The sequence below is a fragment of the Polyodon spathula genome, chromosome 7 (genome assembly GCF_017654505.1).
Source record: "Polyodon spathula isolate WHYD16114869_AA chromosome 7, ASM1765450v1, whole genome shotgun sequence".
Lineage (NCBI taxonomy): Eukaryota > Metazoa > Chordata > Actinopteri > Acipenseriformes > Polyodontidae > Polyodon > Polyodon spathula.
Window position 1 is genome coordinate 54,198,742 of NC_054540.1, and position 133,505 is coordinate 54,332,246.

General features: G+C 39.9%; 8 protein-coding genes across 14 annotated transcripts; 5 read left to right on the forward strand and 3 right to left on the reverse strand.

Moving 5' to 3' along the window:
* The first annotated feature begins 14,101 nt into the window (after positions 1-14,101).
* On the forward strand, positions 14,102-20,669 carry gla (galactosidase, alpha). The gene is given in 9 exon segments (XM_041253972.1): positions 14,102-14,265; positions 15,276-15,435; positions 16,339-16,357; positions 16,360-16,515; positions 16,910-16,964; positions 16,966-16,999; positions 17,227-17,297; positions 17,299-17,386; positions 18,316-20,669. Coding segments are annotated over 9 exon segments (1,044 nt in total). The 3' UTR covers positions 18,613-20,669.
* A 96-nt stretch (positions 20,670-20,765) lies between these two features.
* Positions 20,766-24,005, reverse strand: LOC121318800 (60S ribosomal protein L36a). Its single transcript, XM_041255870.1, has 5 exons — positions 23,928-24,005; positions 22,665-22,770; positions 22,047-22,114; positions 21,450-21,572; positions 20,766-20,839 (listed from the first exon to the last, which is right to left on the reverse strand). The coding sequence occupies exons 1-5, from the start codon at positions 23,928-23,930 to the stop codon at positions 20,819-20,821; spliced, it is 321 nt and encodes a 106-aa protein (XP_041111804.1). The 5' UTR covers positions 23,931-24,005; the 3' UTR covers positions 20,766-20,818.
* A 2,368-nt stretch (positions 24,006-26,373) lies between these two features.
* btk (Bruton agammaglobulinemia tyrosine kinase) lies at positions 26,374-51,342 on the forward strand. Of its 7 annotated transcripts, XM_041255873.1 has the most exons (19): positions 28,445-28,661; positions 34,961-35,331; positions 35,439-35,607; positions 36,442-36,546; positions 38,761-38,842; positions 39,345-39,470; positions 42,154-42,221; positions 42,501-42,694; positions 44,112-44,174; positions 45,464-45,518; positions 45,681-45,760; positions 46,317-46,444; positions 46,886-46,960; positions 47,232-47,403; positions 48,082-48,298; positions 48,860-48,924; positions 49,149-49,267; positions 49,689-49,846; positions 50,354-51,342. In XM_041255873.1, the coding sequence occupies exons 3-19, from the start codon at positions 35,467-35,469 to the stop codon at positions 50,471-50,473; spliced, it is 1,968 nt and encodes a 655-aa protein (XP_041111807.1). In that variant the 5' UTR covers positions 28,445-28,661; positions 34,961-35,331; positions 35,439-35,466; the 3' UTR covers positions 50,474-51,342. The 7 variants fall into 7 exon arrangements, with proteins under 7 accessions (XP_041111810.1, XP_041111811.1, XP_041111812.1 ...); XM_041255876.1 differs by lacking the exons at positions 28,445-28,661; positions 34,961-35,331 and adding an exon at positions 26,374-26,459; XM_041255877.1 differs by having other exon boundaries at positions 28,440-28,661; positions 34,961-35,607; positions 42,504-42,694.
* A 1,134-nt stretch (positions 51,343-52,476) lies between these two features.
* Positions 52,477-54,345, forward strand: LOC121318805 (mitochondrial import inner membrane translocase subunit Tim8 A-like). The gene is made up of 2 exons (XM_041255881.1): positions 52,477-52,706; positions 53,457-54,345. Exons 1-2 carry the CDS (start codon positions 52,617-52,619, stop codon positions 53,616-53,618), a joined length of 252 nt encoding a protein of 83 aa, XP_041111815.1. The 5' UTR covers positions 52,477-52,616; the 3' UTR covers positions 53,619-54,345.
* A 172-nt stretch (positions 54,346-54,517) lies between these two features.
* zgc:101583 (uncharacterized protein LOC494104 homolog) lies at positions 54,518-59,751 on the reverse strand. Its single transcript, XM_041255880.1, has 6 exons — positions 59,663-59,751; positions 58,801-58,945; positions 57,945-58,001; positions 57,202-57,292; positions 56,580-56,740; positions 54,518-56,030 (listed from the first exon to the last, which is right to left on the reverse strand). The coding sequence occupies exons 2-6, from the start codon at positions 58,943-58,945 to the stop codon at positions 55,426-55,428; spliced, it is 1,059 nt and encodes a 352-aa protein (XP_041111814.1). The 5' UTR covers positions 59,663-59,751; the 3' UTR covers positions 54,518-55,425.
* Positions 59,752-59,974: 223 nt separating this feature from the next.
* On the forward strand, positions 59,975-67,580 carry taf7 (TAF7 RNA polymerase II, TATA box binding protein (TBP)-associated factor). Its single transcript, XM_041255879.1, has 13 exons — positions 59,975-60,066; positions 60,601-60,659; positions 60,884-60,960; positions 61,066-61,144; positions 61,411-61,544; positions 61,794-61,917; positions 62,227-62,285; positions 64,222-64,294; positions 64,858-64,971; positions 65,273-65,467; positions 66,418-66,530; positions 66,715-66,774; positions 67,238-67,580. The coding sequence occupies exons 2-13, from the start codon at positions 60,620-60,622 to the stop codon at positions 67,280-67,282; spliced, it is 1,113 nt and encodes a 370-aa protein (XP_041111813.1). The 5' UTR covers positions 59,975-60,066; positions 60,601-60,619; the 3' UTR covers positions 67,283-67,580.
* Positions 67,581-68,299: 719 nt separating this feature from the next.
* LOC121317876 lies at positions 68,300-74,724 on the forward strand. The gene is made up of 8 exons (XM_041253973.1): positions 68,300-68,395; positions 69,754-69,933; positions 70,179-70,367; positions 71,000-71,176; positions 71,604-71,745; positions 72,796-73,280; positions 73,400-73,541; positions 73,856-74,724. Exons 1-8 carry the CDS (start codon positions 68,300-68,302, stop codon positions 74,722-74,724), a joined length of 2,280 nt encoding a protein of 759 aa, XP_041109907.1.
* A 5,339-nt stretch (positions 74,725-80,063) lies between these two features.
* Positions 80,064-105,167, reverse strand: drp2 (dystrophin related protein 2). The gene is made up of 22 exons (XM_041254008.1): positions 105,007-105,167; positions 100,744-100,900; positions 99,554-99,674; positions 98,645-98,913; positions 97,990-98,136; positions 97,387-97,465; positions 96,962-97,022; positions 95,722-95,783; positions 95,106-95,180; positions 92,387-92,588; positions 91,005-91,090; positions 89,322-89,479; positions 88,391-88,557; positions 87,470-87,581; positions 87,065-87,201; positions 86,086-86,151; positions 84,894-84,959; positions 83,707-83,865; positions 82,739-82,976; positions 81,930-82,047; positions 80,558-80,641; positions 80,064-80,150 (listed from the first exon to the last, which is right to left on the reverse strand). The coding sequence occupies exons 1-22, from the start codon at positions 105,051-105,053 to the stop codon at positions 80,134-80,136; spliced, it is 2,628 nt and encodes an 875-aa protein (XP_041109942.1). The 5' UTR covers positions 105,054-105,167; the 3' UTR covers positions 80,064-80,133.
* Positions 105,168-133,505: the final 28,338 nt, after the last annotated feature.

Genomic DNA, 133,505 nt, shown 5'->3' on the forward strand with positions numbered 1-133,505 from the left:
TAAAGACACGTTTAGACCTAATTTCTCAAAACTTTATTTTCAGACAATCACATGTCACAGGGTGCACATCTTCTGCATAACAATTCCTCATGCTGTGGGTACTTTATGTTTAGTAGTTCCTACCCCTATATATGTTTACTTAGCAAAGTATAGTCAAGCTTTGTAAAAGCAGTGTGAAAGCATCATATATCACTTATTAGTCTGTAACAGTATTCTAAAAAAAAGAAACATGTTAAATGTTTATTCTGAGCATGGTCAATTGCAAATCTGCATGGAAAAACAATCATCAGGCTATTTTCCTTTTACTGTTCAATTACATTTGTTTCCATATTGTATGTCCCTGAAATGGGGATGTCCCTAACCTAAATCAATTGAAATGTCAGTAGAACTGAATGAGGGAAAGTGGGAAATCTTGTTTTATTCTGTTGCAAGAGTTACTTCTCTGCTCTGAAGTGAACCTGAATGGAGGAGTGACTGACCCACTCATCCCTGACAAGAGTAATTCTCATCCAGGCACAGGTCATCACTTATCAGCAGCAGGGTCATTAGGGGAATCCAGGCCCCATGATGCTCACCCACGCTCTCCCCAGCCTGTGAATAAACAGAGGGCTCCATTCTCCAGCACTGTCACTCTCTCATCTTTCAAAGTGTTTCATTCATCACTGGACTACATGAATCAATCCACGCTACAAGCAGCTATCTATCATTCCAGATAATCTTCCATGCATTTGTATCTCTAGCAATTGGCTATTGAAACTTTAACTGACCTCTTACATGTGTCAATACCCCTGGGATGACACTGAAACAATCTGTGTGCTTTGCTGTATCAGAATGCACAAAATAGTGAATTACTCATAGAAAATAAAAATAAAAAAAACTGCTGTATCTTAGGCATTTAACATAAGGCTTCCTGCACCAGTCATGGGAGACTTTATATACAAAACTAACAATACAGTGTCTGGGGTAGTTCCAGTATAAAAAGGAAGGGTGCAGCCTTCAAATGATATTGATCTGGACATTATGATTCATTGCCAGCACAAGGGGTGACAGCTTCATTTTGATTACAGGGAAAGGGGATAGATGTAAAGATCCCTCTTCCCACTCACTCAGCATCCCAGCTGAGTGATTGTCAGGAAACAAAGCTTCCCCTTCCCCTGGGACTGCCTGTCTGCAGCTGAGGAATTACTGCACAGTGAGCAGTTACTACTCAAGTAGAGTATCCCTTACCATTTCAGGAATATATAAGCCAGGAACTATAATACAACTTGTGTTGCCCAAACTACCAAAGCTACAGATCCCTTGACTTCACTACACTACTATGTGATGTGAAAGTATAGGCCTTTGATTCAAATAGTGATTTTACTCAATGTTTGTTAGCATAGAAATGTCAATGGAAAACTGTTATTCCCCTGGGGTTCCATTTAATTTATTTATCAATGGCATTAATACAGTACGTGATCTGTAAAAAAAACTTAAAGGAAGTCAGGTGTTACTCTTTTATAAATTAATTTGCATCAGTTATAAGGGTTGTCATTCAAAATGTCAGTTTTTATGCATTCATCAAGTCTGTCTGTCTTTCAGTCAGTTTCACTCTAGGGAGAACACAATTGCTGGCTTGAATTTTCATCAATCACCTCCAAACTTTAACTACAGACACGATTTGACTGGTTTTGCATTTTGTGCATAATCGGATAATTCTACAACTTGTTTTAGTAAAATCTATCAAATCCTTATACTATGTATAATACCTTCCTGTGATTCAGCTATGACGTGTTTAAATAATTTCAGCGATGAAAAGCGGGCTACACCTTCCAATCAGTAGAGTATTGAAGTGAATAAAGGAAAACTTTGAGGCCTCTGTCTACTGGACCCCCCCCCCCACCCCCCCCCCCCCCCCCCCCCCCCCCCCCCCCCCCCAACATGTCTCACAGCTCTATAACACCCAACCGCCAAACATAAAACCTGAAGAGGTTTATCTACTTTCTTCAGTTTATGTTCAAACACAGTTCAAACGCTTGGGCTTCAAATGTCATTTCAGAACCCCTCAATAAATAAAAGGTCATTTTCTCCTATGCTAATTAGTACAGGGAACATGCCTGTTTAAATATCACATTGGAATTTTGAGAATGCCACATTCTGCATGCTAATGAGGTGTCGAGCTGTATCTTAAGGTCAGTTTGGTGTTTGAAAATGTAACAAACACTCCTAACCACTTATTATAACAGGCGATGTCCTCATTAATTACTCTAAATTAGCAAAATCCCATTCAATGTAATTGAGATTTAATCCTGACACTTTACATGCAAATGTTTCACCATACTGTATTTATCCATATTTTTGCACTGAATGTATCTATTGTTTTATATAATGATATCACAGAGGCTAGCAAAGCTAAGCTGCAACACCTTTTTTTTCTAGTGGTGGACTAATTGGCTTTACACTGTGAGGACAGAAGGAGGTCAATTGATTCATTTCTACCTCTCAGTTTTAAACACCCAAAGGGCTCAAAGCTATTTACTCCAAAATCGTCATTAGTGCATTTTGATAAATTGGATGACCCCATTACCACGTTAGATTGGAAAGGGAATGTGATCTATTTGCTTTATCTGCATCTTTGTAGTTCTGGGCTGATGGCAAAATATTCAATGCCAATAATCCTTTATGAAAATTAAACCTGTAGTTCACAGCAGTGTAATTATAGTGGTTTACCATGTGGGTCCCTAGAAGTACAGGGTTCAGGGGGTTCATCTTGGATTAGGATGGCTTTTCACACACACACACATTCATGTATAGATATTTACTGCAAAAAACAAGCATTATAAGGCCACAGGTTGCACTTCCCATAGGGGCCAAGAAAACAATCATATTAGTTTTTTTTTTTTCTGGATTACATGAAGGGGTGTGATGAAAAATACAAAACATTCTAATAGCCTGGTATTCAGATGGTCTGGAATATCAAAAAGGAAGAATGGAAATTGGAATACATTAGGGAAAAAATTAAATGTCCAGGACCTTTTTTTTTCAATGTATCTCTCTGTTAATATATGCATGTGTGTACAGTTGCTGTCATCAATAAAACTGAGAAATTGCTTTTTTAAGGTTGTTTGCCTATCTTGCTCTGTCACCTTTTTTTGGAAAGAAACCAATAACATATTTATGAGTAAGAAAAAAAAGACGAATCAAAGGGAAATTTTATTTAACAGTATGGTATGTTTTTTGGGGTGTTTTTTTACCCTCCACTTTCTATGGGCAGCTGGAGGGAAGCCCCTGTTTCTATGGTAACCAGGGTCTGCCGAAAGGAAGTCCAGAATAAAGTAATAATTCTATAGGATCCAGGAGGAAAGGAGCGAAGTGCTGGGGGCTCTCTGAGTTCTCTTAAACACCCCCTCTACTCGATCTGCAGGGCATCACATCATGAAACCAAATCGTATATGTTTTATTGCCTTTGAGAATGAAAGACCAATTCAAAAACACTGCATGCTTTGTCGCTTCTCAGGAGAAGCCCCTGCTGTGATAGGCTGTATAACAAACATCTGGAAACCAAACCTGATGGTGTAATTATTTCTACAGCATTATTGAGATCCTGTGCTTTTTTAGGTGCGGGATTTCATTTGCAACATAGCGTATTTCCCTTCCACAGCTTCAGTCCTATATATACCGGAGCTCATAGCCATGCAAATGTTATAATCTTGCTGGAATTGTTTGGATTCTTTGAACTGCTTTTTTTTCCTTGTACAGTCAGCCACAGTTCTCTCTCTCCGAATGTGGCAAAATAAATAAATAAATAAATGGTCGCTGTCCATAATTATCTATAAATGCTCTTATTGAGAAAAAACATTATTTCTGCAATTGGAATTTGTAATTTCTAGATGATTTTAAAAACACAAGATTATACATTCAGTAAAGTACCGTGAAAGCACGGCCAAGTAGACAGACAGACAGACACACACACACACACACGCCACAAAAGATTATTAACCACTGTAAAAGCACAGTAAATGCATTGTACAGTATAAGCAGTGCGAGGAACAAGTTGACTGTGCAAATATAATGTGATAAATCTTTCTGGGTAATACTGTACCTTACTGCTCTATTGCTGTGCATGTCTCAAACTAGTGCTCACTGGTAACAAAGAACCACAAAGATTCATGGGAAGCATGTTTTTGATTGTTTGAATATTTTTTAGCAATTACTGGTAAAGATTATAGAACAATCAGCAGCTTACATTGAGGAATTGCTTCTTGGCTTGTGTTCCCATGCCTCAGTACATTTTGAAATGTTGACGTTTACCAGCTCTAGTAACTGCTCCCTTGGCAACAAAGCGTGTTGGCAACTGTTATCGGTGTAAGTGCAAGTTAGAGTGAGGGAACATGTTCCACATCACTTCCTGTAAGTATCGCTCAAGCTAGCACACTGTGTAGAAAAGGGACTTGACTGAGAAAGAAAAGGTAAGAAAAAAGTGCTTTAAAAAAAGAAATAACAGTAGAAAGTTAATCCATCTCTGATCCACCACAATACCGACAGGGTCACTCCAGTCAATACAATATCCTCAGAATGGCTGCCTCAGCCACTGGGAGCTTTACCTCATCGACGCTGGGAGAAAGCCTCCAGCAGACTGAAGTCTTCATCTCATATACACAAAGAAGACCCCCACCCAGAAGATGAGCCTGTCAGCTTGACTGATATAAGTATCTGTGTATTTGGGGGGGGGGGGGGGGGGGGGAGCTGCTGCAGGTACAAGAGAATGGCATCAAAGGCACATAGTAAATAAATATGATGAAGTTGCTCTAATTGCTCCCCAAAGCTGCAGAGAAGAAGAGAAAAGGCTGGAAGCAATAAACAGTCATTACTGTGATAGTCTGACAACGGCTGCTTCATTAACAGGAGGTGTTGTGGGTTGGAATGCTTATTAAAGGTTTTAAATGCTGGTTCATACTCCTGTCGCAGATGAATGTGATATGTCAGGCGCAGACAGCTATAGTGAAAGCTGTGTAGCTTCACTATTTGCACTATATATATATATATATATATATATATAATCTTTATTTTTAAATAGCGCCTTTCATAGTGATTCGAGACTAGGGTCTGTGAACTATGCATCAGCTGCAGAGTCACTTACAACAACATTTCCAAAAGAAGGAACACAAGGAGGTTAAGTGACTTACTCAGGATCACACAATGAGTCAGCGGCTGAGCTGGGATTTGAACCAGGGACCTGTTGATTACAAACCCATTTCTTTAACCACACAGCCTCCTATAATAATGAAACTGTTTATGTACTTCACTCATAAGTAATTCGTCATTAAACGAAGAATAATTATGTTTTTTTTCTTTGTATATTTAGAAACATGAGCTGACTATATATTAGAATTGATTGTTGTGGCTAAAATCACATCCTCTTTAAGGTTTTATTGTTTAGATCTGGTTATAATGGGAGTTTTACTTTGACAATAGAATACGGTTGTAGCAAAAATCAGCAAGCTACAGGATTAAGAGGGGTTAAGTCACCTGCACATTGGAGTAACCAAACTGACAATGTTTGCACAGCAGGTTTACATTATTTAATTGAGCTATAATTTTTAAAGAGAACTTCAATGTTTCCCTTAATGCTGAAGGTCATGATGCGCACCCTTAATATGTACTTTGCAAAAAAAACAATTCCAGATTAACTTTTCAGCAAAAAATAGCCTGGAATGGCAATTAGGTAAATCGACCTGTTAGCACACAGTTAGCGCTATCCCAGGAGGCCACAGATTACCTTTGCTAAATTCATTTTTTTGTTTGCTGTGAAAATTACTCCTACTCTCTTACAAGGCCTGAGAACTCTGCTGGAACAGTTTCTTCCACTTGAGGCAAATTGATTTTTTTTTTTTTTTTAAACAGGTTCCAAACTAATTCTAATCCAATCTCATCTTCTCCGAAAGACTCCCATCCTCTCTCGCTTGGTGCTCAAGTGTTACCGAGGTAATGGGTTTTACCGGCTCCTCTCAGAAGATGGAAATTTCAGCTACAACAAAATAAAAGAATGCCACTCGAATGTTAAAAAATTCAAGGCTGGCAGCTTACAGAGACTTTTTTTTTGTCCTGTTGTTCATTTGGGCCATTGAGTCGGTACATAGTTTTTAGGATGTCACATATATTTGTCAACTGACCTGTTTCTGAAAGAACAGTCCATTTTTCTGTGTCTGCCCGGTAAAAGACTGTGTCCTCTGTATTTTCTAGGGCAGTACCACTTTTAAAACATGTGTCTTATAATACACACCTAATCTTTCCTCTGTTATGAAAGGCTATCTTAGCTGCTTTATAAAAACCAAGCTAGCAGCTACATTGACTTCAGATTAAAGGCCAATGCACTGTACACAAAAGTCATCTAAGTGTCAAAAAACAGAAATCTCTTGAACCAGTATGACCAGTATGACTACACAACCAGCTCTGACCAACTTGAAACAGAAATACCCAACCATAAAGAATGCTGAACTAGCGATCGCACCATATTGTCCTGGTAGTCTAGGCAACACATTGATGGAGCCGGGAGTGGAGCAGTGCTTGTTCAAAATTTTTAGCAATTTTAATTTGCTATAAGGGGTACATAATAAGGGGGTTTGGTGACAGAGCTCTTGTGGTTTAAATGACATTGAACTGCAGCCTTATGGACAGCAGGGTTTACTTTATTTGTTATAAGGAGTTTAATCCAGTTTCTCTATTAAATGCATTTATCCCTCAAAGCCCCTCTTCATTTTTGTAGCATTTTCTTGTATTTTCTTCCTCCTAAAATATTAATATTTTCAAATCTTGAAAAAGTTTATGACTAATTATAAATTAAATAGGACACAAGGGCTGTCAAAGGTCAATCTCTCCATTGTTCCCTGACATTCAGTATCAAGAATTCTAGAATGGAGATTCTAGTCTTTTAAACAGGCCAGCAGGCATTCCATGTTCTGTAGTCAAAAGTCTGTCTGGTCTCCTCAGTGCGATTGTGCTTCCTCCTTTTCATTTTACAGTGCATCACACTCTAAATCAGTTCACAGGTCATTTATGCTGCACAGTAACGTAATTCAGTGCAATTGTACCCCGAGGTGAAGAAAGCAATAGGTGCTCAAAATTTCCCCCAGCCTGCCTGCCTGCTTTTGCAGCATTATTTCCAGCCCTTGATCTAATTGTATGATTGGTACAATCGCTTTGAAACCGGACAAGTACTACAGTGCGTCTGTTCTCAGTATTTAGGTACACAGGTTGTATACACATTTATATCGGCTAGACAGACAGTGATGGGGGTAGACACTCCTTTGCTACTTGGTTACTGTGTGTTGGTACACTTGACATGCAACTCCCGTTTCTATTGTTCTGTGTGCTGCTGAGAATAATCTAAACCTGGTGTTTGAGAATGCAGTGATCAAGAAAGGTGAGGCAATGAAACTGTAGCTATGGTCAGGCACGCTGCAGGGCAAGCAATCCTGTATGTAAGAATTCCCTGCGAAGCGCCAGTTGTGCTTCTTGAATCCCAAACCCCTCAACAATATCAAATGAAGGCCAGCTAGATGGAAGTCAGAAGCCATGCCTTCACATTAGCCTTGCTGTGGCCAGCCAGAAAAGGACCTTACTGGGCTATATCTATAAAGCATTGGAAAGTGCATTGCTGTGAACCAAATTAATATTGCTTTTCAGATTTGCTCTTGTAATTGCATGAACTTATCACAGCCCCAAGAGAAATCTGTAACAAGCTTAAGACACAATCTAGTGGAAAAAGACAAACTCAACATTGTATGGTAATTTTGTATATGTAAGTATGTATTATTATCATATGTTCACATGCATAGAATTAAAAGGCAGAACTTATTTGTTTATTTCATTACTTTTTAATTTTTTTTTTTTTTTTATGAAAACCAATTCCCAGGTGCTTCTGCTAGTCTACTCAAGTGTGTGTGGTATGTATCTGTTTAAAATTACTGCTGATCTTGCGATCCATTGATTTTGCCATACATGTTTTACAGCCCACATTACTGAAATAAGCAATAACATCATATTGAAAGAGAAAAAAAGATCATTAATGCCCCTTTAAAAGGTTAGATTCGAAATGGCAACAAGGCAGCACTGTAATAATCGTAACTGAAGGTCATTTTTTCTACATGCCTTTTTAAAGGAGTACAAAATGAATGCAGTATTGATCACGCTATTAATATTGATTTCTTTCACAATATATTGAAGCACACATACAGGGGTCTGGTAGCTTCTTATTGGAGCAGTCACATTATCATAATTATTAACAATATTTATGTGTAATCAGGGCCAAAACCTATAGTGGACATTATTTTTGCTGCAGACCAGACATAAAATTATAATTAAAGACATAATTTCTCTATTTCTCTTTTCTCCTCAGTTGCTTGTTACAGTGTATGTGTGTGTGTGTGTGTGTGTGTATATATATATATATATATATATATTATATATATAATATATATATTATATATATTTTCTGAAGTTCTAGGTTTTGCTTTGAAAGGTCAGGTGCTAGTGGATATTTTTACTTTCCTTATTTTTCAGGGGCCGAGAATCTTATGTAGTTGAGTGATTATTATGGCAGTGAGGGGGGTGGGAGAGTATGGCAACAGCACTGGGGAGCTGAGAAAGGAGAATGTAGAGCTTAAACAGTTGCAAAGTTGACAGCGCTGGAAATATGAGGATGCTGGTATTTATTGGTAATTATGTTACCTCGTGAGAGTGTTCGTATGAAAAATGGTAGCCATTTAATCACTGTGAAAGTGAATTCAATTAGGAAAAAAAATACTGCAATATGGCAATTTTATTGGCGATCTGAAACTGCAGTGTCCAACAATTATCTTCAATTCACATCAAAATGTAATTTGGTATGGACCTTGTAGTTTCATTCTGTTTAAACGTATGTATGCATGCTCACTGTCATGAGTACAGTAAGAGCCACTTGCTTCTCAAGATAGTGCGATGGAGAGTTTGCCTCTAAATATGAGCATAATCAGTACCCCTGACTGAAACCAGACGAAAGTGAGAGAGGGGTGTTAAACAACTCGGTTTGAACTCTGTTTCAGAGCCAATGTAGATTCGAGATGTGAAAGTACTGTCTGATTCCCATATTGTATAACAGCCTATTGTGTCGCTGACACCTTTCTTTCGCCCTGCAAGGTTGTTTTGCACTCAATGTGAGAGCTCAGTGGCACAGGAAACAGAACATGCAGATATCTCTAACGAGACAAGCAAGCATGGTAAATATTTGCAACTGCAACCGGATATGCTGCACACCTTCACTCTTGCTGTGATTTTTCATATGGGCTGTGGCAGAGCAAAGCCCTGCCCTTTATAAATTGGCAGGGATGGGGTTAATTTCCCTTATCTGCCTGGGTTTCTTATGTTCAGGTGGCTGGGGTTGATTAGGTTAATTAACGATCAATCAGCGCCCAGCCACCTGACATAAAAGGAGGCCTCTGCTTCTCATTTAGGGAGAGGGAGTTGAGGAAGCAGGTTGGTGTTTGTTTTGTGATTTTTGAATTTTGTTAAATCCATTGAAGGCGTTGCCCAGCCTGGAAACCTTATTTTTGTAAGTTTTGTTATCTTTCTATTTGTGTTTAAATATCTTTATTTTGCCCTTGTGCACTTTATTTTTGTGTTTATTTATAATAAAAGTATATTTAAACACAAAGAGAAGGATAACAAAACAAAACTTACAAAAATAAGGTTTCCAGGCTGGGCAATGCCTTCACTGGGTTTATCAAAAATCACAAACACCAGCCTGCTTCCTCAACTCCCTCTCCCTAAATGAGAAGCAGAGGCCTACTTTTATGTCATGTGGCTGGGAGCTGATTGATTGTTAATTAACCTAATCAACCCCAACCACCTGAACATAATAAACCCAGGCAGGTAGGGGAAATTAACCCCATCTCTGCCAATTTAAAAAGGGCAGAGCTTTGCTCTGCACATGGGCATCCAAAAGTTGGGATGCATGTCATTTGCTTTCTTTCTGCTTGTGTTTTAAGTTTGTAAATGACTTTCAAAACTATCTATGACTGCAAGAAGGCAGTGGCTAAACTATTTAACTTTTCTCCACCAATCAAGAGTGTGTGTAGTTATCCAGTCCAAATCACATGGTCGTATCAGAGCTGAGTTACAGCTGCAAGCAGGTCAGCACAGATCATACCAATCACCAAAGCTGGGATTCAGTCCCCTTTCTTTGTAAAGTGAAAGGTACAGTCACTGGAAAAATGTACTGGCAAGTCCCCAGGTTGGTTTGTTGCAGGGTAAAAGAAAAGCCTTTTAAGTGGAACTTGATTTTAAACAAAATGTCTGGTTAAGGAAAGTGCCCAATTACGCCAGTGAAGCAAGATGTGCCCCTAATTAAACAAGACATAAATAAGAAACTACAGATCCCTATTGTCTCTAAGCAGACAATTAAAAAAATATATACATATATACATTTACATACATTACCAACAATCCTATTACAAGTTTCTGTCTCTGTTCAAGGACCGGTGTACAAATGTCACAGTGTTTAGAAGAGCCCATATTTGTATAAATTAATGACAAAAATTAATTAACCCATCAAGGACCAGGCTGATATATATAAATGAATCCCATCACAAAGGTCTTTTGCCGCATATTATGGCTGACCAATAGAATCTGTTTTTGTTCCCGCTGCCAAATTATACACCTTTTAAGGGTTTGGAGCAAACAGTAGACTTGTGCAGTAAATGCTCAGTTTCATACACTCACGTGGTTTTGTTTGAATGTTTTATTTTGACAATTCCTACACCTGCTTGACACAGGCTGAACGTGCATCAGAGTGGATTTTTGTTAAGTTCCACCAACAACAGAGTCCAACATGCAACTCTGGTGATGCATCTGTCACGAATTGCTACCAAGCAACTAGCCTGGTCAGGCACCGCTTCAGTCTGAAGACTGAAGAATCTGTCAAAGTTACAGTTGAGGTCTTTTTGTTGAGCAGAAACTAGGTTTGAAGCTCAGTAGGCCGATTGGCCCATCCATCAGGGGGTGAGAAAAATTGAAATCTGACATTTAGAGCTTTGGGGCCTTTGCTCCAGCCCTGATATTAAGTGGAGTGAATGACAAATTGTCCCCTTTAGGTATATCCCTTACTGGAGTCTTTGATAATGTTTATGTTGAAAGGTGTACCCTTGACATTTGAGAAAGGTCACGTTGCCCACTTATTAATGTTCTCCCTTAAAGGAGTGCCAAACAGGGTTTTAAAACCCATTTGCTCACCTCTTATTAGCATTAGCAGTTTTATCACATGTCCTCCTTTTCTTTTTTTGACAAAATGCTGCTTTTAAAAGTCAGAATTTAGGATAACGCTCTTGAACAGGATAAATCAAATTGTTTCTTCCTTCTTCCTGGTATCTTATCACTTCGGTGGGCCACATGCCCTGACTGCAGCTAGATCATTTACATCTACGATGCGCTACATCTTTATAATCAGATCAGCAGTTTCCTATTCTATTTATTCTTTTGAGACAAATGCAGAAATGCAGAACTGGAGGCTGGGTGTTTGTTGTTTGTATTACCTCACTCAGACCTCTAAGAGAATTGATATCCCCCAATAGATAAACAAGCCAGACAGACATCTCACCTAACATTTGATTTAAATATTTTTTCATATATATAAAGAGGGAAGAATGATCTATTCTGGGGTAGAAGGGCCACCCTACAGTAGTAATTTGGCATTTATTAATTAGTAAACACCTGTTGTTTGATGCAATTTTACACCTGTGTGGGTGAGATGATGGACACTATCCAATAAAATCTCCTGCATATTTTTAAAGAGGAGGTGACTTTTTATTCAGTGACACCATGATATTTAGTGTGAAAGTAGCTTTAGTGATAATAATAATAATAATAATAATAATAATAATAATAATAATAATAATAATAATAATAATAATAATAATAATGTATAGGGAGACATTATAAAGACTTTCTGAAAGTCAAGCAAGATAAGGAACTTTGCAAACACAAGACCAGGGCCCTGTTCCTCGTAGCTGGTTTAACTAATTCAGGCGAGGTTAGCCAGATTCGATTAACCTGATAATTGAAGTCAGGCTATCTTCCTTCCTCAACGGCAAAAACAGGCTAAAAGTGTCTCGCTAACTCGATTCCGATTTAAGAAATCCAAGTAATTGCTCATGCTCGTGCTCCTCAAAGGGAGAATCACAGACCACTGAAACAATGATCTTCATGAAAGATGGCGTTGAAAGAGAGAGCAACTTTTTTCAGCCTGACTGAGCAAGAGCTTATAATGGAAAGTTTTGAGGAATATAAAAGCATTATCACAACTAAATGCAAAACTGCTGCTGCCAGGTCCAGAGAGGAAGCATGGAAAAAAATTGCAGATAAGCTAAAAAAGTTTTTTTTTTTTTTTTTTTACACTGAACAAAAATATTAATGCAACATGTAAAGTGTTGGTACCATGTTTCATGAGCTGAAATAAAAGATCCCAGAAATTTTCCATATGCACAAAAAGCTTATTTCTCTCAAATTTTGTGCACAAATTTGTTCACATCCCTGTTAGTGAACATTTCTCCTTTGCCAAGATAATCCATCCACCTGACAGGTGTGGCATATCAAGAAGCTGATTAAACAGCATGATCATTACACAGGTGCACCTTGTGCTGGGGACAATAAAAGGCTACTCTAAAATGTACAGTTTTGTCACACAACACAATGCTACAGATGTCTCAAGTTTTAAGGTAGCGTGCAATTGGTATGCTGACAGCAGGAATGTCAACCAGAGCTCTTGCCAAAGAAATGAATGTTCATTTCTCTACCATAAGCCGCCTCCAATGTCGTTTTAGAGAATTTGGCAGTATGTTCAACCAGCCTCATAACCGCAGACCACGTGTAACCACGCCAGCCCAGGACCTCCACATCCGGCTTCTTCACCTCCGGGATCGTCTGAGACCAGCCACTCGGACAGCTGATGAAACTGTGGGTTTGGACAACCGACGAATTTCAGCACAAACTGTCAGAAACCGTCTCAGGGAAGCTCATCTGCATGCTCGTCGTCCTCACCAGGGTCTTGACCAGACTGCAGTTCAGCGTCGTAACCAACTTCTGTGGGCAAATGCTCACCTTCGATGGCCACTGGCACGCTGGAGAAGGGTGCTCTTCACGGATGAATTCATTAATGCTGTGAAAGGATTTCTTGTTCACAAACTCCGCCTCATTTAGTCCTGAGGTTGCCTTGATGGGGATCTGACTACAGTCCACAGCACCAGTGACGTTGGGGAACTCTGCATAATGTAGCCTACTTAATACACGATAACGATGGGATTACCAATTCATTAAATTGCATATAACCTAGTAGATTACCTGCGACTGCATAGAAGACCTCTTTGACAGCGTCTCCCCTTGTATGTCCCGGAAATGTGATGAACACATTAAGAAATCTCTCTAGGGGGAGGTAGACCCTTCGGACTGCACGGCAAGCAGAATCGCCAACTGAGTATAGGAATGCGCCACTAGCGAAAAAAAGCGCAGCCCTACGCATGTAGTCTGTGTTACTGTCAACGCAGGGCTGAGACGGGTGGTATGTGCAATGTAAGGCTCAAGTAGATTTATTATTAAAATTGATCTATGGGATACCTAAGGGAGGACGTTGCCATTTTAGAGGAGTGTGTCAAGTGCTTTCATTGGGTAGAAGTACGAGTTTTTATACACGGGACCGCCTAATTTTAAATTAGCCTGCGCTGGAGCAGGTTACAGCGTAAGGGTGTGTTGCTATGGTAATTTAGTCGGCTAGACTTTAAACTTGCTTCGAGGAACGGAAAAAGACAGACTTCTGTCGGAGTTATCCTGAGAGTTATCCGGCTAACTCAGTTAGCCAGCTGCAAGGAACAGAGCCCAGAAAGAGAATCCACAGCCGTATAGTGTGACCAAAGAATAACACAGTATAGTCCCGCCCCCTACAGTCACTGGCTGTTTCTCGCCAGTCCCCCGTCTGAATGGCTCATTGTACTGTCCTTAACTAACAACAGGAAATAAAGGAATGCAAAACTATCACAAAGTAACTCAGTTTCGTCAGGTTGATTGTACTGAAGGCGCCGGTAGTTTATGCACTACAATGGCTAAACCTGGGGTTAGTCTAGTAATAACAATTTGTGCATTGATCTGTCCTGTCCACTTACTAGACAATGGCCTTGCACAGACCCCAACCATGGGCTGGTTACATTAGGAAAGGTTTATGTGTAATGTTGTCTGTGTGAGCAATCCCCACAATTGTATAAGGTAAGGTGTACCCTGCATTTCTGTTTTGTTTTGTTTGTTTTTTGTAATATATCCATGGTATCAATCAGTCAATACGTTGTATTATGTTATGTTGCTGATTGATTTATTACTTACCAAATTAGTTTTTGATATCTGAAAGCTTACTATAACAATTTTCTCAAACTAAATTCCCATCAGTTAATGCAATATTTTACCTTGACTTGTTTTTCTCCCTGGCTTAGATGGGCAAGGGCATTTACCTGGCAATCATCTGCTATACTGTAGCTTGAAGTATAAGAACTCTCTGTAAGAAACAGGATCTATAAAGCAGATGCTAGATTTAACTTTTTTTTTTATTATTTATTATTCTGTACACATGGTCCACTCTATTAAATGACTGCTATAGTAATTTTAGATGTATGAGTGTTGCAATTATACAGTAAATGAGGAGCGATCCTTTGTAATTGATCTGTGGAGACACCTGAGGTAGAGTCCACTTGCTTTGCTGTAACTAACAACATAGTTCATCCCTATCCCTTGGCTCAAAGGACTTGTGCACCACAAATGGGGGTCATAACAGCCAGCTTTCATTGGCAACCAATTAGTCCCACAGCTTCCCAGTTGTGCTTTCAGGCCCTTCAATTCTTAATGCTAAACCACACTACCCACCAGAACCTCGGTTCTAAACACAAGGTGACATTCCAGTACCTTTCAGTGCATCAGTTCTAATCCCTGTGTCATCTGATCCTGAGCTGAAACCATTAGGTTCCACTTGCCTTCACACCCTTAAATGAAACAAAGTCCTCCTCGCATCTCTCTACTCGGCTCTTAAATCGGTCACGCCACATTGCCAGAACTCTCAGTACAAGGCCGCAATAAGCTCTTTTACCCTTGTTAACATCGCAGTCCATCCAATGGCACTAACTATTAATGCTGATCATAGCCTTGCAATAAACAAACAAATACTGCCAAGGGAAGATGCAGCAGTGGAAATGTCCTCTTCCGATTTGATCCTAGATCTGTTTAAACAGCGAGCAGCTCTACATGCAGATGGCTGATATTATGGTGCAGGAGGGCTGGAAGGAGGCTGGCTATGAGTATGTGTGCATCGATGACTGCTGGCTCGCCCAGGATCGGCTATAGCCTGTCCCAACATATTTCCCCAGCGGAATCAAGAAACTCGCTGACTATGTAAGCCAGGCTCATATTAACACCACGAGGAGGTTCACAGGTCACACTTGTTTAAGTGGTCAGAATTCTCTTATTCAAAATGTTCCAGTAGAAACAAAAGCTATGCATACTTGTTACAATTAGCAACTTGTTGTAATTAACAACTTTCTTGGCAAGTTACTAACGTGCAGTAAGTTGCTAAAATGTTTGGATCTGCTTGAAAAAGTTGATAAAGTGCACATCACGCTCGCATATAGTTTCATGAACATAGCTCTGTTTTCAAAACTAATTCTGACATTTTTGGTCTTAAGTCCATCCATTCTTTTGTTTTGCCCCATTATGATTCCAGTAAAATCACTTTACAGGATTGTACAACCTTTTTGACGTTTCTGCAATGACCAAGTTAAATGAAGTCTGTTTCTTGTGGTTTTTTTTAAACACTATTGGTACAGTTCTTACAAAATGTGTTAGAATTGTTGTCAAATTTTACAGTAATAATAGTTGCAAATGTACATGAACTAGGGGGTATATCATTTGAAATGACAGCATTATAAAAACAAAGTACTGCATCATTCTAAATAATCCCCCAAGATGTGTAACAAAGGCCCCATCTGCTGGAGAGAAGTGGGACTGCAATTACGCTTGAAAAATGAGTGTGGTGTGCCTCCTACAGTATCTTCAGGGTAAACAGGATTCATAACTTGAGAAATGCAGGGTTTATTATAGATAATCAAATAACTACAGCATCATTTATGAACAATGTATGTTAATTTGGTAATCCATAAAGGCATTATTTGTATTTTTTTTTCACCAAACTATAAATCCATATTCAGTCTCTAATGAAGGCATTTGTTAAAACGTATGTCTGCTGATCTTACACCACTAATAAAATAATTCTACGGTTGCATCCGTGTCTGTATTCAGGTTCACTCTAAAGGACTGAAACTGGGATATACCAGGACGTTGGCAATTTGACCTGTGCTGGATAGCCTGTGAGTTACGGATTCTATGACTTGGACGCAGAGACCTTTGCGCAATGGGGGGTGGACCTGCTGAAATTTGACGGATGTAATGTTGGCACGTTGGACATACTGGTGGAAGGTGAGGGGTTTCTTTTTGTGTCGAGTATTGGGACAGAGGCATGACGATAATCCTCTTGCTTTGATTGCTTGAGTTAAGCCTAATTTCCACTGCAACAGATTTTAGGTTGTTTTGTACTGTAGTTGAAATGTATGTGAGTTTCAAGATTCTAGTACCGTTTAGTTTTGGAGTACAGTCGTAGGTTCATAAGTCTAGTTTTCTATATTTTCAAAAGCATTATTTAATGCCTATAGGGCAGGATAACTGCAGCGTGTAAGATTTGGCACGGTAAACAATTCTCGAACAATTTAGAAAGCAGTGTAAGATCAGACGTTTCACGTTGAAACAGAGTGCTCTGTTTTAAATGTAGTCAAGCAGATTCACAGTTCTTCATTGTATTTTGTTTTTCGCCCAGGATATAAAAATATGTCAAGGGCACTGAATGAGACTGGAAGGAATATTCTGTACTCTTGAATGGCCTCTATACCTGTGGCCTTTTCAGCAGGTATGGAATACACGCACATTTTATACATAGACTTGAACATGTTGAATTCTATTAGTCAAAGTTATTCAATTGTAATTTAGCTTTTTGATAGTCCATAGCAAGTCATAATAAAATACCGGTAGATCATTACTTACAATATGTGTTAACCATCATATAACGTGTTCTAGTGTATATAAAAAAAAAGCCATTGATATATTCGTGAATTTAAAACTGTGGTTTGTTTCTAGCCAAACTATACCGATACCCGTCAGTACTGCAACCACTGGCAAAGCTATGGCGACGTGTATGATTCCTGGCAGTGTGAAAAGCATTCTTGACTGGACTGGGATCCACCAGAATATGATTGTGCCAGTGGCAGGACCGGGAGGGTGGAATGACCCGGATATGGTATGCAGAATTTAGGCACGATTCGGCAGATTTACTGTCGTTTGTTGTTGGTTTGCTGTTGCAGATGATGTTTGTTTACACAAATAGCCATTATCAGTAAATGGCTATTCTGATGTAAATAACTGATATTTTAGTATGCATTATGAAGCTTGAATTCGTTCAGAAATCCAACAGAGGGTATTGTATGTGTGAGATATGTATCATTTTCCAACATTTGGAACATGGGAATTTCATCTTGTAGGTTGAATAGTACGGACACTACGTGATAATATATTAAATATGCTGCCATATGCAGATGCTTACATCTCTTACTGCACTGGTTTCTCTGTAACAATGCTATAAGTTGGTTTCAAACGCTGACTTTCTGGTGTACACTGGCTTGTAATACAATGATGGGGGGGGGGGGGGGGGGGGGGCTGCAGAACAAGCACCTCGTTGCCCTCAACCAGGATCCCCTGGGCAGACAGGGCTACCACATCGGCAGGGTAGGTGGTTTAGTTTAATATCTGCAACAATGAAATGCACAGCTGGTGTTCTATGCTAATAAAGAAACTGAAAATGTCTGTGAGGATTTGCCGGTATCACGCAGGCATACGTCACAGTTGACTTGATTTATTCTCCCATTAAATGTAAAGCTATTTTATTCAGATTTGTGGAACATTTACGAGTTATCGGACTTTGCAGGGAAAAAAAACGAATTGTTACAAAACTTCAAATGTTGGAAATTCCACGTATACTTTTGCTGCTTTGTTGCTCTCTTTTAATAAGAGGCCCACGGTAAGGTTTAGGTGTTGGCATGAATTGGGAAAGCAAATCTATTCCTGTTAACAACTAAAGTGTGTCTTATGCTGCAGCCTGGTGGGGTGGAGCGGGCAATCCCAGCAGGGCTGTGAACAAGGTTAATTCATTGTGTTCTGCTTCATTTACAGCTCAACAGCTTTAACGTGTGGGAGCGGCCAGTCAGGAGGCCGCTACCCATTCGCGGTGCTCAACAGACAGGAGGTGGCCCAGGCCAGTTCCCTCTCTCGCTGGCTGCTTTTCCTTCCTGGAAGGCCTGCCACCCAGCATGCAGTTACCCAAATCCTCCCCAGTTAGCAGGATCTGGGAGTCCTGAACCTCATCTCAGCCCTACAGCTCCAAATCAACCCATCTGTGACAATCCTGTTCACTCTGACATTGAACAAGTCTGGCTGCTGGAAAAAAATGGAACTGGAACTGAAACATGAACAATAAGCAGGAGACTCCCAACTCTCTATTTTAATATAGGCCTGCTAGTACATGTTGATGGCTGGAATTCAAATAGAACCTAAAATCTTGAGATTCGATACAAACATGTCAGTTTAGCTGAAACACATTATTCCAAAAACCAAAGCACTTGTTTATTCTTTTGATTTTAGTATGGATTATAAATGCTAATGCAGATGCCTCTATGTTGATATATATTTACAAAACATTCTCAGACATTAAATATTTACCAAGTTTGTGAGCGCTTTTTTTTTTTTTTTTTAATACCAGATTGTATCTTATCAGGCTGTTTTGTGAACATGTCTCTAATAATACATGTAACTTACAAAAGCATTTCACTGGCTGTTACATTGCTGCTTCACAAGCAAAATTAAATTTCAATTATTAAAACTGTGTCCTGAAACAGTTGGAAAATGCTTAAAACTCAGACAGTGGCTTTAGCAGGCCAACAATACTTTAAAAAAAAAAAATCCCTTTCTGTTGTCTTAGTAGCAGAGGTCTGTATAAAGACTTCTGTTTTATATGAAGCGGCTACTGATTTGCTTAACTGCATTGATTCAATATAGACACCTGCACTGGGTCTCAGACACACCTATTGTGTTTAAAAAAACAACTTGAATTTACCTTAAACCTACCTGCAAGTTAATTGAGTAATACTGTAGGAATGTTCAGACAAAATGTTTTTGATTTGCTTGTATTTTCTAGGTTTTTATGTCAATGAAGGAAATTGTTTAGTCTTTAATCAGGTGCTGCCTTTAGAAAAATACAGGAAAACAGAAACTATTGTAAAATCTTGAATGCACTTTACTGTAAATTGTTGTTCAAGTTTGGGTGTTACTCCACTAAATAAAAAGCATTGATTTAAGACTGTACAACAGAACCCACTTGATAGTACTCCTGTCACCACATTGTAATGCCCGGCCTTAGGAATTGGTGGCAACAGTAATTCATCTTGTAAACTATGTTTATGTTAACCTTTCAATGCATTCCTTCCAGACAGGTCCTATACAGTATAGACACCTAACGAATTGGGAGTACTGTTCTTCTTTCAGATATGTGGCATTCAATCACTTGCATATCCAACCTGAAAATGTTGACTTCAGAGACAGTTAAACGAGTCTGATGCATTCCAACCCTTGTCCGTTTTTTCAGAAAAAAAAAAAAAAAAATACAAATGTCAAAAATACATTGCTGAAAGGACTGTTAAGAGGTTGGACTCCATTTAGATGTACTGTAGTTGGTACAGTACTATATGTAACCAACATTTTAATTCAAAATGTTGATATTCTGAAAATACCACTTGCCAAAAGACAACTGTGGCCAAGTAGGTTGTATACAGTATACACCTAAATCCAGTATGTAAAATTCAGCAAAATGAAATCAATGTTACCAATGCACAGAACTGCATAAATTGTAAAAGGCAATGCAGTTTAGCAAATAAAAACACACCAGTTTCCAGAGTGAACAGTATCCAAAGTCAGTATTCAAAATTGTAAAACAGTGCTCGATAAGGTGCGAATGTCACATTTAACTTGAAAATGAAAACACACAAAAACTAAAGATTTGAGGGGAAAAAAAAAGAAAAAGGGTGCAACGGGCTTTATCAGAAAACTGGTGACAGTCCTAAATCACATGCAACAGGAAATTCATTCATTTATTAAAAAAAAAAAAAAAAAAAATGGTGATCGATTTTATTTAATACAAGGGCAGTAAAACGCAATGGATGCATATCTGGGTAATTGATAGTGCTAACTACTCTAAAATCATATACAAGATATAAACCAATCACTTATTGACTACAGTGCATGGTGTTCTGTGCACATTTCATTCCCAGCTTCAGTTATTTCTCCAAAGTGTGTAAGAGGTCTTCAATAAAGACACCCTACACAACCTATGAACTTGTATGCAAAGAGCACGTTGGGAAGCATCTGTGATGCCCCGCCCCCCCCAGAAACTCTTATTACAAGAATACAAGGCAATATAGTCATCAGGGGTAGCAATGGAACAGCAATAGTTCAGGTTGTGGGTTCCTCTATAGCCATGCCAGAGATACTTTGCTTGGGTGTAAAATAAATTTGTAAATACAGGTTAATCACATGTATTTGTGATTTGGACAAAAGCACAACAGTTTTGATACATATCAATTGTTTATTGACAAGATGGAATTTCAAAAACACAAGATGCAGCTTAGAACTGGATGACCTGGCCCTGTAAAAGAGGAGGAGAAATAGCATCAAGAAACACATTGGGAAATTTAAAATCGTGTCAGGGTTTACTACAGTCCAGAAAAGTCTACAAACCTGACCATTTTACCTGAAATGACCTAAATCAAAGTAAAAGGTGGTCCCAAGATTAGCTGGTGCCATTTGAATTAAAGCAAGGAACTGCACAATTGAATTATGAAGGCACATTTAGCCATGTATACTATCCAAAACACCAACAGTGGAAGTGCCTACATTTACCCCCCACCACCATGCATAGCAGATTTCAATAAATCATTCACAACTGCAAATAATCTATTAGTTATTCTCCACCTGCAATTATGCAGCAAGAGTATTACACTTTCCAATTTGAATTTAGTATACATTCCACACTATAAAAAGGTCTGGTCACAATCAAAGCGATGGTATTAAAGGCTAGCGATTACTAAATTAAACCTACAAAGCAAAGCAGCCCAAAAACAATGCAATTGGTTTTCAGAGATGCACCCAAAAGGCTTGATGGCTATGGCATACAGAAGCAGTTTTTTCTAAAAGCCTTCATCCCCAAACATGTCAATCTATTTGCATTTCCAAAACAGTATGATTTCCTGCCATACCTTTCTCTTTTTGTCTCCTCCCAGTTCAAAGTGCTTGCATCTCTTGATAGCCAGCATTCTCTTGGACCTGCAGTTGGGCTCCACACACTCCAACCTTAGCACAATCTTTTTTGTGGTCTTAGCCTACAGGGAGAGGGATAAAGGAGTTCAGACATTTCTCCCCAAAAAAGAGGCTACATGCCTCCCAATATCGTAGTCATCATTAATCCATCTATTCTGAATACCAAAAAAACCACTGCTCAAATGTAAAAGACATACTAGCCTGCTTGCAATGTATTCCCACCCCACCTACTAATCTAAAGCAATGGTGGTGCATGGCTGGTGTATGTGACTATCTTGGAAAGATTTGGAAATATACTACAGTACATCAAAGGAGTTCAAACTAGATGCACTGCTTTTAAGTGGTCTCCAGTTGCAACAGCAGAAATCTTTGAAAATATAGGGGTGACAGATGTATAACAACAACTGATGTTTTGTTAAACTGATCTGCTTGTCATGCAGGAGCAAATTTTAAATTCAGGATTGCCAAACGTATTCAATTAAGTTATCGAAACAAAAACTACTGTTCAATTCCACGACCAGGCAGCTCCTACACACCTTTTTACGGAAGATTGGCTTCGTCTGGCCACCATAACCGCTCTGCTTCCTGTCATAACGTCTCTTACCTGGAGGGGGCAAAACAAAACAGAGTTTAAAATGATAGCTTCAGAATATTTATCTATGAATGTTGTGGATTTCTCTCTTGACAGATTCAACTTAGTGCAGCTAACTCATTTTCCAAAAGGCAAATTAGAAGGAACACAAAGGGATATTTTTTCTGACCTAGTAAAGCTGAATCTAAGCTGGCTTGCAACATCAAACAACTCAACTCTAACCAGCGTGGTTGAGGCATTTAAAGTGGCACTGCACTCCGGTCAGAGGCAGTTCTGCAGAAATGTCAAGCCTTAAAAGTCAGAGGGTTTACAGCAGTGGTGCACAACTCTGTCCTGCAGGTTTTTATTCCAGCTGCACCCTAAAGTACTTTACTGGACCTTATTAGAAGCTTAATTAGTCTAACTAATTTAGGGTATGTTAAAAGAAAAACCAGATGGGACACCAGCCCTCCATGACCTGAGTTGTGCACCACTGGTTTACAGCCACTGATAAGCCCCCCCCCCGCCCCCCCCCCAAAAAAAAATTCCACCTTTCTTTGGTAGAAGCAGCATGGACACTTACCCTGGGCGTACAGAGAGTCCTTCCCCTTCTTGTACTGGGTAACTTTGTGGGGCTGGTGCTTCTTGCACTTCCTGCAGTAGGTCCTGCGGGTTTTTGGCACGTTCACCTAAACAGATATACAACACTTACTTTTTGGAAGCCTTCCCAAGTGCTCCATCAGTGTAATGCAGAAGCGGTATATAGGCCTACACAACTCACAGAAAATAAGTTGACAGCATTGTGTTACTAAAAAGTAACAGGTATTGTTGATGCAGTGTGTATCAAAACAAAAACGAGTTTCATTAGATTTCGACCAACTGAATCTCAGCGACCATGCTCCGACTTTAACCAAACAGACAATTCTGCTGATCCAGTAAAATGTATGGGCCTACATTTACACGCAATACAATCACAAACAGCAGTGACATGGGAGCTCACCCTATGGACTGCGACCTCCTCATCACAAGCAACCCATAGAGCACCCAGGGCTCAGTCTCTCAAAGACATTAACTGAGAATCTCCAATAAATAATCACGTACATCAGTTAACCAATTAAACATTTAACAGACCGTTTCAGGAAACAGCTCTCATTTAAAACTTACTTGATCAGATACACCGTGTTAACAAGATTGATGCACTAGAATAACACTTGATTATGTTCAAAACATTGTTAAAAAAAAAAACAGAAAGTAGCAGCGACAACTTGCACTGCAGAAGTATAACTTGCTCGAGACTTCATTTAACTACACTAGACTCAACCACATGTAGGCCGGACTATCCTTGCGAAAACCACTACAAATGTAAAATAAGTTTACAAAACGGCATGCTTCGTATCGAATAACGCCATTTCTGAATATCATCCACGGCAACTGAAAACACGCGTAATTCCTGAATCGAGGGGAAGAGCCTTATCCAGGACAACAACGCGTTTTCACAGGCTGGCCTACGTTCCCACAATCTCTTATTTTACACACGTTTAAACACAGGCTCACAAAAACACGTAACCCAACTTTGTTTGTTGTCAGCATTTACTATAACACCGAACTCTATGTGAACTAAACCGGACAGCAGGCAGCCATTTTCCAGCACTGTACTGTAAGCAGTGCACCGTAATTCACATAAAAATATGTCACTAAACAGTGGACTTGTACTAAAAAATACTAGGGAGAATGGTTAATTTAAAGTTAGTTTTACAAGAAAAGTGCTTGTTCAGAATACTGCATATGCATAATTCCAAAGATTATTGTAGATTACAAAATAAACAGGCGCTGACAAAATACTCACCATGGCTGCCAACCCGTAGCAGACGTGAAGAGGAAGGATTGTTCCGGAAACACATTCTTATAAGCTACCGCCGACATTGAAAACCAAAATGGTCCAGAACAGCACCCCCTTCTGTAGAGGAGGAATTTATGCATATATTTAAGGCAAGTAAAATACACAGTTATATTCGGCAGCCAGGTAAAACATAGTTTAAAGGTAGGGTATATGTAAATGTAAACAATTTGAGCAACGTGTTTGGGGAATATAGGAAAACACAAGTAGAAAAAAATGGTTATATTGTTAAAGGATATATTGATGAACGTATATCAATTACTGAACAATTTAATATGGGGGGAGCTGAAATATGCAATTAAGACTAGTGAAAATGCAGCACCAGGGAAATACAAAATATGTAGCATAATTTTTAAATGTTGGGAAGAGGATGCGTTAAAATCATTCTATGGTAATATAATGATATTTGGGGTAAATGAAAATTGCCTAACGAGAAGCACACAATTATTATAGCAATAGGGAAACAGGGGAAAGACCTTGCTTCACCACTATCATATATAGACCAGTTTCTTTGACACCCATCGTGTGTAAAATAATGAAGAGAATGGTAAATAGAAGGTTAAACTTAGTAATAGAAAACAAATGTTATTATCTGCAGTACAGAGTGGGTTTAGGAAAAACAGAAGTACTATAGATCAAGTAATATGGAGTCAGATATTAAGAAAGCTTTTAGTAATAAAGAGACTTTAATTGTGGTCTTTATTGATTTGGAAAAAGCATATATGTTGTGGAAAGGTGGTTTGTTATTTAAAATGCATAATATGGGGATACAAGAAATACATGTTTTGGTGGGTTCGAGATTTTTATCGTTATCGTTAGGACTTCAGAGGTGTATAACATGGTAAATGGTACTCCACAGGGGAGTGTTGTTAGTCCAGTTTTATTTCATATAATGAGAAATGATTTGCCAAAAAAATGAAATGTTAATATGTCATTATTTGCTGATGATGTGGCATTATGGTAGGAACGTAAAATATATCATAGGAAAGATGCAGGTGGCAATGGATGAGGTAGAGGAGCGGGCAAATAGATGGGGTTTTAAAATCTCAGTATCCAAAACAAACCATTTTTATTCTTTAAAAAATAAAAATATTAAATCTGTTTATATAAGGAACCTATAAATCATATAGATGATAATACATCATATAGATGATAACATCTGGATAACATTGGGGGGATATTTACAAAAAACAGACTAAAGTATCTTTGTTATATACTTTATATATATATATATATATATATATTATATATATATATATATATATATATATATATATATATATAGACACACACACACACACACACACATATATATATATATATATATATATATATATATATAGTATATATATATATATTACCATGGTGACCCCATTAATTCTGAGGAGACTGAGATTGGGAATACATTATTGGATATAGCTAAGTGTGCAGGTTAAGCGAGTACTGAATGAATGTTGGGGAGTCTATACTGGAGATAAGCAATTAAATACATCTGGTAGAAGGGTTGCAGAAATAGTAGAGCAGTTTAAAATGACTGAAATAAAAATAACAAATGATAAATGTCAATTATACCACCACGGCAGTTAATAGAGCCGAAGACAGAATTAATTTTAAGGGAAACATTACAAGGGGTGGAAGATAAAACAAAAGCGAAGAGGATAGTAGAAGGGTATAGCGAAAAAACGAGGGATTATTTTGATAAAATGACAAGAACAGTGGAGAAGAAAAGGGAGACATTGGTTTAGCATTTGTCCAGTGTTGATAAGAAGGTACACAGCAGGTGTAAAAATAGAAGAGAGGAATCATTTTGAGTAGAATTAGAATAAGACATTGCGCCATTAATACATTCCTTAATATCACAGGCAAACACAACAGTGGAGATTGTGACCAGTGCAAAACAACAGAATCCATGGAACATGCTTTTTGTAATTGTACAAAATATATTCTACAAAGAAGAAAGATGATTGAGGCAGGAAGGCTTGACAAGTCTTGTATATTTAGACTTTTTAAAGCATATTACCTCAAACAAATATGACAAAACACAAGTTCATAAAGGATACAGGGAGATACAACTCCATTTAGAAATAAAATAAATATTTGTATTCTGTTTTATGACCAGTAGATGGTAGCAATGAGTCACATCAGTGATTCGAGCAGCCGCCCTTTCATTAAAGAAGAACGGCATACCATGGTGACCACTATTATTAATTACTGAAGTGCAAGGTTGACTGGGTATTCATTAATCATGTGGCATGTAAGTTGATAACAGTCTACACAACATGTGCGTGGGGCTTGGTACAGAATCACGTTAAAGTAACCAAAGGTTGAAATGGTGTTGTAGGGTTGTCGATTAATTGATAATAAGGGAACTGTTTCACAGTGTTTGGTTGTGCCTGCGAATGCCCAGCCGTGGATACTCAGGAATGCAGAAGCTACAGATCTACAAAACATCTCCAAAAATAGTCTCTCACTGAGGATTGGGTAGGAATAATCTTTATTATTTCCTTATTTTATTTCCAATTCCAATCTCCGCGACCTTAGGGGATAAGTTTAGGATAGTTTCGTATCACAACAACGTGTATTAGTGTCAGAACCATGAAAACAGTCGTGTAGCACCAGGACAGTATGTGAAGCACAAGTATCTGACTGTGTGACATATTTAAAGAAAGATCTTTCCTGTGAAACACATTTTTGACACACACTTAAGAAAAAATTGCAATGAGGACCATTCCGAATTATTATAACTATTATAAACTACATCCTGACGTCTCAAGATGATCATTGTCATATGATGCAAAACTACAGTTAACACTGATAACCGGAAAGAAAATATGCTGGAACTGTGGAGGCTAAAACTGGAAGTTTAGCAGAATTGATTGCATTTACTGGAGGGGTGCTTTGGTAAAAGCATAGTAAAGTAAGGTATCATCACAGTGGTAAAGCATTGTAACATTTACTACATTTCTACATCACAGATGTTCACCTTTGTTTTTGCAGCCATCATTGTTGTTAGTTCCTTGTACTGTGAACATGGCGCAAGGAACCGAAAAACCATACTGCATATTTATAAGGAAAATGATTCAGCAGAATCAGCATTCACTAGGGCTACTGTCTATGTTACATGTGTAAAAGAAAACTACCACAGAGAGAGAGAGAGAGAGAGAGAGAGAGAGATAATAAAATATATAAAATATGTACATAAAATAGGGACAACTTTTATTATAAGGGACTGTGGCAACATAAGTTGGCACTGTGGTTTTCTTGTTTGGTCTTGGGCACAAAGAACAAAGAACAAAAAAATGAAGAAGTAGAAGTTGCTGCTACTTCCTAGTTTGAAATCACATCCTGTCAGTCATCTGACCTATTGCACAGGAAGTGATTGGATACCATCAAGGAACAGGGTTCATTAATTTTTTATCTTTGTGGTTCTGAAAAGTATGTGTATCAAATGAAAGTTTTTTAGCATGAGATATGTGGGGGCCAGTGATAATGCTGCTAATCTAATCTGAGGTAAGAAAATAGATTCTAATCTTGGTTTGAGCTCATTTAAAGGGGTATAGCCAGGGGTTCATTTGTGCCGGATCGCACACTTTTTTTTTTCTTTTTGTCTGACAGGTGAGAATGATGCCGTTTCCGAATAATGAACTGTATAGGAAAACGTGTCCTGTAATGGTATATTTTAGGATGTAACATCAACGAGTAAGATAATTACTAGTTTTCTTCACAACCAAAAAGGCGAAATGCCAAAAAGATAGGGCTTGTCTCACCTGTTCACCAGATTACTCGGCCCGCCCCTGATATAGTTCAAACAAGAAGATAAAACATGGGTAGGCAAAGGTTGACATGCAGCGACCGACACCAACAATAAGGCACAAAACCAACAAGCACATGAGAACTTGAAGCAAATATGGAAGCTATTGTAAATCAAGGTAAGTATATTTGGTCTAAAAACAAAAATCCTTCTTCCATAATGATAAGATCTGGTACCTTTTTGTTCACAAAAGAACCTCTGGGAATAGCTAAATGAATAATTCCACAAGTCTTACCTGTTGGACCCTTCCAGTCACTCTGCAATTCTGACATGTGCCGTGTATAGAGATACACAATAGAACAAAATTATGTTTTTATAATGTATTTGGTCCCATAAGAGGCTAAAGAAAGCAGTCAGCATGCCTGGCTGCCACTTTTAGGTCTTTTACGTGGCCAGTTGGTTAATGACAGAAAAGTAGGTGTGGTCGGGGTGGGGGCAGTTTCACTCACTGCGATAGTATTTCTGGAAGTATTTAAGATGCTATAAATGTCCTCTATACAGAACAATACCACATCCTTTCTGAATTTAAGCACAAATCTTTACTGTGCATATCTTTAAGTAAATGCCAGAATTATTGTTTGTTTTTGGTGAGCCACAATTTAGAACAAGAGCAACACTATAAAGCTAGTGAGGTAGTAACATCCTCTATGCAGCAACAAATAACAGCCTTATCCAGGAAGCTAAAAGGGAACTGTGTAAAGAAAAAAAGTTCCTATTTAAAGGTTGGGGGAGGGCTGTGCTATCACTTTGCTAACAGACACATCGAAGGCTTGACACAGCCGGCTTCCAGCAGCGAAATAAATTACATCCATAAAACGGAGCCACGCTTATTTGCTTAGGTGTCTTGTGGGCTGGATTCGAGGAGAGTGGAGGTAAGTGCAGGTCCTTTTCAGTGTTGGCACTAGGGGGTCGCAGGGTACCTAATGTACAGTGGGCAGTCTACCCAGTGTAGTGTTCAGAGCCCTTATTGATGCAGTGCAGCATGAAAGCAGGTCCACTGGAGCAGATGTCATGATGCAAGCATTTTTACAATATTCAGCACGTAGCATGTGCTTTTAATAATTTTGTATTATTAGAAGTATTGTTATTTATTTATTTATTTATGGCCCCAATTAAGTGCTATTTAAGGGTTTTCGTTGTTGCCTCTGTATTCCGCTCTGAAACCTTTAATTTCCTCCTTACCCTTGACTGCGCAGAATGCAGAACAACAGCTTCTGGTAGTGTTCAAAAATAAATCCAGCCACTTCTGTAAAAAGAAAAAGATAAAACAGTATATTACAAACATTTAAAAAAATCAGTTTGTGAGTTGATTTCTATTTTTATAGCCATGCAGACAATCTAGTAAATCTCAGGGTCGTTGGGCTAACGTTGGTGATTTTGAATAAACAGAGCTGAATTTATCTTATGACAATCAACTGGGTCTGTCCAGCTGGCTCTCAGAGACTCGCCTGGTGGAGCTTTAGAAAACATTGAAAATACAGTATAAACCCTCATTTCTTAATTATTGAACCGCACCTTAAAGGTTACAATGAAGAGTTTATCGGATGACAGCCCAATGCAATCCTGCACGTCTATAGGAGGATAGGAGTGTATGATAAAGGTTTGGTGAAGATTGGTGCAAAATTAAGGTGATGAGCCAAGCTGTCATATAAATCACAAGGGAACAGCTTCATTGACAGGTGTTACTGTAATTTCGGTAGTGGTGATACTGGCTCTTTCATTAAAACTCAGTAAATTATTAGACTGTGCAATTGTTATTCTAACAGTTGAATATATGAAAACCAAAACCAGCTCAACAGCCACCTTAATGCTTAAATGCTACCAAAACCTATTTAAAAACTTGAATTATAAAAGACATGAAACCAAATTTCACCAAGCCAGGTGACAGCCAAAGGCTTGTATAATACCCTGTGATGTTTTAAAAGTAGTTTGTTTAAGAAGGATGGTATCTTATATAACCATGAAGATACATTTTCTGTAGAATGGTGTCAGTAATCCCCTACATTTCTGAATGTGTATAATTTGCTGAATGTATATAATACATCACTTTACAGAAGCATACCATTTTTGGACTGTATACCACATGACTGCATGTGCACTAGGACAGTTTGTAACAGTTCAAGCTTTTCAACCCACACCCAGCGTCGTAACCAGATGTGACATTCTACCAAGGTCACACTTAGGTTTCAAGCTATAGCTGGTAGTATTTATATGATCACTTGGTATTTACTATTCAACCTCCAAATCTGTGTTACACTGCAAACCAACAGAGAAAATTCACAAGTCTTTTGTACTTTACCAGAATGTTTACATGAGCATCAGCACTGATAATGTAAAAAAAACAACCAAGGACACGACCTCGGTATCCACATCGCTAGTTAAGGCCATGCTCACACCCTAATACATTCTGGTAAGTGTAGTCCTGCTGTGAAGGTTACCTGAGACAGGTAAAACTAACAAGAATGCATTGGGGTGTGAGTTGAAAAGCCTGAACTTTCCCAAACTGTCCTACTGCACATGGAGTCATATTGTAACCCTGGATCAGGGGTGGCCAGCACTAGTCCTGGAGAGCCACAGTCCAGCAGGTTTTATAGGTAACCCTTAATCGTCAATTTCTAAAGACTTGGAACAATTTAATTTTGATTAGTTAAGCAGTCTTTTTTTCAATTTAAGTAGTAATTTTGTTCAATTAAGTAATTTAGAGATAATTTGGAACAAAAATCTGAACACCCTGCAGCTGTCATGGACCAGAGCTGATTTAATTGAACAAATGAACTTGCTAAAATAATCAGCGACTTGAATTCTTCAGAAATTGATGATTTAAGGGTTGCCTATGAAATCTGCTGGATTGTGGCTCTCCAAGTAGAAGGGTTGGCCACCCCTGACCCAGATGGACCAACTGCAAAAATAACTGCAGAAAATAAGAATGAAACTGACCAGAAAACAAGAGCATTAAAAAAACGGTTAACTCTGAGTGAACTTTGAAGACGTGTCAGCAGTCACAAAATTAGCAGCTCGTAATTATTAGAAAGCTACTGGACTGAAAGCAGGGGAGATCAGAGAGTGCTCTTGAGAGCCATGAGAAACATACCAAAACATAACAAAGGAAAACATTGTAATAACTGCACTACACACCACTTTAGCATTTTTGTTCTCTAAACAGGTTACCCATTTTAACACTTGCTCATCATTGGTGTGGCAGGGCAAAAGCCCTGCTGCTGTAAATGGTGTGTGTGTGGGAATGTAAAACAAAGAACCTCCTCACTGTTGGCCATGTCTTATCAGATTTGACTTACGAGACTTGACTGTCAACTGAATTCCAGCAATTACACTACAGCTGTCTCGTAATTCTCACTGTAGGAAGACATCTTGTAAGTCAAAAAAAGCATTCAAGTATTAGCAATGCAACAGGGTTTACTTACAGTCTACTCCATTGGGTCATTGCATCACTGGGTCGTTTAGTACAGGTTGGGCTTTTATGGGTGTTAAGCATTAGTTCTGTGACTGCTGCAAGATAACTAAATGGGTCACTGGCCCATACATTATATTAGAATATTAATTAATCTCTTTACAAATCTTGCTCATTTGGGTTATCTGACCCTAGCACCTTTGTTACAAATTAGTCAGTACCAGAGGCTCCATGCAAATAGGAAGGATATAATTTGATAGAAGCTGGGATAAGATCCTGTCAGGAGTTCAATGCGTGCTTGGAGCCAATGCAGGCACATTAAGTAATAAGACCTTTCACTATTTAAGGCATAATGACACAGTTGCTATTCTACATCCGTGGTTAGCCTTCTCTTGCATGCACTTACCACAGTGATGTGCAAAAAAAAAAAAAACCTCATCTGATAATTTTCATCAGGAAGCTCTTTATATGCACTATATTAGGAATGCATATTGGAATTAACACACAATTGATATAACAGACACTGCTTGTCTTGTGCAGTTGATTTTAAAATCTTATTGTAGTTACTATGCATTAATATTGGGTAACACTCAGAACACACAAGGGAAAGCCAGGAGATAAGAATACACAGATCTAACTGCAACACAGCATTTCTGTGTGTGTGTATGCAAATAAAACTGTGGTTGTTTCCTTTGGTACAGAGCTCTGCATCCATTTTTTACAATAAAGTTGCTGTAAGAGTAGTCCCTATACACAAGGGCTATGAATTAAGTCAGCCCAGTTTTACATTTTCATGCAACTAGATCCAATAGCATACAAACAATAGCCTGAGTAGTTAGAAGACTAGTTTATAAATGTTTCCCAAAGTCTTAAAATATAAAAACAGAAATCTTTTGTAAGTAATATAAAAAACAATGTGTCACACAGCTCTGTGTCAAGATAGGGCCAACATGGGACTAGCTTGATAGACTAGGCCTCAGGAATTAATTGTGTCTCAGGTATTAATTGTTCCCAAAATGCAACCGGAGGAAACCAAGATGACTGTGCCCTGCTTCACTGTATCATTGCGTGTGCTTTGCTCAGTTGTACACAAATGGCAACTGGGTTGACAGATTAAACATATTTCTTGGCCAGCTTTAACTATACATAAATAGCTATGTAGCTGTGCATAGCTGCTAAAGCCATGGTCAGTGTGACAAATTGACTATTGTTTCTATATATTTGTTAGGATGACAAATAGAAATACGGGATTTGGGATAAAATGGCTTAACCCTATCCTGGACTTAATTGCAAGCCAATGGGTCATACTGGCATTTTAGGTTGAAAGAAGAATAATAGTATGACCCAAGCTATCAATTCAACACAGGAAGAGCACATTTAAGATTTAAGCTGTACCTTTTTTTCAGACTGAAACCACAGTCCAGTTCTCATACAACGACATTGGGACCGCATTTTAAATTTCTTTGGAAAAAAAATACCTTTTTTTCTACAAGAGACGTAACTTTTTTTTAAATAGCAAAACATTGCCCTAATATACCCAGTTTTAGCAGTACTTCAGCCATCCGTCTTTCTGACTAACATGTTGAAACCCAATCAGCAGGCAGTTTTGTAGAATATAGCATGCAGGGAGTCTTTGCAAATGTGCTAAGGGTAACACTTGAGTGTGTGAGTGCTTTAATAGTGTGAAGGTGGGTGATACATGGTTTATAAAGAAGGCAGGAAATGATTAGGGGTTTAAAATAGTTTTCTGTTTGACTAGAGCATTGATAATGGACAATAGGTACGGACAGCTCTGTTTTTATCTCATTATATTAGCTTTTACTAGCAAAAATAATATGCAGTATAGTTGAGATCAAGCAGTAGAGGGTCTTCAACTACAATACCTGGGGAATATCCCCTAATGTTCAGACATAAGGTCACATGGCTGTTGTCTAATAAGGAGCATCATCAACGTTCTATTTTCTGTGTGCTGTTCAGATTCTTATGTATCTAGTGTGCTTTTTCACAGTTGTGCTTCAGCAGATTCTAACTATAAGTGTATCATACCCTATAACTTTACCTATTTGGCCGGTATAATACTGGCTGTCTTATTTTGCTACCAGATCCTGAACTTGATAATGTGTACATCATTTTGAAATCCACTGTCCTGAGTACCAGGTTGAAAGTGACTATTCTTTGTTGTGATGTAACCCATCCCAACCCATAAAACATACATATTTTAAAAGAAACTTTGTGCTCTTCTACCTTAAATTTGCTCTAACCTTCTGATGATGATAATAATAATAATAATAATAATAATAATAATAATGTAGTGTACCTATTTTCAATGGTCAAATATTGGAGTGTATGCTATATAGTAGAATATATACTCCAAAATATAACTACAATACAATACAGGATAATATTAATATGCATAAGAAACTGGATTTGAACCATCAAAAACTACTTACTCACGATTTCATGAAAGAGGAAGATATTATGAAGAGGCTCATCTGTCTTAATTGTGCCCAATGTTTCAATGTTCCTGGAGACCAGGTTTCCTGGTCAACTAGTTAGGAAACCAGATTCTCCCACACAGTCTGCATTTGCATCATAATGGAGAAAATTAAACCCACAACCTGCAAAAGTGTCTCAGCAGGCGATAATAGATTTAAAAAAAACAAAAAAAACATGGGATTTGGGAGTGCAGATTTAAAAGAAATCACATGACTTCATTTTTAACAGGGGGTATTAATTGCGCAGTGGGCAAAATGTGACTCTTATAAAGGTCTGCAAGTTATTATGATAAAAGCCTCACAAAGTGTAGCCAAGCATGCTGTTGTAAAAGCAAATTAAAGCTTTGAAATCAGTTTGCCATGGTAAAGTAGACATGCATTTGAGCAGGTGGATACAAATTAGGAAAGCTTTTTCAACAGTTTTTTTTTTTTTTTGTTTTTTTTTTTTTTTTTTTTTTTTTTTTTTTTTTTTAACACAGCAGTGGCATGCAAATCAGTAGCCCATATCTGTACTTTCATTTTTAATCATAGCATTACTCAGATATGCCGCCAGTTGACTGAGAAGGCTGTTGTTGATGACTCAGTTAATGGGTTAAGTTAGTTAAATAACAAAGGAATGTATATTTGAGCTACTGAGTTTATGAATGAATGGAATAATTAATCAAACCTTTTCTCAAGCCTTGATGAATTTTGTTGCGAAGAGATTCCGATAGTTTTGTAACATAAGACCTTGTGTTGAGTGAGAGCTGTGAAAATGAACCAGTGTAGCTGAAAACTCCTGTTAAGAAACAGCGTAGCTACAGTGTGCAGTTAAATAGGGGAGACAGCAAAATACAAGCCCAACCAAATCGACATGCAGTCCTGTGTCCTTCTTTACTTTGTAAAGCCTTGGGTTCAATTAGTAATGCAAATGTATATGTAATCTCAAGCACTGCCTCTGCTCCAGGGTTCAGTGGGTTTATGCTGATGCCCTTATGTGATGAACAGATGAAGTTTATATATGAAGATAAAATCAGAGGGACACAAGTGTGTTTTTTTTGTTTGTTTGTTTTTAATCATAGTTATGAGGCATACTGTATTACTAAATTGATTGCTGTTGTAACAGGGCTAGGCGTGACCCAACGACCTTGCACACTTTTGCATTGTGGTTAAGCAATAGAGCCTGGCTCCTCTGAATTCTGGGTTTTAGATTTGATTTTTTATTTAGTGTGCCCCTGATTTTATCCCCAGTTTGGAATGTCCAATCATTTTTTCTTCCTCACCGCAGCAATTCCCCACACGGCTCAGGAAAACGAAATGTTCAGTGGGCGTCCTCCGATCCCATGACCGAGCCAGCTTTCTCTTTTACACCCAGGAACTCGAGAACAGATTCCAACAAGCTACCGCCCTCTGAAGGACAAAGGCCAGCCCTGCAGGAGTCTGTCCTGCGCTTTTAACATCATTTCATCGACAGGGGATAGACTCCGTAACGGCAGTGTATCACACAACACTGTCTGCTACACTGTTCTTTTAAAATATTTACATATGGTTGTAAGAATAAAGCCCACTAGATACGACCACACTTGATTCTTATATCATATGCTCCTTAAAGTGGGCTATTTGACAAAGAGGAAGTAGAAGATTCAGCTCCTTGTTACAGTAGGTGGCATAGAACACATCTGTTTTATTTGAACACTGTTAAACAGTAATCTGATTACATGCTTCACTTCTGTGTTGACTAATGGGCTTGTATGCTATCATGTCAGGTGGACGCAAGAGCTGTAGGACTGGACAATGAGTACTTCCATATTGGAAGACATTTTCCTCAAACGATCCCAGCAAAAGAAGAAAACATCGCCACTGAACTATAAGGAAAGGCTGTTTGTTCTGACAGCTGACAAGATCTCTTATTATGACTATGATATTGAGAAAGGGGTATGTCTGCATTTCATAATTCCCTACTTGATTCTGGTGTCACAGTGGCTGGTTGCTGGATTTAAAACAAGTTATATGAACCTAACTGTGGTGAAGAACTGAACCACACGCAACAGCAGAGATTATAATTCAATGGGGTCCATTCAAATGATATAACCAGTAGCAGATCTGAATACCACAGTTTAGATCAGTACTGCACGACCATGTATCAGTGTTATCAAAATCAAACATCACACAGTGCCCGGGAGCAGTGTATTTCTATCTGTAACAATATGAAACATGCCAGGGAGGGTAATATTTTAATATTCAATTACATCTGTGGCAGTGTTTGGATCCACAGCTGTTCCCAGCAGTTGGATAGACCCCAGTGCGTTTTAAAGTTTTCTACCAGCGTTGCTGATGGGTCAGTTCTTTGACGACTTTGTATAGTGTTTCTCCTGACCAAGGGATTATGGTTTCCAGCCTAGACTGAGATTCAGGGCAAGGATCATGAAGCCCTGCTTCTCCTTTCAATCCCTCCTCCCTGACTTATTTAAACCTCAAGGAAGACTGGTCGATTGTGACACATCTGATTCAGAAGCATGAACAATAGATTAGAAGCCAGACACACAGACTTTGCCCCAGTGTAAGGTTTGTGGCACTTTCTTCATAAAGGGAAAATGTTATGGTTAGAAAAAAAAGAATACAAATATGTAACCAATCAAAAATACGTAGTGTCGCGTTTTAGTTATGTTTAACACTTTAAATTAGTGAGTACAACTGGTAACTTGGTTTCTGTAATCTATTTTTGTATTACGAATAATATATATGTGTATATGTTTGTTTGTTTTTTAGAAAAGGAAAGGTCTGAAGGGGTCAGTGGATATTGACAAAATCAAATGTGTAGAAACCGTGGTGCCAGAGGAGAACTGCCACTCTGACAAAATGTTTCCTTTCCAGGTAACCACGCCGTAAACAGTTGGTGCTCCTCATTTAAACTGTGTTCATTTGTGTTTAAATGTCTTATTTAAACCTGATGTACTCAAGTAAGAAGCACCTGACCTGTTATTAGTAAGCAAACTTAATCTAGTTTCGTTAACCAAACTTAAGGTTTGTATATTAAACAACAGGCCGTCAGGGCTAACAGGCCAATAAGGGGAGGCAGGGGGACGAGGGGATCTGTGTATTTGCTGTTGTAGGGTGTTTACTTTTTTAATTTCAAGAATTTGGGGGGAATTACAACTACGGTGTTTTGCAGGCCTGCACTCTGAAAGGGGTTGAGCAGAATGTTTAATAGAAATCTTAAAGCCAGCAGAGCAGTCAATCCAAGCCCAGGGTGATTCCCTTTTGAGGAAGCTTTGTTCTGTGGCTGTCATGTTAATAATAGCAGCTGGTTATCAACTAAACACACAATTGCCTATAACGAGTTCCTCCACTCTATATATCTAATACCTGTACAATTCACAGTAACTCAATAAGATATTGAGCAATGTTAAATGTCTTTGATTTTAGTTCAAATATCATTTCCAATTTAATGGAAGTTAAATGAACTGAATAACATTACTGTAAACTTGCTTTAGTTTATACAAACTTAGTCAAAGATTCACAGACATGAAAGGCAACAAGTTTAACTAAATTTGCTGGGTTTTGGCTCCACATTCATTACAGTAGAATTACAAAAAACAGGACCGGCCTCTGAAACCTTTTCAAAAGGACACATGAAGCAGATTTGATGCAATTGCAATTGCATCTGTCTCTGCTTTTTATGCCCCTGGTCTGGTTTCTTCTGGTTTCATTCCTCTTTATATATTTGACTTACCTGATATCTTCTTATTTAACCTGTGCCCTTGAATGGACAGCGTGATGTCTTTGTGCAATAACTTTTATAGATCTATCCCTCCAAGTCAATTTCCTTTTCATTGCATGTTTATAATATGTTAAGGTGTTATTTCTTTAAGATTTGCTCAGTATGTGCTAGATCTGTCATATAGCAACTTTATATATGCTGAATGGGAAATACACTGTTATTATTAGTATTACTATTATCACTTCATATATATGAAGATAATGCTGTTTTATATTAGCTGTGAAACTGGAGCAGATTCTCAGAAAATTAATTAACAAGAATTAGGAAGTTCACAGAAAAAACATGTTTCCACAGTTTAAGGATGTGTAATCAGACAGAGGCAGTCCCTATCTGCGGTTCATAATGTTAGCTTAACTATACCACACTTTTTAAAGTCATGCTGGTTCTTGTTAGTGTAACCGTTAAACACGTCAGGGTATGACACTGTAAACACACTTGTCATGCTATAGGTAAGCCAGCATCCTGGTTAACGGAAATGTTTTCCTTGTGAATTTGGTCAGTTACCCCAGATCTGGTCTGGCAAGGAGTGCAGAGTTTAACATTTCAAACTCTCTGTTTCTTCAGAAGTACAGATTTAACAGCTCATGGCTGAAGTAGGAAATAAGAGAAGTGAGAATCAGCCATCATTCATTTTAGTTTCTGGGCTGAGGCTGTTGTGACTGTTCACCAGGTGTTTCAACTGAAATAAAGCAGCACGCTAATAAAAGCATGAGTGCCTCGAGAGAAAACAAAAACAAGATTTCAGTTTCTGCCCTTTAGATGGAGGACAGATTTGCTTTGCTCCAGTGCAGGGTTTGCAGCATGTTGCTTTAAAAGGAAGTCAAGTCCGTTATTGCTAAACGACTACAGTACGAGAGAACCTGGGTGCTTGGATGTTGGTTCTTAAGGCTGTGAATAGTTTTACTCCTAGTTTGCAAAACTTGAACAAGAATGAATAATAATTAAAATATAATTTGGCGTCGTATAAGATACGTAAAAAAACAACAAATGCTATGTAGAAGACTCAGGGGAGGAATTAAATTAGTGAGCCGTGTCAACAGAAACGAAATCAGAATTATCACAACGTTCCCCTAACAATCATACATCAGACATGAGCACCCACACACTTAGCATGTACACACCCATATACACATGCACACACCAAAAACAAGAAGATGCACTTATGCACTTATGGTAGAGCCTGAATAAGTTGTTTTATACACCTGTGCTAGCTGAAGTTTAATTGCTCGGGGAGCAATTACTTAAAGCATCGACACGCAATACCTTCTGCAAAGCTCACAATTGCCAGCCTTCCTTCCGTCTTGCAGATTGTCTATGATGAAGGCCCACTCTACATTTTTGCCAAAACGGCTGATATTCGAAAGCAATGGATCCATAAGCTGAAAGAAGGTGAGAAGTTTCTTCCTTGTGTCGTATGGTGCAATGTTAGTGGATTATAACAATGTTAGCTCAAAACTGGGTACTGCAAGGTATTCCAGGACACCTTCTTCCCTTACACTCATAACCCTCACCCATAAACACCAGGCAATAACAGAAAAGGTTGCTATAGTACAGAAAGTGAAGAAACTGCACCCTGATGTCTGCCATTTTGGCTCAAGCTGCTCTTTAGTTTATCGTAAGATGATTCTCTGTTTGAGCCATAATGTCATCAGTTTCATAATCTCCTGTGAACTAACAGGAACTGCAATTATGCAATAGAACCATGAGGTAATTAGGCAACTGTTAACTATCTATCCATTTAAGTACTGCATTTTACACACACACACACACACACACAAAACAAGAATAAAGCACTTTATGACATACAGCAGTGTTAGCCTGACATAGCTGTAAATTCCAGATTTGCATGTATTTGTGTATTTATTTGCTTACTGCATGTATTTGTTTGCAGTTGTGAGAAACAATAAAGACCTGGCTCAGAAATTTCACCCATGCTTCTGGGTAGATGGCCAGTGGCTTTGCTGTCATCAAGAAGTAAAGCAAGCCTTGGGGTGCAGAGTGATTGAGTCTAAAAATGGTGAGTGCAGGACAGTCCCAGCGGGTGCTTTAGGCAGTACACACTGCGGAGGGGGCCTGTGTGTCTCATAAGGAATTGAACTGACATACTGCACAGCCTTTCTTCCACTTTGATTCCTGAATTAAAAACAAATTGCATCCGCACTGACCACTATTAACTTAACCACTAAGCAACCACTGCATTGCAGCCACCTCCTCCTGCAATAGCAGTGATTTTAAAATAGTGGCGTTCGGAAGATCATTCAAAATCTTAATGAGTGGAGTTGCTGCAGTTCCAGCTATTACAGTGGCTTGCGAAAGTATTGACCCCCCTTGGCATTTTTCCTATTTTGTTGCCTTACAACCTGGAATTAAAATGGATTTTTTGGGGGTTTATATCATTTGATTTACACAACATGCCTACCACTTTGAAGATGCAAAATATTTTTTATTGTGAAACAAACAAGAAATAAGACAAAAAAACAGAAACCTTGAGCGTGCATAAGTATTCACCCCCCCAAAGTCAATACTCTGTAGAGCCACCTTTTGCGGCAATTACAGCTGCAAGTCTCTTGGGGTATGTATCTATAAGCTTGGCACATCTAGCCACTGGGATTTTTGCCCATTCTTCAAGGCAAAACTGCTCCAGCTCCTTCAAGTTGGATGGGTTCCGCTGGTGTACAGCAATCTTTAAGTCATACCACAGATTCTCAATTGGATTGAGGTCTGGGCTTTGACTAGGCCATTCCAAGACATTTAAATGTTTCCCCTTAAACCACTCGAGTGTTGCTTTAGCAGTATGCTTAGGGTCATTGTTCTGCTGGAAGGTGAACCTCCGTCCCAGTCTCAAATCTCTGGAAGACTGAAATAGGTTTCCCTCAAGAATTTCCCTGTATTTAGCGCCATCCATCATTCCTTCAATTCTGACCAGTTTCCCAGTCCCTGCCAATGAAAAATATCCCCACAGCATGATGCTGCCACCACCATGCTTCACTGTGGGGATGGTGTTCTCGGGGTGATGAGAGGTGTTGGGTTTGCGCCAGACATAACGTTTTCCTTGATGGCCAAAAAGCTCAATTTTAGTCTCATCTGACCAGAGTACCTTCTTCCATATGTTTGGGGAGTCTCCCACATGCCTTTTGGCGAACACCAAACGTGTTTGCTTATTTTTTTCTTTAAGCAATGGCTTTTTTCTGGCCACTCTTCCGTAAAGCCCAGCTCTGTGGAGTGTACGGCTTAAAGTGGTCCTATGGACAGATACTCCAATCTCCGCTGTGGAGCTTTGCAGCTACTTCAGGGTCGTCTTTGGTCTCTTTGTTGCCTCTCTGATTAATGTCCTCCTTGCCTGGTCCGTGAGTTTTGGTGGGCAGCCCTCTCTTGCCAGGTTTGTTGTGGTGCCATATTCTTTCCATTTTTTAATAATGGCTTTAATGGTGCTCCGTGGGATGTTCAAAGTTTCGGATATTTTTTTATAACCCAACCCTGATCTGTACCTCTCCACAACTTTGTCCCTGACCTGTTTGGAGAGCTCCTTGGTCTTCATGGTGCCGCTTGCTTGGTAGTGCCCCTTGCTTAGTGGTGTTGCAGACTCTGGGGCCTTTCAGAACAGGTGTATATATACTGAGATCATGTGACAGATCATGTGACACTTAGATTGCACACAGGTGGACTTTATTTAACTAATTATGTGACTTCTGAAGGTAATTGGTTGCACCAGATCTTATTTAGAGGCTTAATAGCAAAGGGGGTGAATACATATGCACGCACCACTTTTCCGTTATTTATTTTTTAGAATTTTTTGAAACAAGTTATTTTTTTCATTTCACTTCACCAATTTGGACTATTTTGTGTATGTCCATTACATGAAATCCAAATAAAAATCAATTTTAATTCCAGGTTGTAAGGCAACAAAATAGGAAAAATGCCAAGGGGGGTCAATACTTTCGCAAGCCAGTGTATTTTCACCACTGGGGAAGTCAAGCAGATTACAGTATTGAGGTGGTTTTGTGGATACCCTGCATTATTAACTGGTGGCTATTATATAATATGAAAGTATCTTTCATGTATTTTAAAGGGTACATAAAGACCTTTTTTATGTTATTGTGTTACATGTTCCCATGTGTTGCTACAAGTGTTTACATAAGGTGTGTGTATTGTTAAATTTATTTATTTATTTATTTATTTATTTTACATTTTGACCACTTTCTTAAGCTTTTAAATTGAATTCCCTGCCTCAAGATGGCTTCTCATGTACCTGGATGGACCTCTCAGAACTACATTTCCCATCATCCTCCTGCTCACTGGTAAATCCATCTCAGTTACATATGTGAGCAGGAGGATGAGGGGAAATGTAGTTCTGAGAGGTCCATGCGGGTACATAGGAAGCCATCTTGAGGCAGGGCAGCTTAAAGGTTTAAAAAAGTGGTCAAAATGTAAAAAAAAAAAAAAAAAAAAGAAATAAATAAAACAATACACACACCTCATGTAAACAGTTGTAGCAACACATGGGAACATGTAACACAGTAAAATCAGAAAAGGTCCTTATGCACCCTTTAAGGGTAGTTTTACATGAATCAGTTATTATTATATTATTGTACATACAGTATTTGCTCCTTCTATACTTCTAATAAATATGTATGTCATACTAGAGTACTAGTCACTAATGCCCATTCCCTAATGTTAATCACTTTTCATATAATTCCAAGTATGTCGTCGGATATCAAGGAAGCCTCTACCCCCAACTCCAAAGGAAGACGAGGCATGCGTCAGACAGGTACTGAACTGCATGAACTGTAGGTTTAGTGTATGCTGAATTGTGCCAGCACACCGCTCATGTCATTAGGAGGTCCAGAGACCATACTAGTTTTTTGTTCAGTGTGCTGGACACTCCAACAGGACAAATGGAAATAAGCCTCTGATATGCAGTTTTAACCATTCATGCTGCTTTAGTTTACGCAATGCAACCTTGGGTTAAAAGGGATCAGTGTGGCGTTTTCTAATTGTGGAGCAAGCTTCACTGCAGAGCCTTTTCTGTCTTCAACCCTCTGCCTAGGAGAAGGCATCAAGGCCCCTCCCTCCCCAGCCCACCCCATCTCCTGCACCGCCCCCTTCTTCGGAAAAGACTGTGACGGCGATGTACGACTATACTCCCATGAACCCACAGGACTTGCCGCTGACCAACGGGGAGGAGTACACCATACTGGAAATGTCCGACACTAACTGGTGGAAGGCCAGAGACAGACACGGGTGAGACAAGCAGTTTGGATGCCCTCTCTACAAGCATTTAGCTTTCCATTCATATCCCACACAGAATGAAAACATATTTTCAATTTCCAATGTAGTATGACTAATTCATATTTAATCTTTTGTGTTCTTTTAAAAAAGATTTTAAAACAATGTGTGCGATACTTTATAGACTCCCCGGTACAGGTCTTCAACCACCAAGGCTGGACAGCTCTACAGGACTGTGCAAACATGCTGTTAGAAGCAGCACAGGGAACAAAAAAGAAAGAATCTGAAGGGGACGGGAAAAACAAAGAACAGAAAGAGTTACAGAAATGAGGAGGGAAAGTTAAAGGGAAAGACAGAATCATGTAAAGGGGTAGTCAGCAAACTAAAGGGCGGATATATTAACCCTTTGGTTCTCAGCACATTTTTAACAAAATAACAGTGTGAAGTCAGCGTTTAATAGCAGCTCTTAGTGTTTGGAGTCCAGTACATTATTTATTGTCTTTAAAAAAAAAGACTTTTACTATGCTATCAAAATGATATATATTTAATGAAAGATTAAATGCTTAGTAAATCTATGTAGGGAAGTAAAAATGCTGTTGTTAATGCTGCACACCTTCATGTTGCACATTTAGCAGAATTATTATAATAACTGGAACATGGGGGTTCACACTGTCTGTTTACTGAATTCTGTTGTTGTTTTGTAGGCTACTTTATTCTGCATAAAAAGGCTTCACAATTTAACACTGTTTAAAGGTTAAAAATGATTGTCATAGTATATGCAAACGGTATCTATAAATAACGGTTTGAATTTGCATCATCACTGTCTGAGATTTGCATATGGTAACATACAGACGCAGTTAACAGTAACCGATAAATTCTATATCTACTTGTGACAGAAATACAATGAACCCGACATGTGAGGGTACTAAGCGAGGACAGAGTTTTTTTTTTTTTGATGGGCTGGCTTGACAGTTCTTTCCCCGAATCGGGAAGTCAGTTAGTCTGGAAAAAGGCAAGACTCAGTTGCAAGAACCTATTGACCTGGAAGGGAAACAATGTAGCAGCTGCATTGTTTACCAAGGGGTCGTGCGTGACAGCATATAAAAGGGGATGGAGAATCGTAATCTCTTATTGAGTAAGTTTTGTGTTTATGTGGGGATACAATAATGGGACTATTATTTCGGGACCAGCCCAGGGAATATAAAAGTAAGTAATACACGCAGCTGTATTACTTACCAGCATTATTATTTACTGTTGGTTTCGCCGTCCGGCACTGGACATAAAAATAAATAAAACAAACCTTTTTACCCGGATTACATTGTCTGTTCTTTAATCGCCTGCACCTGCACGCTATCAATCACTTTTCCACACTACCTCACAGCATAAAAATGAAACTTTCACAATTTACGCTTTATTATTATTTTTTTTGCAGGCAAGAAGGTTACATACCTAGTAACTATGTGGTAGAAGCTGGGAATGAGCTTGAAAAGTATGAGTAAGTATGAAGTCTGTCTTGGTTTTGTACTATATGATAAAGCAGGTTTACAGAGTAAGGGAGCAGGGATATTTTAAGAAACAAGCCACAGCACTTGAGAAATGCTGAATGCACTAGTAAAAGAACACATTAAAAAAAGTACACATTAAAAAAAGAGTGATCTTTTATCCTGCATTATTATTAGCATGATTTTTGTTTTGTTTTGTTTTGTTTGTTTTTTTAATTGGGGGAAAAAAACACACCAAATAAAGTTACTGGTACCAATAAACAACCCTGACATTTAACTTGGAAGTCTCAAGTTGTTTTTTTAATTAATTTAATTTTTTTTTTTTCTTCTAGAAAAGCAATGTGCTAATAATACATGTGTATTGAATCCTGCAGTGTGTAGGCCCTCACTGCTACCTTGCAGCCATTTTTCAGTGTGAGTTCTAAACAGCTTCAGCCTTCAGTGTGCTGTGAACAATATTAAAAGGTGATTCTGTTTAAAGATTAAGCTCACATTAAAAATGCATGCAAAGTAGGAACAAAAACCTTAAAATAAGCAAACGTGGGCCTACATAGGGTTTGATACAGATGGAAAAAAAGTAATGACAATAGATAAACCTGCAAATACAGTGTATGATAGTTCCATTAAAAGTGAAAGAACTTTCATATTCAATAGTTCATATTGGGGCACCACTTCTATGCAAAAGACCCATCTTATTGACCCTGTCCTTTAATCATTTGAGTATCCATTGCAATGCAGCTGGTTGGTCATTCATTTCTGTGCTACACACCTGTAGTGTCTCTTTTCCTCAGAGTTACTGTGGTGTATGAATACAAATTGCATTCTTTATATTAAATATATCACTGCCATGATGACAAAAATATTCAAGGCCAAATGAGGGAAATCTGTCTCAGTTGTAATTATTTTTCTCTAGGTGGTATTAGCTCTGTCTTGGGTTTGCCCAGTCCCAGAGCTCTGGTAACACATTGCCCTGGTAAAGCAATCGGCTATAAATGGATATAGACAGCCGCACAAGTCAAATATAGACTAGGCATAACCTATCTATAAAGAACACTTAAATTATCATGAATCTTTAAATATGCTAGACGACTGTTTTTCACTAAGCTTTAAATACTAATAATATTTAATTAATGAATCAAGTCAGTTATTAATACCTATCAGCACATGTTTATATACGGTTACGAATGACCCAAGTCTTTACTGCCTGTAGATGCCAGGCTCAGCACTGAATAATGTGTCATACTGTACATAACTTCTTGATTTTTGTTTGCTCTCTTGCTAGATGGTTTTGCAAAAACATGAACAGGAGTCAGGCTGAAAACCTTCTGAAAAAAGAGGTTGGTATTAGAAATGGCTACTGGTATTTATGTTAAGTCCATCTGCATTGCTGTGAGTCAAGTGAACGCACCTGCGAGATGTGGTTTAGTCTGAGCTGCAGACAGGACGCTGGTACGGTTTTCTGTATGTGTGTTTAACTTCACCTTTCTTTTACTTCTTAGAACAAAGAAGGAGCATATTTAGTCCGAGATTCCAGTAAAGCTGGGAAATACACTGTCTCTGTGTTCAGTAAAGCTACCGGGTAAGCCAATGTATGATATTCCTTATTTTATTTCTTTTAAGAGACAGTGATTGAATGACAGACAGTCAAGCAAACGGATAGCCAGAAGTAGTGATAGAAATAAATATATAGATGGCAAACAGCAAAATATATACATATTAAAATCAGCTTTAGCAACCAGACAAAGAGAGAGATTCAGGAATATACAGCACTTGTTTGGAATAGTGTAATAAAGCACAGTGAAACCATGGAAAAGCAGAAGTAAACATTGTAAAGCCGAGAGCAGTATGGTAAAATGTATTTTAAAAAAACTTGGCAAACCAATGTTAAAAAAAAAAAAGTGAAATGTATCAGAAGACTGCTAAATTACTGTGCAGAATGTACTGTGGTAAGAAGGGGATACATGTACCAACAATGGCTATTGAATATGCATTAAGACCTGCTAGGACTGAAGTACTTCTGATTAATGAATGCAATTACACTGCAGTAAAGCTTAGCACATGCAATACATCAAGCTCCTCAGGGATAAGTAGAGTTCTGGTAATTGCTTTACTAACAAGAGACTCTGGTTTTCTAGGGAGGCTGGGGGGAATTGCAGACATTATAACATTTGCACCACACAGGATGGACAGTTTTACCTGGCAGAGAAGCACTGCTTTGGCACCATCCCCGAACTGATCCACTATCATCAACACAACAGCGCAGGTACAGCACCATGTTTAAGAAACCCAAGACTACATTCTAACATTTTTTTTTTATTATTTTTTATTTACTGATTCAAATAACGTTGTTTTTTTTAAAATCTAATGCGACTTTTTATATACTGTAGGAGAAAGCTGAAACTTACGATGATATTTGAATTCACAGTAGCTAAGACTTACAGGAATTATTTTAATCAATTGCAACTACAAGGAAAGCAGAAAAACTTATTGCAGCAGAATTACCCAAACAGGTGTATTTACCTGACAGAGACTGGAATTTGATTCCGATACTTCACACTTGAACCACTAGGCTGGCTGTGATGAGCCCTTGTAGGTATTGTTTCCAGCCACAAGAGGGAGACAGTCACACTGTCTGTCTAAGAAGTGGCGTTTTAAGAGATCTCAAACATAAACAGAGAATAACCTGCTGTTGTTTTGTTTCCAGGGATGGTAAGCAGACTGAGGCATGTTGCAGCACTTGAAGAGCGCCATGCGCCCTCTACAGCTGGATTAGGATATGGTAAGTGCACCCAAAAGTTCTTGGAGATTTAAATAATGCCCCAGTAAATCAGTGTCCTAAACTGAATCACTACTGAACTGGTCCCAAATCATTGATGTGAAAAGCTTCATATTCCATTCCTTTTTCACTGGATAAATCCATTGTCTGAAAAGAAACTTTAGTTATCTGTCCGTGGGATTGAGATAGAATATTAAGACTGCAGAGCAGATTCAGCCAGGACAGTCGCAGAAGGATTCCAGCATTTGAGCTGTGCTTGTTTTTGTGTCTGCAGGGGTATGGGAGATTGACCCACGTCATCTCACCTTCTTAAGAGAGCTTGGCAATGGGCAGTTTGGAGTGGTGAAGCATGGGAAGTGGCAAGGCAAGCATGACGTGGCCATCAAGATGATCAAAGAAGGCTCCATGTCAGAGGATGATTTCATTGAGGAAGCTAAGGTCATGATGTAAGTTACACCTTCCACTGAGGACCCAATGAAGGGGTGGTCTCAGTAACCTGGAGAGGTACAGCCAAGAATAGCGTTTCTTCTTTTGCCAGGTTTGTCCCAGGCAGGGACTGTAATAGTATGTGTGGGACTTCATAGACAATTCTTCCACGCCAGGAACTACATGAAATCCTATCAAATCCAAACAACAAATGGGCAATTGGAGCTTCCCTGTAGACAAAATAATAAATCTTTTCTTTGAACTAGGGTGAGGTTGGAGGATTCCCGTTATAAACAGGCCTGTTCCCTTTTCTTGACCACTATTACAATCCCCAAATTGAGATCCGATCTGGGACAAAGTGTCACTTTGGAACTCATTACATTCACACATTAAAACAGCCTCTTCACAACGTCTTTTTAAATCACTTAGAAATATTTATTTTCAATCTGACCAGGGTTGCAAATCCAGTAAATACTGACTTGGACCAGGATCATCTAAACTGGAAGTGTTTTCTTTTCTGTGTTTTTATTTTGTTTTGCTGTTTGAACTGTTTTTGTCTGGTTTGAATGACATGTTTCTTTTTTTGCCATTGATTTTTTATCATGTTACTTCTTGCCAGGACCCCCTTGCCAATGAAAAGTGTATTAAGGGCTCCATCCTGGTTAAATAAATACATTTCCATTTCAATTTGCCATCAGGAAGCTCCGTCACCCCCATCTGGTCCAGCTGTACGGTGTTTCCACGAAGCAGAGGCCCATCTACATTGTGACTGAGTTCCTGTCAAACGGCTGCCTGCTCTCCTATCTAAGGGAGACCCTCAAACGGCCTCAACCCATACAACTGCTGGAGATGTGCAAGGATGTCAGCGAGGGGATGGCCTACCTCGAGTCCCAGCAGTACATACACAGGGACCTGGTGAGAAGATTCTTGGTTATTGTGCTCATGGAATACCTTGTATTTCCAATGGGAATGGATCCGTGCACTGCCTGGAGCTACAGGCTTCGGCACCTATGGCTAGCCACCGAAATAAAGAGCGTTTCAGTGCTTTTTACCAAACTTGGCCAAACTCAGAAATGCCTGCAGTGTGTCAAAGATCACTGGGGGAATTGTATTGTGTTGTTTTAAAGAAAAAGGAAGTAACAAATACATGTAACCATAAGCTCATTACAAATAAAATGGAACCTGGTTAAGAAGGAAAGCATAGCCAAACAAACAGAATTTTAAAAAAGCAATGCGACTTCAGACTTTTGTCTCGTGTGCTGAAGCAGGATGAACATTGTTGAAATTAACAAAGTTCTCTGCTTTTGGCAAGTACAATAAAACTTAAAGAAAAACAATAAAGAAAACGCCATATGTGTGCCTATATAAAAGAAAAACAACCACAATGGTAGCGATTTCCTTGTCGGGTTGTTCTCTACATGCACTTCATTTGTATCCAGTTTTATCTCTGTTCTCTTTGTTATGGTCCCTCTCTAGGCTGCCAGAAACTGCTTGGTGGATGACTATGGGACTATCAAGGTGACTGACTTTGGTCTGTCCAGGTACATTCCTTTTCATTTTATTTATGTGCACACTGTCAGTATATAACTACGTGATGATCACACAGACTGCTATAGTATAGAGTGAATTATATTGTTTATCCCACTTTTAACTGTGGAGGGTATTATTCATTTTGTATACCCAGAACTCCCCCTGGAGTGGATTATGCAGTGCATCCAACAGTCCTGTAAAGCTGCACCCCTCCTTTCTCTCTCCTCTTAATTAGGTATGTCCTGGATGACGAGTACACCAGCTCAGCTGGGACAAAGTTCCCTGTCCGCTGGTCACCTCCTGAGGTCCTTCTCTACTGCAAATTCAGCAGCAAATCGGACATCTGGGCTTTTGGTCAGTGCTCACCTTCAAAATCAAAAAGCTGTTTCTTATTTCACCAGTAATGATAGCACTGCAATAATACTGATCGACTCAAAAGTTAACAATTAATAAGTAGGTATTACAGGCCCTTTCATTTTATTAGGCACCGACTTATTTCGTGCAACCATAATCTTCTTAAAGAGGTGCACTGTGGTAAGAAGCAACCACTCAGCATGCCAGCCTAGTTCCAGCCCTAATATTGGAAAGGCCAGTGAAGACTTTTCGTGGGGTTTTAGCCCAAAAAACATGTGACTGTTTTATTCTGTTCTAGAATGAGCTTAATTAGTTTGACATACTTTACAGGTAACATACTCAATCACATCTTATTAAGCCCAGATGGGTGAGTTTGGGATTATGCTTTTCATTGTAATGAAGTGGTATTGTTGTTCCACAGGGGTCCTGATGTGGGAGATCTACACCCTGGGGAAGATGCCCTTTGAGCGCTTCAACAACACAGAAATCATTGATAAACTCCTATCTGGCTATCGCCTGTACCGCCCCCAGCAGGCCAATGAGAAGGTCTACAGAATCATGCAAGACTGCTGGCGTGAGGTCTTTACATTGTTGTATTAAAATATATGAGAAATGCATGCAACTGGATGTTGAAATAAACTTTCTACTGCTGACCAACGCATGTTTAAGGACCATCTCATCAGGGTGTTCATAGATTTTACGACCTTTAGCTTAACACACAGTGCTGTCTGGTAACCACATTTTGTAATGAAATGTGTATGTTAGCTGCTTTGACGACAACAAATATAGGTATTCTTTATATTGCTGCCACAGTGGACTGTATAGTATTTTATAGGCAAGGTTAGATAGCTCAAAGCAGGGTTTTTTTTGCAAGAAAGTATTGATTCGGGTAAAATTAACATAATTTTTGAGCAATAATACAGAAAAAATCCCTGCATAAGATTTTAAATTATTCCCCAATACTGGTCCGATTTCCTTCATATTCTCATATGCCAGTTATAAGGAAGTGTGTATAATCCTTCTATTTGTCCCAGTTGTTAACAAATAAAAGGACTGATTTATTTGTTTTTTCCTTGTTATTTCCAGAAAGCAGAGGATAGGCCTACCTTCGAGGTGCTTGTCTCCTACATTCAGGATCTCCTGTATGAACTCCAGGAGGATAATTCTGAGATCCAGACCAGTTGGCGTTTTCCTGAGATACTTTAAGACACTTTCACAATAATGAACTTTCCACAACACAGAGAGAGGCGGGATGGAGTTGCAGTACTCCACAGGATATATGTGAATAAAATATCCTTTATTTTATTTTTTTTTAAATTAAGACATTTTTTAAGTGTTACAGAATACTACGTATTTATTTAAAATAAGAACCTCAAAAGTTTCAAGAATCTCTGGTCCAGCTGCTACACCATTAGTCTCAGTTGATGTAGGAAACACCGCATTTGTTCAAAGTGTTATTTCTAAGTGATGTAGGCCTGTTTCATCCATCCACTAGGGATAGATTAGTGGTTATACTGGTGTATCAGCTGAATTTAATATTTCAAAATCCCAAACAAGTTGCTTTTCAACCCTAAATTAATTCAGCTTCAGTACTGGCTATTTTTCTAGGTGTCATATGCACCAAACCTATATTTTAAAACAACTACAAAAATAAAATATTCTACGTGAGGAAGTAACAAATTATAAGGTTATTACAAAAGAAAAAAGAATATCAAAAAAATCTGTTAGCTTAAAAAAAAAAAAGAAAAAAAAAAAGGTTTTGTCTTTTTAACTTTGCTTTGTTTGCCTTGGATACCATCTCTTCAGTTATTTATTTTACTTGATGCCATCTCTATGCCAGAATATTACAATTGTCTAATTTGTTTGCTGCCTGGTTATTTTATGTGACATTTCTTACCTGTTTAATATCTTATTATGTGTGTTTTGTATAATAATGTATTACTGTGTCTGCAAAGATCCTTTGGCTCATGTATAAAACTACCACAGCTTTAAAATGGTTTTTCAGAAGCAGCCCCTAACCAGAGACGGAAATTGAATGATACATTTTATTATATATCTATCTATCTATCTATCTATCTATCTATCTATCTATCTATATATATATATATATATATATATATATATATATATATATATGATCAAAACAAATGTAATGTAGGTACACAAATGTGAATAATTGATTTTGGAAAAATGAGAGAGAGAGAACTATTAAATTATATAACAAATGTTTGTTTGTTTGTTTTAATATACTATCTACAGAATGTTCTTCGGATATATTGTGAGTTTCATAGGTCTACAGTATGTGAAATGTTTGCCTAGCATGGTGTTTGTAATTTTAAAAACCTCGTAAGATGTTTAAATTGATGTTAAATATTCCGGAAATAAAGATGGTATAAAATACTGTTTCAAGGCATTCGGAGACTGTGGTAAACTGAAAAGCAACACGCTGACAGCACTGACAACTGAAGCCTACTTGCTTTCTCTCTGTAGAGAGGACGGGGGTGAGTGAAACAACAGGACAGGGATTCACTTCAGTCTTTGTGTGGGGACAGATGGAAGACGCAAATGCATGATGGCCTCATATGAGCAATAAAGCAACGGAAAAAATGTACAATGAAAAATATATTGTGTGTCCTAAACATTTTTTCAGCTACTTTTAATATTTCATACTTGAAACAGTTATAGACCATTGTTTACCAAGCACCATGAGTGCTTCCCTCATACACTAGCTCAAGAGACCTGCATAAGAGACTGTCAATTGTGCCAAACTGTAACTCATTTAGGTGAAAGGCACACAGCTACATATAAATAACAATACTGCAGGTTCACTAGATTCATGCCTTTAAAGTGTGAGTGACACCACTTGGCTTTTACAGTGCCTCTGTGCAAGTCCACCTCAAACACATTTACGTTTGTTACAGATGGTTAATTGGAGCGTACTTGTAATCACTATTTCAAGGAGCAGAATATTATATTTTATTGTTTACGGTTTTCTTTTTCTGATAAAAACCGATAAAACAACAAAGAGACAAACAAAAAAATCGTAAATAGCTCAAATAAATAAATAAACAACCATCGAAAAATGTAATTAATAATTTTTTTAAGAAGAAAAAGAAAAACAGACGCCCTTATTGTATTATACCGGCGGGAAAACGTCGCTGCACTTGTGTTCTTTCCGTTTCCTGTGAACTCAGCTGAGAGTCGAGACACGTGAAGGTCAGGAACTGCAGATTAGTAAGCGGCACATTTTTTTTTTTTTTTTTTTTTTTTTAGGAACCGGCTCCACGTTTTCTTTTAAAAAAAAAAAAAAGAGAAAGAAAGAACAGAAAGAAAGACGCCGCATGCACGGATGGACCCTCAGCTCCAGCAGTTTATCGAGGTGGAGTCCCAGAAACAGAGGTTTCAGCAGCTCGTGCACCAAATGACAGACGTCTGTTGGGTGAGCTTAGGCAATAACGGAAAATATCGAAAATTGTTTTGTTGGTGGACAACGCAGATTTTAATTACATCTAACTGCATAAGAAAGAACATCAGCCAGGGCCCCTAATAAAGAAAGCGTACATTTCTCATTATAAATGAGATAATAAATGCGCCTTTCTTTAGTAGCTATATGTGTTTGTATGCACAGAGTTGCATATGGCCGTGTAGTGGTATTTCTTTGAAATAGCACGAATCGTTCGAGATGTGAGTTTATACAGCACCATGGTGTTAATAATGTGTATAAACCACTGGCGTCACACTGAAGGCAATTTGCTTATTTAGTTTTTAGCTGTAGTTACACAAAAGTAGAACTAAGTAATGCCCAGAGACACGTTAATGACTGAGGTGTGTTTGCGGTTATTTTGTTAACAGTTATGGTGATGTATATAACAAAATAGCATAAATGACTGGGAAGACATATGCCCAAGCCATTATGCAGAGTTAAAACTGTTGAATGGCAGGCTGTATGGTCTGCATTCATTAATGTTGAAACTTTAAAACTGGACAGATGCACGCATGTATGTATATATATATATATATATATATATATATATATATATATATATATATATATATATATACACACACACACACACTTACAATTATACAAGCCATTAAACAATAAAAAAAAAAACTCGGACATGCTACCCAATATCATGATTTCCAGAAAGGTATGTGTTTTACAGCGGTGTTCCTTTGTCTATAACAGGAGAAGTGTATGGACAAACCTGGACCCAAGCTGGACTCCCGGACAGAGACATGCTTCGTAAACTGTGTGGAGCGCTTCATTGACACAAGCCAGTTCATTCTGAACCGACTGGAGCAGACGCAGAGGGGCAGGGGGTCTTTAACGGAGAGCATGTCTGATTAAGATACCTGCCCCACAGCATGGGCATAGACATTCCCTAACACTTCAGCCAGGCTGTAGTGTGCATGTGGGAGGCACAGACTTTTAGCAAGTGGGCATTTGATGGTTTTGCCACCTTGTGCCTCAACCTAACATTACCATTATGCCACAGGGGTGATTTTATCTTGTCCCTGTCCCCACCCAAGCCGATTCTAAGGGATGTCGATATACAATATTTCAGTGTCTGTTCAAACTCAGAGTTGTCGTTTTTTGGAAAGTCATTGGGGATCACATTCAGGTTGAACCCTTTTAGTGAGAAATCTATAGAAGTCAAAGCTTGCCTGTATGTTAGAGCTTTGATTTACTTTCATCATGTATAATTTGTACATGTATTTATTCCTTGGGGAGAATTAGCATTAACCTATGGAAAGATCATTTGCTTATAACACCAATAATAACACAGTGTAATAACACTATTTTCCTGGATGAAGAAACTAGCTTCCTGAATAAGTTATTGATGTGAAATCATTGATTTTAAAGTTATGTTGGGTTACCAGCATTGTTCTTCCACAGACTGATTCCAGTGCCTGATCATTGACCAAGACATGCAGATTTGATCATGGCCTTCCCCCAAAGTGAATGGATAGTTTGTTTTATTTCTGTTTTCATAAAATTGGGAACTGCTATGATATGTATCCAAAGTAACTGAACCCTGCCCTGTTCAAATTGAAAATACAGAAAACTGAAGTAATTCTGTTTCTTGTTTATTTTTTTATTTAATAGTAAAAATGATTCTTGGTAAACGTTAACTGTTAGGTATATTTATCAATAAAATCTGAAACAAATACATGGACAACACAAATTAAATTAGCTGGCAAAACGCATAACTGTATGCATAAAAGAAAAGCAGCCTTCAATACAAATTTGCATAAGTGTACAAGGTCACATTGGATTTATTAAAAGTGTAAATTGTCCTTAAAAGGCCATTGCAGGTTTCCAGTGCAGTACAGGTAATAAAAGCTTATTTGGCAAGACAAACAGTATTTTTTTAAAAAGCTGAACTTAATTTTATTATAAACTACAGTTCTAGTAGATTGCAGGATAAAAGAAAAAAAGTACTTCACATTTATTTAGTAGAATGATTTTTTTGCATTTCATTGTTTTGGTTCCTGAACATTAGTTAACTAAGTCACTTGGAGGCATACTGTTACAATCAAATACAGCAAAATGGTCAGTTCTTTATCGGATTCAAGCCTGATGAAATATTACCAAGGAAAGCATAATAAAATGCATTTGGTAAAGATGACAGTCAGGTGTACCACTGATTCTCTCCTCAAATTAAGAAGACAGTTCTATTTGAGTCTTTGATGGGCACCATCCTCATCAATGTGATCACATTTGAACTACAGTGTTAAGTTGACAGCTTAAAGTATTTAACAATAAATGTTTCATTCATGTTTTTTTTTTTATTTCTTCAGTGATACTGCAAGACTGAATTGTCATTGGTCTTACTGTTATAAATCTCCTGTTTGACAATTTAAGGCGTCATGTCAAGTCACAACACAGCAATGAGGCCGATCAGAAACCAGCTTTATAGACAGTTTTTTGAAGGCAGCGGTGCTCTGAGCGGCTGATTGTTATGGGTTAAGGCTAGCTGACACTGTTGATGGGAGTGTGGAAGAGTGCGTTCGTAATCTTCTCCCAGGAAAACCCTCGAGACACCCCATCTCGTGCCCTGGGACGGACCAAACACTGAATCGTAAAAGGCAGGCTATCATCAGATTCAGCCCCTCGGGTTATTAAGACAGTCCCATTCCTCCCGACTAAATTCTCAGGAGAATATACTTTGCTGGCTCCCCCACCCCGCCTGCCGTCCCTCGGTCTCTGCCTCCTGGTTGGGCAGTGCCACATAGGGCTGCCCCCAAGGACCTCCTCTCTGTCTCCTGAGGAAGAGGGGCAGGGTGTCCCAGGTGAAGCTGATGTCCTTGAAGGCGTGGAGGAGAAAGATGCCCAGAATGATGGTGAGAAAGCCGCTGAAGGTGCCCACAATGTTATCAGCCCCCATTCTGTTCCACTCCTTGAAGAGGATGGCGGAGCAGGACATGACAGCAGTGGTGAAGAATACGTAGTAGATGGGCGTCACAATGGACGTGTTGAAGATGTCCAGGGCCTTGTTCAAGTAATTGATCTGCGTGCTGATGCAGGCCACCAAGCAGATCAGCAGGACCCAGAAAAGGGGGTTCTTCAGCACGCTTTCCCCCATGACCAGCTCCTTGATGCCAATACCCAGGCCCTTGACGCAGGACACCGAGAGGGAGCCAATCACAGAGCAGATCAGCACATACACCAGCACATTCTTCTGGCCATAGCGAGGCCCCGCCACAAATATCAGAATCAGGCTGCTGACCACCACACTCGCAGCAAAGACAATAAAGCCTGCAGGGGGAGATGTAATGAAAAGTTTATGAAGGGTCCACACAGAGGGTAGCCCTGTGCACAGGGGAGGTACTGTCCCAGTGATTAAGAATGGAAGTATCTGTATATTGTACAAATCAAACTGTTGTTGCGTCTATTCTTGTCTTATTCTTATTCAAAGGTTAGTTCCTTAAGACTCCAGGCATTTCCTTTACAGTATTTTAAGAACTAAGGAAGCTTCTTTATCTAGCATGCACATAGCAATACTGGTATCTTGTAGCTTAAAACTTCAATATTAACTTAGTTCAAACTTAAAAATAACACTTCTGCATGATGTGTTAACTGGGATTGCCCATTTAAATGAAAAAATGATTATTCCACCTTCTACAGCACAGCATTAAGATCAGAATATTAAGTCGTATATTCTAATTTAAAAGTTATAATTAGTTTCTGTTCTGGATTTCAAATACCGTCAAAAGTATTGAAAAATGAATATTCTTAAATGGTCACTTTTAAGTGGGTTTGACAGCAGGTTTTCTTTGAATGCAGCAAGGTAAATGGGTCCCGTACCAGGATCCTTGAGTTTCTCTGCCATGGCGTTGAGCGAGACGACCTCCTCCTCCTGGGGAGCGTGGATTACCATGACGCTGGAGCCCAGGATGCACAGCACACAGCCGATCTTCCCATGGACATTGAGACGCTCGTTCAGGAAGTAGGAGGATAGCACAGCACTGAGGAAACAGAAATGCATTGGGATACCAGAACACTGCTCTTTGCTATAACCATGATGCCTTGAGGGTCAAATTTTTGAAAACTTGTTCTTTCCCCTGTAGCTTTTCATTTGACAGGGTTTTATAACTACTGTAAAACCTTTTGCAGAAGTATGCATGCGTGATGTGAATTTGTGTACATGGCATCATACAAATCCAATAACTAAAAATAGTCATTTACGTATACCTACATATAAAGTATGATCAAGATTCAATGGTGTGTAGCCAAGCCTTTTTTTTGCCAAGTGGTAAAAACAAGGTACTGCCAGAAGTTCTTGCACAGGCATGCTTGGGAAAAGAGAAATCTACCAATAAGCATCCTTCATTGCAGTACATTTAGGCTTGTTATATAATAATATTCAACAATGGGACAGGTGCCTGGCAATAGGATATACAATAGGATCTTGCATAACAGTTCTCACCTCACCAGTACACTCAGGGCTCCCAATGGTGTTACCAGCGTTGCCGGCGCAAAGGCATATGCAGCAAAATTGGCAGCTTCTCCTGCTCCCACTGTAAAATATCAAGATATAAAACTAGATTGAAGCACATTTGATCATTACATATAAGGCCAACTTTCTTTGACTGCTGTTAAATAAACCAATAAAAGACAAGAACTGTTTCATTAATGTAAAACTTTTTTTAATCCACCTATGGTTTTAAAAAAAACATTCTTTAAAATAACTCATGGGTTAAGTTAATATGAATAGGGCTCATTGATTCCCATTTAGAAATGTCTGTGGGTGTAATTCTTTGGCCAAATCCTCAGAATTTAAAAATCCCAAACCCACAGGGGGATCTGAAACATCAAGCACTAATAAAAAAAGGCACTAAGAGAAGTGATTCAGCAAATACAATAGGTTCAGATTCAGATGTAATTCAGATGCAAGGCTGCAGATGAGGTTTGTTAAAGGGTTCAGCTGGCAGGCACTTAAATATCCAAGCCTGCACAAAAACTAATTTCACAAGACAGTCTCCAAAGTAACAACTCAGTATGGGGCTTGTGCAATTACACACATTACCCACTGGTCACATGAACCAGGGCTAACCTGAATGCCCACTGTCGTTTGATTCTCTTTTTTTTTTTCCCCCCTTCCAAACCCTTTATGCTGATAAACCAGCGTGGAAATGTGAAGACAGTCCTCCTGCTTTTCTGGAGACTTACTTGAAAGCAGCCCAGCCCACCACAACCATTCTTTGAGGTAAGCATGTCCACCTTGACCTAAACAATCGAGAAGAGACGTGTCAAACCTTGCGTGTCATCTGAAGAACAAATGTTTACTTTCCCCAGTGTCTTTAACACTTAACAGTCTTATTTTAGAATTACTAAATACACCACCAAGAGATAGTTATGGGTGACTGAAGAATAACTACATTTAAGAGTATATCTGCTACTATAGAGTACTAATAAAAGGTTTAATTAAAAAAAAAAAAACTTTCAAATGCATGCAGAACAGATAAGAATATTGCAGTATTTGCAACATTTCCATGTTAGCAGAAGGGCCCCCTTGATGCTGCTAAATGAGGTGGGGGTGGCTGACTCATACAGCCTTCCTTTAAAACCTGATGTGCAATAAGATATTACTTTTTTTTTAAGTAATCAGATTACTTTTCACTTTCTGGAACCATTAGTAGTTTAATTACTATTTCAAAGTAATATTAACATTCCAGATTGCTGACCATGGAGACAGTGAATCTTTTCCTTTCTCCAAAATCCTTGGAAAATGATGGAAAATGTCAACAGGGCTATAAAAGGGTACGTATTGTTAATTGTAAATCATTCAAATTAAATCTACGCGTGCAATTTGGAAGAGACTGTCCTCTGTTCCACAGTTAATTACAAAACGAGAGCACTGAAATGGAGGAATTGTGTGAATAGAGTAATAAATCAAACCTTGCCAGCAGGGGTCACGATTGTGTTAAAAAAATAAATAAATCTTGATGTTTTTAGGGAAGTTGGTGGTTGTTGTTATATATATATGTGTGTGTGTGTGTGTGTGTGTTATTAATCGCATACATACCTGCTCGCATTGAACCCTTGCTGGCTAGTCGCAAAAGACCTTTCTTCTTTAGAATGAAGCTTCCCCCAATAAAGACACTTGAACTGATTGCAAGTCCTAGGCCGATGTAGAAATCATTGCGGTTGGCTGGACTAAGGGCAGTCATCTATGTGAAAAGGCACAAGAAAGTATAGAACACATGCGCAAACTTCAAGTTTGACAATAGCGTCCTACAAACAGGAACAGCGCAATGAAACTACGCGGTACAGTTACAGTTAAATGCTTGGATATTATGGGTACGGTCCATTTGAAAAACAAGCTTCAACTAAATCACATGCAACTGTACACTTCTCCTAACCTGCACAGTACTAGTTACTGTTGCAAGTATGATGACATTTCGAAATCCGGATTACCTTTCGTAATCGGCAAGATATATAGATGTCTTTGATTATACTTATTGCGTTATTTTAAAAATGAGAAACAATGATGCTTGTTAAAAAAAATAAATAAAAAAATAAAAACTTTTCAAACCCTTTACAAGTAATATACTAATTGTTAAGTTTCGAAGTAAACCCTAGTAGGCAGCTAACGTAAAATAACTTACCACAAGTTTGATTCATAAGTTTTTCTGTTTGTTTGTTTGTTTTATTTTTTACTTTGTTTGTTTGTTTGTTTTTTGCTAATAACATATAATTAATTAAAAGACAGTGAACAGGATTTAAGTAACAAACTAGCTAATATTAAAACTGTAGCCTAACTTCAGTTTGTAACTACCCGCATATACTAAATACAAATGTATTAAAACACTGATAAATAAATAAGTGATATATTTTATTTACTAAACAATAACAATGCACATTCTCATAGATACACCACTCCTTACCTTGCTTTAGCAATGCCTCTTAGCTCCTGGCACCAACATGAAGCAACACTCACATCACCGGCTCCACTTCCTGGTTTCACTGCAAGGACTCGCATTCATCCTCCCAGAAACAGCCTATTCGTCCAAACTGGCTTTCTGTATCTAAATGTGTTTTGGTGGCAGAACACGAGCACGGTTTTCTCAATGTCACTGCAGATTTGATATATTTAATATACTTTTCATATAATCCAATCTATTATACCGCCAGCGATAGATCAAGGGACACGGGTCGGAACCCTTCATCAACAGGCTTTGTTTTCATCGGTCAAACCAGACAGAACAAAATCCGGTTAGCTGCTGTGTGTGTCTGCTTCGTTGTTTTCGTTTGGGGAGTTTGTTGGTGTGAGAAACAACGATTTTAAGAGGTATTTGTTAACAGTTTTCTTTATTTTTTAACTATTTAAGTCAATTAATTAATGTATCTAGATATAAGTGCTCAGTTTATTCTATTAAATATTTGCTATTAGATTTACACCAATAAATACTGAGTATTCACAACTGCAGACTACCATTTAAATTCGTAACTGAAAGCCGTTTAAACCGTAATAGACTTCGTGTTAAGGAACATTATTGTGGAAAGCAAGACGGGCGTACAGACATAGTAATTTAAACCAGTCACAAAGACAGTTGTATGAATGAAGAAAGAAGCACACGAAGTGTACGTGTTTCACGGGTGGAAATACGACCCCTATTGCACAGCAGTTAACATATTCAAGGTTTTACTGTGAGCTTCATTAGCCACAGTGTATAGGTGACAAACTCAGGTGTGTCTTATTAAACTCGTAGTAAAACAAGGAATGGATCGGACTGCTATGCAGTGGGAGTCTTGTTTCCATTCCTGTGGATACGGTGTTGTTAACTCGTCCTTATTTTTTTTTTTTTTTTTTTTGGTAAATTAGGTTTACTTGAAGCTTTCACATGCAGAACAAAAAGACCAAGGTGACATCCAAAGCTAAAGGTCAGTGAATGCATTTAATTGTGGTAATACGTAGTTGTTGTTGTTATTATATATTATAATCTGTTGGCATATACTGGTATGCATGGGGTTCAGGTTATGGATAGATAACTGTGCTCTTAAACATGTGTAATAGTCTTCTAGCAATCAGCACCCCACTGTAAAGTAGTCCATGTGTTAACAATATTTCAATTTAACTAGTTTGTTCATTTTCTCTTGTACTTTAGTGGGGAAAGCTGGCTCCAAGAACAAAGACGATGCCCCTCACGAACTTGAGAGCCAGTTTGTTCTGCGTCTTCCTCCAGTAAGAAATGGGCAATTAAATTCTCATTGTCGACGATTTTTTGCGGAGCAGTAACTTTGTCAAACTAAAACAAACACTGATTAAAAACGGTCTCTGTATTGACAGGAATATGCGTCTACCGTGCGGAGAGCTGTGCAGTCTGGAAGTGTAAATCTCAAAGACAGACTGACCATAGAGCTGCATGGTTGGTACACTTTAGATGTTATTGGTGATTAACCAATTCTTTTTTTTTTATGGTCCTGGAATACTAAAGATCTGCAAAATGTCCTTTAAGAATAACTAATTGTTTGTTTATGCTGTGTATATATAGATTTGTATTGTATAATATTTCTTATTGAAGTTTGTTTGGTAGCTGAGTCCTTATGTTAATATTTCCTGCGGGGGGGGGGGGTTGTTAAACCACACAGTTTTTCTTTTCCATTACTTCAAACTGTTTTTGTCTTTTCATAGCTGACGGGCGCCATGGGATAGTGAGAGTGGACCGGGTGCCTCTTGCTTGCAAGTTGGTTGACCTTCCCTGTATTCTTGAGTCTCTCAAAACTGTGGATAAGAAAACATTTTATAAAACTGCTGATGTTTGTCAGGTATGGTTTTTAGGTGTGATTTTTTTGCTTGCTTTGGCAATGAAATAGTTTTTGTTTCTGGTACTCAGGCTGTTGTAATCAGATGTTCCAAAAAATGATGTTTCTTCCACCTGGCCGTCTGCATGAAATATCCCATAGGTATCAAATTGTTACCTTGGTTATGGTTTTTGGCAAACTCTTTTTAGGACCCCATTTCAAAGTGATGGAATAGCTATGACTGGACTTCTTTCTTGTGTTCTTTGTGAGCAGATGCTGGTGTGTACTGTGGATGGAGATCTCTATCCCCCTCTGGAGGAGCCAACGGGCGTTACAGACCCCAAGAACAAGAAGAAAGACAAAGACAAAGAGAAGAAGTTTGTCTGGAATCATGGCAGTAAGTATGATACCCTCAGCTTTTTAGGACAGCACAGCAATCCTAAACTGACCCTCTATTAAGGGTGTCATTGGACTCTTGTTAGTATGCATTTATTACAGATATTTGCTTGCATTCATTTTGCATTTAACCAGGTGGGTACAATAACCATGATTACCAAGAGTTATAATTATATGTCCTTGTGCAATACACAACAATATTCAGCTGAAAGATAAGCTCCTCAGGTGTCTGTGATCCATGATGTGTGTGGGGGTATTCACACTTGTTTTCATGGTTTATGTCTGATAGTACTTTTTACCTGATTTTTAGTTACATGCCCTCTTAAGAACACCAGGAAGAGAAGGTTCAGGAAAACTGCAAAAAAGAAGGTAAATTCTCTTTAAAAATGAATTTGAATACTAAAGCAGATGTATTTCCTGTTAATGTATTTGTCCTCTTGCTCTTCTAAGAGAATGACGTGGATTGTGTGTGTTTGTAATGCACTGTCACTGATCTATTCAAGATGGAGATTTAACATCAGTTGACTGACAAGGATGGGTAAAACGCTTACTCTCTGCTTAGGATAATATGTTTGTAAAATTCTCTGGGGATTTTATTTTACACACACATATATATATATTTAGATCTTTCATTTTATCTGAAATGCATTTGATGGCTTGATGCCAGGTGCTCCTACACTGAACAGTGATATAAACGCAGCATGTAAAGTGTTGGTCCCATGTTTCATGAGCTGAAACAAGATCCCAGAAATTTTCCATACGCACAAAAAGCTTATTTCTCTCATTTTTTGTGCACAAATTGGTTTACATCCCTGTTAGTGAGCATTTTTCCTTTGCCAAGATAATCCATCCACCTGACAGGTGTGGCCTATCAAGAAGCTGATTAAACAGCATGATCATTACACAGGTGCACCTTGTGCTGGGGACTATAAAAGGCCACTCTAAAATATGCAGTTTTGTCACACAGCACAATGCCACAGATGTCTCAAGTTTTGAGGTAGTGTACAATTGGCATGCTGACTGCAGGAATGTCAACCAGATCTGTTGCCAGAGAATTGAATGTTCATTTCTCTATCATAAGCCACCTCCAACGTCGTTTTAGAGAATTTGGCAGTATGTCCAACCAGCCTCACAACCGCAGACCACGTGTAACCATGCCAGTCCAGGACCTCCACATCTGGCTTCTTCACCTGCGGGATCGTCTGAGACCAGCCACTCGGACAGCTGATGAAACTGTGGGTTTGCGTAACTGAAGAATTTCTGCACAAACTGTCAGAAACCATCTCGGAGAAGCTCATTTGTGTGCTCGTCATCCTCACCAGGGTCTTGACCAGACTGCAGTTCGGCGTCTTAACCGACTTCAGTGGGCAAATGCTCACCTTCAATGGCCACTGGCACGCTGGAGAAGTGTGCTCTTCACGGATGAATTCCGGTTTCAACTGTACCGGGCAGGTGGCAGACAGCGTGTATGGCGTTGTGTGGGCGAGCAGTTTGCTGATGTCAACGTTGTGAACAGAGTGCCCCGTAGTAGCGGTGGGGTTATGGTATGGGCAGGCATAAGCTACGGACAACGAACACAATTGCATTTTATCAATTGCAATTTGAATGCACAGAGATACCGTGACGAGATCCTGAGGCCCACTGTCGTGCCATTCATCCGCCGCCATCAACTCATGTTTCAGCATGATAATGCACGGCCCCATGTCGCAAGGATCTGTAATCAATTCCTGGAAGCTGAAAATGTCCCAATTCTTCCATGACCTGCATACTCACCAGACATGTCACCCATTGAGCATGTTTGTGAGGCTCTGGATTGACGTGTACGACAGCGTGTTCCAGTTCCCGCCCAACTTCGCACAGCCATTGAAGAGGAGTGGGACAACATTCCACAGGCCACAATCAACAGCCTGATCAACTCTATGTGAAGGAGATGTGTTGCGCTGCATGAGGCAAATAGTGGTCACACCAGATACTGACTGTTTTTTTTGATCCACGCCCCTACCTTTTTTTAAGGTATCTGTGACCAACAGATGCATATCTGTATCCCCAGTAATGTAAAATCCATAGATTAGGGGCTAATACATTTATTTCAATTGACCGATTTCTTTATATGAACTGTAACTCAGTAAAATCTTTGAAATTGTTGCATGTTGCTTTTATATTTTTGTTCAGTGTAGTTGTTCATTCACTGTTGAGCTCTAATGGTGTTTGATTTTGTTTTAAGTTTTTTTTTTTTTTTTTTTTTTTTTAAACCACACCTATAACATGACAGTCCTTTACTTAGCCTACCAATAATTCTCTCCAGTATATTGAGTCCCCAGACGTGGAGAAGGAGGTGAAGAGGTTGCTGAGTACAGATTCTGAAGCTGTCAGTGTTCGTATCCTTGTGACTGTACTCTTCCCACGGTTCTATGTAAATCACATTTAGTAAATGTAAATATTTCAGTAGGGATGCAATTTACTGTGGCTTTAACAAGCTCAATAAAATCAAGCCGTGAACCTACTAACCTGGTAGGAGGTCAGTCCTCCACAGCTTATATGGGAAATGCTGCCGAATCCATTGATTGATGTATGCCATCAGCCATTAACACGTTGGTAACCACTTGCTGAGTGATCCAGATACAGTCTTAACCAAAACAGGCTTTATTTGTCAGACACATACAAAAGGTTAAATAAAGCAAATACAGCACTGGTATGCCTTAGTTTAACAAACTCTGGGTTTAAATTCACACATGAATCTGAAATTCCTTTTAAAAAAAAAAAAAAAAAAAAAAAAAAAGGCATGTGTATTTTTCACATTCTTTGCATTAGCAATCTCAACCAAGTAGGTTTATTTTCGTATGTGTGGTAACATTCATCCCACTGCTCAACCCTTTCACTGTGTGTCTGTGGAGCCCTGTGGGTTCTGGTTATGCTTTCCTTGACCCAGCTGGGTGTTCAGGGTGGGAGGTGATAGCTGAGGATGAGACGAAGGAGGCAGATAACCACGGATCACTGGCTAACCTGGACTCCTCTCCTGGGACATCAGGACACAAGCTGGGACATGGCTCCTCAGGTAGAGTGGAAAATAAACCGCAGAGTCCAAATTATTGAGAACATAGCAGCTGGCCACACATGGCACTCCAGAAACCTATTATTTATCATATTAGTTGGACTATTCCACTCAATTGATAGCGCAGGTCTTCTGAAACTTTGCATGGATCTTACCGTGAATATAGGCTTCAATGATCTTCTATTTCAAGACAATCTTGGGTGTGCCACAATATGATTTCTTTGACAGCTATAACTTGTAGTTCTAGTACCTGGTCCAAGGTTTGCTGCTCAGTTTTCAGATTTGATGTGTTCTCTGTTCTCAGTGGAGAGGGACGAGCTGCGGGAAATCTTCAACGACATCAGCAGCAGCAGCGAGGATGAGGAGGATGAAGGAGACCGGCACGAGGATGAAGATCTCAATATCATGGACACCGAGGAGGATCTGGAGCGGCAGCTGCAGGAGAAGCTGAATGAGTCAGACGGGGCGCGGGATGAGAGCGAGGGCAACAACCAGATAGGTAACGCCACTCTTTCACCAAGGGCATTCGTTAAAGGTCTTGGGCAAGACCCTTCATCATTTTTAGATGATTTGCATAGACCTGAAACTATTAGTTACTTTAAAGATGTTTCCATGACTTACTTCCATGAAATACTCCAATGGTAAGATAACTAAAAAAAAACACAAATATTAGACCACCTTTTTGACTAGAAGTCTTTCTCAGTCTTCAGTGTTTAAAATAAATTAGATTAGAAGATTCCTCTTTCTCACAGTACGGAGTGTAGAGCAGGTTTAAAACATGTAAAACAACTTTCTGAAGTAGATTCATTTTGATGTTGTGGATCAAGAGACATGCTGTTTCACAAGAGGGCAACCGAGTAACAAAAATATTTTTTGCAGGCAGCAGGGGGAATCGGCGACTAACAAACAGTAGAAGACAAAACCACCAGATTAATTAATATTATAATATTTAATAATTTATTATTGAACAGAGAAGATTAGTTCAGAGATCCTACCAGAGTTTTCGTACACTGTGTTGTATGCACTCTGTACAGTACCATTGCTGGTAGTGTCACGTTAGCTGTCAGTGTGCTGATATGTAAATAAATCCTGTTCACCTGCGGGGTGTATCAGCTTCAATCTCCATCTCCTGCCTCTTGCTCAGCAGCGTCAGTGTCATGGCAGACAGCTACTCTGTCAAAAGCTAATAAAAGCTGAATCTCAAAACAATAATTGTGTGACTGTGACTATAGTCATTGTTACAGCTGTGTATAATGGTATTTAAAACAGGATTAATTTATCCGACTTTTTACATATTGGCCCTTACTCTGGTCCCACCACAGTGGCATACGTGACAATTACTGTACAATGCAGTCAATATTTTAGAAATGGTAGAAAGTGTGTGAGCATGTGTGTATTAGTACCCCAATTGCATCAAGTGATTTAAAGCATGCACTGTTCTTGTTGTAGTTTTAGAGTTTCAGGTGCAGATCAACAATGTAAAAAACAAGCTTCAGGAAACACAAGATAGAAAGAAGCAGCAAGAAGATCTGATCATGAAGGTGGAGAACCTGGCTCTCAAGGTAAGACTTAATGGTGCTGTTGGCTTTATGGTTTATTCCTAGTCTCAACCTGTATAACGTTTTATGGTCAATGCAATAGCGCTGGTAGTTCAGCTACTGGGATTTATTGCCTCGTTCTTCATGGGTCCTGTCAATGGGTGGTATGAATGCCAGTTAATGTGTTTTGTTTGTCTTGTTTCCAAAGAATCGCTTCCAAACCTTGCTGGATGAAATAATACAAGAAGAAGAAAGACTCATGGAGCAGGTGAGTAACAAACCCGTGTTTTGGAAGGATGATGACGACACTGAAGACAGAGGCCTGAGAAGTGCTCAGGAAAGATGCAGTTTTAGGGAGGTGCTAGATTAATAGGTGCAAAAGAATGTGTCAGATTAGCAGCACATCAGTCAAGCCTCCATCTGGAGGTATAAGTGGGAGGGCAGAGGATGATATGTGCTGCCCTATAATCATGGTTTATGAGTGCATTTTCTGCACAACTAGTTGGTGAAATACTTAATCATAAGATCAGAATAAAATGACACTGGGACATAAAAACATAATGTTAAAACATTTATTTACTGGATTAGTATTATTCAGATGGAGGAGAAACTAATAGTAATAATTGGTCATTCCAGATTGGGAGAAAATCAGGGTTAAAAATAATTGTAAAAAATACATTTTGGTAGTATTGTATGTGATATATGTACCTTCTGTGTTCCCCTATGAACAGCTGGCTTCGCTGCAAGAACAGTTGGATTCCCTGATTGAAAAGTGATCTCCTTAGCTGAGGTTTAGTAGCAGGGGGCAGTGCAACCACAGAGCTGCTAGTGACCAGGCCACCACAGACAACTAGAAACTTCCAGCCCTAATCCCTTCAATTTATGGACATTCCTTACATGACCTTGTCTATCGCTAAGTGACACAGAATATGCACACCATTTGTACTGTGTACAGTACTTGTATTCTCTCATTTGGTGGGCTGTTTGTTGCATGTTTAATACAAAGTCATTTCTTTATTGCATTTTTTCTTCAATTTAATGCAAAAAAAATAAAATAAAATTGTAATCATAAAACACCATTTGGCAAGTGAGTGTAATTCTTTAATTGGGGTATGTGAGGTGAATTTTCTCCACTGTTACAGGATGAAGCTAAATAACATCTGATACCATTGTATGATGAATTAGTTATAAATTGATTTTGTTTTAAATTGTGATGGTTTAATAAACTCTATTACTGTTTAACAGCACTGTCAGGTTCTATTCATCTGTACAAAAGTTCAGACTGTTCCAGTTCGTTAACACAATAGATTGGCCTTTGGAACGATAGGACTCCATTATGTGAAAGATTCAGGTTTCCAGAAGGCACTGCTTTTAAATGGATGCATTAGACAATCCCGATGTAAATGGTTTACAATATTTTTTGATGAATATCTTGTACCTCATACCAGGTTCCAGAATAGGCTATACCTGGGATTAAACGCGTTACAAAATAATTTCATACCCCCCCAATGATCTCACACACACACCTTGTGAATCTCCCCCTTCTTTAGTACTACAAGGGATTACACTGAATCTTAACAGGAATTACCTGAATCAGATTAGAGTGGCCCAGTCCCCTAATCCCAGCCGTCTGTCAGGAAGCAGACAGGATCAGTTGACTGCATTGCTTTTGCTGCTTTGCTATCAACACAACTCCACTAATTTGGTAAAATAAACAAGCCTATTCGAATCACAAAGCCCTAATATTGTGGAATATTTTAGCGTACTTTTTTAAAATTGCCCAGAACGAAAGGATGGAGGAAATCTACCTTCTGAAAACAGAGGGGGTCAAAAAGAAGATTCTTCATGGAGGACAGGGAGATATCCCAAAATTTCCAAATGGGACGCGGGTAAGAGGATGTGGATGCATTAGTTCCAGGCTTTAAGATGTTTTGTACTTCCAGTGCTTATTCCATTATTTCTGTTGCAGAGAAAAAAAAAACAATAGTTGACCCACTTTGCAGGGAAAGCTTTCCTTAATGATTTGGTATGCTGAGAAATAGTGTGGCTGTTAATGTCTAGTTATTTAATGCTTGTTATCTAATGAGTTTTTATGGCTCCCTCTTGAAGGCAACCTATATATCATTGAGATTGCTTTTATAGAATTTTTTTTTTTTTTTTGTTATTTAATATCTGTAAATAGACTCGAGAATACTATTTTAAAAGACATTGTATAAAATGACAACTCTGTATCTTGTATTGTGACATTTTTAAATCCTTGTGAATGCTTGGGTGCACCTTTTGCTCAATTAGAACTACAGCACTGTCTTTTATAATTTTAATTGTTTTCATTCCATGTGTTGGACCATCTTAATCATAAAATGACATCACAAAGGGTTGCTATTGAACACAAATCAATGTTATGGGCATTAGTGAGCACGAAGGTTCCAGAGCAGCAGCAGAAAAATCTTCTGCCTTCTGCTTTTTTCAAATTTGTCACACAATACCTATATTAGGCCTAAATTAGGCAAGATAAGCCAGCTGGTACTGCTTAAGCTGACTGTTGAAGCATGGCATAAATATTAAAGCAATAGCTAATGCAGCAATAGAAAATGATATATCAGGATTAAATAAGGTAATATGTTAGCACTATTTGGTCTCTTCCATATATACACACACACACACAAATACATACATACATATATATATATATATATATATATATATATATATAGTAAACAGATTGGCTGTAGATCGGGTTTGTGCCCCTTTAAGAATATGACCCAGAAATAAAAATTGATTTTTAAAGCGTTTTCGCTCTCTTTTATTCAAAAATGAATCAAACCAACAAACACCTAGCTTTCACTGAGCACTAACTAAATATATGCAGGTCCCTGACTAACACACAGGACAGCTAAGCTGTTTACCTGACATATAACCCAAAACAAACTAATACAGATTTTTATAAAAACCACCAAACATAGGTTTTTTTACCTCACCATAACAACTCGAGCTCCTCACTCTACAGCCACACACAATTCTGAGCAAACTGGCTGCCTCTCTTATATACCCTGTACCTGGTTCGAATTTACAATGATAGCCAGGTGCAGGGGATAATTAACAATAAAACAATTAACACAACCAAACAAATTAAAAGCAATTAAATCAAACAAAACGTACATTTTCACATGTTTTTAAGCAGGGAGGAATCTGACCCTCCCCCCGCCAACTTATATATATAAAATAAAGCCTTGGTCTATCTCTGCAGGTGAAATTCCACTTCCAGACCCTGAAATGTGGTTTTGAGCGGACAGTGATTGATGACAGTCGCAAGGGCGGGGTCCCCATGGAGATCATTGTGGGGAAGATGTTTAAGATGGAGATCTGGGAGCCCCTGCTCACCTCTATGAGAATCGGAGAGGTGGCTGAGTTCTGGTGTGACAGCATGGTAAGTTACAGCTCCTGCAGTTATCTTCCCTTCAATGAGCTATGACACAACAATACACAAGCACGCCTTTACAGCAGAGATATATCAAACTCCCCTGCATGTAAGCTGGTAACTACCATTACCCAGGCATTTTGCAAAAGTTAATACGCTGGTCTGGTAATATTCCCTTAGTTACACCCTGAAATAGCTATGTGTATTGGAGCTACATGATGGAAAATGTATAATAATGTCTGTCTCCCTCCTAGCACACAGGGCTCTACCCAATGGTCTCCAGTGGTATTCGTAAGGTGGCGATAGGGATTGACCCCCTGGAAGGGCAGAAGCACATGTGTGGGATGGGGAACATGTTTGATTATCACTCCATGGGTTACGAGGACCTGGACGAGCTGATGAAAGAGCCGCAGGCACTGATCTTCATCATGGAGCTGGTCCAGGCAAGAAAGAAACTGTACCGATTATACTTTGAGCTAACATTTGTCAAGATATACGCAAAACCTTGACAAAAATATCTTGCCATGTAATCAAATTAGTCCGCTCTCATAAATGGTCTACCTGCAAAGTTTACCTACAGCGCTTCCCAGCATACCCCTGAAACTGGTCTGGTCAAGCGATGTCAAGATTAAAGTGTGATCCCACTTATATATCCGTGGCATTCGATTTAGCTGACTGTCATTTAAATTGATAACTTAAATGGCTGCTAATTGGAAGTCTGGCAGTTCCCTCATTTACACAAGCTCAAGGCCAGCGTTGGTGCAACAGAACCCAGAATGATTGCAAACACAGGGACATGATAAAAAAAAAATGTGAATGGCATTTTAAGCTTCTTGCTGTACTCTTGGGTATTAATATTATTAATTTATCATTTAGCGGATGCTTTTATCCAAAGCGACTTACAGAGACCAGGGGCTGAATTATGCATCAACAAGTGTTGCTGCAGAGTCACTTACAGTAGGACCTCAGTTTTACGTCTCATCCAAATGATATAAAGGGGTTTATGGTATCATGTTACAATCGAACCCTGGCATTGATGTACCATGCTGCACCCTACTCTGACTCTCTCCCCTAGGTGGACGATCCTTTCTCATACAAGAGAGATTCCTGGGCGATGAGTAAGGATGAGAAGCTGAAGGTGGTCCCCATACTGCACGGGGAGGGAAACAGTCTGGTGAAGCAGGGCTGCTACCGGGCAGCTTCAGAACGGTACCAGGAGGCCGTCATCTGTCTGAGGAACGTCCAGGCCAAGGTGAGTGGACAGCACCTTGTGTTGGTATCTTCACAGCTAGTTTTTGCAGCTAAATAATTATTCTTTTTTTTATTTTATTTTTTAATAAAGATTATGCTGCGCTTGTCCTTTAGCAACGGCTCAGTGCCAAAACTCAATACACCTAATTTAAAAATAGGAATCGGATGATATCAGTGAGTAAAGGCTTTATAAACACATCTGTATAGAGTTAGATTGCTTGCTATTGTGGTCATGGCAACAGTAGTAGTGCAACCTAACAAAGGTTAATGACTCTTGACATATACAGTACAATTACATTCTAGATGGAGCGTTACAGCATGAAGCCTCTACAGCTACAATTAGACCCTTGCTGTCAAAACCACCCTGTGGGTGGCCTTGAATGTTAAACACAGGGAGTGATTGTCTGATTAATGTGGGTTGTTTGCAGGAGAATCCTGGGCATGAGGACTGGGTGAAGCTGGAAAATCTAGTCACCCCCCTGGTTTTGAATTACTGCCAGTGCATGCTGGAGCTGGAGGAGTACTACGAGGTCCTAGAGCACACCAATGAGCTGATCAGCAAGCACAAAGGTACACAGTCACAGTGCAAACAGCATTGTATTTTAGCGGCAGGTTACCTACATTTGAATGGTCTTATAGCGATCTTAGATGACACAACCCCTCTGTCATATTGAAGTAAACAATGCATCATAGTTTTCCCTCCCATACCTTTTTGTGAATGGTTTCGAGTTCTCCATTGTTGAGATTTTTTTAATCAATTTTCTGTTTTTCTCTATCAATCTAACTGGATTCCGTCTTGCTTGTTGGCCTGTGTAGTTTTGCTCTGTTTTTTTGTCTTCTAACTTCTTTTAAAATCATATCAAAGCTTTCTAATGCTTTTCTCAATTACAGGGGAATTCATCAAGCACTAGGCTTCAACTGGTATATATATGTTGAATTTTCTCTGAAACATGCTGAGATTGATAGATGGAGGATTCCTTTAAAAGGAGCACAGCAGATAGACAGTACACCCTGCTCCATCAATCATGCTTTGTGTCCTTGTAATATAGTGAGCATTTCATCTGACTGAAACCTTAATGAGAATTGCACTCGAAGTCTGCACAATGTTGCAAATTCATTCTCTTATCTATTAATCTCGGAGAACCTCTCGTGATTCTGTTTGGTTTTCTAATTCAACCCCCGTGCATCTCTCAGTCACGCTCAGTATCTTTTCCACCTTTCTCTTGTTTGTGTCTGTTTCGGGCCATTACTTTGAGGATCGCTCCTGTATCCTGTCTCACACTCTGTGTCCATCTCAATTGGTTTTGATTGCGCTCATTTATTGATGGGCTTTACAGACGTTAAGTCGAGCGCACACAAAATGAGACATTAAAAAAAAAAAGCAGAACAGAAAAAAAATTGCTGATAAGTGTTGCGGTAGCAAATAAGATATAAGTAGGGTAAGATAAACCCTGATTTCTGACAATGTGTTCAAGTAAACCCTGAAAAAGCCTGATACTAACATCAGAATTAAACTTAAAATATTTGTGTACCATATAACAAAAGAAGTCATCCCTACCATAATTCCCAACACACAAATATATCCATATATTTTTTTTTTCTTCTGCGTTCCATCCCCAGACAATGTGAAGGCCTATTACAAGCGTGCGAAAGCTCACGCGGCAGTGTGGAATGAGGCCGAGGCACGGCAGGACTTCCTCACTGCTGCCAACCTGGACCCATCGCTGGCCCCTGCAGTGCGCAAGGAGCTGAGATTGCTGGGGGAGAGAATGAGGACCAAGTACAGCGAGGAGAAGATGACCTACTGGGGCATCCTGGAAGATAAAGGAGGGGAGGCCAGGGAGAGAGAGAGCCAGAGGAATATGGAGGACAGCAGTGCGGCAGATTCAAAAAGGGACACCAATGAGAAAACAACGGCGAGCGACAAGCTGGCACCGAGAACCAGTCGGACCTCAAGCAAAGAAGGGAAGGGCAAGGAGCAGATGCTCAGGCTGGTTCCTTTTCTGAACAACGAGGGGAACTATTTGCTCACAGAGCAACGTTACAGGGAGGCTTCACAAAAGTACCAAGAGGCCATCGTCTATCTGAAGACCATCCAGACTAGGGTAAGCCTAGAAATCTTGAGCTGAGGTCAGAACACGGATTTCGATGCAAGTTAGAGGTCTGCAGTCAATAAAATATACCCATAAAAGGGGAAGTAACACTGGCTTTGTGTTCTGTGCAGGAGAAGCATGATGAGGAGGACTTAGCGTCGCTAGAGAATCTCCTGTGCCCCATAGTGTTGAATTACTGCCAGTGCATGCTGAAGCTGAAAGAGTACAATGAAGTCTTGGAACACACCACTGAGCTGATCAGCAAGCACAAAGGTACACATCTTAAACTGGAATGAATTGGAGGCTGAGAATCCTACTAATCTAAAATGCCATTCCTAGTATGACGGCAAGCATTGAGTTTAATTATAAGCTGAATGGAACTTACAGAAAGTCTTTTCCTCTTACCTCAATTGCTCAGAGAGCTTCTATGGATTTGGATTCTGTCTTTCTCTGTAATTCGCCCTTCTCTTTATTTCTGTATCTCTGACTGATTCAGCATAGTTCTCTAGAGTTCAATGCCCTGTAATGTTTTGCACAGGAACCAGTATACTCTTATTGTTATTTTTAATTTCCTATCTCTCCCTCAGACAATGTGAAGGCCTATTACAAGCGCGGAAAAGCTCATGCCGCATTGTTTAATGATAAAGAGGCACGGAAGGATTTCCTGATGGTCTGTAAGCTGGACCCCATGTTTGGCCCCACCGTGCGGAAAGATCTGAAAATCATGGGGGAAGCCATGAGAGCCAAGCTCAGCAACCAGATGAAAAGCTACTGGGGCGGCATCAAGGACAGGCATGAGCAAAGAAGAGAGATCAAGGGAGCAGAGAGACAGAGGGATATAGTAGGGGCAGGGGGTGCCAAAGAGAAAGAAACAAATATGAAAGAGGAGAATGGTGTGAATAGAGGGATAGGTACAAAGAAGACTGGTGAGAGTACATCAGTAGAGAACAATGGGAACAGAGCTACAGAAACTATGAGAAGCCATGACAACCCAGGAGCAGTAACAGAAGAGAACAATGAGGCTACAACAGTCATAAATACAGATTCGACCAATAAGAATGTAGAGGCAGGTATAGTTGAGACGAATGAGATCACAGGGACAGATATAGCTGAACCTAAAAAGACCAATGACAATACAAGTAATGAGTGGACCAATGAGACTACAATGGCAGGCATGGAGGTTGCAAACACATTTACAGGTATAAAGAAAGAAAAAGAGGCCAGTGAGAATAACGTAGCAGTCACACATAAGAAGTGGACCAATGAGAATGCCAGGGCAGGTATAGATGAGTCCAAATGTACAGGTGAGTGTATGGATGAGAACATAGCAGCAGCAACAGTGCAGTCAAATGGAACCAATCAGAATAAAGAGGCAGGTAAATCAGTGGCCAACGAGAACATCGGACAGGGCATTTCTGCAGAAAATGTTGACATTGTCATTAAGGAAGCCAAATAGAATGGCTAGCTAATCAGAGTGCAGTGCAGGTGTAAGGCCCGGATCAATTGAGTCAATGTAAAGGTGTTCTGTACCAGTATGGATGGTGTGCAGTGCTGTATGTTGCTGATAAACTGCAAACAGAACCAAAACTTGCCAATAAAAAGAAGACGCAAAAGCAGGTAATTATAACAAATACAAATTTATTTCTGTACACAATATAAGTAGAAAGCAAGCCAGTACCCCATCAGTTAAAAGGTCAGCTTTTCACTGTCATCGTTTTATACAAATTTCAACAAAAACTGTTAAAGAAGCCCATACACACTGTATGTTTTATGTTTAGATGTAAAATGAAATGGAAGTTCTGTAGCTGTGAGACATAGGGGTTGTGTTAGGGGGAGGCAATGGACTTCCACCAGAAGTGACTGTGAGCAATGTTTAGGTTAGGATCTAGTTGGAAAAATAATCTAGGTTGTTGCTGGTTGGAAAAGAATTTGACAGCCCATTTAAAAAACAAAAACAACAACAAAAAAAAAAAACACATTGTCAAAGATAACTGCATTTATCATTAAAGGCTTGCACATACAGTATTTTTAAAACATTTTTTAAGGCAGCACTGCAAGATATGGTTTTCAATTGGTTACAGTTATTAGTATCCTGTTACATTGCCAGACAACCACACACTTTAACGATACCTCCTTAAATCCCTTCCTGTGATCACCATGTATCTAGGGAGTGTAACCAGAAAACACACATATATATGGAACCACAGAGCAGGGAAATCTTTAACTCATTATCTCCATTGCTTGGCATTAAAATAGTCACAATAATACATAAACAACTTTTTAATTTAATTAAATAAACGAGTAAGCATTCAAAGGGTAAAAGTGTATCAAATATTTATCTTTTTGTTTCACTGTGCTTACTTTAAATTCAATTCAGATCAAGAGAAGAACATTTTCAGAGTGCGTCTAAAATGAAGTCCCCATGTGAATACTGTTGCTGTACCTATAGCGACACCACTTTCTATTAATTCTATTAAGGGGTCTATTTGATTAATTTGCAGTCTGCCGTGATAAGTCACCATTGTTTGCTTTTTTTAAGCATTTTACCGCACTGGAGAAATCACCCCTATCTTGTGTCCACCAACTATCTGTGCTTATCCTGTGATTACCACTAACAATAAGAGCTCTCCAGTGCTGTAAAATCCAACTATGGCTTATCCTGGTTATTTTTTTAAAAGGCAGAACAAGGCTTGTCCTAGTATTGGATGCTGCACAGTCATAATCTGGAAATGTAGTAAATCAGGCCTTTGTGGGTACTGTTTGTGATCATTTCCAGCACTCTCTCAATAAACGCATACTAAAATTTAGTTCATTTGCTCATCTGTTTATGACATTTTTACATTTGACGGGTTAGGGATGGTGTTTAGGCTCCTATACTCCCCACAACTCCTCAATCTAGCATTTTTTTACATTTGACGGGTCAGGGAAGGTGTTTAGGCTCCTATATTCCCCACAACTCCTCAATCTAGCATCACCTCATGCAAAACAAGACTGGCACCTTAAACCTAATGCTCTCAAAAATCCCTGCAGTTCTGCAAACTCCTCCCACTTTCCTGGCCCCTCCACTTTCATTTCCTAGTCATATAATGACTGCATGAACCATCCACCAACAAACACTTATAAACCACTCAAGAAAGCTTTTTCTAACCCAGTATGGTACTACATACCAAGCTCATGACTAATGCAGCTCACCCAGCTTGGTCTGATTTAAACTACAGCCATTTATTGTATAGTTATTGGAACCTCTCAATAAAAATACTACATGATATGATAATGAATACCTGCAAAGAGTTTAATTTAGTCATATTATTGAGATTTCAACATACCCTTTAGCTGCATGGTTCACAGGCGATGTCTGCAGCACATTAGTATAGATTATCATAAAATGAGATTGCTCAAAGTTTTGCATTATCACCTGTCTATTTGTACCCTTTTGTATTACAAATATGCAACTTCTCATTGACGAACACAGCCAGTCCAACTTCCAAAGGCTTACCTAGCTTTTCTCTTTAATTTATTTATTTATTTATTTATTTTAACCATTTTGTTTTAAACCGGTCCTGGACATCAGATAGTTTTGTTTTTAATCTGACAGTTTCAGATTGTCAGTCCCACTGCGTGACTCCCTGTAACTAATATAGTGTTTGCTCTGATTTCTCATGACTAAGGCTGTACTTTCACGGTTATTAAGGATTTCACAATATGTAGTTCCCTTCGTGAAAACAAAAATTTCTGAAATGTGTAAAATGTACATATTTTTCATCACTTAAGTAAATACAGCAAGCGTTTGCCGCTTAGACACTACTTGTTAAACTGCATTTCGGAACCTGGCTGCTGGTTTAGTTTGCATCCGGTAAATGACTGAGCTGCGCGATTTCTTTAAAATGTCTTCAACGAAATAGACACCAGCTGCATCAAAGATCGGAAATAATTCTGTCAAAGATCGCTCAGTCTAGTACAAGAACGGGATATTTTTACATTTATTTATTTTCAGGTAAGCATTTAAATATTTAAGAACATTTGTTGTATAATAACGCTGTTTTTTTCTGCTTTAATAAATATTATGTTTAATCGTGAAACATCTTGAAATACCTATTTTAAGACTGAGAAACAAGCCATTTTTGTAGCGTAATAAATAAATAAATAAATACAGCCCTATAACTATCCGAATAGCCTTTATTTTCATAGTTGAATACTCCATTTAAGTTTCAGTAGCAGCACCTTTATCTGTCGGCAGCTGAATGTTCTGCCACAATATCTGTTAGTGGAGATTGAGTTAATACTGTGTATAAACAAATCATCCCCTTCAAAAGAGTTGAAAAAAAAAAAAAAAATGCCAGACCAAGTGAGCATGTCATACAAAATGATATTTGACCTGGAATGATAAAGCTTTGTTGGAAACCATGACAACCAAAGAAGATGTCAGCACATCGGGAGTTAAAAAACTTGGTTTTCTTCAAAGCCATGTTGTTACAAGTAAGCACTATTTAAGAACATGAGCTCTGCAAGGTGACACTGTATTGTATAAAATAACACAAAGACTCCCGGACTACGCACATAAAGGATTTGGCTCGTGGGCGTTCAGCTCATGTTTAGAAATTATTTGGTTCACTGGTGTCAGCACAATCCCACAGAGTTAACAACCTCTGTTACTGAATCTCGCTTGCAGCTATGTATTATGCTGTTTGTCATGGTCAGTGAGTGTGAGTCTGTGTGTGTGTGCATTTCTAAAATGGGCTTGACATAAAAAGCCAACTAGGAACACTAGAATCAGGCTCAAAAACTTCATTACTCCAATAGAAAAAACCCTCTCCCGAGCACAGGTGAGTGTGTGGGGGGGGGGGGGGCGGTTGGATGCACCTAGGAGTCACTGGTTTTCAAAACCAGTATAAATCCTTAGGGATGCAGGTCAGTGCATGTGCATGTTGATAAGGATGACTCTTGGTGTGAGCTGTGTTTTGTTGATAAGGATGACTCTTGGTGTGAGCTGTGTTTTGTTGATAAGGATGACTCTTGGCGGGAGCTGTGTTTTGTTGATAAGGATGACTCTTGGTGTGAGTTGTGTTTTGTTGATAAGGATGGCTCTTGGTGTGAGCTGTGTTTTGTTGATAAGGGTGACTCTTAGTGTGAGCTGTGTTTTGTTGATAAGGGTGACTCTTGGTGTGAGTTGTGTTTTGTTGATAAGGATGACTCTTGGTGTGAGCTGTGTTTTGTTGATAAGGATGACTCTTGGTGTGAGCTGTGTTTTGTTGATAAGGATGACTCTTGGTGTGAGCTGTGTTTTGTTGATAAGGATGACTCTTGGTGTGAGCTGTGTTTTGTTGATAAGGATGACTCTTGGTGTGAGCTGTGTTTTGTTGATAAGGATGGCTCTTGGTGTGAGCTGTGTTTTGTTGATAAGGGTGACTCTTAGTGTGAGCTGTGTTTTGTTGATAAGGGTGACTCTTGGTGTGAGTTGTGTTTTGTTGATAAGGATGACTCTTGGTGTGAGCTGTGTTTTGTTGATAAGGATGACTCTTGGTGTGAGCTGTGTTTTGTTGATAAGGATGACTCTTGGTGTGAGCTGTGTTTTGTTGATAAGGATGACTCTTGGTGTGAGCTGTGTTTTGTTGATAAGGATGACTCTTGGTGTGAGCTGTGTTTTGTTGATAAGGATGACTCTTGGTGTGACCTGTGTTTTGTAGATAAGGATGACTCTTGGTGCGAGCTGTGTTTTGTTGATAAGGATGACTCTTGGTGCGAGCTGTGTTTTGTTGATAAGTCTGACTCTTGGTGTGAGTTGTGTTTTGTTGATAAGGATGGCTCTTGGTGTGAGTTGTGTTTTGTTGATAAGGATGACTCTTGGTGTGAGCTGTGTTTTGTTGATAAGGATGACTCTTGGTGTGAGCTGTGTTTTGTTGATAAGGATGACTCTTGCTGTGAGCTGTGTTTTGTTGATAAGGATGACTCTTGGTGTGAGCTGTGTTTTGTTGATAAGGATGACTCTTGGTGTGAGCTGTGTTTTGTTGATAAGGATGACTCTTGGTGCGAGTTGTGTTTTGTTGATAAGGATGACTCTTGGTGCGAGTTGTGTTTTGTTGATAAGGATGACTCTTGGTGCGAGTTGTGTTTTGTTGATAAGGATGACTCTTGGTGCGAGTTGTGTTTTGTTGATAAGGATGGCTCTTGGTGTGAGCTGTGTTTTGTTGATAAGGATGACTCTTGGTGTGAGCTGTGTTTTGTTGATAAGGATGACTCTTGGTGTGAGCTGTGTTTTGTTGATAAGGATGACTCTTGGTGTGAGCTGTGTTTTGTTGATAAGGATGACTCTTGGTGTGAGCTGTGTTTTGTTGATAAGGATGACTCTTGGTGTGAGTTGTGTTTTGTTGATAAGGATGACTCTTGGTGTGAGCTGTGTTTTGTTGATAAGGATGACTCTTGGTGTGAGCTGTGTTTTGTTGATAAGGATGACTCTTGGTGTGAGCTGTGTTTTGTTGATAAGGATGACTCTTGGTGTGAGCTGTGTTTTGTTGATAAGGATGACTCTTGGTGTGAGCTGTGTTTTGTTGATAAGGATGACTCTTGGTGTGAGCTGTGTTTTGTTGATAAGGATGACTCTTGGTGTGAGCTGTGTTTTGTTGATAAGGATGACTCTTGGTGTGAGTTGTGTTTTGTTGATAAGGATGACTCTTGGTGTGAGCTGTGTTTTGTAGATAAGGATGACTCTTGGCGGGAGCTGTGTTTTGTTGATAAGGATGACTCTTGGCGTGAGCTGTGTTTTGTTGATAAGGATGACTCTTGGTGTGAGCTGTGTTTTGTTGATAAGGATGACTCTGAACTGGATCCCAGTTAAATAGAAGCCGAGCAGACAGGACACAGCTGCTCTTTAGATAAGCGATGTACCTAAACCAAAAAAAAAGCACATTCGTTTAAGACAATACGACCAAATCACAAAGCTTTCTCAAGTGAAGGATTTAAAGACACTAACACATTATTCTTTTTTTTCTTTTTTTTTTTAAACATTGTATAATTGTTTCTTGTTGTTTAAACTTTGTATCATGTTCTGCTTCAGTCACCACATCCTTGGGGACATTTAGTTTTAGTGTGACCATTAACCTGCCCCCTGTATATATTTATTACTTCCACTAAGGGCAGAGCACTTCTGTCTACAACAGTTTCTATACATTTTAGACAATTTGTAATCAATCAGAACACACATTAAGTAAATGGATATGTACATGAGTTTCTCTCAGTGCATTTTCTCCTAGTGAATTTTCTGTTTGGTCTCTTTCAATGAGGGTAATACTCACTACTGTGTGGTGGGAATGGGTTCCTCAGCTGTTTAATCACCTCCTCCAGTCGCGTGACTGTGTCCTGGGGCTCCTGGCTGGCGTCTGCAGTCAATTAAAAAAAAAAAAAAAAAATATATATATATATATATATATATATATATATATATATATATATATATATCAGACTGACTTTTTCATTCTTTGTTTTTGAAAACAATCACCTAATCATGCACTTTCTGTGCTTAATAGATGCTGTGTCTAGTTTAAGAGTTGATAACTAAGAGTGGGTGACTGGGATACATTTTAATATACCTGAAGCCAAGCTGGTACATCAAAAAACCTTTCAAATGGAAACTCAGCGGACAAGAACAAAGCCTAGTTTTTAATATAATGTCAAACTCAGTGGTGTAGTGCTATACTTAAAAGTGAGGGGTTGCTATTATCTACTCCTCCCCCCTCTCTCTCAATCCTACCGCACCCCTGCAGTCCCTGTTTCCCCATACACTCAATAGAACTTCTGTTTATCACTAGTAGAATTTGAAAGGGCTAACAAGTGTACCAATTGATTACAAATTCAGACAATCGGGTATTGAGGTATTATTGTAAAGCAACTAGACTCACATCTATTTATATTAAAGATAAATACACAAATGCTGTACTTATTTTAGCAACCAGTTTAATACACTAGCACTCATTATTATTATTAATTGTATGTATAACACTCCCCTGCTCCCCCTTCTCGTATTTTGAATGGTTTGGTCCAGAATCAGCTTGTCTCACTGTCCTATTGCAGCCGCTTAAGAACGAATGAGACTGAGGTTCTGAAACAGAAGTGCATCCGTTTGCAAAAAAAAAAAAAGATGTGTAAGGCCACAGGTACCCTTTATTTGCTTGTTGCAATTTAGTTTTATCTTTTAAATAAATGTTTAGCTTATTTTATCTGCATTATTTCTTATATATGGGTCTAAAAATAAGAACTGTTCCAATTACACTATGTAACACAATTTTTGTTCCTGGGTAGTAACTGTTATTTCCTAATTGCTTATGCCTCAAAAGTATAGAAAATGGCTACAAAAGATTTAGAACTGAGCCGTCTTTCGAGATTTACGATTATACTGTATTTACAGTATAATCGTAAATCTCGAAAAACTACCCACTTCTAAATCTTTTGTAGTCATTTTTGTATTACTTTAGTATAAATACATGTTCATTTGGATTCATATGTTGTTTTTTTCTGACTTTATATGAACGAAAAGACACACAGACACTGAGAAGCTGCTCTGTTCTCTGGTATCATTGATACGGGACAACAGGAGAGCAGAGACGCCCAAGAATAACAATATAATAATATTCTCTTGTGTTATTCAATGGCTACAGTGCCCAAACTTACCTGCAACCTCATTATCTGGGGTCTCCCTGGACTGATCCTCCCTCTGGCTATCCTTGGACTGCTGTGAAGAGGAGACTGAGGACGCTGCTGATTCATTCGCTTTGGGTTCCTCTTTAGGCTGCAGTATTGCAGAACAAAACATTTTTGTCACTCAGTGCTTGACTGCAACTGCCTCAATGATGTATTAATGTAATCTGAATACAGAGTGCTCTAGATTAGCTCTGCTAATTGCAATTTAATTGTCAGCTCCACTCACCGTTTCCTTTCTTCTAACAGTTAATGGATTCGGGCCCTTTAGCACAATTCAATTAACCTTTTTTTTTTTTTTTTTCCAAAGGAAATCATGTCCAATGCAATAAATGGAGAGAAGGTGGAGCACTGCTCTGCAGCAATGGCTTTCAACTGTGTACATGCTTTTTTTTTCCAGACTTGTAACCGTTTGGAACTCATTGAAACAAAGCCTGGACCATTTGGGGGTATTTCTGGACCAAGGTTGTTACAACTGAATTAACATCAATGGTTTGTTAATCAAATCAAAATAAACATTGCTCTGCGTTTCTAAAACACGTTTACTGGAAAAATCAAAAAGATATGTCCTGCAATCTGAGTAAAACTAATAAACATACTATATTAGTCTTGCAGACTAACAAGAGCTATTTTCAATGTGTTTGGGTTTTGTATCACTTGGGGGTATTTGATAAAAAGCACACCTAGCAGAGCTGCATTGAAGTTACTGATAATAGCATTTATTCCTTTATTTCTTATGTTATTTTTTGTTTGTCATTCTGGGCCCCTGTGGCCCCTCGTACCTGCAGCAGCAGCTCTCGGAGCCGGTTCAGCTGGGACTCCAGCTGCTTGTTGTGGTCCTCCAGGATCTGCATGCGCGTCTCCAGACGGCTCTTGTGCTGCCGCAAGATACGGGCCTCAGCCAGCAGCTCGTCGTCACAGAGACCCATCGGGGAGCCAGGAGCCCCGTCAGCCAGCTGAGGAGTGGCAGCTGCCTCCTCGTGCTGCCACTTCAACCGTCGGTACTCTCCCTGCAGGATCCTGCCAGAACAGAACACATGCATACCCTTTGGCATTAATTAAATGCTAATAGTGAGATGTGCTTGAATACTTGTCATACTAATCTTCACATTGTATGTTTCACTTTTTTTAAACATTATTTTTGGACATAATTGGAAAATAAGAAAATTATTTATTTTTCCTTTGACCAATTTTGAATATTATCATTATCTGCAAAACACAGCTCACACCAAGAGTTATGATTTTATGGCATGCAACGTCAGGTTAAAATTAGCATTATATGGTAATATGCTTATATAATAATTCTAAGTTATCTTTAAAAAATAAAAAACTGATTATTTTACAATAATAAAGACATAACAAACTAAGTTTTGTAAATGAGCATGCATTCTTGCTACTCACTATTAACACCATTAAAGATGTCTTACTTAATAAATCATTTTGTCAAATTAATGTATTTAAGCATTTAATTAATTAGACATTGAAATGATGAATTCATTCATTTGTGGTCTGAAATGCAATTAGCTCAGAATTATCTGGGCTTCTCTCGCCATGTTAAAGAAAAAAGAACCAGTCACAACAGGACTGTCAGATTGTCTACCATTGACTTCTAAATCAAGCCCACAGTCTTATACGTGTGAAAGAGTGACCCAGGTAGACGCCACCTACTCTGACAAGCCAGCAGATCTTTAGTGTGTTTTCTTAAGCAGTCCCTGTGACCAGCTCGGGTTTACATGTTCGGGTGTCTGACCTGTTCTCGTTCTCCAGGCGGGCCAGGATCCTCTCCAGCTCATCCTTGTCCTCACAGTTGAAGTTGGCCAAGACGTGCCCAGCTCCGAACTGCTGCCCTGTGAGTGAGTCCTGCTCCAGGGTGGGGCTGGAGTGTCGCAGCAGGTAGTGGTCCTCGTCGCTGTGGACAGCACCCCGCGGAGAGAGGGGGTCAGACAGGCAGTGTGATGCACCGAGAAGGACACGCGGTCGGTGTGATCGGATCCCTTTCGGACTTTATTTGCTGCTTTAACCCATTTGCTGCCCAGTGTCCAATATATTTGACATTGAGAAAATAGGCATTAAATAGGTATGGGAGCATAAAGGTTAAAAGAGTCTGGCTCCGTCAGCTAAACTACTTGACTGTCAAATATTGCAGACAGACAATTACACGTCTTCAATTAAAAGACTGCAAGGACTTGCTGAAGACTATTTCAATGCCATGAGGATTGCTATACGATAACTGGAATCTCTGACACTGCTATGAGGGTAAGGTTTTCAGTGAAGGAGGCAGCAGTACTGCTGATCATAAACCATACTGCACGCATCACATCGGTGACAATACAAGCCTCCCGCGTTCTCTGTTCTCAGCACTGCTATAGGTTTACTATGCAATCAAACACAGTGAAGCACAATTTCTAGATATAAAAATGCCCAGGGATAATGTTGCTTGTGATTGGAGACGAGAGAATGGAATTTAAAACCCTGGCTAACACTCCTTTAATGTGCACCATCCTACACTCCCACAGACAAATACACAGTTAATATGAATATGTGCAAGGGAGTACCAATGTGCATATGAGTGTGTGTAGTTACAAAAGGGCATGTATAGCTATGCACCGTGTGTTCAAATGTGTGTGTGGTTTCGAGGGTGAATATGCATTGGTGTACATGGAGTGAGTGCATGCATGTGAGTGTCAGAGAGACTGGGATACAGGAGGTATGTAGGCGGCAATGTGAGTGCATTGTCATTGGTGAAGCACGATTCAGCATCGTGCTGCTACACTGATCATCGAATTAGTGTCACTGCATTTATTGGGAGTGAGCGGGACTCCTGATTTGTGTGCTCCAGTTAGTACCCCCCTCCAGTGCAGCAGCGCATTCAGCCAAACACCAAGTCCAGGCTGTCCCCATTGCTCTTCACCCTCCCCTTTCTCGTGTTGTACTCACAGGCTTTCATCAGGAGACAGGCTGTCTGTAAAGAAGGAGCAGTTCTGATTTTCCATCTCTGCAAGCCTATGTGGGGGAGAGAAAGGAGGTGTGATTCAAACCTGATTTCAGGGCAAACTGGGGAGCAAGGATTGAGCACTAAAAGCTAAGTGTCTATTTTTAGTGAGGTGCAAGAATAGAAATCATGTCTGACTCCAAACTCAACAGAGAGAGCAACACAGAGGGTTAACCATTCGGTCATTCTCCATCTCTTTCCCAAACAGCACATTTTAATGATTGTTTCACTGTGCACTTAAAATGAATTACTGTTGTATCTTCCATTGTAATTATTTTGTGCACAACAAGCTACATTTGTTAAAAATAAGTGCTTCTTGTGTGACACTTTTGCTAATGCTTATTAGTGGTCGTTATTGTGCAGTGTAGGAACAGAATTATTTACAAGCAATCCTTTTAAAACCTACATGACAAACATTTCAGACCATATAATTAAACTAAAGATAAGTGTTTTTATTTTAAGTACTCTGAGGATACTTTTACATAACATTTTTACAGCCCCCTTGCAGTTGTTCTAAGTGGTTCTTCTTGTGTTTAAACATTACAAACTTTTAAAAACTTTGACGAGTTCTAGAGTTGCTCTTAGCTATTAAGGATTACATTTCTTTTTGTATTGCTGGGAATACTCTGCTAGGCACTAGATGATGCTGGCTGTTACTAAAGAAATTTGCATTTAGTACAAAACAACACAATATTTGAGTAACTGCAATAGAAACATGCAAAGTAATTTGAAGCTACTAACTCTTTAAACATTTCTGTAAATAGTATCTGGTCTGTAACACTATAGTCTTGTTGGATAGTCATGGCATGTATAAACCCCCACCCCCTCTACATTGGAACCAGTGATTATTAGGAAAGCCAGGACTTGTTAATCGTCTTAACTGACTTCACTGTTAACATGGCAGTAATACTGTGCATTTATGTATGTGAGTCCACTGTTCAGATAAAGTAGTTTCAGATTAACTAACAACAAAACAGTGCTCAACGAGACCTTCAAATGCACTTAATGGACAGGGCTGTTTTCTCATGTGATTTCTCAGTATCTGCGATCTTTACAACATATGCTATTACTTTGAGCGGTGGTAATAACAGCTAAAACCTCCAATTCCTCAGATTCATGCTTTTTGGCCTAAAGTACCTGCTGGCGAAGTGTTCGATTCTGGAGTGGGTGTCTGCATGGGGCAGCCTTGGTGAGGAGCTGGGTCTGGAGGGGAGTCAGGCAAACAAGAGAAGTTATTAACCAGCGTCTACATCCAAACACATCTCTGGATTCAGGATCATGAGTGGACAGCAGATCCCCAAGGAGCAACACCCACAGCTTTGTGGAACCCCTTGTGATCCCCTCAAGAACTAAGCACAGGGCTTACTTATCAGTTATTATCATTCAGTCCAGGGCCCAGACATTTACAATGCATTTCCCGTGCTACAGAAACACAGTCTGCCTTCATGGGCTAGCTTTAAACCAGAGGATTCCAGGTAAGGATTGTTTTAAGCTGACATTACACCTAAACTCCCACACTATCCCCATGTTAAGCTGTGCATGTCTGTTTTAATCCCAGTCACACGAAGAGAGGGGTAGAGTGAGAGTTGAAATGATGTTAACTGAGGAGATTTTGCTCATGTTATGAATGAACCCCCTTATAATCTGAGAATATCCTTTCTTTGCACATCCCAAACAAAACCAGACACAAAACAAGGAGGTCGTTAGCTCGTTAACCAGCTGGCCAATTAGATAAGTGTGTTGGGGTTCTCCCTCCTCACAAACTTTTCTAAACTGCAGTAGGGGGAGCACTTTTAGAACCTTTTTATATTTCTTATTTTCTTATTTTTTTTTTTTGGGGGGGGGGGGGTAGACTATATAATTCCACATAATATGGGACTTAAAAGCCATGCTATAAATCAATTATTCAACCACTCACTAGCTGTGAGTAACCCATTAAATGAATAAGGAGAGCTGAAAAACCCATAATATATTTAGATTTTTAATGTTCATTTAATTAAAAGCAGGTGTTTTTGGCATTTACCCACACTATCCTAATTGAACTGTAAATTATGCTCAACAGTTGAAAGTACACTGAAAGATATTGATCCCAGTGTCCGGGTGTGGAGGGACTCACGTTTCACTGCTCTCAGCCTCCAGTACAGACTGCACCGGGAGGTACCCTCTCTGAGGGTGCTTGCTGAAGTACTGCTTGGACCGGAACTTGTTCTTCAGAGTTTTGGCGAAGTCCCGCATGTTCTCCCCAGAGGTTGTCTGCCAACAATAGATACAAAGGTTTAGTACTCCTGGTCTCCCACCAGTGACGGAAATACTACGCCCTACTTATCTTAATTGCTTCCCCACTATTAATAATCTCAATTAAAAATTAAAAATGTAATGTGAATGACATATAATGTAGCTGTATAATGTGTTGTGTTATTGCAACAAATATTAGCCCATACCTTTGTTAATAATCCAATTGAAGCTAGCATTAAGTGTTTCTAATGTCGTTCGTGGAAGTATGTAAGACAGGGTTCCTTACTGGTGTGTAGTACTCCATAATGGGGTAGTGTAGTTTTTTGCCTTTGGAGGTTCTTCCTGTGAGGAAGCAGGTCTGACAGATGTCCACGTTAAACTGCTTCAGACTGCGGTACCTGAGAGGGAGACGGAGCTAAATCGACAGCTCAAGGTAACAGTAAGGTGGCGAGAGAGAAGTTTATAGGGAGAGATGGCGACAGAGACTGCGCCAATCTGCTGGTTTTCCTTTACACAGAAACTGGATTACATGATTTATGTTTGTTATAAGTGCCATGGCAATGCGTAATGAGCTGGCATGCCAATAAAGCTTATATAAATTGTAGTGAGAAAGGGAGCCATGCCAGGAAAGCTCTTCTGAACGACAGATGAGAGAAAGAGACAAGGACAGAGAGAGAGAGAGAGAGAGAGCAATTAGGAGAGATAGGATGAGAAAGAAGGAAAATGGTCAATATAAAATAACCAGGGTATTATTTTTCCACTTAGAACAATATCATGTATTTTACAAACATCTTTCTATTAATTAACAGTCTTATTAATATTGCTATCAAACATCTGGAGTAACATCTGAATAACAAATGTTTTATTTCTATTTTGTAATGATTTTTTTAATCCTGACAAAAAAATATATATATAGCCACAAATTCATAAGCAATTCAAGTGGAACAGCAGCTAATGCAGAGGAATTAATACGAATGTGCGGCCATTATGTTAGCGTTGCCAAGCATTCATCTTCCTTCAGCTCTATTCTGCTTCATTTGATAAGACATTTAATTAAATAAAGAATTGGAGAAAGCATGAGACTTGTGAATGTAGTTTAGAAAATACAGATTCAATGTTCCCTTTTTGGAGAAACATAAAATATAGTGCAATCTTTGACTGTAGTCTGAGAATAACCTTTGTCTGCACACCCCCAGCGTGGCTGTACCTGAAGCCCCTGATTGGACACTGCTTGCAGATGGAGCACTTGGCCTGGTGCTTGGCAGATTCAGCGACAGCCACGCGGTGCAGCACTGGGACCCACACCATGGACTGCGGCTCCAGACTCATCCACTCCAGGAAGTGCGAGACCTCCAGAGCAGGCTTTCCAGCCGCCTGGGGTGAGGATTGACAATGAGGAGGAAAGGACAAGAGTAAGGAGCCTCTAGAGAGACAGAGTATATTTAACGGGAGAAATCCTAATTAAATGACGATTCAAAATCGTATTTCAAATTGATTTCCCATGACATTCCCCCCCAACGAGGAGAAATCTCATTTGTTGAATGCAAATTAACCATTTAACAGATACTCTACAAAATCACTGCTGATTGTTTAGATACCAGGCTCTTTGAAATAACCAAATAATGGAACCAAACATGCTCATCTTAACCCTAGCAGCACCACAAAGAGACCAAATTATTATACTAGGATTTACTGTAGTGGAAGCTTTAGCGTAGCTTTTGAAAAATGAGTTTATTCACAAATTCAGCTCTTTTCTGTGACTTTGCATCATTCCAACAAACTGAAGTTTTCAGTGATAACAGCGAGCATATACTACTGCTCTCCTTTGAGTCCCAGTTGAAACGTGTTTATACATATGGCCAGGCTAAATTGGCAATCAATATCATCCAATTTAGCCTGGCCACATTATTACAGGGTTGATCCCCTCCAGTCAGTTCAGCCTTATTCTCCCACATCTGGCTAGCCTGCCTGTTGCAGGAGGGCTACACCCAAATCCCTGATGTAGCACATAATATACATATGCTATTTACTCATGTGACGGGGGAGACCTTAATCCGTCGCAGTCGTGAATATGGTGCATAGGGGCTAGCTTGTTTTAAAACGGAGGGAGAGTAGAGGGATGGCACAGTGGTACTCACCACGCGGAAGCAGCTACGAACGCTGGGCTCCACGTTGCTGCCTCCGAAAGCTGCCACCTCACCCAGCTGCCGGGGGATCTGGATGGCCTCGTGGAGGAGGAGGCTGAGCTGCCGCTGGTCACACCCACCCCCGGGACTGGACACCTGCTTGAAGAGATCTGCAGGGGAACAGGGCCGCAGATACAGCTTCACAAGAGGGATCGTTGAGCTGGGAGGCAAGCTTTTAAATCATGAAAATGTCAGATTTCAATTCCTCTTCATGCTGCGTACTACACAAAAATAACAAGTAAATCTAAATCATTTAAAACGAATTATTAACATTATTTTTTTTTTTTAAAGTCTAATTTATTTTGCACAAATGTTTGTTCAATATTAGAAGTACAATGACTATTTGAATGCATTTGCTACTTTATTTTTATTTTTACTATTATTATAATTGAACTGGATGAATTTTCTTTTAGACTTAAATGTATGCATCAAATAACATTTGGGAAGCTTCTACATAATCTAGTGTAATGCTTTAAAATGTAGGCGTCTGGCTTTCCAGCCGATCTGCCCTTCATGTCCATTGAGACCTAACCTAACAGACGCATTTCACACACTCTGCAAAAGAAAGAGATTTGCTGAACAAAAAAGCTTTTAACCAAGACGTACCTTTTAGAATAAGAATTACATCAGGGGTATATTTAAAGTAACCAACTATAAGAGACTAACGGGTATGAAAATATATTTATAATGATTTTTAAGTTACCTATTTAATAAAAGGGATATCAAGTTCAGTGTAGGATTAGTCCTATAAAACAGATGGCTCTGTTTTGGCAATATCAAGCAATCTGACCCTATCACACACAGCCACTAAATGAACAGCACACAGCCACTAAATGAATAGCACACAGCCACTAAATGAATAGCACACAGCCACTAAATGAATAGCACACAGCCACTAAATGAACAGCACACAGCTACTAAATGAACAGCACACAGCTACTAAATGAATAGCACACAGCCACTAAATGAATAGCACACAGCCACTAAATGAATAGCACACAGCCACTAAATGAATAGCACACAGCCACTAAATGAACAGCACACAGCTACTAAATGATTGTTGCTTTAGAGCACAATAAAGATTTATTCCATGCTGCCACTCCCACTGTGTCAGATATTTGGACTCTAAATGTAATAAAATGCATATCATTTTTTAAATCTCTTTAAATAAAACAACACCTGTGGATTACATTTGTACTCTTTAAAATCAGGCTGCCATCAGCATTCTTTCATGAATAAATCATTTTCAAAAATCCATATTCACTCACTCCCCTTTAACACAAACAAAGCCGTTTGTCATTGAAAAACTACCGTATGTCAGCCAAGAGATACGAGGCACCACTAGCAGTGCATATAATTGCATTCGTGTTTAAAGCATAGCGTTTTGTTAGACTACTGCTGCTGATTGGTATTGGTGCCAACAAAGATCCAGTAACATTTGCTCGATTTCAGGTTTATCTGCAACATCTCCTTATTCAGTGATGTATATATTATTGCTTGGCTTTCTTTAGTATAAGTGAATCCTTCTAATTTCATTTAGAAAATGATATGTTGTTCATTATATAACCATAGACCACCGTTCAGTCAGTCTTTATTTGTCTCATCATTATATAAGCAGCACATTCATGTACTCACATTTATATTTCTCCTGCACATTGGAGTTACAAAGACAGACAAGTCCTGTCTTGAAAGACAAAACTCGCACCTTCCCATTGCGACCACTAGAGGGAGAGGGAGAGGAGGGTATAAAATCTTTCTGTTCAAGCAGACAAAACATTTGGGAATTTTTGTAATAATTGGGTTATATAAAAAAAAAAAAAAAAAACAGAAACAACCCACGGAATGGTCACTTCAGCAGAGCCTTTACCATACACATAAATATTAATAAGTTAGAAATGAAAAAAATAACAAAGCAAAACACATGCCTCAGTCACGTCAACTAAAAATAAAACCAATTCATCATTAGTATGACTGGCGGCACCTGCAAGTCCACGGTAATAGAAAAGTACAGCATATTCTTTTTTAAGTGGCTCACACATTAGGCGGGAGGCTGCATTTCCATTTGTCATGTACCCACAGCAGTTTCAATGTACTATCATAATTATAACTGATAATTCCATGTTAGTAAAACCCTGAGACGCCAATCATACTAACACACTTGTGCGTTTGGTATTCTAGCACAGTGCCGCCTTCAGAAGAGTTGGTTATGAACAGAGTACTCTATCATCCACCAGACTGGTTCTCCCATCCTTCTTTAGGTATAAAACACATGTGAAATAAATTGGAGAAGCTGGCATTACTGTAACAGAGACTGCAATGAAACACGCGTTCAGATCGGTTTATTGATGTTGCTCTAGTGCAAATAAATGAGAAGCAGAGTGTTGTTTAAATTGACCTGCTTGACTGTGATTGAATATGATGTGTGCTGTCTGTTGTTGTGCCTGCTGATTTCCAGAATAATACCAATGTTTTAATAAGATGTACAGCCTAGTTCTGGATACCCTTTCTCAAAATCAATCGAAGCCATTAGGCCAAGTATTTATTAAGTTACACGTCTTTTTTTTTTCCCCCACCTTTTAAATTGGATTTGAAATCTTGAATGTGAAAGTCACCTCCCTGCTGCAACCTTCTCCAGCAGCAGTGAAGATGAGCTGAGGAGGCTTCTGTTCCTGCTGCCAAGCCAGTCGCTCCATTTCACAGTATTTTTGCATGGCATTTTTAAAGTTTTACCACGCCTCTTCTTTACAATGCTTACCTATGCTGTACAGTGCTTTTACTGTGGTTATTACACTTGGTTACGCTTTTACTGTGGTACAAAATGCTTGGAAGCACGGGCCCAGCCTTGGGAAGCGTCCGCCTGGACTCAGTGAAATTTGAAGTGAGCTATCCCTGAACAATTTCCCTTCCCCAAACCAATGTAGCTCTCCCTGTGGGCCCCACCCCCAGCCCAGAGCTGCAACCCAGAAGCTCCCTTTGGGTCTTCAAGTAAGTAAACAATTAGTAGGTGAGCGATCGACCTGTCGTAGACGTTGAGCACCCAGTTGAGACACATGTCCACGCAGAGCGGGATGTTGACCAGTATCCCCCGCTCCTCCTCTAGCCGCTCGTACAGGCTGGTCAGGCAGTGAATGACCTCCACCACATCCAGCAGGTGATTGCTCTGCTGCAGATCATGCTCCCGGAACACCTGCGACGTGCTGCTCAAGGTCATCAAGTCCACTGCAGACATAGAGAGAGAGAGAGAGAGACGGACAGCTCCAATCAGCTCATTATAAAAGACGACATGCTACAAGTGAAGCAATAACTACAGGGTGCAGTGTCTGAGGAAATAAAAAAAACTATAAGAGGAGACCGGTGCCCCTTCATATGTGATGATAGAAACCAACATAAATAGTTTCTAGGTAGTACACTGAAGAAGGCACTACCCAAAAGATTTGTCTGTTTAGTTTCTTATTATTTTAGTTTAGAAATCTGAAGTGAAGGAGGTTTTCATATTAGTGAGGGAGACAGTACTGTACGTTCAGCGTGTGTTCTCTGGTTGCAGCAGTGTTTTGATCTTTCCTTTTTCAAAGTCCTGCATTTAAATTTTTGTAAATGTCAGCTGAGTTCTGCTCTCGCTCCGAGACAGACTTCAACCAAATCAGTCCATCGTCTCGACAGGCTGCTGTTGCTTTGCTGTCAACAGGCCTTTGTGATGTTTGTTTATCCAAACTGACAAGCTGTGTTATCGCCGGGTAACAGAAATGTACTACCAATGACAGTAAATGGCAAAGAGATTACACTTGTCATCTAATCTGTGAATTAACTAACAGCATACTGGAAGTAATGAGTACGCTGTCTACAGTACATTGTCCTAATGGGGAAAAGATAAACACAGAACTGAGATACAGCAATTGCCATATTATTGCATTTCAACTTTACATTTAACTGGAACAAAACAAACACCAGCGGTTAAAGTAGCTGTAACTTTTTGTTAAAAAAAGAAGCAGTTTAATTTTAATTTAAGAACTTTTGAATGGAAGTTTTCTTCTTTTTTTTTTTGTCAATTCTAGCTGCAACAGTTTTGTTTTAGTTTGCAGCAAGGGAAAAGATAGTACATTCTAGAGAAAGGGCATTAATTGTACTGAAATTACATGTTGTGCATTGCAACTTGTACCTCTGTAATTACAGTGTAATCTTATTGTGTTACAACTTCACACTTTCAATTTTCAATTAAATAGCAATTATTCATACCTGTGTAATTGTGGTGTGATTGCACTATAATTAATGCCACAGTAATGCCACAAAAAGCAGTGAGATGGAGGTTAAAAGAAGATAAACAAGGAAATGGTAATGAATGGAAGAAATGAAGGGGCCATTCTGCAGTAAACACACCACCAAATATGTCAAACACTGGTAGTTCAACAAACGAGGAGAATTGCGTTAATCTACTGACCCTGTACTGTTGGTCTGAAGCAAGGTCTGGAAGAAAGTTTTTTTTTGTTTGATTTTTACCATCAGTGTATCCTACTGGCATTCCCTAAATAGCACAGAAATCTTCAGAGTGGTCACTTTGTTTTCTTTCCTTCATATATCCACATGTCAAAGTAATAATTGTACGATTTGCAGAATTACGATAATTTAATGTGTTCATACAAGGGATGTCTCTGGCTTTGACACACCCTTCCATCAGTCCAAATTTCTACAGGACAAATGTCTCATTCACACACTGGCTCAATCTAATGACTGAACTCGCATCTCTTGACAGGCTCACTGCAAGAATTTATGATAAAACCACAGAATTTGATATTGCCTGGAATCACTTTTACAACTTTCCAGGTTAGTGAGTACTGATGCCTTAGCCAATCAATAAATAGCATTCTCACGACTAGCATTGTTCCATCTCTGGCTTGCAACTTGTTGAATATATATATTCATTTATGTCTATCTACCTATCTATTTATCTATTTCTATGTATTTAATTATTTGTGGGTTTATTTCCAATATCAAGTTTGATATTTTTTCAATCATCTTTGTTATAGGTTGTTTGCTTGTTAGATTCTGCGGCTGGGTGGGGTTTGTATAAGTTGTCTTCCTCAGCTTTTGATGATTTGTTTGTGTGTAGAAATAAAACACAAGGGATGTGCGAATAAATCAGAATCTTCTATCATAAGTCCTTTAAAAAATATTTCTATTTACTTCTGAAATCTGCCAGACATCTCCTCCTGGATCTCCTGCAGTGTCTAGTGATATTTAGAGAGCCACACATACAGGCAGTTCAACAAGCTGATTCATCTCCCTTAGTGTCTGTACACATTGAAATGGATGTCAGGATTTGTATTATAAAATCAAAAATGCAAACAATAGATTTTTCTATGCCGTGACCTGTAATTAATTTAAGCGGAGACATCGAATACCAAAAAAAGAGAAATCCATTTCATTAAAATAGGCTCGACAGACAACGAAGATGGAAACCTCTCGGGATGAAACTGAGACCATGCTGGGGAGTCCACTGTTTACAAATGACAGATCAGGAACAGAACATGATATAAATACTGTAACAAGCCTGCTATAGGAGGGTGGTATCCCCAGATACTCAGATGCATGCTTTTCTCTTGCTTGCCATGTAATCATCTCATGTAAATCATTGAGTGTGGTAGTGGAGGACTGTAGCGTTGGTGCGTCCCCTGCAGAATGGCTCAAAGCGACAGTAAGAAGGAGACTAAACCTCTGTGCTGACTCCAGTACTGTACGTACAGCGGAGTGCTTTCTGTACCCTCCTCAGTTTCATGGCAGTCCTGTACGCCGAGAATTTGATGTTATTCAGATCCGCTGGGAAATAAGAGACAAGAGAGGAGGTTAATAAATGCAGATGCACAGTTCAATTAAAAATTGCCTTTTTATCACAATTTGGTAGTTCTCCAAACCCTCCAAATCCCAAAGCACCTGCCCCTCTCCAGCTTTCTCAATACTTTCCCTCCACTCCTCATCTTCAGCTCTCCCACTTTCCTTGCCTCCCAGTTTTAGAAAACACTTCCCAACCCCACCCTAGTCTCATTCCCCACCAGTCTCTGGAAAAATGATCTTCAATGGCAATGTAATGGTAAAATGGTACCATGGTGGTTTCATAGTTTGACAACCCAAATAGCAGAATCAATACCATTAAACTGGTAATACATTATAATACAATACCAGTACTCCGAGCTACAACATCAGAACCATGTCAATATTTATTCTAAATCCCTTGTATTGCAGTTTTTGGGAATCCCTGCAGTCTGCTAATTCTTCTGCTTAGGTTTCTTCAGAGTAATACATTTTATATTAATTCTAATATAATCGCACTGGTATTTTGCACATAAAGGTGGACTCTTACCAAGGGCCTGGTACAGCTCTGTCATTTTAGGGTGGTCCCAGCAGGTAGTCTGAGTCTGGTGGCTAAAAAGAACACTCTTAATGGCTGTAATAATATGTGATTTAAAAGGACAGCCGTATTTAGATTTGCCCATATATACATATCAATTAAATACATCCCCGTGCTGTAATCGGATGTGTCACATTCTTTGATAGGCCAGTATACATAAAGTGTAATAACTTAAGTGATGAACTGCTTGCATTAACTGGTGAATAAAAGGTAAGATTTCACAGGCTCGTTCTTCAAACTCATAAGAGAATGTACCACGCAATGATTGCAGAAAACCTGTTTGTTCACTTAGAAATTCATACTTAAGAAACAACATCAATCTGCCAAGCCTTTCTTGCAATGTGAATGAATAAAGACAGAAATGCAATGTGTTTCTCAGTGCAGTGTATTTTGTGTTGCAGTCAGCTGGAGATAAAGAAACAACCAGTTTAGACTGAAAACACATTGCTGGTAACTGCGGGCTCAGTCCCTGGGAATGAGGAGATATTTGACTAAAGCGTCAGCTGACAAGGCTACCGGGTGCCCCCTAAGCTTCCTCGGTCCTGGCTAATACCTCCTCTGAGTCGCTAGCCTAACAGACTGAACCGCTGACTGTATTTTGTTCAAAGCAATTTCTAGCCATGCCTGACCCTTGAAAGCAGCTTTTAGACAATTACTGATAGACTGGGCTTCTCGCCAATACCATAAGTGATCTGAATTATTAACTCCTTTTTGAAAACGACCATCGATTTCCACTGTGATTCTCTGGCAGCTGCAGCCAATGAGGTATTTATCTGCATGCCATCGGGGGCTTATTGAAGGCAGACGAACTTCGAAGAACATCTCAGACAATAAAATGTCATTTTTATATATACAGTGCCTTGTAAAAGTATTCAGACCCCTGACCAATTCTCTCATATTACTGAATTACAAATGGTACCTTGAAATTTCATTCTGTTCGATATTTTATTTTAAAACACTGAAACTCAGAATCAATTATTGTAAGGTGACATTGGTTTTATGTTGGGAAATATTAATAAAGTATTAAATAATACTTTATATGCATGGCTGCTGTGATCCTACTGCCCTGTATGCCGTTGTCAAGCAAGCATGTAGTGTACTGAATTGTGGAATACAAGAGGAAAGGTTGGATCTAGTCAGGGATCAGGGAAAAACCATTGCATCCGGCAGTGCTGTCTGTGGAATAACTTACTTGATGTAGTAGGGCACTTTGTTGTGGGAGATGGATCGTTCCCAGGGAATCTGCACTGAACCTGAACGAAACAGGCAATGCAATATAATATAATCAGATGTACATCATAAAGTCAGGAGAATGAGAAGAAATGGAGACAATAACACACGTTAATAAAAATACATCCTGGTGCCAGTCTTCCTTTCCAGCCCTGTCACACATACAAGGGTTAATCCCAGCACTGGAGAAATGAATGATAATAAAATTCATTCTTGCAGCTGCAACACACAGGGCCTCAGATTGTGTTATTCCAGAGGCCAGTATTTCAAACTGTGAGCGTACTGAAACACTCACTCATTCAGTAACTGACCTTGAAGGAGAATTGTACTGCAGAGGTAACTGGTACAAGCCCCACTAACTCGGCAGAGCGGTAACAGGATACGTACTGGAGAGAAAGTGCTGAGATCCTGGTCCAAAATCTCTGTGGGCATCTTGAAGCTGTTTCAGCCTCTCATCAATGGAGCCCTGCAAAAGGAGACATGCAGCAGAAAATAAATGCTACCTTGTTATATAGAATTTGAAATGCATTTTTAAATATCAATCTTTCTATTGATTTCCAAAAACCTGTGGCTTCACCCACTAATGCCCTTACTTTACATACACATGTGTTTGGGTACACAGAAGCACATAGTTGTGTGGAGACAAGGCACTAAGCACAGGATTAATATAAATGCCTTGTTATCTGTATATTAGAATCTGGTGTAATGAAAAAAAGACAGAACTGTCATCTGTTTCATAATAAAATTCCAATTTACAACAAACAGGAACATCTTCTGATTATGAAACTTCCTGAATTTAGTCCATTAATGAAATAGCATTACACACAGGACTCTTTGTTTAAAATATCTAGCTAACACAGAATTCAGTTTTTAGCATTTCACATCTCGGGAGGTTATCATCTCCTTGGGCTCGTTCATTGAATGATCCCTGGATCCCAGTGAAGGCAGTGCTTAACCTGTGCGTCTCCAAGGCTGTGCTGAGCCCCTCACCTGCAGCTGTTTCCACCTGGTGTTGAGCTGCTCCAGGGCGCGGGCGTTGTCCACTGACAGGTGCACGTCGGCGATGGCCAGCTGGTGAGCGAGGTCATTGATGTGCTTCATGCCTTCTTTCACCTGGGTCAGCTCCTCCTTAAACAGCTGGGGAATGAGGACAGGTGGAAATCACACAGGAAAGGATCAGTGCCGTTTAATCCCTTAAAAAACAAATACTTCAGTGTACCAGGGGGCGGCGCATAATTGGCCGAGCGCCACCCGGGTAGGGAGGGCTTAGGTTGGCAGGGCAATTTACGGTTCACCATGCACCAGCGACCCCTGTGGCTGACAGGGCGCCTGTGGGTCTGCAGTGGAACTATTCAGATCTGTGTTGTCCTCCGGCGCTCCGGTGGGAAGAAAGACAGCTTGGCAGGAACACGTTTCGGAAGACATGTGTTTCAGCCTCCATTTCCCCAGTCACTGGGGGGTTGCCGCGGTGAACGGGGATCAATAATAACACAATTGGTGATTCCAAATCATTGAAAACAAAATATTTTAAAAAAGCCAGTCATACAAAAACAAAAACACGTCACACTATAACTGTATGGAGGTTAGACTATGATGCCATGGTTATCTCTGGTGTAACTGGAGCCTGGCTGGTTGTTGCGTGCACCTTGATGGCATCGATGTGGTCCTGCAGGGAGTCGATAAAGAGGTCGCCGACAGGCTCCCAGGCTCCTCGCACCCCCTCCCCCTGGTCCAGCGCCCCGGCCAGCTCCTCCATGGCAGCCTGCAGCTCCAGCAGCCTCTCCAGCGTGAGCTCCATGTGCCGGTGGCGGTCTAGGCAGCGCGCCGTCAGCTTCTCCCACAGGTCGCTCGCCACGTTCGCCTGCTTCCACACCGAGCGGCTGGCGTTCTGGATCCGACGCCGGGGCGACACATCTGGAAGGAGGGCGGGCAAGGCGTTGGAGAATGAGCCGTGGCTCTTACAACACTCTCCCTACTCCCGAGGACTGTGTATTGCTGTTCATAGGTTACAACTGCCTCTAGTGCACTTAAGCGATCATTTGTTTTTTAATGTAGTGTACAAGGAGGTAAACGTTCCTGCCTCGTCGTTTATTTCCGAGTTTGAAATGTTTATCTTTCACTGGACTTAAAAACAAATCAGTTTTATTGTATACCATTATTTGATAGAAAAAATACTTCTGCTTTTTTTTTTCTCTGAGGTCAGAATTATTCAAGACATTTTAGCTTTTTACCGTGCTCTCTTCTGTGATGGAATGTTTTTTTTTTCCATTTCATACACAGGTTGTGATGGTGTATAACACACATTATTTCCCAATAAAAAAGCGACATTTATTTCCCTGCCAATTTTAGGTACTTTTGCTATGTCTATTCATACGCTTATTAAATGGCTCATCCATAACTTGAAACACTCAATCATAAGACACTGGTAGTGATAGTGCTACTAAAAAGAAGCATTGTAATAAATGATGAATGTATTACAAGTACACAGTGTATCCTGTGTATCTAGGATTCTTGAAAGACAAGAGGAAACAGCAGGATGCTGTATGTGCTTGACCTTTGCTGTCAGGAAGTGTCTCCTCTGGCTCTACGAAGGGATGCTGGGAAAGGAAATCCTGGGCCGACTCAAGGACAGAATATATAAAGGGGCCTCTGGACTTTACATCTTCCATGAACGCCTGCAGGGGAAGAGAGAGCCACACAGCAGATTAACACAGACTACCAGCAATTGGGGGTGGCATCCATACATATGAACAGAAGAACATTCACAGATGAGAGGAGACCATTCATCCCATCAATGCTCATCCGGTTTCTAGTTGCTGGTTGATCTCAAAACTTTGTCAAGTCAGGTTTCAAAGGATCCTGATGATCCAGCATCAACACCATGGCTAGGTAACCTAGGCTATTCCATACCCTAAAAGAAAAGTGGCTGCCTCTATCCAAAGTCTGTCCTCACCTAATTTCTACCTGTGTCCTCTGGTCCTGATTTCTGTGCAGTTTTCTACCGTATTACTGGAGTACAATATCTGACGTGTCATTTTCCCAATGTTTGAAAAGAAAAACGTGTATGATTTGCTACGCTTACAAAGCTCCAGTGCAAAATCTAAAAGGAAACCTACAAATATGATACAAACTTTAATGGACCCCTCAATACACATACCTCTGTCTTCTTTCTAGTTGCTGTATGTAGCAGTTTTTCTTCACCACTTTGCACTGAAGCAAATGCTTAGCAAGTGTGTTCCCTCATGTCAAAGACACACAGGGAGATGCCCGAGCGTATAGCTAAATGAACAAACGGAGGATTTCATGCTTGAGCGGAGCTGTATAATTAGTTAGCACATGCTGAAAGCGGTTGGCTTTGTAGAGAACAGTTTGCAATTAAAGGTTTATTGTTCTTTTAATGCTATATTATTCTCAGTTAATACTGTCTAAACTAGCAGTTTTTAATTATAAAGCAATAGTTATTTTTTAAATGATAACAAGCTCAATACAATAATATATATTTTTACTATGTACGGGGTGAGATTGAAATGTTTTTAGAATTGGTGGTTTGGTACTTGGATTATTACTGCTTGATAATGTACTTTTGAAAAGTCTTGTAATATCGTTGAGTGCTCTAGAACCGTTTTACTAGTCTATTATATTTCATTGTGGCACTGTTCAGTTTAACACTATAGACTTTGGAGTAGCCAGCATATCCCTTATAAAAGATATTCCCAGTCCCGGTCACACAGGAGCTCTGCTTACTGTGTGAAAATTTCTCTGGTGCTGCACAGCCCCAACATCGCCCCCTATAGGGAGCTGCTCAGACAGCTCCTCATCCTTCAGAGTGAGCCAGTCAATGATCTCCTGGAGGGATAGCTGGAGCTTCCCACTGCTATCAGAGAAAGCTTCCAGACGAGCCCTGGAAAGAGAGAGATACCGGTAAACAGCAGACTCTCTATGTAGTAACACCGCTTCTATTAACATACATAGTGCCATAACAATAAACTACCCTTCAAACGTTAGCCATTTAACAAATATGCATTTCAAACAGAAGTGTTAGCCTTTTTCGTGTATGTTAGAGAAATGTTCCAGCTAGTGCTTTTATCAATATTGTGGTGGTTCTACAGCAGGCCACAGTGTAACAATTGTTAGATAACGGTATATTTAATATTTATTTCCATATGCACAAATGTCATCACTTGCACTCTGGCTAAGTAAGACACAGCCAAGTTGGTCCGGTGCAAAACCCAAGAGCAAATGATTCATAATGTGTTTTATAATGCAAATGGGAAACTATAATGGCACCTGCCAGCAACGTGCTTGAATGTAGACGGTCATTAGCATCAAAACATGCTTTAATATTCAGGGCTTGAGGCAGAAATACAAGAGCTGTGCACAATAATTGAGTACAATGAGGACGGGACTGATAGATATGGGAGCAGCAGCTCTGGAATGGGTGCTTCAGGCCTTTGTGCACAGAGCTGGTACAATTACTTATATTGTCCACACAAAAATATAAAGCCATTGAAACACTCTGAAGCACTTTGGCTGGTGTGTTCTTACATGGTAACTACCATACAGTGACACAATGGCACAGGTCCTTTCCATGTAATCACACGCTTATTCCACCAGTAACTATCAAATATTGGTAGTTACATGTAAGTTCGTGGTTAAGTAATCTGAAGTGTTACTACACACTCAAACCCTTGCAGGATTATAATGCATGCACTCACTCACTAAAGAGGTGCAGTGCCTGATATGTTCTGAAATAAAAAGCTTTATTAATGGCTAACATGCTGTCCCAGAGGCTGCTTGAAGTGTGGTGTGTGCCCACACCTTCAGCTTCAAAAAGAGATGTTTTGAAAAAGCTACAGTCCTATCAAGACATGCTTATCAACCAGGCGCAAGTTTAAAAAGGTAGAACCATTATATTCTCTCTTTGCCTGGTGGTAAAACGTTTTCCAGGCTCTAGCTGTGAATCTGATGAGTTTCAGAAGGTTTGCCGCTTGTGATAAACCGAAAAACAGGTTTCAGAGAGAGAGAGAGAGAGAGAGAGAGAGAGAGAGAGAGAGAGAGAGAGAGAGAGAGAGAGAGAGAGAGAGAGAGAGAGAGAGAGAAACTGTAAAGACATGTCTTTACCATTGTGTTCGAAAATCAGTCAAAGGCTTTTGCTATCACAGTTTTAGTCTAATTGGAGTTGGAGTGAACTGACTTCAGCACACCTTATTTTAAACTAACTGGACAGTCTTTACGGGGTTTTATCAGCATTATCTTGGTTAACTCTGCAGCAGCACTACAAAAATACACTGTAAAACTTTACAATGGCTATTTAAGAGATGTTCAAGAAAATCAAAAAGTAATATACAGTGTGTGTGTGTGTGTGTGTGTGTGTGTGTGTGTGTGTCTAATACAACGTGTTTGTTTTTAAATCCTATGTATACAATGCTTACATAATGGTATGCATTGTCCATAAATGCTCATTGCTATTGCCTGCAGCTAACAACAGCAGGGAGAGAGACAGCAAAACCGGACCATGAGGAATCCCATATGCCAGGAATTCCCTGGGGAACAGCTGTCCAGGATATGGAGCCTACTGACCCACAACAGATAAATCTTTCTGCCTATGTAAACGCAGGGCTGTTATGAATTATGTATGGTCGTTTTAAGCATTTTCATTTTGCATGGATTTCAGATGCAGGATCGTTTTAATAAAACATAAATGCAAAGTACTGCAATGCACCGGTCAGCATGCTAATGCTTTATGAAGACAGCCCTCAGAGCGACACCATGCCATGTTAGAAACAACAAGTGCAGCTCACAAACAATAAAAAACAAAGAACATATTTTCACATTCCCTGGGGATAAAGCTTGACAGTGTAAAGTTCATAGATTGTACAGCTTTATGAATACTCTATATCATTGTATATAAAATTACTTCTCTGGTATTCATTTTCCCCAGTTCTACAAAATAGACCCAAATCACAAATTCACAGTGTGTGTGTATGTGTGTGTGTCTGTGTGTGTGTGTGTGTGTGTATATATATATATATATATATATATATATATATATATATATATATATATATATATATATATATATATATATATATATATATATATATATATATTTTTTTTTTTATATAACGTAGTGAATGCCTTGCAGTTCAAGCACTATTGTGCAAGTTTATTAACGCAAATAACAAACAAAAACACACTAACAAACAAACAAAGAGGTGCAGTGGCCAAAACAAATGGTTGAAACAAATGACAAAACACCTTCGCCCTACAATACAACAACCCAATATTGCCCACACACATTAAAAGCCTTAATGGTTTATTTCTGGCTTTGTAACTTTATTTGGTGTGTTTCTCCGTTCTGAAAAATTATGCTAATGTCAAATTGGAGTAAATAGTTTTTAGAATTGAGTTCAGAATCTGATTTATGGGTCCGCAGAATGACTAAGTCACAGTGTGAACAAGTTTTCAAATCTCATTTTGGATTCTGCTTATTCAAATGCATCGGCAGAATGTCCAATCAGGAAATTCCTCAAATTCAGCTGTTTAGTTTAGGGTTAAACATGCTTAGATAAGCAGAATACTACATGAGCACGGATAACCATTCAGAATTAGATTGCTGACATCCTAAAAAGGAAAGAGAAGTTAAAACAAATATATAAAAACCTTTAATGCTGCCACTTACTTCAAAGTGTTACCAGGCAGATGCCCATTATTACTCTGAAAACCTTGCATCCATCTAATCCTGCAACAAACACTGCGCTGTGGGAGTTTGAAGAGGTCTTATCACGGTTCAGTGTGTCATTAAGGACTAACAAACAAGCTGTGTGTTTTCATCTCTGCGAACCATGGCCTGTGGTACCCTTGAGGGTTCATGTTGGGTCTAGTGATTTCTTCCTTTAATTGAAATGCTGGGAAACAAACCCACAACAAAACACAGCTAATGCAATCTGCTGTAGATGACACAGGTAGCAGAGCCCAAGGCAAGACAACCAGGAAACGTAATAGTGAATCACAATTAAGATTTGCTTAAACAAGACACTTGGGTAAAAACTGACACAACTTAGAAGCTATTTCAAAAGAGTTTTGCAAGTTTGTTGGCTTTAGATGGTGCTGTATAGGCCTTGTTTGTAGGTGTCAAAGTGAAAATGTCCCTTTAAGCTAAGAGCAAACAGATATCCTCACCCACAAGGACGGCAATGCTAACAAAATTAAAAGCATTACCTCCTGTAACAATGAAGGGAATTCTCTGCTGACAGAGCACCCACACAGCTGGACTGGGCATGAGGCTCTGCAAACATTTCAAAAATGTCTCTCGCTGGACTGAAAGAATGTGTGTGTCACTTGCAGCTCTGCTCCGAGGCAGTAACCTCAAGATAAACAGTTTTTTTTGCAAATTATTATTGAATGTAATTGTTTGTTTGTAAATCTCATGGATGACAATATTTTAACCAGGAAGGTTGTTTGCCTAACACAATAGCTCACAGTAATGTGCATCAGCAAATCATTCTGCTCCTCCATCTGCTAATAGTCAGTGTGCAGGTGTTCAGGCTTTTTGGGGAATACTTTTGTTATAACAATCATTTCATTCCCTCACCATTATTATCATTTTCAGATCACTGCAGCAATCTTTCATGTCAACAAACACACACACCCAAAAAAGAAAATGTACATCACACTGTGAAGAGTGTGTAGAGCCACCAGACATGTCTCCTGGGATACAGTTAGGTCCATGGTAGGTCTTGTTGTTTTCCAGTGAGGTGTGCAGTTTTGAATACCGAGAAGAACCTGCTAACCAAGATCTTCAATCAGCCTTCAATCATTCAGATCTGCTATCTTGCCTGACTGAAATCCACTAACTGTGCTTTCGCCAACAGTAGTTTAGAGTTTTAAAGTAAGACCACAGGGGTTGGTTTGATCAGGGTTTGGTTCTGTATTCTAGTCACGAAGCCCCTCACATCACCACCACTCTCCTGCACACACTTGAATCACGGGCCCTGGAGGTTTTACCTGATGCTGTGGGATTTGCGCTTGATTTCGCTCCAGCAAAGGTTCATCTTGGCGAGTGTGTCCCGTTGGGGCTTTCTGCTTTCTCTGTGCTCGGTTCCTGTCCTTCAGGGACCTCGCTCCGATCCCACAGCGGCAGCTGTCATCCTGGGAACAACAGCCTCCCAGCTGCATAGACAAGAGGACCTGGGTGAGCTTACATTATATACTCTCTACTGGTTATTGAACTGGTTATATCCAAGGCTTTCCAGTTCCAATTTAAGAAACCTAAAACACAACACAAACCTTTCCCAGATTGATTGTATCCCATTTGATTAGTAAACCATTAAGTGACTGTGCTATGATACAAGGTACGTTATAAAATTAAATGATGTAATTATCTCAAATGGCTCAAATTCCACCACTCACAAAAGTAAAAAAAAAAAGAACTTGAGCCATATATGCACCTCACCAAAACAGCCCCTAAAAACACTGAAACTGCAATAGACTAAAAATGGGAAATGCTACACAATTTAGTCACTATGGGATATACTGTCTCCCTTACTACTGCAAATTTCTATCAGTAACTATAAAACACTCCATTGTGGTTCATTTTGAAATACTAACAGAAAATGCAATGTCAAAGGTTTTGAAGAAATATCTTTCCCAATGCCATTGACGTTTCTATTACTATAGCAATGTTTAGAATAATGAAAAACAGGACTCGCAAATTACAATGCATGCATTCTGTAAGTATTGTAGAGATCTCAGTTCCCGCACGCAGGCGCATCGCACAGGGCGAGGCAATCTACACACTGGTGGAGGGCGGGCGCGAACCCAGGACCTCTCGCACTAAAGCATAACGCCGATACCGCTGTACAAAAGAGCCGGCTACTTTGCAAGGAGCGTATATCGGGCTTATGTCTTTGTATGTGATTACGTCACCTACCAGCCCTGCTGATGCCTTCCCCTGTGTACACTACACTCTCCCCTGCCAGCCTCAAGTCTGCCCCAGACTTGCTCACGAGGCTACAGTCCAACGAGTGCGTGCTGGGGTACCTGCATCCACTTCTGACACCAATGTGTTAACGTAGGCAGTTGCGATCCACACACAGGCAGAGGGCGGGCGTGAACTTAGGACCACTCCCACTGAGACATAAGCCTGATATATGCTCCTTGCAAAGGAGCCAGCTCTTTTGTCCAGTGGTATCGGAGCTATGCTTTAGTGCAAGAGGTCCCGGGTTCGCGCCGGCCTTCCACCTGTGTGTGGATTGTCTCGTCCTGTGTGATGTGCCTGCCTCCGGGAACCAAGATCGCTACAGTATGTAGCATTCCCATCTGTCTGTAGGCTCCAGTCCATCTTGTATTGAGACACTCGCTCATCATTGCTCATGTCGAGTTATTGGCAATAGCAAAGTACATTCCTCTTGAAATAAACTGATTCCTTTCATTAAACAGTTTCCCTTCCAACCCCCGGTCTGCTGTAGACCGCAATTCTTCAAATGCACAAGTGGAGCACTCGATGGTATAATTATGAATGAGCAATATCTCCAAGTTAATACATGTTCATCATTCAAACTTGCTAAAACCACTTTTCCTTTAAGATGTCATTGTTTACCTTTGAGTTGCTGTTTTTTTTTAAAAAACAGTACATACATATTGCCCTTGGTGGCACAAAACATAATGACCTTAAATGGCAGATTGACCTGGTGCTGCAGAGTATTAACCCTTAATAACCCACTGTCTCCATACCATTTCAGAGAATTCATCTCTGGCTGTATTCAAATTAAGTACTGAGCCAGCCGACAAAGAAAGCTATCAGCTACTGCTGACTCCACCTTGAACTCATGAATCCCGGAGTTCCCTTGTTTCAGAGTACAAATGGAATTCACAGACGCAGACTCGATGAATTTAATAACTTAACTCTATGTCAAAACCAATAAAGCTCTCAACTCTTGTCCAACAGCCATGTGAGGTCTGCTGTAATGGATTGCTGTTACCAGCAGGGTGATTTCCTCATAGACTTTCCAGAACATTTGTTGACCAGCTTGGCAGGGGTGGAACCTTGTTTAATTTTTGTTTTTCTGGGAAAGGAATCCAGGGGGCGGTAGGACCCAGAGGTCGCTCCTGAATTCAACCATTGTACTCAACATTCCAAATCACTCCAACCTGCTTCTGCAATGAACAGGAAGGCAGACAGACAGGCAAGCAGGCAGACAGACGGACAGGCAATCATTCAGAGACACTGAAAAAGTTTCCTTTATAACAACACTGAGTTAGAGTGGGTTCACTGGCATCCAAGAGAGGATACCTATAGGAAGTATAGAATACCTAAATGTTTTCTGATTATTACAGGCCATTTTATAATCATTCATATATTTTTGCTATAGGTTTCTAAATTCTTATTGACTTAAATTATTATTATTATTATTATTATTATTATTATTATTATTATTATTATTATTGTGTTTTTGTATTTTTTTGTTAGGTACAAATGTCAAATCAGCACCAAAAATGGTTTAGGGATTTATACTGTATAAACACAGAAGTGGCCATAAAACACTGCAAAATTAAACAAAAAATAAATGAATGCTAATAATGATTGGCAAGACATGGTACTGGCCAGGGACCACTTAACAAGTGGCACAGAAAAAAAAAAGGAAAAAGTAATGTACGATTTGGCATCATGACCAGTTAGCGATTGTGAAAAGAACAATCATTTGACAGATTTTGAGGGACATGCCGTGCATGCTCAACAGCGCCATCTAATGGAAGCACACTTCATACACCACAGGTTGAGTGACAGAAAAAAATAACAAAACCATGTACACCATTACACGCAGGCACTTAAGGGAGCACAGTTCTGTAAAGCAAGGCTGCCAACCCAGTTAAGGAAATCGTGCTACCCTTTAAAGATAAGAACCTGGGAGGGGAGTAACAGTGCAGGAGGCTGCGGATGCCTGTAGCTTCAGCCCATTCAGTCTGCCAAGTAAGCTAAGCCCAGTGAGCAACACAGCTGACAGACAGAATCAGCTCTTCAGTGCAGCGCTTCAATTTTGCCGTAAGCGGTGTCAGATCATAGCAGACGAGGGGTTGCTCGAATTTACAAGAGTCCCTCCCAGCTATCGGACTCCCAGCTGCACATAGCAGGGGGCACTCGCGATGGGTTACTGCGACTCTCTGTGCGAAGCTGAATCTCCCAGGACAGTACCTTGACCCCACTGAAAGAGGGACAGGAGCTCTGGCAGGGCAAGTCAGCGCTTTAATACTAAATTGGGGACGACCAGCAAAACAAAACCTCCTTGAGGTTCTCTGTTTGGAGACTGCTCTGACCCAGATACCTCCCTGCTACGGGTTTGAGCAGCCAGTGAAAGACAGCCTGGCACTCTCCCTTTGTCAAGCATGTCGTTTATAACATATGCTACACGTCTGAATTATATCTGGACAAGCATCAAAGTCTTCGACAGTGTCCATATAGGGGTCTATACAATTGAGCTAAAGAATAGCAGATCTAAATACATGCTATTTTACTTGCTTATAAAGACATCATTTACTTTAAAGACATGCTGTTAGGTTTGTCAGTTTTCACAAACTCCTGTTTTGGTTTAAATAACAGTGGTGTTGAATTGACCCAATAAAATCTAGTACTATAATTCTCATAAACACACAGTAAACATGGTATGGACTGAGTCGATGGCATGGAGAGAATGGGCCCTTGGTCACTAAATTGTATATTTAGATCACAACTGAATCAATCCAATAGCGTGATTTTTGTTACTTTTACACATTATGATAACTAGCACAATTAAAATGAATTACAGCAGATAAGCATGTTTTACTAAGTGACAGAGCAGAAAGACAGCCTCGACTTCTTTTAAAGCAATTTACATGTGTGTGCGTTTGTGCGTGTGTGTGCGTGTTACTAAACTAATATTATGTGCTTGCTTTTAAATCCTGTGTATACAACGTATGCATTGTCCATAAATGCTCACAGCTTCAGTATCATTTCCACTTCCTTATCATTGTACAGTTGAAATTTGTATTTTTAAAATGCTAAAAGCTGTGAGAAAACAGCCCCTTGGTGTGACAATACACTTCTTGTCAAAATATTTGTCTAACAGTATTACAGATCACTAACCCTTTAAAGCGTTACTGTTTACCTTTGGTATAAAAAAAAAGATTTTTCAAAACACCATGTCTCTAAAGACGTTTGGAAGATGGTATCACTGCTGTGTGTCCAGAGGATGTGCGAGGATGTATATTACGTGTATATATGCATGAGGGCATTTGTGCAGCTCTGTGCATGTGTGGACAGGAAATATCGACAGGGCTAACCGAAGGAGAGTTAGCAATGTCATCGCCAAGCAGCCTGCATGAGAACTCATCTCACTTAGTCCCCAAACAAATAAAAAGGCGGAAATGACACGATCATTCCAGTTCAGACGAGATCAACAGAGGAATCCCACTGGCCTTTAGAGCCTTGACTAGCGCAAAGATCCAACAGCATTTAGAAACGAGATACAAATAGAAACCCATATAAACGATGTAGTCATAAAAGGGTTAAACATCTCTTTTCTAAACTGTGCTCATTGCTCCCCTTGCAACAGTGCAGTTGAACTTCCAATAAACTTTAATACTTTAGAAATACAACAGTATATGTACACTAACCATTGACAAAAAATGAACATTTGTCAACATGTTAGTAAGCTAGCTGTTCTCAATAAACAAGTAAAGTGCCGATTAAAGTAAAGCCTTGGCAAATTTCTGCTCCAGTATAAAATCAATACATACGAATCACAAGACCAGAGAGGCAAGAGAATTCCTTGTAGTGCAGCAGCCACAAGGTAGTGTTTCACAGGCCCCACAAAACCAGGCTATTAACTCTCCAGCTGCAGCTGCCATCCTTTACAAAGTGTTTCCCATGAGGCTGCTTGTCATTTATTAATGTTCTAGGTCCACAGAGGGCTCCTGGCACAGAAACCCTCAGAGCAGGACCAGCCGACCCTATATGATAAGCTCACATCAGGCATCAGTCTCTCACCACTCTTTCTTAATACCAATGTGTCACCTCTGAGTTGGGAGCCTGCTTTTAAAAGCATGAATAATGTTTCATTCATGGTGTGCCACAGGGATTCACCTTCCCTAACTTCCCTAGCTTAGTGGGTCACTGACCCAGACAGCAGGATAAATTGGGCTCAACAGTGTGGAGACTGTGCTGGTTTTCCCCTGTCTATCCCATGGTGGTGAATTGAAGCCCTGAAAAGGAGACTGAAACCATCATTCCAGATGGTTGGTGAGCCGAGTAGCGTGTCTGTGACAAAGAGACAAAGGATATAACTAGTGGTCATCTAAACTCAAGATGAACAAATTATTTTCATTAATTAATTTTATTTCATGGTGTTAGACAGTAGCTAGAGGCTGTTTGGATCTGACGGTGCTGTGTAATCTCCTGTTCTTTTTATGTAGATTCATGGCATCCATGTCTACAATTGCAGGGTCCATGTTCCATTTAGTTCCTGGGTGCACCACCGGGGGGAGCAGTGATGAATAACGATCAGATCAGGACAGAAGGTCCTCAGTAATGGATGTCATTCTCTTTAAATTCTTTGTAAACAACATATGTTGCTCTGTATGGTGAACATGTTCTAAAACTGCATTCCTGAACAAAGATTCCCTTGGTAAGACCTTCTCTCCCTGCTTCTTGACATATTTCCCACAATGCAATCCTCCTACTCACATTCTCGGTACGACAGCGACTCAGGCATGCTGTTAGGGGGTGAGGAGGAGGGTGGTGTGGGGGGAGGGTAGTTTAGAACTGCATTTTCAGAACGAATTGCTGACTTAACCTTTTATAAGTACAGATAAATGCACCTTAGGCTCTTGAAATAAGACCAGGTGTACTTGTTGGATTAATTGAAAAGCCTCTACATAGCCACTGACAAAGCACACTATACATCTTGATCCCTCTTGACTCATTCATAAAAGGTGATTATAAAGCCAAGATGCCATTTTTCAATGCTGCTGAAAAACAGATGGCAAGTAAAGGCTAACATCAGGGGTCATAAAGATACCTGTAGCAGATGTCTATTACCTGCTTTTTATGGATACCATCCTCAAAATATACCAATCTGAGCCTGCCTTCTTACTCGCTGAGCCTGACCCTAAAGGCTACTCTATCCCTTGCCTCCATACTGCTCTGCTTGTCAAGGTTTGTGTGTTATGAACGCAGTTCAGAGGAGGCCAGTGCTTTTTTTGTCCTAGTCAAGAAATAACTTTACTTTCGAAGCTCTTGGCAACAGAACTACAGTCCCCATTACATTAAATCTGAGTTTAGATATACTGCAGAGTGAGCTGCACAGAAACACTCATACGCACTCACACTGTGAGTTTGCTGTAAGGGGACTTAAAGAAATCCACCTTGTTATATCATAGTAAGATTTCCCCTTCTCCAAATGTGACCCTAAAAACTGAACCATGATATTACTTGTAAGAAAGCAAAACACGGTACTTGCTTGTTATACAGTATGGTGTTCAGTTCCTTCCTGGCTTTTAAAGTGGTTTTAAAAATAAGCATTATAAACCTGAATCTGAAATTGAATTGTCAGCTCTTGAAATTGGAATAACACAGTTTATACATCTCTGCTTCTTCACTGCCTTTAAAAGACAGAAGTGTCTCGACAATTATTATTAAGAAAGGCAGCAAAATACTCAATAATATTCACAGTATTGGTAGCAAACATAGCTTTGACAAAGAACAGTAGACCGCATGCCAAAGAAAAATAAATGGATGAATATACCACAGAATATTATGCAAAATACTGACAATATCTAGATAAACCCATCAAACTAATACCATGCAATACAATTAATATTTCTGCTTTATTTAGGGAGGTAAAAAGGTTTGTTTCTGAGTTGCAATAAATCTGTTGAAACTTCAGGGTTCAATAGGAATTCCCAATGTATAAAGTCCAGGCCTACATTTAAGGGGCTCAGACTTAGATACAATGACAAGCCACACAGGCCTCATTCAGAACCCAATTCTGGTTTCAATACATACCTTGTGAAGTCATTACAAAATAAATGTCATGTCCTATATAGAAATTGCTGCTTGTGCTAGTTTTCAGAATGCGAGACAGATAGAAATCTGACGGATTTGTGCAGTGTGTATGATTTTAGCTGGCTGAGTAACCTTTTCCAATGTGACTCAGCATGGTGCCATTGCTGTCTCAGCCAAAATGTTACTGGAAATGAGATTTCATAACCTCTCCAGCTAAAGCAAAATCAAATTTATGAAAAAAACTAACAACAATAAAACACAGTAATTTAAATAACAAATCCTCCGGATCGGGCCACTGATGGCGTTTCTGCCCGAAGGGAGCAAATTCGTTTAATTTTTTTCGACTTTGAAGATCAGAGACGTCAGGAACAGCTCGAAAGCAGCTCTCCATCAGCAGCGCGGGTGAAGGCAGGACTCCTCTCTCCACAGCACTGTCTGTCTCCAACCGGGAAGGATCAGCGAGATGTCAGCCACACTTACACATAACTATTTCTAACACACAAGCGCTGTGGACAGGCTGACAAATGGAAGGTGGAGAGAATACAAACAGCTTCATAATATAAGACACACTGACATGCCTCTTTCTCTTTATATACAGTACTGCACCAAGGCTCCAAATTATGAAAACAGGCAAATGCCCTCTGAATTCATCTAACTAGCTGTCTGGAAATTGTTAAAACAACTGGGAAAACTTCCAAGTCAACCACATTATTACGAAGGCAGTGCTAATTTAAAAAGGGAAGAAGTCAAATATAGAATAGATTCAAGGAAGCAGAATAGATCCTCATACAAAGTGACCAACCAAACGCAGCACTTTCAAACTGGAAACAGGAATCCAGGTGCCAGTTCAACACATTTCTCCTTTTTTTCTATCAATTTAAAGATGTAGACATTTATTAACACAGGAGACATACAATTAACCATTGAACATGCATCCTGCGTTCCCAATGTGTTGTACTGGGGGCTGGGTGCTGGGGCTGTGAGGGAGACTGGGGAGAGAGTTGATGTTTTTTGCTATTCTGTTCTGTTTGTTTTTTGTAATTATGAACCTAAAGAAATAGAATAAAAGATATGGTCTGAGAGACAGGAGACAGGGCACGCTGGACTCTCCTGCAAAAATACCCTTAATCAGCAGAAGGTGATTCATATGATCAGAAAGTTACTGAAGTGTTATATACTGCTCTAACCTCCTGTGGTGACCATGGGGTAAAGAGATCGAAAATCACTAGCTAGAAAAGCAATTTAAACCAGCGCTGTGTCCTAAATCCATGCCTTTCACTGCTAAAGAACTGCTCTGAGATCTAGCTTCTGTCAGACTCAGTCTTGAGCAATGCAGCCGAAACACAAATAAAACAAACCCGGCACACATTTCAAAGCACTGTGACATGATCAGAAGCCTTTGCTGAAAGCATCACCCCCTGATGAAATTGCCTTATTTGTTCAATTTCAAATCTCCCCATAACTCCTCCACTACTATCTTTAGCTGGGTCACAGACATTGACAATACAATACTCTCCACCTTTAAGAAGTTATATTTGGTACGATCTGTAACAGGTGGTAGTGCTGATGTTGAGCAGAAAGGCTAAGAGCAGCTACACAGTACAGAGCACATGCAATGTGAAATATAGCCCACTATGAAGTAAAGACTGATGTATGACTCCAATAGCTGCACTCAGTCAAGACAACTCTTGCTATAAATCATTCTTTATTGTTGCGTCAACTATGGCGCAGAAGCCCATTAAAACATGCTGGGCTGACAGGTTTTGTCATTTAGCCTAGTCTTCATTTAGTCTGGTATTTATGTGCACAGGAAGGCAATCTGACCGTGCTCCAGTCAAAGGCCAAAAAGTGAGGTGGTGATTATTGACATTTGGATTTTGTAACTGTGGTTTATTGACAGGTTTTGAGGGGTTATCTGTCTAGAGTTTAAAGGTTGGTTTCATCAACCTGTAGTCCTGTACCCTACCCTGATAAACTGCAGCAGTCCCTGAATGCCTCAGTAATATGGTTTGATACACACACAACACATACCTGCCCATCCCCTGACTAGCCCCTAATAGAATAAGTCTTCTGTGACCAGTGTGATGATGAGTCCCAGATCATTATCTGGGGATTAACAGCATCACATAATTAGGATACATTTGCAATAACTGCTTAAAACAAAGCCCTGGAAGAGACAGTGTAAGCAAATGGACTGAGCTACCATCCCTGCACTTTATTTAATGGAGGGATTAGGACTCAGGCATTAAGCCCTATGAGGTTGTGTGATGAATACTGAATTACTGCTGTATGTGCTCTCCAAGGTACATTAGCAGAAGAACACAGAACAGCTTCCTCCAGATTACACACCCCTAGGTTTCATAGGCATGATAATTTTCACCCCCTTGAAGATAATTTGTTTACTAATAAGGTTCAATAGTCTTTTTTTTTTTTTTTTTTTAAATACATCTGTACTGTTGGAAACCATGGACGTAAGGGATGATAAAATAGTAAGTAAATATAGCACTTGTGTTGGCATTTGTCTCCTATCTAGAACCATGTAATGTTCTGTTAATCTCATCTGAATGTCTGCTTGATGACTTGGAATAAAAATCAGGCACACACAGAAACAATGCGCAGATCCAGCTCCCTTCAAGAACAACGTTTTAGTCTGCTACCTGCCACCCCGCACCCACCACATTATAGAGTGTGGCGAGGAGGACAGGAATTGAAAGGGAAATTAAAGGCGGCCCCAGAGGACCAGGCTACCAGCAACGGGACTGCCACATCGGCTCAGTCTCAGCCTCTGCCTCCACTCGCTCCACTGGGCTTCCTGCGGAGCCACGGGACACTGTGTGAGGGAGGGGGACCTGGAGCAGCAGGGGGATAAAGGGGCTTTATATTCCTCGGTAAATGGAAATTGGAACTGCCGAAAATGTAGAACTGTCTCAGTCACTGGTCTAGTAGCTCCCTGCCTTAGCTCCACTAAAGGATTAGCGCTTAAGTCCGACACACTTCACTGGCTGTTGAAGAACACTCCAGGCTCAAGGTGAAAGGCTTTGTGTCCATTATTTGCCAATACCATACAATTAAAAACAGCATTTGCTCAAAATTGGTTTGTAATAGATCTCACTTGCTTTGTTCCGAAGTGATGTTTAATTTCCCACTAAATGCAAGTAATTCCTTGGTGCTGGTTTGCTATGTTGCTGCCACACTTTAGCGTTCCATTGACCCAATTAAGCAGACTTTGTTAAATATCCAGTTTATTTATATTCCCTAAAAGTAGATTGATTGCATAAACCCCAAATTGCTATGTCTTCCACAGAGCCCCATAGAATGTATTACGCATCAGCCTTCAAACAGATATTACACAGCATATTGGCAACCATTTAACATAGTCTAGACCCCCAGGGGTCAAAAGGCTATAAGTCAGCTGTGCTACCAACCCTACCGCCAGCACTATATCGGCAGCAGGATATTACTGTATTAGGAATATACAGACAAATAGGTAGGTCTGTTAAAAGTTAAATAGATTCCTGGTGACTACCTACTCCAAAAGCAGAATCTTCAGATTTCAGAGGGAAATAAGTTACTGTTGCCTTAAATGTTAGTGCAGCGTGCTCTGACCTTGAGATTCAGAGTTTGCTGCCAGTGGGTCACCAAACTCTAGCCTCGAATTTTAAAAGACACAATACTTCACCTCCTTTGTGAAACGTAAAATAATTGCTCTCAATCCAAAAAAATAAAGCATCTGTCATATTGACCAATCTTCTGTATAAACCGACAGTCCAGAAACACGCTAAAACTGAAGAGCAGTTTTAAACTTGTACATTAGCAACGACATATAAATAAAAGACAAAAGATTTCCGTATCCATATGAAGACTCTGACAGCAGTCAATTCAGAAGAGTCTCTCAGCAGGACAGGCTCACCCAGTCTGTGTAATCAGAGTGATTATATCATCCACAACTCTGCTAGCACATCAAGAGATCTGAAATCCTGTCCCCCACAGACAGCCCCACTTTGTAATCTCGCAAAGCAAACACACATCACACAACACCAGAATGCTGCATTACAAGTGGCATTAACCAATAAGCTAGCACTACTTGAAATGTATAAGAAACAGGCAGAGGGCCTCGTGAGAGAAATTTGCAACCTGCTGAATTTATTTAGTTGATGTTTTTATATCAGATATGCCTGTGATCGTGTATTTCCTGTTTCCTTGGAGACCCCTGTCCCGACCAGGCAAGAGAAGCTTCCTGAGGCAAAGATTTGGAAGATAACAGGGTCTTTTTTATATAAATTTAGAGTGACCAATTGTTATTTTTATTTATTTTGTAATGTCCAATTACGCTTTTTTCCTCCTCACTGCAGCGAGTCCCCACACAGCACAGACGTTCTGAAGGCGTGTGAATGTCCTCCGATCTCACAAGCCTGAAGCCAGAACCACTTTTACACCATGCAATCCAGAGTAGAGGTGAATGGGCTACCGATCCCGGAGAACAGAGATCAGCCCTGCTTTTTATCCGAATGTACTTGGTGTCTGGCCATTAGGGTTGCTGTGCTATTCTATAAAGTTTAGCCCTGAGTGTGTTGAGCTATGGCCAAGATAGAAGGGTGTACCCCATAACTAAGCCACTGAGGTCACTTGCTGAAGCCTGGCTAGGATTTTTTGTCCAATTACTGACCAGATCTGCCCTTACTTAGCTTCCACGATCTACTGAGAAGAGAATGTAACTGTGGATTGGATACTGAAACCGAAACCATGGCTGGATTTTGTCATCGCTGTGTGATCCTAAAACATGCACTGAAAGTGGTTACCATGGTGCACTATAGAAGTACTAAAATGAAACTTCAAATCAAATGGAGTAAATCTTGTGATGCTGTAGGTAGTTCATCCAAAACTTGAAAAACAGTAGGATAGGAAGTTGGTGAAGGCATGGCTCTGATTGGATGCTCCAATGGAAATAGTTACATAGCGTGAAGATACCAAGCACTGGCAGACGGGTCAGATAACTAAGAAGCAAGTGGGCAACAGGCTGAGCTTAAGAATCTAAGAAAGAATATTCAGAGATGAATAAAAAATAGAAGACCTGTAGCATCCCACATAAATCCATGAGCAAAAGTGCAGAGCTGTGCAATTTTAACACACTTCCAAATGACAGTTGGAAATGGTGCCATAAAACTTTAATGCACGGCTGGCAGCGAGCAGAAAGAGAAAAAGCCAGCTATTTTCAGAGCTATAACTGTCATTCATAATTCAGCTGTGGCTTAAAAAATAAAAAAATCTGGGTCTTTGCAGCTTGCAGTCGCCCCCTTGATTGGCTTTACAGAAGAAAATCAGAACCTGCCTCTACGCTATGCAATGACATCATTCAGTACGGTTATCGTCGTAGTTGAAAATATTTATAGCCTTGTAGGCACACATTCCAAAGTTCACTGGGGGTGGACAGGGTGGACAGAGAGAGAGAGAGAGAGAGAGAGAGAGAGAGAGAGAGAGAGAGAGAGAGATTTACACTGGATACTCCTCTGAGCATGTAGGCTTCTGTACAAAGAGGTCCTATTCTCTTGAACATATTGATATTGGGCAGTGCAAGTGTTTGTTAAAGACACCGTCACTCTGGGTAGACAGAAAACTCAGACTTCACAATCCCTTCAAGAGAAATGCTGACATTCCACACAATAAAGAACAATTATATGTAGCCACGAAGTGGGATATGTAAAAATCCAGTTTGAATAAATACTACCTAACAATACAGTAGCTATACAAGAACACCTTTGTTAATGCTGGCTGGGTAAGACCCTGAACTTTGCAGCATATCCAAATAAAAAGCCCTTTAGTCTAATAAGATAGAAAAGGACAGGACAGCACAGCTGTGTAAAACTGCAGTTACAATTGCCAAGAATGGCTAAACGCGTTCTCGGCATGGTTCCAAGCAAACAGGTGCAAACACACCACCTGAACTAATTTCACACCATTATCAAAAAGAAATAGCTTTTAACTTCGGGACTCAGAGGTAACAAAATACCCCCCGCCTCCAGCCTTGAGGAAGCTGCAAGAAAAAGCATTCATTAGCATCCCTCTGCCTTTCTCCATCTACCTGACTAAATTAGCAAGTGCCAGCCTTGCTTACCCATTTCTAGTCATGAAAAGTCACAGCAAATTTCAGGCAAGCTATTTCACTAGCAGCACAGCGATGCACACGCAGAAGCCTCTTCCATGCAGGGATTGCGTGCTGTTCCAATCCCCTGACACCTGGCCCTAAATGATGAGAGACACAGCGCTTGTCACATTAAATAAGCAGCCCAACTGAAGGGCCGCTCTCATGCATGTTCAACGGCAGAACATCATTTCCATCTTCTATGCCTCATCCCCATCGGCTACACGATTCCTTTTTACTTCACTCTGGCAGAAAGCCAATCGTGCGTGTGCTGTAATAATATAATAATGTTATACTTACAAGACACCACGTCATGTAGATTTCCAGTGAGGAAGGCACCCTCTAGCCAGTGACGAGGGGACTAGTCAACCCATTGGCTACTTGAATTCATAACTGAGTGTTTGAAGGGATGTAGGAATAATTAATAAGCTCCTTGCATGGTCAGTAGTACAGAAGAGGCATTTCCTACTGCCTCCAACGACTATCAATGCAACATTGTAAGGAATTAATCAACTCTCCCTAACCTTAACCTTTCTTAGGGAGTACAATGATCATCCAATACTTGGCCACTGAAAAGTAGCCAGTTTAAGCCTTAAGCCACTCTCCTATAATTGAGGCAGCAATCACATCCTTCATTTTTAAAATGTACCTTTCTGATGAAATAGGCTAGTGACAGGGTGAGGACAGAGTCTCTTAAAAGACAAACAGTGCTTTCTCCACAGTTTCAACCCCAGGCTTCTCGTTGTTGACAATGACATGTTCCTGATCTGTGTGTTACCATTCCCTGCCCTTTCCAGACAATGTACCGCTCACACTAACACTGGCAAGGGTTAGCTACATTCCCCATCTAGAATAGACGTGAAAGTGATTTAAAATTAGACCTGTTCATTTCCATCGCAAGCAGATCGAGAACCAATCGGTTTCAGCTGGTTCTCTGTCAGCCTCAGTGAGGAACACGGGCTGGCAAAACTCAATCTCATGAGAGAGGAGAGGCAGGTTTTCTTTGCTCTCATGGGTGTATTGGAGACTGATGAATTCCTTTATCAATATAGAACTTTTTTTTTTTTTAATAGATACATGCAAGTGATTTTTTTACTTTTATGTAATATCCAGTTGCAGATAGAACCGGCTGTAGCCCAAATTTGGCACAAGAAGAGATGAGTTTTACATACTGGCTTCATGGTGCAGTTGCAAATGTGGCACAAGTTGCAACGTCTAATGTGAGAGATGAGGCCAAAAAAACGTCCACTCGCCACTGGCATACAGTATAAATAAGTGGTAAAGTCACAGCAAAGCCTAGCAGAGATCTGAGAGTGCTAGGTTGGGCTTAGATCTTGTTCATTTGCATTCTGCTTTTGGTATTTTTATTGGCGAATTAAAATAAAAAAGAAGATGACTTTACAGCGTTTGCTGCTTTTATAGTTTAATGTGATAGAAAATGAGACAGATTATAGGGCAGAGCTTTCATAAATCATCCCCTGCATGGGCCCACTGGCTTTATTGATCTCCAGAGGAGTGCGTCCTCTAATGAAGATTTTTATTTCAGATTTTCTCTCGTATAATCATTGACCTTTTGATTGCTGGGAGTGGTGGCTGCTGCCCGGGCTGCAAACTGGAAAACACATCTTTAGTTTCTAGGGAGTAATAACACAAGCAGTTTAAAAAAAGACGGCTGGACACTTCTTGTTTCTTACCCTGACACAGTAGGATGCAAACTACAAGGTCTCTTTTTCACTAGACAAAACGATGGTCGCCTTGTTTTACCTCAACCCGGGATTAAACTCAGCTCCCCAAAACACTAAGAGTGAGCTAGTGCACAAAGACACAAAGAGTGCGCTAGTGAACAAAGACACAGTCACTACTCAGTGTTCTTGTATCACAGCAGACAACCAACTGGAAATATTAACTGAAAGAAATATGAACAAAAAGGATTATTCCTTTCTAGCGTTCTTATAACCCACACATGCCTAAACTGCTTAGTTTAAAACATTTTAAAATGATTTTTAAAATGATAGGAAATGAACTTGTCCCCTCTGTCTCCCAACTGCACTCCAGTAATTCTACTGGTATAATAAGAACAGAGCGTGCTCCTTATGCACAGACAGTCTATCTTCTCTCAACTACTCAGGCACGCAGTTTCAGCTGCAGCATGACAGTAGCTGTCATAAAGAACTTGCTTGGAGCCCATTCCAAGGAAAAGAAAAAGGAAAACACATCCACAGTCATAGCCAGCCAGCCGCTATTGGAGTTGGGTGTCTGGGGAGTTCTCTTCTACTTGAAAATCGCTGCTTTTCCCAATAAATTCCAAGCTTTTTTACTATTTTTCTTTTTTTTTGTGTGTGGTTTTATTAACAGGCCTGACAAAGCCGAGATGGTGGCGAGTTACAGTTGCACCAAATTAACTAGAAACACTTGAGTCTACTGGAGAAGAGGAGACACTGCATATGGAACCAGCATGTTTGCCTCCCACATGAGATAATATTACTTATTACACCCCGAGAACCAAGCTGCATCTCTGCATATAAAAATATACAAGGAAATGTGTTGACTCCAGTGGTGCAATATGATTAGAAAGATGTTTTCTGTTGTTTTGTATTGTGTTACAAATGACACCTGTCAAGTAGTGTTCTACAGAAGAACCTTATAAACAGACACAGCAATAGTGGCAAATTCATTGTAGTGACACCTAGTGGTCTGTAAAAGCATGCTCCACTAATACTACCGAAGCTCATCGGCCCATCACAGAGCACTGAATGTTAGTCAAGCAGCAAAAAATTTCAGCTGCCTCTGTAAACCGTTGTCTCTAACTTTTTTTTATGGTTGCATCACTAGCCTGCACTTAACTGTCATTTACAAACTTTAGATTCAGTTTCAAATAGGTCCATAAAACAAAATGGAAGATCAAGTTAATATCGCCACAATTTTTAGCACGTTCAAGTTACTGTACAAGAATTTCACAACACCAGTTAATAAATGCACTTTTGAAGTCCTGCAACAATCTATTCAACAGACTTTTAATCACTTCACATTTGACTCCTCCTGTGGGAATAGGCAATATATTAATCATTTTGATACCTGGGGGGGGTTCCCCTTGTGACTCTGCTATCTGTCAAGAACACCTGTTTAGACCCCAATTGTTGCTTTACATGTAGGTTTGTAATGTTGAATGTCTACATAACGTTTTGAAATACTGTAACGTCGAGCGAATATAAGGAGACAGACGACCACAGCAAGATCTTTTTCGCTAAACAGCAGACTTTATTCAGCAAGGGTCAGCAGACAAAGACGCAGCCCACAGCAGCATGCACAAATGCAATGTAGACTCATCAAGACACGTTACTGGACCCCACAAATCGAACAAGGGACAAACACAACACAATGATACACAACATAACACTTAGTACAGATTGCTACAACAATATATAGAGCTGGTTACTGGCAAATTCCAATAGGGTATATTCAATCTAAAAAGCTGCAGATCCCAAAATGGAATTGTCTGTGCGTACAATTAAAATAGGATTATTTGTCTAGCAAGGTTATGAAAGCAAGGTTTTCTGTCTGTACAAAGGGTTCTGTTTTAAGGTTTTAGACTGTGGTGCTATTAATATTTTAATCAATTAATAGACCTCATGTGATATTGCTTGAATGTTGCAACCCCTCAGAACAATATAATGCATTCTTCACATGGAACTGCTGCAGGAGAACACAGGGAAGCTGCCTGGGAGCCTTTAGCCACGTCATTACTGGGAATAGTGCTGTTATTCTCCTGTTAATATGTACTGTGTGTGTGTGTCATTCCATTAACTTGCCTTTATTCGTGTTCAGTGGATGTGTTAAGACTCACAAGATAAGTCTTCTATCACTGTGCTCTGTACCAGTATTGCGAACCAGTGTCCACCTGGACCGGCTTCAAGGCAGTAAGAATGAGGGAATCTCTCAGTTATATGTGCAATATAAAAAGATGAATAAAACAGATTTCAAATGAGATAGCAAACATAGACTTGCACAACATTCAGCAACAGAACATAAGAAATAAATAAATACCCTTTGAAATGCTTAGTATATTAAAATAGTATTTAAGGGATAATAATCACAATAATTTACTTAAACATTTTAACCTATTAGTATCAACGCATTACAAGTATGAGATCACAAAAAGCCATAAAAAAAATATATTATCGGTTACAAAGATCCACTGCATGCATTCCCTAGACTGGAGTAGTCTGGACAAGTCTTGCGCTTCACCACCACAATGATTTACTCTTTGACCGAAAAGAAGACAGGCCGTTAGCCAGCCAACAGTCTCTGGAAGGCTTTGCTGTCTTTACCTCAATGCGGAGGCCAACTTGATATATTCCATGATAGGGCTGCAAGTGAAGAGGTCAAAAGAGAGGGTGTCTTCGCACAGCAGCCAACGCATCACCTCTCCCTTCTTGTCATTAAATATTCCTGACCTGTCGAGCGAATGGAGAATCAGAGGTCTAAACAGTAAAAATGAAGAATGAAACGCCTGAATTGGAAAAATAAGGACATCTAATATACATGGATTTCAGTGCAGGGCACAGAGCTGCACAATAGCAGCTGCATCCATGTACTGCTGACAACACTAAGCCAGCTGAGCACAGGTTAGACTGATTAAATACAATGAAATATAGATTCAATAAACCAAACCCTTTCTTCATGTACCAGCACGTCTCTCTGTAATGTACTCCAAGACTGTGTGGTCCATGAAATGTATTCCAGAATGTCTTTTAAAAAAGAAAAAGAACAGATACAAAACAGTATATATATTCAGCCTAGTGACCCCAACAGAAAAACCTTCCAAAATGACCCCCCCATACAGAAATCACTTTCCAGGTTCCAATAAAAAAATCATTTTCTTTAATGGGAAATATTTACGCTCCGTAGATTGCTATGCAATATTTTCGCTTGTGCCCACATCAGTGGGAAAGGTAACTTCAAACAAGTGCAACAGGGCCTTTAAACTACAAAGATCAGACGGTGCCTCACAGCATCTGTACTCCAGGTACAGCTGGTGTAACCAGTGGTATTCACACCCTGAAGTATAGTCACCCAAGTGGCTTCATGAATGACATCCCATTGGTATACTAATTGAGTAGCACAGAACAGTAAGGCATGCCAAAGCAGTCTTGGCTCCTATTCCTTCAGTTTTTAAATTGTTTATGTGAACTCTATAGGCTAACGGTGTGAAAGCCAATGAAACCAATGTGTGCATCATTTTAAATATTATTATCCAGATGTGGTAAGCACTGTAGATTTGTTTTTCACAGTCTTATTAAAAGTGGTCCCTCTGAACGTTAACAAGCTACTTTAATTAAGACGATTTAAAGGTTTAAAAGGAGAGAAATGCAGCAGAATTAACAATATTGTGAGAAATTTCCCTTTGGAGTGAAATTAGCATCTGATTAAATTTTATTCTGAGTAATTCATTAAAGGTGGAGGAATAAAGTCACCCTTGTCTGCACTAATTAATTTCCCTCTGTAGTATTTAACACAATAAGCTTTAATTAGAACATTTAGCTCCCTTTTCATTTTCTTCTGTCTCGTTTTCATTTTTAATTGAATTTCAGTTCTTGCCCTCCTGTCCCACATAAACACAACTCGCATCCAGCCGACATACCAGGCTGTCAGCTACAATGCCGGCCGCCTCAAATCCATTTTTCTGCACAACAAATACCTTTCTTTCCAAAGATGAAGGAAAACACATTGAGGGGTGGGCGTGGAGCAAACTAAACAATATTTTTTTTAAGAATTTTTAAAGAATTCTACACAAATATGCTGGCAGGACATAGGTACATTCTTACATAGAGTATAGTATATATTCTCCAGCAACCCAAACATAAATGTAAAAACCATGCTGGTTTGCAGGGCTAGAAGGGTCTGCTCACTTATAACTAAGGATCCTGAATAGAGAATAGTCTTATTCTTGAAATGTATGCATGTCAAGTGCAGTGCCCCAAAATGAATCCTTTTTTCTTCTACAATTGTGAATGGTGCAACACACCCCACAAGTGCAGTGCAGATGTAGGCGATTTCAAATTCAATATAAGCTTAATTCCTTTTTGTCAAATTCTCTGAGGTTTCTTCATGAATTCCTTATGAACTTCGATATATGTCTATCAGCAACGTATACATGTATTCTCTTTGCCAACATACAGAAGAATATTAAATCCATGTTTTTGTAAATTTCAAATGTATCGCCAAATGTACTGTTTGAATGTACATGTACAAAGGCATTTTTCTAGTAATATATTGTGTGCATACCTAAAGGCACAGCAGTCTGAAAACTGTGTCTTCATGTAGCAAACCATGAATGTAAAAGGGGGCTGATCTGAATTGCATGCAGGTCGAAGCCTGTAGCACACTGCTCTTCCACTAGGGTGCAACCTATAACCACCTTTGCTCCCAAAACATTCAAATTACAGTTTCACACGCCTATTGCTAAAATCTTAACTCTGCATTCATGTAGGTCACAAATGCTTGAGGTTTGTAGGCTGGGCAAAGTGGCCACTACTTTGGCAAGCTGGGGACAGGACTACTGCTGTAGCACTTGCTGTATATATAACGGTTTGTTTATTGTTCTTTGTCAAATTCAGCATGTTTATATTGATAATGGTATCTGGTAGTAATTCAATTACCCACCAGAGAGGGTACATTTTAACTTTAACTAACTTTAAGAGTGACCCAAATGCCCTTACCAGTACAATTTATCAGTATCTGTAGTGTTTTTGTAAGTGTTTTGCATCTTCTATCATGACACACACTAAGGAAAAACCCGGCTTATTCTGACAACATGAAAGATTTTCAGTAAGTGTGATTTGCAGTCCAGAAAGCCATTCCAGATTTGTTTGGGCATTCCATCTGGTATTGAATTCACAGTTTCACATGCTGTGCTGTTTTTGTTCTACAGCGCCAATCCTCACAAGTAGCGCTCTGTATTCTGAGCAATAAGACATTGATTTTCCAGTGCAAGCAGTAAATCCACTTATTTATGTGTATTCTACAAAGGGCATTCGCTAAAAAATATTTCTATTAAGGATATGTTTTCTCATTAATAAATCTGGACTGCCTCTAAATAGAAATCATTTTAATAAAGTCACGTTCACGGAGGTTCTTAGCAGCCCCACGCTTTGCAAGCAGTTGCGTTTCACTCTGAGTGTTTTGTGACGGTGGTCTACACAGGCTGTGAAAATTAAAAAAAAAAAAAAAAAAAACCTTTTAAAAAGCCTTCACAATATGGAAATTCAAACAATGTGGCACATCTCCTCATGTGTCCATTTACTGACAGTATCTTTAATGCACCGATCTGTAAAGTGAACTGAAAGCCATTATCGTATAATGCAGGGGGAGTAATGGCACCCTGCATTCAAAGGTTTTTATTCCAGGGCACACTTTGCAACAGTAAGAGCTCAGGAATTATTTTAAGTAGCCTACTTAGGTAGTTTGTAATGCACAAAACGTTCCTTGCTAAGCTTTAAAAAGGTTGTGATGGATTAAATAAAGGTTGATATTCACAAAGACTTTCACTGAAATAACAAGATACTAACATATGAAATGTTATTAACACCATTATTATTTACAAAACAGTTTCTTTAAATACCTCCCCAATTATTATTTGTTATTATTATTATTATTATTATTATTATTATTATTATTATTATTATTATTATTGAATATAAGGCCCCATTGTTAGTTTTATTTTCTGTAAGTTGGGATAATGTAAGCCAGTGAGTAAGGAGTTAGTAGTTAGTAGCTCATTCTTGAACCCACATCCCAACTGCCCCCCCACTGAAGCATATCTGAACAGGTGTGTCGACTTCCAGTCACAGTCTGTCACACAGCTCACAGGACTTCACAGGACTGGCATTCCCCGTAGCCAATCATCTTTAGATGGCAATGCAATGGTTCTGCAGGAAGAGGCACTGGTACTCAAGTAGTAAAATTGGAATATTATAACACAATGGACCAATCTGCAATAGGGTTGCAGTTGCTGGTAATGCTGTGTTAGATAGCCAGGCCCCATTTCACAGGTAATGCCCTTCAATTCCATCTAGTAACAATACATGCCAGACAAAATAAATACATCCCCTGCAAGCAGACTGGAATGTCGTTCTGTGGAGGTTTAACTTAGTTTGGCAACTGCTCTACCTCAACTTGGCAAATGTGGTCAGCAGAGAACACTGAGATATGAGTGGTCAGCACTTTTCAATCATGGAAGTGTCATCTTATGGATCTTATCAGGCTCCAAGTCATTTAAGAAATAGTTTAAAAAGACAGACAGAGGTTGTACTTCACAAAGTTCACCAAGGCATTTAAGAAGGTCCAAATTAAAATGATGGTTTTTTTGTTTGTTTTTTATCCCCAACCCTTAAACTATGTAGAGTATATGTTTCGGGTTCTAATTATCAGTCAAATATGTTATTTCACACTTAGTAAGAAAGAGTGATTTATCCAATCAGTAGGGGGGTGGGGGCAGTGGGGGACGACTTTGGCTCTTCTATTCCATTCCGCTGCATTACAAAACTTTGGGGTCTATTCAGTTGATCTAAAGACCACCACTGTTGTACAGGTTGCTTTTTACAGTCCCCTACTTTCAATGATTTCCACAATGGTGGTACTTAGATCCAATGGCCCCTTTCCTTCAAACGTGTCCTTAATGATTTCATTGATCCTGCTGCTGAAGATCAAACAGAAAAAAAGCCTATGTGGCAGAGCAAAGCTCTGCCCTTTTAAATTGGCAGGGATGGGGTTAACTTCCCCTGCCTGCCTGGGTTTATTATGTTCAGGTGGCTGGGGTTGATTAGTTGATTAGGTTGATTAACGATCAATCAGCGCCCAGCCACCTGATATAAAAGGAGGCCTCAGCTTCTCATTTGAGAGAGGAGGGAGCTGAGGAAGCAGGTTGGTGTTTGTTTTGTGGTTTTTGAATTTTCTAAATCCAGTGAAGGCATTGCCCAGCCTGGAAACTTTATTTTTGTGAGTTTTGTTTTTCCTTTATTTGTGTTTGAGTATCTGTTATTTTGCCCTTGTGCACTTTATTTTTGTTTATTTATAATAAAATAGTTATTTTTTTGAACTGCAGTCTGTCTCTGGGCCTCTATCCACTCGCCAGCCTGCCACATTTGGTGTCAGAAGTGGGATAGCGCCACCTAGAGGCTCAGAGCAGTATTTTTTTTTTTTTTTTTTTTTGAAAATGGGAAAGAAGAGCAGACAGTGGAAAAGGCAGGACAAGCAGCAGCTGAAGAAATGTAAGCTGCTGCAGCCACCGCTGGAGGACCCGGCCAGCCTCTTCCCCTGGTGTTCCTGGTGTGGGAAGGAGGACCATCGTTGGCGGTCCTGCCCAGACGTGCCACCGGCAAACTGGTGTGGCCGGTGTGAGGAGGACGGCCACAACTGGGCAGGATGCCCCTACAACCAGGCCCAGGAAGAGGTGCCGTGTTCACCCCGGGCATCAGGGGCCACCCCACTACCTCCAGCACCACCACCTTCACCACCGTCCCAGGAGATCTGGGACTGGTTGATGCACCCTGAGGCAGACCTCGTCCACGATCTCCCCATAGTTATCAACACGCTGTGGCGTCGAGATGGGGAGAGGTGGGAACAGTGGGAGGAACAACACCACCCGGCCTCCTTCCCAGAGGTTGCCCTCATGGTGGTTAATTACCTGGCGGTAGACATGGGAGATCCACCGGTCACTCCAATAAAGAGAGGTGAGCCGCCTTCCCGAGAGCCAGAGAGGGGTGAGCCGCCTTCCCGAGAGCCAGAGAGGGAGGAGGAGCTGCCGTCGCTCCCAGAGCCAGAGAGGGGCGAGGAGCTGCCGTCGCTCCCAGAGCCAGAGAGGGGCGAGGAGGCCGTCGCTCCCAGAGCCAGAGAGGGGCGAGGAGCTGCCGTCGCTCCCAGAGCCAGAGAGGGGTGAGGAGCTGCCGTCGCTCCCAGAGCCAGAGAGGGGTGAGGAGCTGCCGTCGTCCCCAGAGCCAGAGAGGGAGGAGGCCGTCGTCCCTGCCGTCGTCCCCAGAGCCAGAGAGGGGTGAGGAGCCTCCGTCGCTCCCAGAGCCAGAGAGGGGTGAGGAGCTGCCGTCGCTCCCAGAGCCAGAGAGGGAGGAGGAGCTGCCGTCGCTCCCAGAGCCAGAGAGGGGTGAGGAGCTGCCGTCGCTCCCAGAGCCTGAGGAGCTGCCGTTTCCCAGAGCCAGAGAGGGAGGAGGATCTGCCGTCGCTCCCAGAGCCAGAGAGGGAGGAGGAGCTGCCGTCGCTCCCAGAGCCAGAGAGGGAGGAGGAGCCTCCGTCGCTCCCAGAGCCAGAGAGGGTCCCTGTCGCTCCCAGAGCCAGAGAGGGAGGAGGATCTGCCGTCGCTCCCAGAGCCAGAGAGGGAGGAGGAGCTGCCGTCGCTCCCAGAGCCAGAGAGGGAGGAGGATCTGCCGTCGCTCCCAGAGCCAGAGAGGGAGGAGGATCTGCCGTCGCTCCCAGAGCCAGAGAGGGAGGAGGATCTGCCGTCGCTCCCCCAGAGAGGGAGGAGGATCTGCCGCCGCTCCCAGAGCCAGAGAGGGAGGAGGAGCCGCCGTCGCTCCCAGAGCCAGAGAAGGAGGAGGAGCCAGAGAGGGAGGAGGATTGCCGTCGCTCCCAGAGCCAGAGAGGGGTGAGGATCTGCCGTCGCTGTCCGTCGCTCCCAGAGCCAGAGAGGGGTGATGATTTCATTGATCCAGAGGGAGCCGGGCCGCCGCCGCCGCCTCCGCCACCAGAGGGAGCCGGGCCGCCGTCGCCGCCTCCGCCACCAGAGGGAGCCGGTCCGCCGTCGCCGCCTCCGCCACCAGAGGGAGCCGGTCCGCCGTCGCCGCCTCCGCCACCAGAGGGAGCCGGGCCGCCGTCGCCGCCTCCGCCACTAGAGGGAGCCGGGCCGCCGTCGCCGCCTCCGCCACCAAAGCCGGGCCGCCGTCGCCATGCTACCTTGGACATTCGGGGCCCCCTCAACCAAAGAAGGCTTGGGGGCTCCGACATCAACCCCGCCCACCACCACCCACCATAACAGCCCACCCAAGGGACATAATTGGACTCTTGGGGGGAGGGGGGGAGGGAGGGGGGGGGGGGGGGGGGGAGTCCTGCAATTGCGGCCGGTGTACGTTGTACATGGGGGGAGGTGTGTGGCAGAGCAAAGCTCTGCCCTTTTTAAACAGGGATGGGGTTAACTTCCCCTGCCTGCCTGGGTTTATTATGTTCAGGTGGCTGGGGTTGATTAGTTGATTAGGTTGATTAACGATCAATCAGCGCCCAGCCACCTGATATAAAAGGAGGCCTCAGCTTCTCATTTGAGAGAGGAGGGAGCTGAGGAAGCAGGTTGGTGTTTGTTTTGTGGTTTTTTGAATTTTCTAAATCCAGTGAAGGCATTGCCCAGCCTGGAAACTTTATTTTTGTGAGTTTTGTTTTTGCTTTATTTGTGTTTGAGTATCTGTTATTTTGCCCTTGTGCACTTTATTTTTGTTTATTTATAATAAAATAGTTATTTTTTTGAACTGCAGTCTGTCTCTGGGCCTCTATCCACTCGCCAGCCTGCCACAGCCTATTTTAAACAAAGGGCTCAACTGAATAAAGTCCTGCAATAGAATAGATACGAAGGAGGCAAGGGTGCCTGAGCTATACACACACACACACACACACACACACACACACACATATATATATATATATATATATATATATATATATCAAAGAAACAACTACAAGGTGGCAAACATGATGCTAGGCATTTGTATCTGTGCAGCATTTGAACCACAATTTTCTTAATGGACTAAATTATTTTGACAGATAGCCTGTGCACTGACTTTAGATTGGATGCTAGACAGCCCCCAGATAAGACCTTTGATAACTACTACTTTGTTTCCATGAGCACAGATTGACCTCCAATCCAAGCTGATCCTGGTTCTTCTGCATTCCTTCTCAATCACCATTGATAGTCTACCCAAGTTGAGTGAAAAGACTAATTTTTGGTGGATGTTGGCTGTTCTTTCCCAGCATGCCCTGTGGCTAAGGTCACATTACATTTGTTTACAAAACTGAACCAGGAGAATATGAAAGCACGGAGAAACCTGCTCGGCCCCGGATTTAGATTAGATGTTGTGACATACTTCTACCCATTTCACTTTGGGAAAGGGTCCAAAACAAATCAGAGGCAGGCTGGCTGAATTAACATGGAAACGTAGTATCAGGGTTTTCAACCCAGGCTGAACGGTGCATGGAAACGAGCAATACTGTGCTGACCGAGATTAGCGAATGGCAATTGAAACCCTTCAGAAACCACCCACAATGCACAGAGAGCGGCACTCGTGTTACAGGGAGGTGACACTCTGTCTAATGCCTCTTCGGTCTATATTTCTGTAACCTGCAGGTCAGGTGAAGGATTGATCCATGAGAGATACTGGAGTTTATAACCATGATGCAGTAGTAGCAGGCCTCCAATGGAAACTGCACACCTAAAGTGCAGAATAAAACCAGCCTGAATTAATTACAGCTCTGCAGAGTGACCTTAGTGCTCAATAAATAACAAAGGCAGGAGACTGTTCTCGTCAGGCAGGATGATGTGGCACAGAGCCTTGACAAACAAGCCTTTACTTGGGTGGGGGGTATCGACCCAGGGGCTGGGCACGTTGCTGCAGACAGGATTTGCTGCCACCTCCTCCACCTCTCTGAAATCTCAGCTTTGAGGACAGCTCTGCCTCGCACATAGAGAATTATCCAAGATGCCAGCATCCTTTGCAGGCAATCAATGAAGTGGTCCCTGGACAGCTTGGTTTCTAAGCTTTAATAAAAGCCTAAAGCAAAAATAACTAACTCTGAAAAAAATCAATAACTATATGTGCTATTAAAACAATGTCAACAACTTACTTTGTAATTGTGTGTTCAATTAAAGCTGCAGTATGTTCCTGTTCAGTACTGAAACACACACAAAAAAAGATGTACTGGTTATTTACTGCATACTTCCACAGTTTAGCCTTATGTGCATTCTGCTTCATTTGTAAGCATGACTTGTAGACTTTCAAGTTTAACATCATTTCTTAAAGGTAATTTCAGCTGCAAGCTTCACCTGTTTTGGAGCCTCTCTGTCACATTGTGGAATAAACCGTGTTTTTGAAACTGTGTGAAGCACTATGTCTTTAACAGCAGTGAACCTACCCACGGGCCAATTAAAGGGTTACATTTATAAATATCAAAACCTGGTTCTAAATCATTAAAAAAAATGAGCTGAATGATAAGCTCCATTATCTCTATCCAGCAGAGAGTCTCTCTACACAGAGACTGCGTCAAATCAGCAAAACTGTGAAAATACAGCTTTTAGTTTACTGCACACGGCGAGCAGTAACATGACAGGCCAGCTGAAGAGGTATGCGATGGCTTAGCAGCGGATAGAGATATCCTTGAGTCTGTGCACAAGAAGACAGAGTGGCACTATCTCTCCCTATTGAAGCCTCTTTCCACTCTCAGCAGTTCTAGTTACAAGGCCAAATAAAGAGCAACTTCCTAATAAGAGCAGATTAATAGAACTGTTAAATATCCTGAGCAGATTAACTGCAGATGAGAAAGATACAAGTGAAATGAGGCAGATCTAATAATAGCGATGTTTATATATTAATCTGTGTTTGTGGATTAATGAGGCATGGGGAATAGAAGAACTGAGACTATTAAGGAAAAAGACCCCAAAGAGCACAGTAACGCACATTGGTCTTTAAAAACAAATGAAGGGGAATAATAGCAACTGCTTTCAAAAGCACTGCTCGTTTGATTACAGAGCGTTGTCAGGTTATTTACTTTTTAAGCCCAGTTTCAAAACTGTTCTCCATTGTTGTTGCATGGCAGCTTGAGACCAAGTGCTTTTCTGAATCCGTTCTTATCAATATCTCCTTCAGGTCATACATTTCAATATGGAGTGGTTGCTAACGGTTATGCAAGAATAACTCTTATAAAGGATTATCAAGGTATTTGTGCAGTTTACCTGGTTTGCCATGTTTATTAATATGCTTTTCTATACCTCGCAATTCTTTGCAATGCTTACCTATGCTTTACCATGCTTTCACTGTGCTTGATTACACTTTGCTATGTTTTTACTGTGGTAACATTTTATAAGGGAGGACTAATTTGATATATATATATATATATATATATATATATATATATATATATATAGAGAGAGAGAGAGAGAGAGAGAGAGAGAGAGAGAGAGAGAGAGAGAGAGAGAGAGAGAGAGAGAGAGAGAGAGAGAGCTTTGAAATGACTTTGGCTTTGACACAAGCAGACACAGTTATTATGTGGAATCAAACATTTATATCAGAGATAACACTACTATGTTATTCAGCAGATGGATTTAATCCCTCACATGTAAAATCCTATGTAACTGGAAGCACTTTGTTATTCACAACGCAGTCACTCACTGAGGGCAAGATGCTGGTGATTTAAGAAAGCAGCACACAGCCAATCATCAGCTGCACTACAAGTAACCTTTCATCTCCAATAGATTCCTGAGATTCAGCAGACTGCTTCGTTTACTCAAACCACGTGCACGACTTCACATGTAAACCCTATCCATGTCTGAGTCAAATGAGTGCTTATTGTCACCAATAAAATATTTATTAGGCATTTCAAACCATGTTTAACCCCAACAAAAACAGACTGGATTTAGTAATAAGAAACTGCTGACATTGTCTGTAATACATGTTAGCAACTTGTTTTCAGTCACATGGATAGTACGGGCAAGCCAGCAGGTCAGACTGCCTTTGAGGGCTGATAGTGGGCATGTCTCTGGCAAGAAGGAAAGGACTATGGCGGGCTGTGGTGTTCTCTCTGTCACTGAAGAAGGGAATGGGAAGGCACTTTCAAAACTTTGCAAACAACTGTATGAACATGGATTCTTTTATTCATATACATATGTTCTACAGCAAATGTACAAATTGGTGATTCATTTCCTACAGGTTTAATAATGTGTGCATCCAAATTACTGGAGGATATACAGGTTTGGTTGGCAGTTTAGAAATATACCTCCAGGGATTATAAGAGATAGAAAAAGCATGATGAAGCTTCCTTCTATTTTAATTTGGAGATAATACTGGGCTCTGATCTGGGGCTCAAACCCAGTACTGTACTTGGAACCCTAACCACTGAACCACGCTTGTGACACCTACAAAAACGTTATTTAGCAACAAGCTTCTCTCAGTGACCAAAGGTCAAACGGCACAGTGGCATTTTTCCCCCCCACAAAGAAATCTAATTAAAGTCTCTTTTGTATTGCCTCTGAAAGGCTGCGGTGTAGTCAAAGTGGATGATTGA

What these genes read in the sequence shown, in the direction of transcription:
- LOC121318800 (XM_041255870.1), bottom strand. An exon ending in GGACTCTCTGTACGCCCAGG is followed by an intron (nt 22,115 to 22,664) that starts GTAAGTGTCCAT and finishes TGCCCCCTCCAG; the next exon opens with GTAAGAGACGTTATGACAGG. An exon ending in GAGGAGACAAAAAGAGAAAG is followed by an intron (nt 20,840 to 21,449) that starts GTATGGCAGGAA and finishes CCTCTTTTACAG; the next exon opens with GGCCAGGTCATCCAGTTCTA.
- btk (XM_041255876.1), top strand. Translation starts at nt 35,467, where the DNA reads ATGAGTACTTCCATATTGGAAGACATTTTCCTCAAACGATCCCAGCAA. An exon ending in ATCGGACATCTGGGCTTTTG is followed by an intron (nt 49,268 to 49,688) that starts GTCAGTGCTCAC and finishes GTTGTTCCACAG; the next exon opens with GGGTCCTGATGTGGGAGATC. An exon ending in TGCAAGACTGCTGGCGTGAG is followed by an intron (nt 49,847 to 50,353) that starts GTCTTTACATTG and finishes TGTTATTTCCAG; the next exon opens with AAAGCAGAGGATAGGCCTAC.
- LOC121318805 (XM_041255881.1), top strand. Translation starts at nt 52,617, where the DNA reads ATGGACCCTCAGCTCCAGCAGTTTATCGAGGTGGAGTCCCAGAAACAG. An exon ending in AAATGACAGACGTCTGTTGG is followed by an intron (nt 52,707 to 53,456) that starts GTGAGCTTAGGC and finishes TGTCTATAACAG; the next exon opens with GAGAAGTGTATGGACAAACC.
- zgc:101583 (XM_041255880.1), bottom strand. Translation starts at nt 58,945, where the DNA reads ATGACTGCCCTTAGTCCAGCCAACCGCAATGATTTCTACATCGGCCTA. An exon ending in CAAGGGTTCAATGCGAGCAG is followed by an intron (nt 58,002 to 58,800) that starts GTATGTATGCGA and finishes TCGATTGTTTAG; the next exon opens with GTCAAGGTGGACATGCTTAC. An exon ending in AGAGAAACTCAAGGATCCTG is followed by an intron (nt 56,031 to 56,579) that starts GTACGGGACCCA and finishes CTCCCCCTGCAG; the next exon opens with GCTTTATTGTCTTTGCTGCG.
- taf7 (XM_041255879.1), top strand. Translation starts at nt 60,620, where the DNA reads ATGCAGAACAAAAAGACCAAGGTGACATCCAAAGCTAAAG. An exon ending in GGTGACATCCAAAGCTAAAG is followed by an intron (nt 60,660 to 60,883) that starts GTCAGTGAATGC and finishes CTTGTACTTTAG; the next exon opens with TGGGGAAAGCTGGCTCCAAG. An exon ending in ACTGACCATAGAGCTGCATG is followed by an intron (nt 61,145 to 61,410) that starts GTTGGTACACTT and finishes GTCTTTTCATAG; the next exon opens with CTGACGGGCGCCATGGGATA.
- LOC121317876 (XM_041253973.1), top strand. Translation starts at nt 68,300, where the DNA reads ATGGAGGAAATCTACCTTCTGAAAACAGAGGGGGTCAAAAAGAAGATT. An exon ending in TGAAGACCATCCAGACTAGG is followed by an intron (nt 73,281 to 73,399) that starts GTAAGCCTAGAA and finishes TGTTCTGTGCAG; the next exon opens with GAGAAGCATGATGAGGAGGA. An exon ending in GCTGATCAGCAAGCACAAAG is followed by an intron (nt 73,542 to 73,855) that starts GTACACATCTTA and finishes TCTCTCCCTCAG; the next exon opens with ACAATGTGAAGGCCTATTAC.
- drp2 (XM_041254008.1), bottom strand. Translation starts at nt 105,053, where the DNA reads ATGAACCTTTGCTGGAGCGAAATCAAGCGCAAATCCCACAGCATCAG. An exon ending in CCAGGTGGAAACAGCTGCAG is followed by an intron (nt 97,466 to 97,989) that starts GTGAGGGGCTCA and finishes CTCCTTTTGCAG; the next exon opens with GGCTCCATTGATGAGAGGCT. An exon ending in TGTGCAGGAGAAATATAAAT is followed by an intron (nt 89,480 to 91,004) that starts GTGAGTACATGA and finishes GTTCCCCTGCAG; the next exon opens with ATCTCTTCAAGCAGGTGTCC.